The 131,295-nt window shown below is 37.4% G+C and overlaps 2 protein-coding genes, 1 long non-coding RNA gene and 1 pseudogene across 7 annotated transcripts; 2 read left to right on the forward strand and 2 right to left on the reverse strand.

Annotated features, from left to right (window-relative positions):
- Positions 1–13,220: 13,220 nt before the first annotated feature.
- Positions 13,221–55,025, reverse strand: LOC107508484 (inhibitor of carbonic anhydrase). Its single transcript, XM_016140325.2, has 17 exons — positions 54,898–55,025; positions 45,546–45,718; positions 39,281–39,389; positions 38,385–38,561; positions 37,536–37,683; positions 36,641–36,696; positions 33,946–34,124; positions 32,385–32,556; positions 31,369–31,511; positions 28,723–28,813; positions 27,513–27,569; positions 23,386–23,541; positions 20,301–20,448; positions 16,477–16,541; positions 15,650–15,834; positions 14,211–14,397; positions 13,221–13,415 (listed from the first exon to the last, which is right to left on the reverse strand). Exons 1-17 carry the CDS (start codon positions 54,938–54,940, stop codon positions 13,381–13,383), a joined length of 2,124 nt encoding a protein of 707 aa, XP_015995811.2. The 5' UTR covers positions 54,941–55,025; the 3' UTR covers positions 13,221–13,380.
- On the forward strand, positions 51,061–51,179 carry LOC118602256 (annotated as a pseudogene).
- Positions 55,026–62,660: 7,635 nt separating the features above from the next.
- LOC118601579 lies at positions 62,661–68,106 on the reverse strand. 4 transcript variants are annotated; one of them, XR_004950330.1, is made up of 5 exons: positions 68,077–68,106; positions 66,009–67,336; positions 65,729–65,808; positions 63,370–63,490; positions 62,661–62,960 (listed from the first exon to the last, which is right to left on the reverse strand). It is a non-coding gene; the product is annotated as an uncharacterized LOC118601579 (long non-coding RNA). The 4 variants fall into 4 exon arrangements; XR_004950329.1 differs by having other exon boundaries at positions 68,044–68,100; XR_004950331.1 differs by lacking the exon at positions 68,077–68,106 and having other exon boundaries at positions 66,009–66,139; positions 66,436–68,030.
- Positions 68,107–68,193: 87 nt separating this feature from the next.
- On the forward strand, positions 68,194–121,505 carry TOPBP1 (DNA topoisomerase II binding protein 1). Of its 2 annotated transcripts, XM_016140320.2 has the most exons (28): positions 68,194–68,327; positions 68,920–69,010; positions 71,324–71,458; positions 72,914–73,057; positions 73,709–73,890; positions 75,056–75,252; positions 76,658–76,837; positions 77,528–77,697; positions 79,291–79,454; positions 79,596–79,843; positions 88,382–88,725; positions 89,409–89,581; positions 92,479–92,690; positions 93,949–94,232; positions 100,441–100,614; positions 100,705–100,814; positions 102,490–102,613; positions 103,223–103,369; positions 103,495–103,597; positions 104,820–105,012; positions 106,419–106,639; positions 107,474–107,640; positions 107,880–107,991; positions 110,504–110,667; positions 111,374–111,511; positions 112,841–112,930; positions 113,104–113,265; positions 120,667–121,505. In XM_016140320.2, the coding sequence occupies exons 2-28, from the start codon at positions 68,927–68,929 to the stop codon at positions 120,808–120,810; spliced, it is 4,566 nt and encodes a 1,521-aa protein (XP_015995806.2). In that variant the 5' UTR covers positions 68,194–68,327; positions 68,920–68,926; the 3' UTR covers positions 120,811–121,505. The 2 variants fall into 2 exon arrangements, with proteins under 2 accessions (XP_015995806.2, XP_015995807.2); XM_016140321.2 differs by lacking the exons at positions 68,194–68,327; positions 68,920–69,010 and adding an exon at positions 71,943–72,106 and having other exon boundaries at positions 71,345–71,458.
- Positions 121,506–131,295: the final 9,790 nt, after the last annotated feature.

Genomic DNA, 131,295 nt, shown 5'->3' on the forward strand with positions numbered 1-131,295 from the left:
TCTTCATGATGTAGTCTTGATATATTTTGTTTTTCTAGGAATATGTCCATTTCATCTAAGTTAGCCAATGTGTTGATGCATTATTGCTTATAGTACTCTCTCATAACCCTTTTTATTTCTGTAGAATCAGTAGTAATGTCCTGACTCTCATTTCTGATTTCAGTAATTCAAGTCTTCTGTTTTTCATAGGCAAACAAGAGAAAGGTTTATTAACTTTATTGATCTTTTGGAAGAACCAACTTTCGGATTCATTGATTTTTTTTTCTCTTGTTTTTCTAATTCTCTGTTCACTTATCTCTACGTTTGTTTCTATTATTTCCTTACTTTTGTTAGATTTGAGTTTATTCTTTTTCTAGTTCCATAAGTTAAATTAGGCTATTGATTTGAGATTTTTATTCTTTTTAAGTGTATTTATAACTATAAATTTCCCATTTAACACTGTTTTTGATGTGTCCCATAGTTTGGGTATGTTGGGTGTTCAGTTTCATTCATCTAAGTGTTTTCTAAATTTACTTGTGATTTTTATCTTTGATCCATTGGTTGAGGATGTATTGTTTAGCTTACACAAATTTGTGAATTTTCCCATTTTCCTTCTCTTGTTGGTTTCTAACTCTATCCTGTTGTGGTTAGAGAAGATATCTATCTTGTATAGTATCTATCTATTAAAGTCTATTAAGACTTAATGTGTGGCCTAAATTTGGCCTATTGTCCCACGTACACATTAAGAAGATTATGTACTTTTGTTGTTTAGTAGAGTTTTCTGTGTATATCTGTTGGTTTAGTTGATTTAATGAGTTTTTCAAGTCCTCTATTTCCTTACTTGTCTACCGTTTGCTTCTTCTATCCATTATTGAGCGTGGAGTATCGAAGTCTCCAAGTATTACTGTAAAACTATCTATTTCTTCCTTCAATTCTGTCAATTTTTGCTTCATATAGTTTGATGGTCTGTGATTAGGTGTGTAAATGTTTATAATTGTTATCTCTTCTTGCTGTATTGAAAATTTTATTACCATAAAATGTCCTTCCTTGTCTCTCGTAAGCTTTTTCTTGATTTCAAGACTACTTTGACTGATATTATTATAGCCAACCCTGCTCTCTTTTGGTTACTATTTACCTGAAATACCTTTCTTCACACTTTTATTTTCAATCTATTTGTGTCTTTGAATCAAAGTCTCTTGTATATAGTGTATAGTTGGATCATGTAGGGTTTTTTCCCATTATTCTAATTTCTGTCCTCTGATTGGAGAATTTAATCCATTTACATTTAAGGCAATTACTGATAGGTATGACATCAACATTATGATGGAGTGAGAAGGACCCTTTGTCTCTTCCCTTCAATCTACAACATAGGGACATCTATGACCCAACAGAAGTTTATCTGCTCCGCACACTAGGACACCAGAGAGATTCACACATCAGTAAATCTAAATGTGGGCAGATAAGAACTTATAGAGGAGGGAGAACAAGGGGAAGAACAAGGAGGGTGCCAGTAGCCTTGGTTCCCCAGCTGCCCAGCCGAGCTTGTAGCCCCACTAAATGTGATAGCAGTGGAGGAGCGGTGATACAGCCACCACGCCACAACCAAGGAAAGTGTAAGAAGGGAAGCATCAGCATCAGCACCCAAGAATATGGCTCTCTTCCCTTGTTGTAGAGGTCAGTAGCAGCAGTGGAGATGTGCATCCAGCATCCTAGCCACAGCACAGGAATGCCGACATACATAGGGAACCAGGTAGTGGGGCAGGGTCCCAAAACAGGCTAACCTCAACTACCCTATCCCTCAGCCATGGCGGCAGTACTCCAAGACTCAGACAACCTAGAAACAGCAGGGGCACCCACCATGCTGGTCACGCAATGATGAAGCCCACAACCACAGCAGCATCCCTTCATCACAGGAATCTGGAGGGCAACAGTATAACAGCAACCCTGAGGCACAAGTAGTAAAGGTAAGAGAAAAATTAAACTTGCTTTACAGTGCCATCTACTGGGAAGCAAACATAAAACTTCTAATTATTAACCTGCTGAATTGTTAAAATCGAAATAGCACCTAAATAAGAAAGGTACTACTTAAATGCACCAGCAGAGAAACAAACCATGGAGCACCATGAACAACCACAGTAACATAGTATCACAAAAAGAAAGTAACAGCTGTCCAATGACCAAACTCAAAGTCATGGAAAACTGTGATCGAAATGATAGAGAATTCAAAATAGTCACAAAGAAACTCAACGAGATACAAGAAAATTTGAAAAGGCAGTTCATAAAATTAATTAACAAAAGGAGTATTTTACCAAAGAGATTGAAACTCTAAAAAAGAACCATACAGAGATTATGAAGCTGAAGAACTCAATAAATGAGACCAAGCATGTATTAGAAAGCACTGGAAATAGAGCAGACCACGTGAAAGAGAGAATTAGCAAGCTGAAACACAAAAATGTAGAAATGAGTCAGTTGGAAGGGGAAAAGGAACTAACATTTTTTAAAAAACCTTTACGAAAACTATTCAACTCCATCAGAAAGGGCAACGTAATGTTAATGGATATCTTAGAAGGAGGAGAGACAAGGGAATAGAGAGCCTACTCAAATAAACAATAAATGAGAACTTCCCAAACCTAGGGGAGTAACCGGACATACAAGTACAAGAAGCTAATAGAACATCTAATTATCTCAACACAAAAAGGCCTTCTCTAAGACATATTACATTAAAATTGTCAAAAGTCAATGATAAGAAAAAGTTCTTAAGGCAGCTAGGGAGAAAAATACAGGAAACTACAAAGGAAACCCCATCAAGCTATCATATTTCTCAGCAGAAACTCTGCAGATGAGGAGAGAGTGTAGTGATATATTAAAAATATTGAAAGACAGAAATCAGCAGCCAAGAATGCTCTATCCAGCAAAGTTACCCTTCAGATATAAAGGAGAAATAAAAACATTCTCAGACAAACAAAAGCAGAGAGAATTCACCACCATAAGAGCTGCATTACAAGAAATGTTAAAAGGAGCTCTTTTATCTAAAACAAAAAGACAAAAGTACACAAAACTTTAAATAAGGCGACAGACAGAAGCATAAAATTGCAACTCTATTTTCATATAGAGTGTTAAACAATTATAATGTAAGGGTCAAAGTGGGAAAAGCATGACACCAATCAAAAGTCACAGAGTAACTGGGTGGATTTAAAAACAAGACCTAACTATGATGCCTTCAAAAGACCCATCTCTAAAGACAAACATAAGCTCAAAGTAAAGGGGTAGAAGATGATACTCCAAGCAAGTGGTATCCAGAAGAGAGTGGGTGTAGCCATACTTATATCAGACTAAATAGATTTCAAGCCAAAAAAGGTAACAAGAAACAAAGATAGATATTATATAATGATCAAGGGAACAATCCATCAAGAGGACATAGTATTTGTTAATGTATATGTACCCAAATTAAGAACATCAAATATATAAAGTAATTATTAACAGACCAGAAGAGAAATAGAGAGCAATGCAATAATAGTAGGAGACTTTAATACTCCACTTACATCAATGGATAGATCATCAAGCAAAAAGTCAATAAGGAAATATCAGCCTTAAATGATACATTATACCAGATACACTTAATAGATATTACAGAACATTCTATACAAAAGCAACAGAATACACATTCTTTTCAAGTATACATGTAACATTCTCAAGGATAAACTGTATGCTGGGACACAAAACAACTCTAAATAAATTTAAAAGGTTGAAATCATATCAAGCATCTTTTCTGACCACAACAGTATGAAACTAGAAATCAACTATAAGAAGAAAGCTGGAAAAATTGCAAATATGTGGAGATTAAACAACATGCTTCGGAACAACTAGTGGGTCAATAAAATAAGAAATCAAAAGATACTTAGAGACAAATGAAAATAAAAATACAACATACCAAAATCTTTTGAATGCAGCAAAAGTGGTGCTAAGAGGGAAGTTTATAGCAATACAGGCATACTTAAGAAACAAGAAAAAGGGAGGACGACCTGGGTAACGGGGGTCAAATACATGGTAGTGAATGGAAACTAGACTTTTGATGGTGAGCACATTACAGTATATATAGATATCAAATTATAATGTCTTATACCTGAAGTTATATAATGTTATAAACCAATGATATCTCAATAAAAAATAAAAATGATTACTGATAAGAAGGTATAGCTTTTTTTGTTCTTTATTTGCTGCATTATTGTCTTCTTTTGTGTTTTGTTGAGATTTTTGTAGTGAAGCATTTAAATTTCATTCTCATTTCCTTTTGTGTATATTCTATAGTTGTTTTCTTGGTAGTTACCATGAATATAACATTTAACATCCTAAAATTATAACAGTAATTTGAATTGATACCATCTTCATTATAAAAACATACAAAGACTGTTTCTTTAAAGCTCCATTCTACACCACTTTCAGTTGTTGATGTCATAAAATTACGTATTTATACATTGTGTATCTAAAAACATAAGTTAATAATTATTTTTTAATGCATTAGTCTCATATGTAGAAAACAAAATGTGGAATTATAATAACACTAGCTTTAATAATTTTCCATTGTTTACCTTTACTGTGAGCTTTATTTCTGCATAAAGTTTTGAGTTATTGTTTAGCGTCCTTTGATTTCAACCTGCAGAATCCCCTTTATCATTTCTTGAAGGGCAGGTCTAGTAATAGCAAATTCTCACAGCTTTTGTTTATCTGGGAATGTCTCAATTTCTTCCTCACTTTTGAAGAACTATTTTGCCAGATATAGGATTCTTGTGACAGTTTTCTTTTTCTTTAGCATTTTAAAGTTATCAGCCATTGCCTTCTGGCCCCCAAAATTTCTGAAAAGGAATCTGTTTATAATCTTATTGAAGATCCCTTCTATGTGATGAATAGGTTTTTCTTCTTGCAGTCAACATTCTCTTTTTGTCTTAGGCTTTTGCCGATTGGTTATAATATGTCTCAGCGTGGGTCCCTTAGTTCATCCTATTTGGTGTCTGTTTAGTTTCTTATCTATTAATATTCATGTAATTCATCAAATTTGGGGAAGTTTTGACCACTATTTCTTCAAATATTCTCTTGCTCTTTCTCTTCTCCTTCCGAGACTCCCACAATAAATGTTTCACATTATGGTGTGCAAAAAAAAAAAAAAAAAGAAAAGAAAGAAAGAAAAAAGAAAAGAACCTTTAGGCTCGGGGTTCACTTTTCTTCCATATTTTTAAATTTATGTTGCTCAGACTCAATAATTTCGATTGTCCTTTTGGTTTACTAACTTTTCTTCTGCCTATTAAAATATGCTTTTGAATCCCTCTACAGAATTTCAGTTATACTTTCTAGCTTCAGAATTCCTTTTTGGTTTCCTTTTAGACTGTCTATCTCTTTATTGGTATTTCCATTTTGTTTATACATCATTTTCTTGACTTTCTCCACATCTTTTCGTTCATCGAGTATTTTTAAGATAGTTGTCTTAAAGTCTTTGTCTCGTAGATTAATCGTCAGGTTGTTTTTTTTTTTCAGAGACAGTTTGTTGGTTTATTTTTCCCTTTGAATGGGCCATACTTTTCTATTTCTTTGCAGCCTTGTGATTTTTTGTTGAAAACTGGACATTTGAATCTATTAATGTAGTAACTCTAGAAATTAGATTCTCCTTCTTCCTAAGGGGAGTTTTGTTTTGTTTTCTTTTATTATTTCATTGCTACAAGCTGTCTCTGTGCTGAGGATCAGCCTGAAATATAAACTTTAGGTCTTTTCAGGTCTTATTGATCCTGCTCCTTTCTCTGAGTATGTGCAGTGACTTTTTAATTTCCCATGAACATGCAGTTGCTTTTGAATATCCTAGTCTTAATGTCTGGCTCTCAAAAAGGAGAAAGTAAGAAAAAAATGAAGCAGTAAAAATGATGTCAGCCAGTTAAATTCTCTGGAAGTCACTTCAGCTGGAGGAGGAGGGTCTTGCAACAGTGAAGAGAGGCGTAACAATAATAGTTTTCTTCCTCTGTATCAGCATCTCCCTGTTCAGAAGTAACAATCGGTCATCATAACACGTATCCCCAATATTTGCATGATAGAATCCTTTTTGCCCACCCTGGCTCCCACAAGCTGTGTGCAAGCTGCTCCTGGAATACAAACCCAGCTGCCCGAGATATTCCTTCTGCAAGCAAAAGAACCTCCTAAGAAAATCCTTTTCTCATTAGTATAAAGTTCAACCTAAACCAGCCTTACCTGAATTCTAGACCAACAGCTCCAGAGGTCATTGACCCTGGGGCTTAGTAGACTTTGGAAACTTTCATGTGTAAAGGAACAAAAGTCCAGATCAAAGGTAGGCATATAGGAAAAGCTGGTCTTCTCTGGCACACTGTTTGCAGAACACTTGGACAGGTTTGGCAAAGATGGGAAGGAGGTTAGAAGTCAGGGCCAGAGGCACAATTTAGAGCTCCATGGCAGGGCTGGTTTCAGGGAAAATTGTGAAACAAGTCATCCCTGTCTCAGGAGCTGCTTTAGTTCCCACTCCAGAGAACCCTTTGACAATTGACTTCTCCCAGGCCACAAAGTGGAATGCTAGGGGAGGGGAAGGAAGGCTGAGGAATTCTGAGAGCCCACTATAAAGTGAGCCAGGACACCAGGGTGTCAAGAAGTCTGGACTGTAAAATAAAGGACCCCAGGTCAAGAGATCCGGTCCCAGTTTATTCCCAAACTTATATTCGAAAATCATCTGTTCAGTACAAAGCGGGGACAGAGTGGTAGTAGAAGCGGCATTAAGTAAACATGAGATATAACCACAACTGCCAAGATTAGGATGAGAGGAGAACATGGCCCTGGTTCTCCCTGACTGGGGACACCACCAAAGCTAGTGCGGGTTGGTCGTTTGCTTTTATACATTCACTTCTTTACAGTAAGACTTTTAGTTGTTCAGTGAATTCAGCAAGTGGTTAACTCTCAGTGCCTCAGTTTCTCATCTAGTAAATGGAAATAATAATGCCTACTTATTATGCCAAGCGAAATAAGTCAGACAGGGAAACATGAATACCATTTGATTTTACTTATATGTGGAATCTAAAAAATCAAAATAAATAAACAAACAAAATAGAAACAAACTCATAGATACAGAAAACATTTCGATGGTTTCCAGATGGAACAGGAGTTGGGGGGACTGAGTTAAAAAGGTGAAAGGATTAAGAAATACAAATTGGCCATTAAAAAATAGTCATGGGTTGTAAATTATAGCATAGGAATATAGTAAATAATATTGTAAAAACTCAGGTGGGTAGTAAGTAGACTTAAGGGGGGGATCATTTCATAAGTTATATAAATGTCTAATCACTATGCTGTACATCTGAAACCAATACAATATTGAATTTCAACTGTTATTAAAAAAAAACTTTTTAATAACAATATCTAATTTATAGGGTTATTATGAGAACTAAATTAGTAATTAAAGTAAATCACCTAGTACTGTAGCCAGCACATTATTATTCTTATTTTTATTTGTGTCGCTACCGATACATCTTTTGCATTTAAGTCTGGGTGAATTACATGTGAGCCAAACCTATCAGGTCACACCACATTAAGAAGCCCTATAAGCATGCCGACCACTAGATCCTAAACAATGCATAGTAGAGAATACAGCAGCATGATCCTAGCAGCATGTTTACTCTGTATACCAGTTACCTGTGCACTTGTTTTATTTACCTGTCCATTCTTAAGAACAGATACAGAGTATTATGTGCAATATATGAAATTGGAGTCAGAGACTCCGGGTTTGAATCCTAGGGCACTTAGAAGCTGTGTGGTGTTAGAAAAGTTACTTATTTATTTGAGCCCTCATTTTCTCATTAGTAATAGAAATATGGATACCTACCTTCCAGGGTCATTTTGAAGATTACTCACAGTGCTGTTAAAGTGCCGGCTCTACCTAACAGTCACCAATAGATGTAAATGACTATCATTATTACAGAACACCTGGCATGTGCTAAGTACTGATGACACGTTCAGTAAATTAATGAAGCGACTCCATGTAATTTCTTTATGGCTCCTTATGTTGCTAATGGGCCCTTCAGCAAAACACACCCTGAGAGACCACCTAATACAATGATCTCACTTTACAAAAAGGAAAATTGAGGACATAACTGGGAAAATGCCTAGCAAGGCAGGCAAAGCTAGAACCTAGGACTTTGGACTCAGTGTCTTGAAATGTCTCCACCATCCTGTGACACATTTTTTTGGAAGGTGTTATTCATATTTTCTTCCAAGATTATTTAGGGATTTCACTTCTCATTACTGTTTCACCCAGAAAAGCCAAATCCTGAGATCATCGGGTGAGCCCTTGAGAAGCAGCTGCTTAAGCTGAGCAGAGACCAGTGCTCCTAGGGTCAAAACAAACAGATCATTGATCCCTCTATGGCCCCCACAGCAAATGCCATTATTTAATGTCCCTGCTGTCTATGGGAAGAGAAGAGCAAATTCTACTTGATTTCCCTGCTGTTCCAAAGTAAACCTCTGACCTATACAGATTTATAGACAATTGGTATCAACTACTGGTTTGCTCAATTGAATTCTCTTACCCTCTTACTTGTTCTAAATGTTCCCACAGATAGGCCTTTTCCATAAATACGTGCAGCTTGTCTACATGTGTAATTTAATACTTATTAGCCCCATAAGGTAGCATCTGTGTGAAAACAGATTAAATAGCCTTTATCCCCACTTTTTCAGCTCAGGGGAAGATGACCGTGAGGCTGCAGAGAATCATTGGACTAGAGCTGTGAATACACAAAAATTGTACACCAAGTAATGAGTGTGTGTTTTACTAGGGTGAGAGTACCAGGCTTTTATTAATCCTCAAAAGGCGTCCATTGGTACTTCAAATATATTGAAATGCTAAACACTAATTATCTGCTCCAGTCTTCTTTCCAAATTCTTAGAATTGGGAGAAAGTGAAGGTAGCGTACTTGACAGCTCTTCTCCAGCACCAGCGAAAAGGTCCCTGTTGGACCAGAGTCTTCAGGCTCCTACCTCAGATCTATGCTACTCAAGACTTCAACTCTGGCTCTCCTGGTGGGGGAAACTGGTGACAGAAATTCAAGCCCATCAAAGCCAACAGCCCCCAAGACTTTGGGCAGTGGGCCCTGAGAGTTTTGTAGCAGGTGAAACTCCAGCAGACAGCCTTCCTAGCACCCCCAGTATAAAGGATAAGTGTGCCTGAGGCTTTCTGGGGGCAGCCTACAGGGAGATGACTTAAGACTAGAGTGAAAAATACCTTTCCCAAGAAGTACTAAAGGATCGGAAGCAATCTGGAGCAGGAAACACGATTTAGAAGTGGAATCAAAATTGTGCAGGAAAGGGATAAGGATGAAGTAAAAAGAAGGTCTGGACCAAAGTAGACAAGGATTGAATAAAACCAAGAAACCCTAAAAGCAAGCTCCTATGTTTTTGAAGAATGCACAAAACAATAGGAGGTGTTGCTCTGTGAAGTCAGAAAACCTTCCCTAAAAATAGCCTTATTCTAACAGTTGAAGAAAGCAAATTTCACCTAAAATTGAACAACAGAAAGTACTGTGGTCAAGTACTATACAGAGTTATTATAAGGAAAAATTAAATAAGGAGAGAAATAATATCTCTATAGTCAATGAAATAATGCCAGAAAAATATGTCCTCAAAGCACCTAAAATATGTAACCTACGTGAAAGTATGAAGAGAGCCAGAAATAGTAAAGATGTGGGCAAATACTAAAACTTTTTCATTTTTAAATTTCCTTAAAAGATAATTGACTGCTTGGTGTAAAAATAATAAAATGTCTTACGGCGTTTCTAACATGTATAGAAGTAAAATGTATGATAATAAGAGCACAAAAGATAAAACAGGGAAATCAGTAGAATAGTGCAGTCAGCTTGTGTTGGCTTGCAAATGCCGGTGGTGCGTATCTCTTCCCAACTCGGAATCCCTTGACATCACCATGATAGATTGAAATCATCCATGAAACTCCACGAAACTGGTAAATGATACAAATTAAGGCCTTTTTTTACCTTGAAGGTCTGGTTGTTATTCACACATTGCTGGGGAAGATCTGTACTATTCTAGGATCATGCATTGTACACAAAGTGACATAACATTATTTGACACTAGTGCTAAGCTGAAGACGTACATTGCAAATCTTGGAGAAGACATTAAAAAATAAAAGAATAGCTAATAAGCCAGTGGAGAAGATAAAATGGAATACTTAAAAATACTCTGTTCAATACAGGCATACCTCATTATATTGAGCTTCTCTTTATTGCACTTTACGGATGTTGCATTTTTTACAAATTGAAGGCAAAACCCTCCACCAGCAAAAAGATTATGGTTCACCATGTTGCGGTACTCTACTGTGGTGGTCTGAAACCTAACCTGCAATATCTCCGACATATGCCTGTAGAAAGCAAAAAAAATAGAAGCAAGGAACAAAGAACAGATGAGACAGACAGAAAACAAATATCAATAATTACATCATATGTAGATGAAAAAACACATCATTCTAAAGGTAGAGATTGTCACACTCAATTAAAAAAGAAATACCCAACCATATGCTCTTTATAAGAAACCTACCTTAATAAGTAGAAATAGATGAATTAAAAGTAAAAGAATAAAAATACACCAAGCACACATGAATTAAAAAAAAAGGTGGAATGGTCATATTAATATCTAACAAAACAGACTTAAGGACAAAAAGTATTACCAGAGACAACTAGGGACATTTTATAATGATAAAGGAGTTAATTCATCAAGAAAGCCTAGCATCCTAAATGTGTATGCACCTAACAGTCTCTAAATATATAAAGCAAAATCTGATAGAACTGGAAAGAGAAATGAACAATACTTAGAGTTGGAGATTTTAGTCCTCTTTCAGTAATTAATGCAATAAAGTAGACAGGAAATGAATCAAGACTGAGGATTTGAATGATAATATTATAAACTTGACCCAATTGCTATTTATAGAGCTAAATTATATTCTACAAACTACATATTGTAGAACTATACCTCACAATTACAGAATGCGTATTTTTTTCAAGTACACATGGAACATCCACCAAGATAGATCATATGCGGCCATAAAAAATAAATAAGTAAATAAATTTAAAAGGATTGAAGTTATACAGAATATATCCACTGATCACAAAAGAATTACATTAGAAATCAATAACAAAAGCATATCTGAAAAATCACCAAATATTTGGAACTTAAGAATAATTTTTAAATAATCAACAGATCAAAGAAGAAATCCTTGGGAAATTAGAAAAAAAATTTACCTGAATGATAATGAAAATATAACATATCAATATTTGTAGAATGCAGCTTAAGTAATACTTAGACAGAAATTTATAATTTTAAATGTCTATATTAGAAAAGAAGAATGTTCTAAATAATTTATCTAAGCTTGCACCTTAAGAATCTAAGAAAGAAAGTAAATGAAAGAGAAAGTAAGTAGAAGAAAGGAAATAAGGCTAAGAACAGAAAATTAGATAGAAAATCAAAAGCAATAGTGAAAATTTATGAAACCAAAAATCTGTTATTTGTAAATTTCAACTAGACTGATGAATAAAAAAAGAGAGAGAGAAAACTCAAATTACTAGTATGGAGAATAGAAGAAGAGATTATATATCCTGTGAATATTTTTTAAATAAGGAAATGTTTTGAATAATTTTATGGCAAAAATGGGCAATTTAGATGAAATATGCAAATTCCTTGAAAAACACAAAGTTTGCAGCTCCAGTTTTTCACTGATTCATTGTTAAATCTTATACTTTTCTTTGTTATGTTCATGTTTTCATTTAAATCCTTGGCCATGTTTATAAAGTTAAAATTTATTGTCTGAATATGGTCATCTGTCATTTCCAGGTATGTTTCTATTGGCTGATTTTTTTTTTTCTGACTTTGGGTCACATTTTGTACTTCTTTGCATATCTAGTAATTTTTGCATTGGACACTGAACATTACATATGCTACATTGTTGAATATTTAGATTTTGTTTTCTTCCTTTAATGACTATTGAAGCTTATTTTAGAAGGCAGTTAAGTTACTTGCAGATTGGCTCGATACTACCAAGGCTAGTTTTACTCTCAGTAAGGATAGTTATAGAGCAGCCCTTAATCTACAGCAATTTTAGACCCATGTCCAAGGCATGGCTTCCAGTGAAATCCATAGGTATTCAATGAGGTCTCTTCACTCTGGTTGGTAACAACATGAATGACTCCTGGCCCTCTGTGAGCCCTGGGAATCGTTCAGCTTACAGGTTTCTTGCAGTTATTCTTTGCCCAAACCGATGAATTTCAATTTCATTTACACACATGGAGATTAGTATCTCACAAAAGAATAATACTTATCAGACTTCTTCTGTATACAAAGTCCAATCAGCTTTGGCTTCTCAAAGCTCCTATCTCTGTTTCTTCAACTCAATGTGGTGGATTCCCTTAGGTCCTCCCTGCCATGCTGTGATCTGGAAATTTCATCTGGGCAAAAATAGTAGGGTCATCGTTCTGCCCACCTCTTCCCATCTTTTAAGGATCGTAGTCCTGTGCTGTTATTGCCAATGTTTGAAAACAGTTGTTTTATATATTTTGTCTAGTTTTTTAGTTGTTTATGGAAGGAGGGCAAGTCTTATGCTGGTTACTCTTTCATAGGCAGAAGCAGACATCCACACTCATAAAACTGACATTTAATAACATATAACTTAGGTTCCTAGTCAATAGTATTCATGGCACTACCATAGGTTGAAATTATGGTAATAATGGATATAGCAAAATCTATGATAAGAAATGACTAAAAAGAAATGAGTGTAAAAATTACATTTTCAGGAAGTGGACCACAAATGGGCAGTAGGATTGGATTCTTGTAGTACTTTCAATATTTTCCAATTAATCTGAATCAGAAGTTTAATTCTACCTGACATCATGAATTTTAAATGTCAAAATATATTTTGAAAATAAACTCACTCCTTATCCTTTTTTTTTATTATGTAAGCCTTTGATACTACGCATCTTGATGCTTTTTTGCATGCTTGTAATCATGACTCAGACTCTATTCAGACAGATTTATTGCATAAATTCTATTAAAGTGACTTGACTTTTGGGTAAAATAATCAAAGAATAGGGAGGGAAGTTGAATTAGTCTTGTAGAGTTCAAAAAGAGATACAGTTTAATAAGCACAACTCTAGTATAGAGAAATAGTTTTCTCCTCCAAAAATGTGAGAACATTTAAGAAATTTTTCTGAGACGGCACAATAGTTTTTATTCATTTCAATTTTTGAATTGGTTATAAAGATAATGATGTTAACACAGACGCACATGTAGATAAGTGAGATCGTGGCCCCACCATATCTGCAGGCTCTGAGCACCTCTGCAGTTGCCCACTTTGATCATTTTTTAATTTCCGTGGAATGTGCAGGCGTCGAGAAGTTCTGTGAAGCATAATATAAGAAAGATCTTCAGGTACTGCCTGTGCTTACTAAACACAATTCTGTTCCTATCTTCTAAAAGTAAATGGTAGGTAATAACGTTTTTTTTTTTTTTTAACCAACTCTCTCTCTCTCCCTACCCCCTCACTGATATCAGCGCTATCCTTAAATACCTACATTTTTCTTTCCTCTTGCTCTCATCATCTCCAGCATACAATATAATTCAACAAAATTCTGGCACACTCCCAATAATTTGATTACTAAATTCTAATTTTATTTTTTCAACTTACCTCTTTTAGAGGTAGCTATGCCATTCTAACACACACACACACACACACACACACACACACACACACACACACAGCTAGAAAGGGTCTACTTTAGTGCTAACTGTACTTTATTTGTTTCTATTAATATTTTTTACATTTTACTTAAAATCTTTGAAAACTGGTCCTCTAAGTGGTATATACGTGTCACTTCCTAACCCTCTCCCTAAATTTGAAGTGCTCACAAAACAATGAAATACAAATGTAAAGAAGTTCAATTTCCAAATAATCTCAAGTTCTATTGTACTCTCTGTCTCCTCCAAATGATTTGGTCTTTTTTCAGGTAGTGTCTTATACTATTGTGCAATTGAGTCACCTCATTGGTAAGTCCAAATCCTCCCACAGAGCCAGGAGGAGCAAGCCCTCTGAATCTTTGTGTTCATAGTAGTATTGGCCCAGGACTTGGCAAATGATGGTCCTTAATACAAACGTGGCCCCCCGTTATTGCTCCTCGGTGTTGTATTATACTCACCAGAGGGTACGCATTGTCTCACAGTAGCAATACCCGTAAGATCTTCTGGCCCTAAGTATTTTTGATAAGATGTTTTGTCCTGAAGTTTAGCCAAACATTCTGTGTCATCACTGAAGAGCAAGTCCTTGGTTGAGGATGCGAATAATTGGAACATCATATATTCGAACCCATTTCTTCCAAAGAGCTCCTGGGTCAGACAGATAGACAGTGAGTGACCAGCAGCCCCAGGGAACACAGGGTTGTGTATTCTGCCTCAAAACACCTGAGTCTGCTCAGCCTCCAGCCCCTGGAACACCTGGGACCCAGCAACAATTTTAGAGGCACTGCAGTAAAAAAGCAGAAAGCATGAACTCTGGATCCAAATCCTGGCCCTAGCTTTTCCTTGTCACGTGACTTTAGAAAAACTCTTTACTGAGCTCAGTGAGCCTCAGTTTACTCATTTGTAAATGGAAACAATAACACTAAATAGTGATATGATGTATGGAAAGCAACTGCTAAATAGAAACAGCTCCAAGTTTGCCACTGTATCACACCGTTTTGCCAATCATTGCCAGGTATTTTCAACTTCTTGGCTCACACTTGTATGTCTTCCTACTGCCTAGAGCCCCTACTACCTTGACTCTTTCATTCCCTGGATCCATTCCAGGTGCCCAACCATTTCCATCTCTTCCTTCCCCTCTCTTCTCTTCCTTTGTCCACTTCCCTTGTATCCAAAGTGGCAGCTCACCCTGTATGAGACCCATTGCTTCAAAAGTTCATGACCAAGAGCTTCCGGTTTTGCCAGCTCTCCCTGGGTTGTCCTTTAACTAGGATGTGTGGGCAGCTAGGACATGGATCACTCGTCGAAGCACCTCCAAGAATGGAGTGTGCTAGTGCAAAAGGCAGACGAAGCTTTGGGTTTTCCTTAAGATTATTTGATTTAGGCAGCCTGCTACTCCATAATAGCAGCCCTCATGGTTGCCTACAGAGGTTATAAATTGAATGTTGGCTTTTTAACTTTCGTTAGGCCTCAAACAGTGCTCAGCTTGCCAGGTTCAAGAAACACATTGAGATCTACCTAGGTCAGATAGAGTAACCTCCATTCTGCTTTTCTCACATATAGCTCAGCTTAGTGTGAAGGGCATTGAGCTAACTCCCTTCTTTCTGTGACTGAAATAAACCCAAGAGGTACCATGACTCTGCTCAGAAAGTTGAGTAAGTCTCAGGGAAACACTTCAGATGTCCACATGACAGAGGCTTTTCCAGTCCACTTTGATAATCTAGACAGCCCCAGAGCAAGAAGCTTTCTGCTTTCATCAGAGGCAGTGCTGCAAGAATCAAGTTCCACTGCCCAGGGAGAAAGTGTGAGGCTGGGCTGAGGTGCGTCTGTGCAGATCTGCAAGTGAACTGAGCATTCGGTTCTGGGGAAAGGGGTGTGGGCACAGACTGAATGCCCATACCTGTTGGTTGAAAAGCATTCTGCGAACAAAATCTGCTTTATCTTTTCTTGAGACCACAGCATGATTTGGGACTCTGGCTAGGTGGCAGTTCTGAGCCTCAGTCACGGGCTTCCTGGTGCCATCAAGGCACAGCAGCTGAAAATCTTCCTGCTTCAGATTCTTAGCCCAATCTTCAGGGTTCTTTCCTGGGGAGAGAAAAGCCAGAACAGCCAATGGCTTTCACCAAGGCACCTTAGCTAGGGGCATGTGACCGACCATCAGTGTCTGGGAGGATCACAGAGACCCAGAGAAACAAAAACAATGAAGGTTTTCAAATAAAATAGAAGAGAAACATTCATAAACTCATGCATGAATAACCTTTCTGGTTAGTGCTTTTTCAGTCCTGTTAAAGGCAAAGATTTCTAGCCAGAAAGGAAAGATTGATAAATTGAACTATGTTAAAAGTAAGAATGTCTGATCATCAAAAGACATCATTAAGAAAGTAAAAGGGCAAGCTTTTTCAGAAATGGGCAATTTTCAATACATATAGCTATCAAAAACTTATATCCAGAGTACATCGAGAATGCCTATAAATCAAGAGAGCCAGCTGTGCTGAGTCTGCATCCTCCGTGTGTTTGTCAGTTGGGCTCAAGGCCAATGTGATAACCTCCCCCCGTCAAGTCTGACCAGACATGAAGAATTTTCTCATTCCCTAAAAAATATTAAGACTAACATTATTGGAGTCTGATCTGATAGTTAATAAACTTCCTTGGTTGCCTACCCCGGAAGTGATTGCCCATGAGGGACTCAGGTTTTCCCAGTGAAGTAAAGGACAACCGGGCACATACCATCAGTGTTCTGCTGGACAGTTAGGTGCTTCACAAAGGCCACGTCTCCCTTCTCAACCAGACACCTGCATGGCCAGAGGCAGGACAGCGAGGGGGGTCAACAGGAGTGGGAGAAAGGGACACCGAGAGGGAATCACCGAGAGACTCCCGCCCCCTCCGCCCAGGCCGCTTGGAACATCTAATGCTAACCACTTCCACACGCGCACAATTGTAATGCCCGGTTGTCCCTGGGAATTAGAAGGAAATGAGATTAAAAAGAAATATGCTTATTTAGTTTCTATCATAGGTAACCATTGTTTGGTTCTAATTTTAAATACTGATCAGTTTCTCCAGAGGAGAAGATTATGTTCTCCTATTAACAGGGAATAGAAGGGTGACTTTCTGCTTGTATTAATACTGACATCAAAGATTAAAATTGGCATGGAATTTGTGATTTTGATGAAGTCTTATCACACCCATATGTCTACTCAGCCTTAATAAAAGTTAAGGTATGTCATTAGATATTTATTCACATTCGATCCCCTGAAAAAAATGTTCCTCTCTGTTTAAGGTGCATTGTTTCTAAGAAATGTTGAGCACAATTAAAAATCAATTTTATGGCATTGTCAGATGGAAATTGCTATTTATTAATTATCAGGAGCACGCCTCCAGTTTTCTCTCTCTCATAACTTCAGGTTCCTCTATACTTAGCTAGGATCAATTCCTCCTATTCAATATTCTGAAGCTCCCTTGTCCTATTTCTTTTCTTCACTTCATATCATCCCAGTCCTGAATGAGCCTTATCATCTGCCTCAGGTATATCTGCACGTCAATGTGTGTGTGTGTGTGTGTGTGTGTGTGTGTGTGTGTGTGTGTATGAATGAGAGAGAGAGAGAGAGAGAGAGAGAGAGAAATTATAGACAGAGTGGCCAGGAAATACTTCCCTGGAAGGAAATAAAGGAATTAGGCATGATAATATAAGGAGGAAGAGCAACTACAAAGGTCCTGAGGCAGGAGTGTGTCTGATGTCTTCAAGGAACAGCTGGGATGTGAACTTGGCTGGAGCAGGGAGAGCAAAGTGGAAAGATGTAGGAGATAAGCTTGCAGAGAGCCTTCCTAGATCCCAAAGGGGCCTTATAGGTCAAGGAAGGACACTTACTTTTACTGAGTGATATGAGAAATTCTTGAAGGGCTTTAAGCAGAGAAGTGTGATGCTCTGATTTATGTTTTAACAAAATCCCTCTTGCTGATGTGCTGAAAATAGACTGTGGTGGGGGAGGAGGATGGGAGAGATGCATGGAGACCTACTGGGGGCTGTTATCACAATTCAAAAGAGCATAGTGTCCTGAAACCAATAAGAAACTATCCAAGAAGAGGAAGTGGTCAGTGGTGCCAATGATGCTGGTAGATCAAGTAATGCAAAGACTGAGAACAGGCCTTTGGATTTATTTAGCAACATAAAGGTCATTGGTGATTTAGAAGTACAGTTTCAGCGGCGTGGTGGATGGTGGTGCGCCAAGGCGAAGGAGCTTGGAGACAACCTGCCCATATGCCAGCCATGAGGAGGCATGTTTTCTGCAGACAATTTTAAAGTACTAAAACCAGGTTTACTGGTTGGGGTTGGTGGAGGTGAACAGATTCTTAAACTAGGTTCTGGAGAGATTGAAAGGTAAGAAATTGGAGTGAGGAAAGATATTACACTCCTTCAAGGAATCCTGTTGCGATGAGAAAGAGAGAAATGGGAAGTTGCTGAAGAGGAAAGTGAGATCAAGAGAGGTTAGATTGATTGATTGATTGATTGATTGATTGATTTATGTGTAAGAGGAAAAAAATAGCAGCATGTTTGTATGCTGATGGAAACAACCTGTTCAAGAAGAAACTGTGACAGAAAGAGGGGAGATCTGCTGGGGCAATGCCCTTGAACAGGCTGGAGAAGAGGCATTCGATGCAGGGGAAAGACCGGCCTCAGCTACGAGACAGCATGGTCATCCCTAGCAAGAGGAGGGAGGACAGCATCTATGGGCGGAGAGACCAGCAAATGGGTAGCCGTGGCACTGAGACAGCTTTTCTCTTCCGATTGCTTCAATTCTCTCAAGTGAAATAGGAAACAAAGGTTTGACAGACGGAAGAAGCAGCGTTGGAAGATTGAAGAGAGGAAAAGGTATGGAATCATCTTCTAGGAGACCAGGGTGGTAAAGAGACTTAGAGACATGCGGCTCATTTAATGACCATTACTTTAAAGGGCCACCGGTCAGCCTGGAAGCGCAGGCACCACGCAGTGGAATGTTGGATCTCACCGAGGTTGTGGTTCCGCCGGGAAAGGGGACAGTCATTTGAGGATCTCCGCAGGGAAATAATTATCATGGTTGGCTGTGGAATGTATTCTGGGTACAGAGGATAAAGAGGACATAAAAGGGGATGAGAACGGGAAAGAGTCTGCGGAACCAGTGGATCACAGGTCAGTAGGACTGCAGGGCTGTCGAAGTCAGAAAATGAGAGGGAGTGAAAAGCCACACAGGAGGTGGTGGGAGAATGAGAGGTTTAAAGCTAAGATTGTTCTTTGGTTGTTCATCCTCATCTTGGAAAGAAGGGAAGTTGCGCTTTAAGACAGAACTCAAGTCTTGGTCCTCAGTGACATAACATAGTACTGAAATGAGACCATCGACCCTAATACCAACATACCTTCCAATGTAAAAAAAAAAAGCCAACTATTTTAGCCTAAGTTTAACATTCAGCTTATATTGTTGTAGTGGGATCTGTGAAAATACGCGATTTTTGTATGGCTTATGAAAGAGGAAAAACTTTGGAGAGGGTGGAACGACGTAGTCTGGAGTTCTGACAAATGAAAGATTGTTTTCTAGAGGTTCACGCATTCTTCACCCCACATGCCTCCCTGCCTCAAAGTGTTCTGCACAGCCCGTGGATCTTAGAATTCAACATACCTCCTTAGCCAGGCCAATAGGGCACCTAGACAGCTAATGCCTACAGCTCCAGTGTCCTTACGTGCCTGATCCCCTCCCTCCCATGCTCCCCCCAGGGCCTTCCTCTCTGGCCTCAAACAGAGCATGATTTGTCCCATCCCTTGCCTTTGTCCTTGTTGTTCGTTCTTCCTGGATTACTCTTCCTCCAGATTTTCTCAGACTCGATTTCCTCTCAATATTTAATCCTCAGTCCACATGGTCCCTCTACTTGCTGAGGCCTTCTCTGACCACCGTTTCCAAAATTGTCCCTTACCCATGTCTCTGCCACATGCCCCACCTTCGTTCCTCTGTGGCACTTACCACAGTCAGAGAGTGGTGGTCCTTTATTTGTGCTTATTGTCCTACTCTAAGGGGACTCAGGGGATGGGGACTGTGTATATCTTGTTGCTGCTGTAACCCTCTACCTAGTCTAATGCCTGCCACCATACTAGGTGCTCAATAAATATTTCTTGAATGGATAGAGGAACCCAGGAATATCGATTTTTAAAATGTACTCATCAGCCATGTGTAAGATGCACATGTAGGGCGCCCCTCTTTGATTTTAAACCGGGGCTCTGAAAGATTCCGTGACTCGTCCACGATCACATAGAAGAAAAGAGCAAAAGTAGAACCAGGGATGTGACCTGGCAGCCATCCCCTTGCCTCTCCCCAGGTGCCCTCAGTCAGCTGGGTCTGCAGGAGAATGAGCGCTCCAGCAAGGAGCCGGACTTGAGTCTGTGAGGCCACTGGGAATTTGAAGTTGTCTCCAAATTCAGGTTCCTCCTAAACAGAGTACCCAGATGCTGGGATGACGAAAAGGGTGAAAGGACGAGAAGTTCATGGGTTCGGCGCCACAGAGAAAGGTGGCACGCAGACTCGACTCGCCTGAGTGCCCCACTGGAGCCATAGTATCTCTCGTGGCTGCTGGGAGCACACGTGTGGGCTGGGTTGCTGCCGCCACTGCCACTGCACAGAGCACAGAGACTGGAGTCTGGATCGGACCCAGGGGCGCAGCTCTGACTGAAGAACTCAGCTGAGCGGGAGGAAACAGAGAGGAAACAGAAGGTCAATTCTTCCTGCCTGCGTTAGCGAGAAAGCCTCAGATTTTGTTCCTAGAATTGCCTGAATGACATAAAGACACGTTCAGGTAGTTGGTACCATATTACTTGAAGTAAGAACCTTATGGAATTAAAGAAAAGGGTACAGTTGGAGCCAAGTAAAGGGGGACTGGCTGAAGTTGTGACAAGGGTCGTGAGCTCACAAAAGTCTGACCCATCGTAACATAGGAAGGGCAGACACAGATTTAATCCTAAAAGAGTGGACAAAATTGTAAACCCTGGCTAGTTAAAACTGTCCCACATGCTTTCTGACCTCTGTTGCCCTGCTCTTCTTTAAAAGGTCTGTCATTGTGACTCCAAGTCCAAGAAAGGGCATAAGAGGCCCAGACAGAGCCCTGTGCTGGGCTCCAGGACATCAAGGTAAGGACCCACCCTCCTGGACCCCAAGTCTGTGGGCAACAGTCATAACTCAAGTAACACCACAGTGAATTTGTTTTCCATCTTTGCTCTGGGGGAAAAGAATACAGCTCCACAGACTGCAGACAAAGGAACTGGGTGCAGGACTGGCATCAGGAAGAGGCCTCAAGTCGAGAGGTGAAGAACCAACAGGAATTACCCAAGCGAAGGGCAAAAGGAGCAGCATCTGCAAAGGCCAAGGGCTGGGGTTGGAAGTGGGGAAACGAAATGCGTAGAGAGCTTGATGGACGTCTCTGGAGCTGGACCGCCCACAGCAAGAATGAGTGGAGAGGAGGCAGGATGTAGATCTGCACTTTGCAAAGAACGATCTGGCAACAAGGTGGATGGAACCCAGGGCAGATGTGGGGTGCATGCAGCAGGCTACTGTAGTGGTCATGGAGAGAGGAGGGCAACTTGGACTAGAGTAGCACAAAGTGGAAAGAGTTAGGTGGAGGTGGGGGAAACTGACGTCACTGGTGATGGATGGGTGCGTGGAGGATGACAGCTCCAAGGTCTCCAGCTGGGACACATGGATGGACTGTGAGGTCCTCCACCAAGCTAGGCTGCTCAGGAGCAAGACCAGGCTCAGCAGAGATGTTGCATTCCATTTGGGTAGGTTGAGCTTGATGTACTTTTGAGATATATAAGTAGATAACATCAAATAGGAAGTTCAGTACAGGTCTGGAAGTCAAGGAGAGATCAGTACTAGAGATAAAACTTGATACTATCAACATACAGACATAATGTTAATAATAGTGATAGCAGCAAACATTTATCTAATGTTTGCTGTGCGCCTAGCTTTGTATGTATAATATTTCTTAAATGGTAATTGAGGCTGTAGGTGTGGATGTGAGTGCTTGGGGATTGAGTTTGAACTGGGGGGGGGGGGGCGGCGGAAAGTTGCTTAAAGCAACTCAAACATTCATTAACCAGGTTGGGAAAGGGGGACTTTGTGGTGGAAGGAGAAAAGACAAGCCAGTGTGATTTCACAAAAGCCAGGAGATAGTGTTTTAAGGAGATCCGAGGAGAGAGAGGGCATGGAGGAAAGGACTGGAGCACGTCCTTCCAATGAGACAATGTGTGGCCATGGTGGCCTTGACCAGAGTTCTTCCTAAGGAGCATGCAGAAAGCCAGAGGGCAGGGAGTGGAGGGGCGGGCCTGAGGTGAATGGTTCAGACATGCTTTTCCGAAGTTTGACAGCTGAGGGGTAGAAGAAAGAAGGAGGGAGCTGGGGGAGAATGTTGGGAGAGTGAGTATTTTTACAGATGGAAGACATTGGATGTGCCTACATGTTGAAAGAAATTGTTGGATATAGATATACTAAGAGCAGAGGTCCCCACACTTTTTGGCTCCAGGGACTGGCCGATGCTCTTATGAGAATCTGATGCCTGATGATCGAGGTGGAGCTGAGGCAATGCTGCTAGCGCTGGGGAGCTGCTGCAAATACAGAGGAAGCTTTGCTGGCCACTCCCCTCCTGCTGTGCAGCCAGGTTCCTGGGGTGGGGGGTGGGGACCCCTGTGGAGAAGTAGTAACTGAGAGTGTGAGGCTCTGATGAGGGAGCAAGAGCAGGACCCACTGAGTGCGGGTAGAGGGCCTGGCTGGATCATGGAGGGAGGCGAGCAGTCGCAGCCATCAGGAGGCCACAGCTGTGGCGCTGAGAAGTTGAGGGGGTACCTTTCTATTGGTTTTAATTGTCGCTTGCAGGTGCAGATGAGATCATCTACCAAGAAAGAGTGGTAGGTAGGTGTGGGATGGAAGTGTGTGAACAATTAGGACATTAGAATAATTATTGGGAAGTGTGGAGGTGTGGAGCAAAGAAACAGTAGGGGTCCTCCCGAGTGCCAGGGTCCCACTGAGGCCAGCAGCTGGAGCATTTCCAGTGGAATGAAGTGCTCTGCCCTGCGACATTCTCCAGCTGTGTTCAGCTGCTCAGGTGCAAAAGGAGAAGAGAGCAGATAATTGGGTTCATATGGGGCTGGGATCTGTCATATAGCTGGGGAAAGCAGGGGAGCAAGTATTGGCAAGAGTGTTGCTGAAATGACTAATATGGAAATCTAAGAGAGATGAAGATGAAAGGGAAAGATACCGCACTCAAGGTTTTCAATTTTAAAAAATAGCCAGTTTATATGGGAAAACATTACACACACAGATACACACACGTCACTCTTGCTTTGCAACCCCTGGCTTGTTCCCTGAGCCAGCTGCAAGACATAAAGAATAAGGTATTATCTCTGAGATCTACCCTTTGAGCCTAGCCACTCCCCTCAGAAGCAATGAGGTGAGGAGAAAGGGGAGGACTGGATCAAGGAGATGAGACACTCATCCACAAAGTCTGTCCAGCCCTAGGCCCCACTATCCTTGAATGCCATTCCTTATTCACTGAACTGAATTTCTCCCCTCCACAGGAACAGGCCTAAGGAAGAGGCTGCCACACCACCTCCCAGATCACACTTACCAAAGTTACAGGACTCAGTTTGGTTGTATATTAAAGCCATGGGGATGTTCCACCCCGCAGAACTGCCAACTACAGTGTGGCAGGACTTCTTGCCTCGCAGAGAGTTCCAGGTGAGGTCGGCATCTGATTTCTTAACCACTGCCACAGCATAGTAACCTTGCAACAGAGATACCAAGATGCAATTTCAAGAGCTCCAGGAAGTAAACGTATTCTAAGATGTATTCTATAGCTAATGCAGTCAGCCCCTGCCTGCCACCCTCTCCAAGGAGGGAGAATAGCTTGAACCCCTCACCTCACTCTAGCAGAAGACCCTGAAAATAACTGTCATTATTCGGTGCTGGGCCAGACTGACCACTGCTCCAGATATGTCTACATACATATATTCACAAATATTTACACACACACATACTTTTTCAATCGAAACCTGCTATACATTCTTTTCTGTGTTACTTTCTTCTTTTTCAATGATATATTGTAAACACCCTTTTGATTTAGAAGGAATAGATATAGCTCTCTCATTCTATTTATTGTTTGACTCTTAAGTTAGGCTCCATTGTGTAGAAGTATTGTATTTTATAATCTTCCTACTGGTAGGCATTTCTCCTTATTACAAACCGCCTACCTATGTAAATCTTTGTACATATGAGTATGTAGCTGTTTAAATTTTCTGTTGACTAGAAGTCCAAAAGAAAGAGTCTTAATGACTTTTTTAAGGTTAAATCTCTGATTTTTTAGGTTTACAATAATATTTTCTAATAATGGCAATTTAATCTCTCTTTCTTTCCCTAATATTAAAAAAGAAAAATCTCTTTTTCTTATCTTACTGCACTCACTTCCAGAATAATGCCAGATATCTTTGATAGGAGCAAGCCTTCTTGTCTCATTCTTGATTCTAATGGGAATACCACTGATGTTTCCTTTCTTCCTATCCCAATATTATATACCTGGATTGTACTTATTGAGCAAGGCCTAACATGTAAAAGTGAATTTATAACAAGACTAGAATCATGAATCTTCAGAATTAGAAGATAATGTGGTTCATCACCACCACTTCCAATGCTCCAAACCCCGAACCCTCCCCCAACACACGCACAAACACACACTCTTTCTTACTGTTGTGGTTCAGATCTCTATATATTCGAACCTGGAAAAGTTGGGAGTCAGTATGGCAGGTGGAACACCTACCTCTCCAGTTACTTCCTAAATGGCCTCAGACAAGTCGCTTAGCATCTAGGATCCTAAATTTCTCCTCAATAAGATGGTGACAATGATACCCATCCCAGAGGGTTTCTTAAGGGGATCAGATGTGCTAATATGAGCACATCATGTGTTAGGAATGGGAAGAAGAGGTTACATCGATAGGTGTCCAGCCATGTCACTAGTGGCAGAAGCAGTACCAGAGCCTCTCCTCAGGCCACAGCCAAGCCCTGCATGCCAGACTGTGACCTTCACACCAACCCAGAGCAAACGCTGTTACAGTGCTGTCTTGAGATGTAACTCTTTCTGCACAAATGGCATTATTATCATCCATTATGTGTGGCTTTGGGGTTAACCCCTCTCCATCTCTACTCAGATCTAACCTTCTCCATCACAGTCAGCAACCTTGAATTGTATACTAAGCATCCTTGCTGACCTATATTTGCATATTACTGCAGTTCCATAGAAATTTCAACCCCTCTTGAAGCAGTTAGTTTTTTTTTTTCTGATTTCCTATATTCTACAATCACGATAGATTACATGGTTGAAGAAATGCCAGTCCTTTGGGCTGAGATTAAACACACAATTCATAAAAGACTGCTAGCCATGAAAGCAGAGAGGAGAGAGGGGCAACGTATCCTAGGGCTTCGATCCTGTTGCACACGAAGGGAAGCTGCAGGGCGAGCAGCTTTGTACTCCCGTGGCCTTTGTGGAAGGTAAGTGGTGCAGGGCTCTATGACCCCGTGCTTGGCAGGAAGCAGATGCTGCTTATGCCATGGTGCTCCAAACCTACCCACCTCCCCGAGCTTGCCTATCTCATAAGACATTTCAAACCCACACCCCCTGATTTCAAACTATACGACAAAGCTCTAATAATCAAAATAGTATGGTACTGGCACAAAAACAGACACATATATCAGTAGAGCATAAGAGAGAGCCCAGAAAGAAACCCTCGCTTATACGTTCAATTAATCTATGACAAAGGAAGCAAAAATATACAATGAAGAAATGGTCATCTCTTCAAGAAGTGGTGTTGGGAAAACTGGATATATGCAAAAATATGAAACTGAACCCCTCTCTTATACCATATACAAAAATAAACTCAAAATAATTATAGGCTTAAATATAATATCTGAAACCATAAAACTCCTAGAAGAACACATAGGCAGTAAACTATATGTCATTAGTTTTAGTGATATCTTTTTTGTTATTTCTTTTTTGGTATTTCCCCTCGAGCAAAGGAAATAAGAGTAAAAATAAACAAATAGGACTTCATCAAACTAAAAACTTCTGCAGAGCAAAGGAAACCAACAAAACAAAAAGACAACCTACTGAATGGGAGAATATTTGCAAATGATATAGCTGATAAGGCGTTGCTACCCAAAATATGTAAGAAAATTCATGCAGCTCAATAACAAAAAAATAAACAATCTGATCAAAAAATGAGCCAAGGACATGAAGACACATTTCTCCAAAGAAGACATAAAAATGGCCAACAGACATATGAAAAGATGCTCAACATCACTAATCATCATGGAAATGCAAATAAAAACCATAATGAGATACCACCTCACACCAGTTAGAATGGCTCTTATCAAAAAATCAACAAATAAGTGTGTAATAAAGATGTGGAGAAAAAGGAACATTTGTGTATTGTTGGTAGAATTGTAAATTGGTAAAGCTAATATAGAAAATAGTATGGAGATTCTTCAAAAAGCTAAAAATAGAAATATCATATGACTCAGCAATTCCACTTCTAGGTATTTATCCAAAGAAAATGAAAACATTAGTTCAAAAAGAAATATGCATCCCTATGTTTATTGCAGCATTATTTACAATAGCCAAGATATGGAAGCAACCTGATATCCATCAATAGATGAATGGTAAAAGAATTTGTGATATATAATGGAATATTCCTCAGCAATAAAAAATGAAATATTGCCATCTGTGACCATATGTCTTTGTCTGTCTTATTTCACATAAGTAGAATGTCAGACAAAGAAAAATACATTATTTTGCTTTTATGTGGAATTTTTAAAAATTAAAACAAATAAGCAAAACAAAACAAAAACGAACTCATAGAAACAAAGAACAAACTGATGGTTGCCAGAGGGGAGTGCGGTGGAGTAATGGGTGAAAAAGGCGGAGGAGAATACAGTCAACAATAGTGCAGTAACTTTGCACGGTGACAGATGGTTACTGGATTTAGGGTGGTGAGCAAGTTGTAAGATATGCAAATGTCAAATCACTGTCATACGCCTGAGACTAATATAATATTGTATGCCAACTATACTTTAAATTAAAATTTTTAAATTAGAAACAAGATAAAATACAAAGAGACTTTAAACCCAATGGGCACCTGTTTGCATCACAGGATACCGCATTGGAGTTATTTTCAAATCTAAGGTGCATTGGAGTCAGCTGAGAGCTTATTAAAACTCAGAACAGTAGCCCCATCTTTGGAGTTTGACTCAGTAGGTCTGGGTGAGGCCCAAGAATTTTCATTTCTAACAAGTTCTTGGGTGATGCTGATACAACTGGTCTAGGCACTACACCAGATAAAGAACTACTGCTCTAGCTAATGCCCAAGATTAGGTGCTTCAGAAACAGACACGGACCCTCTCTTCCCATCTACATAACACAAGACAGTGATGCCCACATCCTATAGGATTGCTGAGAAAGAATAAAAGGGAACCATGCAAGCAGGAATCCTTTGTCGACTGTAAAGTACCCTACAAATAGTTATTATTATTACAGCTTCATAACACATTTGCTCCTTAATAAGTAACTATGGTGTCTTCTCCTCCTACTACTACTCCTTCTTCATTATGGTTTTTACAACTCTAGTAATTTTATTTATTTGTAAGGGTTCTTTTTCTCAAAGAATGGGCCTTTCTCTTTGAGCTCCAGTGTTACTGAGTTTGACTCACCTTCCATGAGTGTATTCACACATTTGGACCCAAGCTGCTCATTGCCATCTTTAGGCACTAAGAAGAAAATAAAAACAATTGTGGTACACGGCACTAAATTCTCACATTACTCAATCGAAAGTCATGAGCTTCTCAGTCACAAGAGTTAAGAACAAATGAGGAGAACTAAGCAGTTTCTCAGTGATCATCAACAAGCTAAGATTCTACAGTCTCATTTTACCTCCTCTTCCCCTGATCATTGCCATTTGAACATTAGGCTCCATCCCAGAATCTCCCCAATACTCAGGCAGATGCATAGAACGAAAATGAGGTGCCCTTCAGAAGGGGACACTGAAGGTCTTGACAAAGATCCTTCTGCACTTGCTGTGTGATTCAAGTCATCACAATATCTTTCTTTACTTCAGAGCTGTGGACTGGTAGGCAATCATTATATTATTGCTATGTCAGAGGGGAAAGAACCAGTCCATGGAGTCAGAAATCCCTGATGCAATCTTTATTTTGCTTTGGACACATCATTTAACTTCTCTAAGCCTTAGTTTTTATATCTGTAAAATAGACATACCACTATTCGCTTCACAGAGTTGTTTTGAAGGATAATTTATGGGTTCTCACTCACTGCCTAACAGATGAGATGTTTAATAAATGATATTGGTGAAATCCTCTTTTCCCCAGCTTTATTTTTTCATGTGGATGGATCCCCACTAAAGAACATGACCTTGGGGCCCCATCCTTTAGCTTTCCAGTGCAGCTGGCATGAGTTAATTTTGGATTAGTAAATTTCGCAAAAGGATCTAGAGACATATGACTCAGCCCCTTATTTCTTTATTGAAGACAGTGGGTGGTTTAGAGCTTCTCACCTATGACAAAATGTGTTTTTCTCTGCCCTCAGTCATGGAGTATGCCAACAGACCCATCCTCCCGAATTGGTGGGCAACTCTAACTCAAGGGCAATTTGGCAAGTACTGTGGCCAGCTCTACGCCGTGCCCATATCACTATTTCAGTAATAAAGGTGTTATTTCGATTTTTTTTGGCCTAACTCTTGTGTCTATATCTTAATTGGTTCTGACATGAGGGAAGAGGAATGTTGTCTACTAGCTTCCTATACTCCAGCAATAATTATTATCATCTCAGCAATGAACTAAATTATTTCATCTTTCTAAGTCCATGGTCCAGAAGGAATAAAACAGAGAGACACTTCCCTCCACTTACTGTAGTTCTCTGCCAGGACAGGCACCAGACCACACTTGCCTGCCGTGTAGATAAATCCTCCATCTAAGGTCATGGCATCAGCTTCTCCTTTCTGAAGTTAAGAAATAAATCAATAGCACAATAATGAGGCTGTTATTCTTTCTCACTGACCCTCAGAGGTTTCCGCCTCATTGGCTTCATGTCACATGTCCTTGTGATTAACCAAATCATGGCTCACCCCCAAAGCTCCTGCCACATAAACATGGGTTTAGAAAAATGGACATGCATTTGGCTTGTTGACCCAGGATCAAGAGCCCAATCCAGCTCATGCTCCTTGAACATCTCTGTCTTCTCATGAGACCCATGCTGACTGCTGAACATACTCTCACTATACCTACACTATACCATTGTCACTCAACAATCCACATAGCCAGACTCAAAGACTGCATTAATCTGTTCCTATGGAACATGTTTTCTTCCATATGGTGTAGTTCGATTCTGTTCCCATAACCCCATTAACATTACACTCAGAGCCCTGACACAGCAAAAATTTTCAATAAATAATTTCTCTACTTAAATAATTCATTACAGGCATACCTCAGAGATATTGCATTTTGGTTCCAGACCACTGCATATAAAAGTTATGTTTACACTATACTGTAGACTATTAAGTGTGCAATAGCATATGTCTAAAAAGCGATGCACATACCTTAATAAAAAATACTATATTGCTAAGTAATGCTAACCATCATCTGAGCCTTCAGCAACTCTTAATCTTTTTGCTGATGGAGGATTTGCCTTAAATCTGCAAAAAAACAAAACAAAACAAAACAAAAAACCCAATATCTACAAAGCCTAATAAAGCAAAGCACAATAAAACAAGGTATGCCATAATAATTAACTTATTTTAATCAATGAATTTTTCCAAAAAATTCATACTTACAGTCATAAATAAGGTCATTGATAAACAAACAAACAAAAAAAAAACAGAGACATACACACGCTTTGCCTTTGATCTGTTAACTCCCTCTCTAGAAATCTATTTCTTTTTAAATCTACTATTTAAGACAGCAGCAACTATAGAAGGAAAAACTAACCAAGCTCTTACTCTGTGCCAGGACCTTTTCTAAACACTTTATAGTGATTCCCTCCTGTATTCCTAAAAAACACCAATAAGGTAGGTACTATAATTTCCTCTCTTTTATACAGTAGTAAACTGAAGCAGAGAGAGGTTAAATAATTTGTCTAATAAATAAGAAGCCGCTAAGACTTAAACTTAGATAGTTTAATTCCTTAGCTTCTGCTCATTACCACTATGCCATACAGCCTCCGGGTAGGGCTCCTCCAAAGGACACATCCCATAAAATGGGTGAAAAATCTACCTCATGGAGTTTATCGTGAGGATTGAATGAGTTAATGCAAGTTAAGAGTTCATAAACATGCTTGGCACATAGTAAGTAACTTCAGAAATATTAGCTGACATTAATATTAAAGACAAACTCAGAAATGTTGACAGCTAAAGAACAAAATCTTCACTCTTGTATTATCTATAATAGAAAATAATTTGGAAATATTTCAAATTTAGACATTTAGAAATTGGTTAAATAAAGGCAGAAATACTTGGTAGAATATTATATAGCCATTAAAAATATTTTTTTAAACTTACTGGGTGACATTAATAAAATTATATAGCTTTCAAGTATATAATTCAATAATACATCATATGTATATTGCATGGTGTGTTCACCACCCAAATTTAAATTTCCTTCTGTCACCATATATTTGACCCCCTTCACCCTTATCTACCTCCCCCTAAAAACATTTTAAATGAATATTTCATTATCTAACAAAGTACACCAACTGTACTCAAGAATTTAAGTAATAATAACAATAGCTAATGTTTATTGGCTACTTACTATATGTCTGGACATGTTATGAGCACTTGAATTCATTTCATCTTTATAGATGACAAATTTAGGAGACCGTATAAATTGCAAGATCTTAATCTTATGAGTTGGTCTCAGGGAGGTTTACCAAAATTAGAATCTCCTTTCCTAAGAAAGTCTGTGTGTCTTCTAAGTTTGTCATATTTTCAGTGTTTTACTTATACATTTATTTTTTCTAATCACAAAAGTATTATCTGATCACAGAGAAATGGGAAGTTAATAACACTTTATAACTCAAAAATTATGTGAGTTATGAAGTTGTGAATATTATTTCTTTTTTTTATTTCTCTTCCAGTGCGTAATATTTTTATTGCCAAAAAAAAAAAAAAAATTAAACTTTCAACTAAAGGACTGAAAAAGTTGGTTTGCTTTCACAATCCACAGGGCCCTGACCGCATCCTGGGATGTCACCCCACTTCCCACAGGTCCTAGGCAGGCCACCACTCAGCTCCCCGGTCACTGGAACTAAGCACCAAAGGAATCTGGGCCTTGGGCTGGCTCTTTGTTTCTGCCAGGCCCTGAGTTCAAAGGGCCTGAAAGGTAGGGTGGGGTGGGGTGAGGTGGGGTGGGGTGGGGTGGGGTGGGGCTTTGGAGGGTGGGGGCAGCACACGACAGCCGCATCTCAGCCTTGAAGCTGAGGGGAAGGTGTCCGGGAAGACTCTGCAAAAGCGCCATGTGTCTGGGTGTCCGAGCCCAGCCGTGGCGGCAGGGCCCCGCTTACCGCAATGGCCGCAATGCAGTCCTCGATGGTCTCCTCTGTGGTGCACCGCAAGGCACCACCACTCACGGCACTCCACTCATCGCACTTGGCCCTCTCATGGCGGCCCACTGCGCACCACTGCACCCTCTGGGGGTCTTCCGCACCTAGGAGGGGTGCAGGAGAGTCAGGGATCCAGACAGAGCTTTAAAATGGGCTGGGGGGTGAGTGCTGCTTGCTACAGAGTGGCTGCCCAATGAGGCCCTCGCTGACAGCAGCAGCCTGTGCCCACATCGCCGTTCATTCCTGCCCATCGCCCTCCAGGAAAAATGATGAACTTGGTTCTCAGAAAGAGCAGTGAAGGCAGAACACTCCCCTCTGGTCCCCAGCCATCATCGCCTCCACTGGGGAGGCCTCTCAACAGCAGCCCAGCTCAGAGCCCTCTGGGCTTTTCTCTTACAGGACTTTTCTCCCCCCAGGGCGTGTTCCCCAGCTGGTAGTCATGTGTTCCCTTCTGGGTGGCCCTGCATGCTCTGCCCTCACCTAATATCTTTGCTCACCGCTGTGTGCCCACATCCAGCACAGTGGCTTTTGTAGATGCGCAGTCACTAGTGACTGACTAAATGGAGGAGAAAAAAAGAGAGAAAGAAGGAAGAAATGAACTATCGGGATTGAGAGGAAGGCAAGAGATGGATTAAACCCCTCTAAAATTCTAGTTCTGCTTCTGATGGTGGCAGAGGCTGTGTTCCCACTTCGTTTTAGGATGGGCTGTTTTCCCTGTCGAGACCTGTTGTTGGGTGGGGCGACTCGGGCTAATACAAAGAAGCCAGAACCATCATTACTCCAAGCTGTCTGTAATCTGAAGTTCAGTAAGGCCTTTTTGCTGGTTCAGCAGAAAATCCCTTCATTAACCCAGTGCAGTTGATAGCTCCCTTGGGCTCTGCAGGCCAGTGAAGGTTGGGTGAAGGGAGGTGTGCAGGCCCCGGGACAGCCTCTATGACCCCCACTCTGCCCCACTGCCCTCCCAGGACCTTACACACCTCTCCATAGATGCTGAATGGCAGCAAAATGCTCATATCCCAAGTACAGCTTAGCATCCATCTTAGGCGGGACTCTTAAAAACCCATGGGCCGCATCCATAAACAGCAGGTCCTTCCCATGAGGAGAGCTGAAGAGCTGGAACCCTGCTGACTTGGCTTTCCCAAAATTTTCCTGTTAACAGAATAAAAAGAAACAGTGGAGGCAGGAGGCTGGCACAGAGAGGCAAAGGGAAAACGAACCCGAAACCAGACAAGGAACACAGGAAGGGAGAAAAGCATGACTACCCGAGAGCGAACACAGTAGTCAAGGCCCTCTGAAGTTCCGTGACTCATGGGGCTCTCAAGTCTCTCTCCAGGAAACACTTTACTCAAACCCCAGCGTGTCTGCCTTGTACAGCCTCAGGGAAACTGCCAGGGCTGTCCCCCAGATCTGCACGAAGGGGTTAGAGGTCGCCATGTGCCAGGCAGCTGGCCCTCTCCAGTGCTGTGTTCCCACAGGGCAGTCAGCGAAGGCTGCCTCAGTCCTGGTCGTCTGATTGCCCGAAGCAGCTCTGGTGGTTTTAATCCTGGAGTAGCTGGTGATCTAGACCCTGACATTGAGGCCAGAGGTCAGGAGTCCTGGGCGCCTCTCCCACACTAGGCATGCCACAGAAGGATTTCAGGCGGTCCCTTCTCCCTTTTGGCTTCCAGAAAAACAAAGGGCCCTCTGCATGATTCCCACTGCATGGCCCAAAGCTGTTCCTGACTGTAGCTGACGGCACCACCTACCCGCATGCTCTTTCCAATGTCCGTCTGCTTTTTGCTCTTGCAGTGGCTCTGTGTGAAATGTCCCTGCTGCCTTGTCTGGTAAACCTCCCACACTTCCTTGAAGTGCACTAGCCTATTCCCCAGGGCCCAGGAATCTTCCCAGGTACACCCTGCCTATCAGTCCCTCTATCCTCTGCAAAGTACATAATCCATGTCTTCAAGGTTGTGCCATCCCATTGGTGATCATTTGTATGTGTCCACATTTGTCTGTGAGCAACTCGAGAGCAGGTCTGTGTCTAGTTCATCTCTGAACCCCCAGTGCTGAGCGGAGAGTGCTGACAGGGATGGCACGGGGTGATGAATGAGGGCCGGCTGGGAGAGACTGCTGCCAACTCAGGGCAGAGAGAAGGATGCTCATGGAGAGGTACCTGCCCCTGAGGGAAGTCAGGAGAGTGGGACCACAGCCAATAGGATAATAGGGGAGCACTTCATGGGGAAGGGACATCTGTACTGCATCCTGAGGACCAGTTTAGAGCTGAAAAGAACACAGTGGGGCAATGAGGAACCTCTGCACAGTTTTTTTGGTTGTTGTTGCTAGGCAAAGGGTTTATGGCCTTTGCTGTCTATAACATACACAGGCTAGGTGACTCTCAGTGAAGAGGATGATATGTGGTGGCATTCCTGCTGTGTCCCAAACCCAGAAGGACTTCCAGAGTGGCTATCAGAGAAGGAAAGAAAATACCCCAAATTCAAGCAGAGACACCCCACCCCCCAACCCCTCGCAGCAGGAGGAAAGGGTGGTGGATGGGGGTACCTGGGCCTGGTTGAGGAGCTCCCAGATCAAATCCTCTTTGCCACCCACACTTCGGGCCACAACAGCATGAGAAGGGACCTGGGCCAGGTAGCACTCCTCATATTTGTCCACCGGCTTCCGGGTGTTGTCCAGGCAGAGCAGCTCATACTGGTCCCTGTCAGCCTGGTGGGCCAGGTTCTCTAGGGGAGAAAAGCCCAGAGGAGCTGGCTGACTGCAGGCAGAGCCATCGCCTGTGGTCCCCCTTCCTCGCTGAATCACAGACTATTTGACCTTGTTGAAATAACTTTCTAAGCCAGGATGGAACTGCTCCTGCCCAGGATGCCACATCAACAAACTGAAACTTAGATAACTTCCATGTCCCTATAAATGCTCTGCTTGACCAGAAACGCTAATATGAAAGGTGACAGCAAATGTTTGCTGAGCACTCACAGCACACCAAAGACTGTGCTGAAGTTTCTCTGTGCTCTGTCATTTAATCCTCATAAAAGCTGGAGGAGGCCAGTCGTGTGATTATCCTATTCTAGAGAGGCAGAAACAGGCTTAGAGAGTTGAGGTAGCTTGTCAAACTCTCCGCTAATCTAAGCCTGACACATCACCATGCTGGGACGACCCAGGTCCCCCACTGTGCAACACTCCTGTGAAGGTAGAGGTGGCTGGAAAAAGGTGTTGGAAGCGTTGAGGGATGGACAGAGGCCTTGGGGCCCAGTCAGGGCATTTTTATAGGTACAAAGAAGGGCCAGAAAACTTTGTAAGAAAAACAAGCTCTTCAGTTGCCTTTGTCTTGCTATTTTAAGGTGTTCTTGGTTGAACTGTGTCCCCCCCAAGATTTGTATGTTGAAGTCCTATAACCTTGTTTGGCAATAGGCATTGCAGATGTAATTAGTTAAGATGAGGTCTTACTGGATTGGGGTGGCCATGGATGACTGGTACCCGGTATGACTGGTGTCCTTATTAAAAGAGGAAACTTGAATACAGACAGACATGCACATGGAAAGAATGCCACATGAAAAGAAAGACAGAGATTGGGGTGACGCAACTACAAGCCAAGGATCACCAAAGATTGCCAGCAAACCGCCAGGAGCTAGGAGGCAGACATGAAACAGATTCTCCCTCACAGCCTTCAGAAGGAACAAACCCTGCCAATGTCTTGACCTTGAAATTTAGCCTCCAAAACTCTATGAGGCAAAATTAAACAACAATAAATTTCTGTTGCTAAAGACACCCAGATTGTGGGACGTTGATATGGTAGTCCTAGCTAACTTATAGGTCTTTGGGGTTGATAAAATCTCATATTGAAAGAGAAGGAGCACAATAGAGTTCTCTTGTGAATGGTTACAATTTTAGTTAAGTATGTCATGGAGAAAATACATTTAAAATCTTTATATTAAAAGCAAAAATTAAAATGATTTAGTTGTTAGAATTAAATTAAAAGAATCAATATGATCTAATAGTTTCGAAAATCGCTTTTCCACCTCAGTCACTCAAGGGCCCAGGGGTGGTAGCAGCAAACTACCAACACTCATTTTCACCCCTAAAGCCCAGTGGGTTGTCGCTCATAAACTTCTACTTAAAAGGTAATAAAGGAACTTGAATAACAGTGGACAAGTGACTTTCAGCAAAGATAAATCAGCATGTTCTGGGACAAGCTGTTGTTTCCAGAAAGTGAGGTTATTTTCAAATGCTGCAGGGTGAGTGTTAGGAAATGCCTCCCACTTACATAACTGTGGTAACTGGAGCAACCAAAGTAAATAACAGTGACAGTTATTTGGAACAACCCAATCCTAGCAGAGGAAACCCATAGATGACCCCACTAAGTAAAATTACTGATAATAGGACATGCATCAATTGCCAAGACGCTAACAACCCCGGTCAATGTGTGGAATGAGGGGACAGTGAATTGTGAAGGGCCTAACGAGAGAACCGCACACATGAAACTCCCATTGCGTGTTAAAGAAAGAAGTAGGTTACGAGGAACTAAAGCCCATGTATAAGGTAAGGACTTCAAATTTTCCTTGAGGTAGCAAACATTGCTTTCTTTAAATGAACCTAGTATAGTATAGTGAATATACATTTGGTTTAAACATCTCAAGTGATACAAGTGTGTTTTGTATTTGATAGAAATTTAATTGGTTATAAAACCCCAAATCTATAACCTCAAATTGTCTGAAAAAGTATTTCATTTGTTTGTTTCTGATAATTACCCAAAACTTCAGAAAGGTTTTTTTTTTTTTTATGTAGGAATAAAGAAGAAATACATTTTGTCCATGGTAATAATGCTTTTGCAATGGATTTAATTGAATGTATGCTAATAAATTCTGAACTCATTATGATAATTTGTGTGTTTGCTTAAGGTATTTGAAGCATTTAGGACCCATTTATAACAAAGCATTCGGGAGAATATGATTAAATTTGAAATTGATATTTCAGTGACTAAAAGAATTTGATTTTTAAAACTCACTTTGTTTGGTTGTCAAGTAATGTTTAAATGTTCAGAAAATGTGTTTCATAGATTTATAGACCGAACAAATTGAGCCCTAAACAAGGTACAAATAACAAATGTTTATATATGAAAACTCCTCCATTTCATTAAAGATCTTGTCATTACTCATCTCTGGATATAAAGAAACTTTCAGGCAAAAACCAGTTCCCATAGCCAGTTGTGGCCCAGGTGATTCTTCCTCCATCCAGCACTTACCTAACACTGTCATATGACTCACGAAGCCCACTTCCCCAACATCCTCCTGCAGACACCTGAGGAACAGGACAGCTGTAGTCAGGTGACTCTCCAAGAAAAGGCCTTGCCCCTCCCCTGTGCAGCCCCCCTCAGGTTCTGCCCCTGCCACAGGCCCACAGGGCTTTGCCCACGATTACCCAGGCCTCTATCTGCCCTCACAGAGGCAATGGCCCTGACGGAGGGGCATCTGAACCCCTACAGCTGAACCCGGGTCTGAAGGAAGCAGAAACCCTGCAGCTACATCTCAGGTAACTCTGGGGAGTAATGGTGCAAAAGCGGGATCCCCGGCTTCATCTTCAGAGGCAGTCAAAAGAAACTTTATTTTTTGGTAAATAAAAGTTTAAAGGCTTTTACATGGAGGATAAAAACTCTAGATGGCCTTGGGCGTCTAGTCAGTTTAGCTCTGGTTTTGAGCAGTAGCCATTTCTCTTACTGAGCATGAGGTATGGAGAGGTGTCTTCAGGGCATAGAGGAGGGTGGGAAAAGCAAACAAATGTGCCTGACACAGAGAGAGGCTCAGGTCAATAAAAGCAAGCTGGAAAGTCCTGAACTTTAAGCCAGCTGGGAGCCCAAGCCTGTGCCTGTGGATCCCAAAGTCCCAGAGAAGGGTCTGGCCCTTCTGTCCTCCAGGAGGGCTTGGGAGGGTAACATAGGCAGACCAGGGTCTGGGAAGACAAGAGAGGCTTCCACACAGAAGATAACTGCTCAGGATGGTTCCGAGGGTAGGCCACAGGAGGACGCAGGGCCCTGGGTCTCACACTGTGCTGTGGGGGGTCTGTGGCAGGCTCCGTTGACTCCCTGGACCTTAGTTTCTCCATCTTTAGAGTGAGGGGGAGGAGCAGGAAGTCACACTCACCTGAAGGCACCAGAGTAGCCATAGTACGGTTCGTGGTTGGAGCAGGCGCACTTGTCTGTCCCTTTCCCCGCACACAGTTGACACAGTTTGGGGAAGGCTGTCCGGTCCGCACAGGGGACACAGCTGGCCACGAAGAAGTCGGACGCTGCTGCTCAACACAGATATATGGGACATGAGGCACGAGCCCCTCCGGCCAGAGCCCATTATGGCTTCCAGTCCGAGCTCGCGAGTGAACAGAGAGCGACCAGATCAAAACCAGCATACCAGTCCCAGCTTGGCCTGATGTGTGTGCACTCTTCGAGATCAAGGGTTTCTAAAAATAAACCAATTGACCCGTTTTCCCACCCCCTCTCCAAAACCAGGCCTATGCCTGCCACCAACAAAAACCTGTCTCAGGTTGCTGTCAGCTCCCCTCCCCGCCTTGTCACACTGGAGCAGCTCAGAGACAGGTCTCCCTTGCAAGCCATGCCTGGGAAATGGGACAGCTGCCTGAACAGGTACGCGGCCAGCAGATGGCTACCAGAGGAAGCGCCAGAAGAGAGGAAAGCACCCAGGAAGTGGACAATAGGGCCCAGCAATCTTGGCCCTGCCTGGAGCCCTCTGTCAGGCCAGATGCCCTTCCCCTTACTCCTCAGGACAGCCACTGATGGGGTGTTGGGAGCTCAAAGAGGAGACTCAGCTGACACCTCCCAAAGGCTGCTGGTGCCCCAGGCCAAACCAGTCTAAAGCTGGTTAACCTCCCACCTCCACCCAAGGGTCATCACACATGGTCATGTCTGTGTGACCCCAGTGTGGCTTCTGTGGGCATATAAAGAAGGGGACATCTCCATGAACTTCTTGCCTGCTTACCTTTCTGAAGATTTTCCTGTGGGTCGGGCAATTCCCAATAAAGTACACCCATGGGGATGTTCCATCCAGCGGACCAGCCAAGGCCTGTGTGGCAGGACTTCTTCCCTCGGAGCTGGTTCAGCTGGAAGCCGCTGCCCTTCTTCACCACGGCCACAGCATAATAGCTGGTTTGTGGCTCTGCAAAGGGACAATATGAAGGAAGACCCTCAACCTGGGCCACAGGGAAACAGTGCCCGACACTACTGGGCTCCTGACTAGAGAAGGGGAACCCAAAAGACACATGTATGTTGGGTTGGGATCAGAATAACTTTCCCAGGCATGCAGGGGAAGAAAGACCACAGACGGGACATTTGTAAGAACCCTCCAGGCAGCCCTACAAGTACCCCAAATGCTTCTTCCTACCCTACACCGGCAGGGTGTCTGCCTATACCAACCCACCAGAGCCCGCCAGGAGACTGGAGTTATGGCAAAAAGGCCACATCCCTGACCCCAAGTATTTCCTGTTCCCTGACACAGGTCAGGGATAGTCAGGTTGCTGTCAGAAGAGATACAAGGCTGCTGGGGTTCTGAGTATATGCTCCAGTGTGGTCTCTCCTCTGTCTGTGGACCTGTGGCTCTCGGAAGACTTCTCTGTGCAGTCCTAAACTCTAGTGGTTCGGGTTGGCCTGCACACAGCCCGCTCTGTTTCTCCAGAGAGCACATTTCCTGGCCCAGAAGGTCATTGTCAGGAGCACCAGTCCTTCAGTTGTGCCTATGGGGGCCTGTAGGACCCTTCATTCCCCACTTACATTCCAATGGAGAACGTTCATTACCCACCTGAAGAAGACAAGACTCAACATCTACCAGGAGAGAAGAAGGACCACAAACTCTCTCCTGGGCCCAGAGGGAGAACTTACTTTCTTTGGATCCATAGAACTCTGCCACTACTGGCTTCAGGCTGTAGGGAGCCAGGCCAGCCTCATACACCAAACCTGCATCCAGTGTCACAGCATCAGCTTCATTTGCCTGAAAGGGAACAGGCCAGACACCAATGAAGCCCTCACTTCCACGAAGCCCCTCCAAAACCTTTCCAAGTGGCCATGACTGGTGCAGCTTCTTGGATCCGGGACCAGAAAAACCTTCAGCTTGGCCAGACCACATACCACAGCATGAGCTTCAGCTGACTTTACCTTCCTGGTGAGGAGATTGGCCACCATATTCCTATTTCTCCTGTATAGAGGACGGAATTTTTCTCTTTCCCTGGTGAGAAGTCTGGTTCTTAGCCCAGAAACCCATGTGTGATCTTTTAGGATCAACCTGAATTGCAGAGGCTTGACCTCGCCGGCCTCACGGGGAAAGCTGCCCTCCCCACACCGGACTGGGTGCACAGCCCACGCACCGCAGGCTGTGAAAGGGCTTGCAAGTCAGTTACTCAGGTCTGCCTGCCAGGCTCTTGTACCTGTTTACATTGAGAGGCCAAGCACTTTCATTTGGGGGCCTCTTTGTCTTGGGCCTTGTGCTGAGGTGTTTCCCAGGCACCACTGTGAAGCCCTCCTTGTGGGAGAGTGGAGCTTTGAGGACACTCTTCTCCACTCTGATTCAGTACTCAGTACTTCCCCTTCCTGTCCTGGGTCTGTGTAACTGAGGAGTCTCTTCCATTGATTCGGCGTTTTCTCTGTTTACCTTCTTGCTTTTGCTCTGAACTAAGTTTTAAATGACTATTACTTCCTTTGTGGCTCATGGTTTGTTTAATAGACTACTCAAATATGTCACAGCTCACCTCTGTCCAACTCAGTTGTATTTTACATATTAAAAAATAGAGACACAGAAAGTTTAAGTCACTTCCTCAGGCTACAGAAAGTTTAGGTCACTTGCCCACGGCTGAGATTTAAATCCAGGCAGTATGTGTTTGTTCCTTTCATTGCAATGTTACTTGCTGGGGTTTTTTTGGTTTTGTTTTTAGTTTCCAGTTTTACAAAATTTCCCCCTTAAACTAATAGTTCACTTGAAATATTATAGGTGCCTTCCTGCTGGGTCTAGAATTTATTTTCTCTTAAACAAGAAGCACTATTTTTTTATGTAGACAATAACAAATGTTATTACCTTTTTTCTTGCTTCAAATATCTTTAGTCAAAATGATTTTTCTAAAAGCCCTTGCCAGTTCTCAATGAATAGTTCTTATTAATTAAATCACAAGGCAGAAGCTATAGCTCCATAACCTGAGTTGTGTTACAGGTTAAGTTTTTAAATAAATTAAAATAATAATGAAAGCCAAACTATATATTTGTCTAGCTGAAACTTTTCTTTTTATTGTCAGGATTGTTTTTGTTGTTGTTTTATTGTAACAAAGTACATAATATAAAATTTACCATAGAACTACTTTTAAATGTACATTTCAGTGCCATTAAATATATTCATTCACATTAGTGAAGAACCCTTTAATTCCACAACTAGACCTCAGATATGAAACAATCTTTGAGGCTTCCTTGGTATCACAAAAGGTAGGTAAAACCTCCAGAGAGTCTCCATAGCTATCCCACACCCTACAGAATAAAAATAAATAAGCAAATAAACAAAAGCTTTTCCCAGGGAAGTGAGGCTGAGGCTTTCTTGGGCAAGACACCAGAATCTGGGCAGGAATCACTGGAGACTCAGGGGCTCAGGAACCAAGGAGCCAAGGCCTAACTCATGGGATTCTGAGGGGAACCTGAACCAACAGAGAGCAAGAAGAATAAAAGCAAGCATTACTTCCCAAGTACAAATAACCAGACTCAGAGGAAGGTAAGCCACGATCTTAGACATCAACAGACTTGGGCCCTCAAGGGCTGTGGATTTTGGAACTGTTGGATGCAATGGAGAAGAGCTACCTATGAGGTATTTAGTTTTATGTACAAAGTAAAGGCTACAATCACAGCATAAGCACGGAAATGGAAATTGCTAGGAATAAAAAGAAAAAAAAATTAACATAAATACAGCTGTTGAAATAAAAAAAAAATGGATGGGCAACAAGTTGATTAGGCATGTTCAAAGTTTAAAAAATGATTAGAACTAATAAATGACTTCAGTGAAACTGCGGGATACAGAATCAATATATGGAAATCTGTTGCATTTCTATACACCAATAATGAATAAACAGAAGAAATTAAGAAAACAATCTCATTTACAATTCATCAATAAGTATAAAATACTAAATTTAATGGAAGAGGTAAAAGACCTGTACCCAGAACTATAAGACGTTGAAGAAAAAAACTGGAGAGGATACAAATAAATGGAAAGATATACCTAAGGTTTATGGATTGGAAGGATTAATATTGTTAAAATATCCTTACTATTTAAAGTAATATACAGAATTGATGCAATCACTATTAAAATACTAATGGCAGTCTTCTCAGAATTAGAACAACTAATCTTAAATCTATATAGAAACACAAACGACCCTGAATAGCCAAAGAAATCTTGAAAAAGGACAAAGTAGTAGGTATCATACTCCCTGATATCAAACTATACTGCAAAATTAAAATAATCAAAACACTATGGTGTGAAAATAGATATAGAGGTTAATGGAATAGAACAGAGAGACCACAAATAAATCCTTGCTTAAATGGTTAATTAACCTATTAATCTATGGAGTAAAAACAGTCTCTTTAGTAAGTGGTGTTGGCAAAACTGAACAGATACAAAAAATGAAAATGAACCACTTTCTTATACCATATACAAAAACAAACTCAAAATTAATTAAAAACTTAAATGTTAGACCTTAAATTACAAAACTCCTAGAAGAAAACATAGGCAGTAAAGTCTTTGGCATTGCTCTTAGCAATATCTTCTTTGAAAAATCTCCTCAAACAAGAGAAAAAAAAGAAAAAATAAATGCATGTGACTACACCAAACTAAAATATTTTGCACAGTGAAGGAAAGTACCAACAAAACAAAAAGGCAACCTACTAAATGGGAGAAAATATTCACAAATGATATATCTGATAAGGTATCCAAAATACATTAAGAATGCATACAATTTAACACACACACAAAAACCCCCCAAACAATCCAATTACAAAATGGGAAGAAAACCTGAATAGACATTTCTCCCAACAGGACATACAGATGTCCAACAGACATATGAAAAGATGCTCAACATCATTAATTATCAGGGAAATGCAAATTAAAACCACAATGAGACATCACTGCACATTGATCAAAATTGCTATCATCAAGAAATCAACAAATTATAAGTTCTGGCAAGGATGTGGAGAAAAGAGAACCATCGTACATTGTCAGTAGGGTTATAAATTAGTGCAGCCACCGTGGAAAACAGTATGAAGATTCCTCAAAAAATTAAAAACAGAGCTGTCATATGATCCAACAATTTCACTTTGGGGTATTTATCCTAAGAAAAAAAAAACAATAATTTTAAAAGATATATGTACCTTTATGTTCATTGCAGCATTGCTAGTAATAGCCAAGATATGGAAAGGACCTAGATGTCCATCAAAGATTAATGGATAAAGAGGACTAGATATTACATATGTGTTTGTATACACGCACACACATACACACACAATGGGATATTATATGGAATAGTATTTAACAACATAAAAGAATGTAATCTAGACAACATAGATGAACCAAGAGGGTATTATGCTAAGTGAAATAAGTCAGAGGAAGAGAAATACCGTATCATCTAACTTACACATGGAATCTAAAAAATCAAGATGGTCTGAGATATGAGAAAGAATGGTAAACAAATTAAATGGCAAAAACGTTAGTAAATCCAAATATTCTCTCTCTCTTCCTCTTTCTGAGTTTTTGGGTGTATTTATACACACGTATACATAGATACACACACGAACACTCATACACATATATAAATGTATATTTATATAGTATCTACAAATACATAAAGTATCTACATTATGGGGTTAAAAAATAAACATAAAATAATGAATACTAATATCTAAACAGGGAAGAAGGAAGTCTGAGCTACTGTATTCTTGAGTCCTTTTAATATTTGACAAGAGGGAGGGGTCAAAATTATTTTATTGTAACACTTTGGTAAACTAAAATTACATAGTAAAAATTTAAGGGAAATTATTAAAGAATAAATGAAGAGTTTAAATTCACTACCAGTGAGGTGGGAGAATGGAATAAAGAGAAACAATGCAAATGAACACACATGTACAAACACAATTTTTAAAAATCATGTATCGGGGTGGAATCAGGACTAAGAAAAATCGAAAGGTAATATGGCATAAATAAGTCCAAATGTATCTATAATAACAATAATTATTAATGGTCTAATTTACCAAATAAAACAAATGAGATTGTCAGATTGCATTAATAAACAAAATCCAGCAATATGCAATTTTCAAAAGTTACACCTGAAACAAAAGCACACAGAAAGTTAAAATAAAGGAATTATTTTAACTAAAAGATATTGGAGAGATACAGATTATTTCATAATGATAAAACATCAGATTCACCAAGAATGATATAAATTATTCTCTCATATACTGCTAGTAGAAGTGGAAATTGAAATAACCACATTGGATTTGCTTTAAAATCAAATACATCTGTCATTATCTTAAAAGTCAAATACTCACATATCTCATGGGTCAGCAAGTCTGCCCCTATGTATATAGCCAACTGAAACTTTAATACTTGTGTCTCAGGAGATTTGTATAAAAATATCCCTTAAGCCTCAATTAGAATCCAAATGCGTAATGACTAAAAAGAACAAATAAATCGTGGTATATTCGCATAACAAACTATTGTTGAGTTCTAAAAAGAAATGAATGATGACTGCTTATTCAACAACATGGATGAACCTTATCATAATACCGAGGAGGGAAAAGCATGTATGAGAAGACAACATGTAGTAATGTTATTTCCATAAATTTTTAAGAAGTATAACTATGCAATCACTCACACATACCTATATGTCTTAAAACTAAAAGGCAAAAAGTTCTGAGGATTCTTTTTGCTCAGGATGGGGAAACACATGGGTCGTTGTAAGGAGGGCCAGTGAGTTACCCCACCCTAAAGGCAGCATGCCCTTAGAATCCAATTCTGCAGCTCAGTAGCCCTAGAGGGAAGCTATTGGCAATGATAAAATTTAGAGAAACTATGGTGGATTCATGGATAGTATTAGTTTATATTACTAACACATTTAAAAATAAAGAAAGGTATGCATGAACCAAAGTTGAACCTATGTCATAATTCAAATGACAGTAACGGAGGTCCAATTAAAAAAAAAAAAGTAGAACACACCAATTGTTTGCAGCAAATCACTGATTCCTTGAGTTAATTGAGGTCCATCGGCTCAGTCCACCTCTCCCACCTCACCCCTCCTTCCCGTCTCTTGTTTATTCTGCTGCTGTCACCCTGGCTTCCCTATAGAAACCCAAAGAGGTCCAGCCCTCCCCTGTCTCAGGCCCTTTGCACATGCTGTTGTTCGCTGCCTGGAGTATTCTACCCATGGCTCTTGGCAGGCTTACCCATGCTCCTTCCTCCCTGGGTTCTCAGCTTCCTTGTTCCCTTCCAGGCCAAAGCAAGTTTCCTGTGAAAGTCTCCATCAGAGCATTCTACTTTTCCTCTTCCTCGTATGTCACACAATTTGAAATTACATGTCTACCTTTTTACCTGTGTTCCTCCTCCTCTCCTGCATATACCGTAAGCTCCTCAAGCATAAGGACCATGTGCGTTCACACTCACCACTGCAGCCCCATTGCCCAGAACAGGGTCTGACACACATTTAAATGAGCAAGAACAAAGTTGATGGAGTAAAGAGGATTTTGGAAAGTCTAGAAAACAAAGGATCAGTCATCATCTGCAATCACAATTCCTCTTCTCTATGAGCATTATTCATCTAATTCCCAGGATGTATGAAGAACTTCCAAAACAATGTTATATGATCATTTTGATAGCAAACATTCTTGTTTTTTTCTTGAGTTCAGAGAACTTAATGCCTCAAAATAGTCCTCGTTCAGGGCACGTTGGATTTTGTTTTAAGACTTGTTGAAGATGATTACTCCTATTTCCATTTCTGGAGTGATTTTGTTAGCAGTGGGGGTTGCTGCCTCACGCATCATCCTTCTATCTGTGAGTACAGAATTGTTCCAGAACAAAAGGAGCCCAAGAAAGTATGGATTCTCTTCCACTCCCCTTTAGGCAGCAGTGACTTACCATGATGGCCTTGATGCACTCAAGGTAGGAGCTTCTCTTCACACAGGCGACATGAGGGCCAGCCTCATGGAGGATTTTTTCCATGCTGTCACGGAAACTGGAGCACTTACTGGCCTCATGATTTGAGATGGTGCACCACCTCACAGTTTTATCGGGCACAGCCAGACAAAGCCCTAAGGGAGAAAGGCCAAAGGTGTAAGGGATCCACAGTGCTCACTTTTCTCTGCTGGTAGAAGAGGTTAAAGACAAGGTCAAGGGTTGGCTGAGTAGGGCAGACACAGATTGGACTGGCTACATGGCTCACATGAATTCTGGGTCCCATTTCTCTGATTGTACCTTTTCCCTTGGAGGAAAAATGCAAAAGCATCCCTAAAAAGTTAAACATACAATTACTATAAGATCAGAAATTCCACTCCTAAGTAAATACCCAAAAGAACTGAAAAAAGGTATTCAACCACGTGTAGTCAAAAAATATGGGAACAACCCAAACATATATCCACAGGTGAAGAGATTAACGAAACGTTTTATATCTATACCATGGAATATTATCCTCCCATATAAAATGAAGTACTGCCACATGCTACAATGTTGATGAACCTCAAAAATATTATGTAAATGAGAGAAGCCAGACACAAAAGGTCACACATTTTATGATTCCATAGCAATGAAATATCTAGAACAGGTAAATCTATAGAGACGGAAAGCAAAGTGGTAGCCGCCAGGGCGAAAGGAGAGGAGAAAGGGTTTTAACAGGGGTGCAGGATGTTTTTTTTGCAGTGATGAAACTATGCTGGAACTAGGTAGAGGTAGTAGTTGCGCCACATTGTGAATGGACTAAATGTCACTGAATTGTACACTTTTAAATGACTAATTAATTTTACGTTAGTGAGTCTTACCTCAAAAAAAGTAAGACAGAAAGAAAGAAAGAAAGAAAGAAAGAAAGAAAGAAAGAAAGAAAGAAAGAAAGAAAGAAAGAAAAAGAATAAAGAAATCTATCAGAAGGAAACTTTGATCCTAATGATTTTGTCTTTAGACACTGGCTACTCTAACCTGACGTAGTACTGATTGCTGGGGCATTAAAATCAATGCCTTTCATTTCACTGGCATTTTAAGCTTTAGTGATTAAATAGTGTAGAGTATAGTGTAGAAATTAGTGTAGAAAAATTATGAAGTCAAAAATGCTTTTTACGAATCTGTAGTATTTAAGCCAAATGTTATTGTTTTTTAAATTTGCAGTCATTTGTTTTTCAGGGAGATTAAACATTTTTTTATGGACTTATTTGCTAGCTATAATTCTTCTTTTTTAATTATCAGTTTTTAAAAATTTGTTTCAAGCATACAGTACATTAGTTAGGCATTTATATAGTTTATGAAACAATCCCCCTGATTACTCTGTCTTCCCTCTGGCTCTACACATAGCCATTACCTTACTGCTGTCTGTATTCCCTATGCCATGCTCTCTATCACTGTGACCCTCTGTCAACTACTAATTTGTACTTCTTTAACCCTTCGTTGCTTTCTCCTAGACCCCCACCCCCGCCCCTCTGACTATCACCAATTGTCCTCTATATTTGGGGGTCTGTTTTTGATTTGTTTGTCATTTCTGTTCCTTAGATTCCGCATGTCAGCGAAATCATATGGTATTTATCTTTCTCTGTCTGACTTATTTCGCTCAGCATAATCACCTCTAGGTCCATCCATGTCATTGCAAATGATAGGATTTCATTTTTCTATGGCTGAGCAATATTCCATTGTATATATGAACTATAACTTCTTTATCTAATCATCTGGCGATGGGCATTTAGGTTGCCTACATATCTTGGCTATTGTGAATAGTGCTGCCATGAACATAGGGATGCATAAATCTTTGAGAATTGTTGCTTTGTTTTTCTTTGGGTAAATACCCAGAAGTACAATTGCTGGGTCAAAAGGTAGATCCATTTTTAATTTTTTTGAGGAACCTCCAGACTGTTTTCCATATTGGCTAAACCACTTTGCAATCCCACCAATGGTGTATGAGAGTTCTCTTTTCTCTACATCCTTGCCAACACTTGTTCTTTAATTTATTAATGATAGCCATTCTGACAGATATGAGGCGATATCTCATTGTGATTTCAATTTGTATTTCTCTGACGATTAGTGGCCTTGAGCATCTTTTCATATGTCTATTGGCCATCTATATTTCCTCTGGAAAAATTTCTATTTAGGTCTTCTGCCCATATTTTAATTGGATTGTTCGTTTTTTGTTGTTGATTTGTATAAGTTCTTTATATAGCAAAATGTTATTTTCAACAAAATTTAGAAGACGAGTTACAGCAATAACAGCACCAGTTTTTGATGAGGCCCTACATGTCAGACGGTGTGCAAAGCACGTAACTCTCCTCTAATGTCCACAAAGTCCTACCACTTAAATATTGTTGCGCCTGTTTTCTAGATAAGATTAAAAAGAAAAGCCTTATCAGGGACATTAAGAAATCTGAGATGAAACTAATATTTGAATCACCCAAGTCTGTTTGACTCCAAAATCTATACTGCCCATTAACTGTCTGTAAGCAGGATATACAGAATTAAATGGGACAGGAGATATCAAATTACCAAAGACAAAGAGTGACAAACGGGGCCCCTCGGCTTTATTTGTAAAAGCCTTGGATAGCAGCCCAGGGAAGGCAGCAAGCAAGTGAATGGAACTATATAGGTCATGTGTCCTTGTGCAGAATAGATATGTTTGGAGTAATAGCTTACATTTGCATTTTGAGACTTTCAAGGCATGTTTGCTCCACGGGCTAGTATAGATTGTTAAAGCATGTTGTGTTGAGAAATGACTGGTAACAGGAGAGACAATACAACTTTATAAATGAAAACAGCTTTGTAGGCAGATTAAGTTATACAAAGAGTTACAGTGTTTTTCTTTTTCAAAGGTTTGCCCTTACTGGAAACTCCCTTTTCAAAGTATGTATTTTCAGTCACCATCGTGCTTATGTTTAAATGATTAAAACTTCAGTTTTTGTACTTCTAATTTTTTTAAAGTGTGAGTGTAAAACAGTAAATGAAGTTACATTGTTATGGGAAAAGCTAAAGTCTTGACAGAAACACAGTATTAAAATAGAGAACTAAACAAATACCGCACACGCGCGCACACACACACACACAACAAAACAAAACAAAACAAAACAAAACAAAACAAAACAAAACAAAACACCAAAGCCAGGATGAACTTCTGCTTCCACTTATGAAAAAGTAGCTGACATGAGATTTGCCCTAGCACTAAACAATTTTTACAAATCTGGGGGGAAAAAAACATTAAAAATATGTTTTAAAATATTGGGTAACAGAAGTGCAGGACTGTGACCCCTGAAAAAAGGGAAATAAGTAAGGCGAGGCCTATGATCACCCCAGCTTTTTTTCTGTACAGCATTTCCAGATGGCAGGGCAGAGAAGAGAAAACTAAATAGTTTGTTGGTCTTTTCCAAGTTTAGGAGACAAAGATCATGGTTACATAATGCTGAGGCGATTAGAATTTGCAGCACAGAAAATCAAAGAGCAGGGAGTACAAAAAGAGAGGGAGGAGAGAGAGAGATTGAGATTCAGAATCTGTACACGCTTGAGATTCTGGCTAAGTACCAATTCGAGCACTGTGGTGGCCAGACAAGGACAACTGCTAGGAGAAGAAATTTTAATTGTGAACTTAGGCCAAACATTTCCCAGAGCTCAAATGAGGTCAGGAATCATTTGAGTTCCCGCCATTCAGAGTGGAGAAACATCTCACTAAATAAACATGTGTTTAGTAAAATTTCCAGAAGTAGGCTAAGCTAGCCTTAGAATAAAGGGTATCCTAGACACAGCCTAAAACTAATCTTAAAAAGATTATGCTGGTATGCAGACAATAATGTCTGCCTACAAGAACAAAGTTGAACACTCTTTAACTAAAAAATGACAAAATCCAATACTTGACAAGGTAAAATTCACAATGTCTAGCAACCGATAAAATTACTACACAAGTGAAGAATAGAACAGAAAATAACTTTAAAATAGCTATTTTCAATGTCACAAGTATGCTCAGAAATTTAAAGGAAAACACGAATATAACGAGGAAACAAATGTAAGATATAAAAAGAGCTCAAAAGAGTTGCTAGAGATGAAAAACAGAATATCTGAAATCAAAATTCTATTGAATGTGAGTTTCAGCAGATTAGTACTCAGGAAATAAAAAGATGATCTGGGAGACAGTATTAAAAACTATCCAAAATGAAGCACAAAGAGAAAAAAAGACAAAAACAAATAAACAGAGCTGTGATGACTTTGTCATATAATAGCAAGTGACGTATGTGTTTAAATGTGTATATGTCGTATGTGTAACCATAGTCCAATGAAGAAAAGGGGGGGAAGGCATCAGAAAAATAGTGAATAAATATTTGGCCAGAATTTTTCCAAATGCTATAAAAACTATAATCTTGTAATTCTGAAAGAATCAGAGGAAAGAGACAAACTAGGTATAGAGGAAAAAAGGCAAACATCGCAGACTTTTTGTCAGAAACCACAATTTTCTGACAATAGAATATCATTACAGAGCTAAAAGGAAAACAACCTGCTAACCTAGAAATCTACACCCAATGTAAATAAGTCAGAACTGGAGGCAAAAACAAACTTTATCAGACAAATAAATGTTGAGAGAATTTGGTAATAGCAAACTTACACTATGATAAATGTTAAAGGAAGTGCCAGACCCAAGTGGTTACACTGGTGAATTCTAACAACACTTAAGAAAGAAATAATACCAGTGTTGCACAGACTATTTATAGGAGAAGAAGGAAAACTAACTCATTTTCTAAAGCAAGCATTAACCTGATACCAAATCCAAACAAAGGCATTACAAGTAAACCACAGCCAAATAGTCCCCATGAACATTTTTAAAACTTCTTTACAAAATATTAATAAATCAAAATCCAGCAAAAAAAATTAAATACACATGAATGTAAGTTTATCCCTTTCCCCAGGACTACAAAGTTGATTTAATGTACAAAAATCGATCAGTATAATTCACCATATTACAGAATAAAAGAGAAAAACCCATATGATTATCTTAGTAAAACAGAAAGAGTACTTGCCAATTCAAAAGTCTAAGCAAACTAGTAATAGAGGGGCATGTCCTCAAGGAGGGCTCTGCACATGCTAAAGAACATCTAAAAAAGCCTACAACTAATAGCGAGAGCCTGCTTGCTTTTCTGTTTGGGTCAGAAACAAGGCAAAGATGTACAATTACACCACTTCTGTTTCAACATTGTATGAGAGATCTTAGCTATTTTAATAGGGTCCGAAAGAGAAATAAAAGGCATACAGACTGGAAAATAGGATATAAAATTATCTTTATTCACAGGTAACATGTTTGTCTATACAGAAAAATTTTAAGGAATCTACAAAAAAGCTACTAGAACTAAAAGTGAGTTTAGAAAGGTCATAGGATTCAAGGTTCATATAGTAAAACCAATTGAATCTCTAATATTAAAAAGAAAAACTAGTCTATGGCCATGCCACCCTGAACAAGCCCAATCCCATCTGATCTCGGAAGCTAAGTGGCGTTGGGCCTGGTTAGTATTTGGATGGGAGACCACCTAGGAAGACCAGGTGCCATAGGCATAAAAAATAAAAAATAAGGGATTGTAAGCTGACAAGGTCCTTGCAATCTATGAGATTAACTAAGGGTTTCCTCACCAAGAAAAGAAAAGAAAAGAAAAGAAAAGAAAAGAAAAGAAAAGAAAAGAAAAGAAAAGAAAAGAAGAAAAACTGTAAAATGAAACTTAAAAAACTATCAAAAATATGAAATAGCTAGGGATAACTTTAACAAATTATGAACAAAACCTATACAATAAAACTACAAAACATTCCCAAGATAAATAAAAGAAGACCTAAATAAATAGATATAGAATGTTTATGGATTAGAAAGCTCAATTTTGTTAAGATGCCATTTCTCCTCAAAATGATATATAGATTAAATGCAATCCCAACAATAATCCAAGACTAAATGTGTTTTTTATAGAAATTGATAAAACGAATCAAAAATGTATGTAGGTATGTAAAGGTTCTAAATGGTCAAACCAACATTGAAGTAGTATAATAGAGTTTGGGGACTTATTGCTACCTGATTTCAAGATTTCCTATAAAGCTAAAAGAACCAAAACAGTGTGATATTAGCACAAAGAGAGACATTTAGTTTAGTGGGACAGAATAGAGAGTCTAGAAACTGACCCACATATATAGGGTCAGTAGACTTTCAACAAAGCTGCCAAAGTAATTCAGTGGGAAAAGGATATTTTTTAAAAAAACAAGTCCTGAAATAACTGGATATCCACATGAGACTATTGAATCTCGACCCTTACTTCCCACCATACACAAACATTAACTGAAATTGTATCTAGACCCAAAAATATAAAAGCTGAAGCTATAAAACTTCTAAAATAAAACAGGAAAATATTGCAATTCTAACGTAGCCAATTATATTTTTACAAAGGATATAAAACATAATAACAAAAAAAAAAAAGAAAAATTTGGTAAGTGAAACTGATCAAAATGTAAAACATCTGCTCTTCGGAAGACATCCTTTAGAAAACTAAAAGCTAAGCCAGAAACTTACGAATACAAATGCAACACATCTATCTGACCAGGGACTTATATCCAGAACATATAAAGGGCTATAAACTCAATAATAAGTCAAATAATCCTATTAAAGATGGGAAATGATTTGGACAAATATTTCAGAACATAAGATATACAAGTAGACGATAAGAATATGAAAAGATAATCAACATCATTACTCATCGAAGAAATGCAAATTAAAACCATAGTGATATACCACAACACACCTATTAGAAAGGCTAAATGTGAAAAGATCGACAGCGTCAAGTGTTAGCAGGATGTGAGGCAACTGAAATTCTCATACATCGCTGGTGGAAATGTAAAATTGTACAATTACTCAGAAAAGTTTGTCATTTTCTTAACAAGTTAAATATACACTTAGGATTATGACTCAGCAATTCTACTCCTAGGTATTTACTCAAAAGAAAAGAAACATTTGTCTACCCAAAGCCTTGTACACCAGTATTTGTAGCAGGTTTATTCATAACATCCCCAAACCGGAGTCAACCTAAATGTCCATCAACAAAGAAATGGGTAAACAAGCTATATAAGGCTATACAATGGAATACTACTCAGCAATAAAAAGAAACGAAATTTGATACATGCAACAATATGGATGAATTTCTAAACAATTAGGCTGAGTTGAAAAAGGCAGACACAAAAAATTATGTATTGTATGATTCCATTGATGTGAAACCCTAGAAAAGGAAAAACTTATCAAAAGTGGCAAAAAGTAGGAACGACTGGAAAGGGGTAGGGTTGATGGAAATGTTCTATATCTTGATTATGGTAGCTACATGGGCAGGTATATTTGTCAAAATTCATTGAATCGTATGTAGATTTAAAGAGTGCATTTTATTATATGTACCTTACAATTCAATAAAAGTGATTTTAAAAAGAAAGGGAAAGTGTGCAACCAAGCTAAGGGTAAACAGAGTCAAGTGACCTAGACTAGGTTGATCATTAATAACACCCCACCAAACCGTATGACAATTTCAAGGAGCAACTAAGCCCACTGTGAATATTTCATACTGATCCTGGAAGGGGAAAGCTGCTGGTGGCCACATGTTCACTTCATGGAGAAATCTCTCAAACTCCAGAAGGAGAGGCTGAGAAAGGAGGTAGAGGCCAAGGTAGAGGTGCAGGCTAATCTGGGCCCCTCGTTCTTAGTTCTTAAATGTCCTATTAAAAACCACTCCCTTTCCTTTGGTCTTTTTAGTTTAAGCTAGTTTGGTTGGATTTCTGTCATTTGTCACCAGAACAGTTTTTGTCACTGAGCTTTGAAGAAAGCACATTCTAAACTCCAGCCTTGTTTGGTGGCCAACATAGAAGGAATTGGGAGGCAGGGGCCAGATAGCTCTTACTTCTGGTTTATAAACACAGAAACGATCGGGAAAATGAACTTTTGGTCAGCCCCTGACACCAGTAGAGAAGCTAGAGGAAGAACAAACAACAGAAGCCCTGTTCAGGAAGAACTGGGGCGAGACCAGGGCAGTTGTGTGCGGGGGGAGTGGGCTGCACCCTGGATTTCCCTGTGGCCATAGGTAGCTGGACCATGGGATTACACCTCCCCACTATGTCAGATGCTCTACTACAGAAGTTATTCTAGACAGCTCGAGACATGACAGAACCAGGGCTGAACAGAACTAACAGCCATTGAGCCAGGGAGGGCTCTGCAGGTGCCTGAGCTCATTGACTTTGCACCATTACCTTCCTTACAGTTACCCACGCCAAGAGCCCTGCCAGCCCCATAACATGGGATGGGCCCCCTCATACATATGTGCAAGATTTTTACTAGTGATAACTCACCTGTGTCTCATTTCACTTTCACAGCAATTGTGTGCTGGTTGTGAAAAAGCAAATTCTCCTGAACTAATGAGAAAACCAGTTTAAAGAGGTGAAGATGCGCCCTAGAGTCACACAGCACTGAGTAGCAGGTGGATCCCATTCTAAGGTGGTTGTCTTTCCCCTGCCTCCCTGGTGTGTGGTAGGATGGGGAGGCATGGTATAAGTCAAAACAGGAAAGATCCTTCTGTGGTTAGACACCGGACAATTCAAGCATACCTGACATGTGCCCTTCCCTCTGAACCCCTCCTAATATTAACCAGTGAGTCCTGGGAAAATCCTTTCGCTCCTCTGTCACTGTAAACTGGATCAACAGCCTCTGGATCAGAGGTCATGAACTTTTTCTATAATGGGCTAAGTGAATAAATATTTTAGGCTTTGTGGGCCACACAGTCCCAGTGGCAACTACTTAACTCTGCCCTCGAAGCCTGGAAGCAGTCAAGGACAACACTTACCTGGATGAGCATGATGGTGTTCCAATACAATTTTATTTATGGACACTGAAATTTGAATTTTATATGATTTTCATGTGTCAAAATTATTGTTCTTATTTTGATTTTCTTTCAACCATTTAAAGATACGGAAACCATTCATAGCTCATCCAGCTATATATATACATCAGGCGGGAGGCAGGATTTGGCTGGCTGGGCACAGTTTGTAAACCGTGGCCCTAAGCTACAGGGTCTCTGCGAAGACCAAGGTTGGTCAGGTGCACGGGCGCACCTGCCGGCTGAAGGCAGTTTGGGGCCAGCCAGGAGCTAGGCTGTTTCGAGATCCCTTAGACCCAGGTAGTACAGTGTCCCGCTATGGCTGAGCCTTAAAAGGCACCGCTGTCCTGGAGGGCTGGTCCCCACGCCGGCTCTCAGCGTGCACTCACCCCAGGCCCCCGCGCAGAGCAGGACGCAGATGGTGAACCTCATTCTCCGCTGCGGGTGCGCAACACCAACCTGGATCCCCGGGCCTCAGCTACCTTTACCTGCCCCCGAAGGGGCGGCTCCACCTCCTCTGAAGGGTTCGCCCTGCGGGCAGATAGCCTCTGCCACACCCCTGACCCCGCCTGGGGGCAGCTCGCCAGCAGCCCCAGCCCTCCGCGGGGCCGATGGGCGGCAGTTGCCCTCAGACTCGCCTGCCACCCCGAGGCTGCCCCCACCCCGCCCAGCGCCCGGAGCTGCGAGGCTGGAGGTCCGATCGCGGGCAAGTAGTCCGCACCCAGGAAGTACGACCGAAGGAAACCCAGAGCCCACTGGATTGACCGCTTCACTCGACAGAGGGAGAAACTGAGTCCCGAAACGAGAGCGATCCGCCCGGATCCCAGGTCAGTAACTGGAACACACGTTCTCCGACCTCCCGACCTTCATCTAGCCAACCAGCTCTTAAACATTTTGAACACAAACTTCTTGGAACTGGGGAGAGAAGGGCAGTCACAGGGTGAAAACTGGACCCTTCCCACAGGAAAGCATGTGCATACGTATATACAACGTTTTGATCCTCAGACTCTTCCTCTGAAAGTGTCTCTGTTGCCCACTCTGGGTCCCTTTTGGAAATCACCCGCCCTCCCACAATGACACGGTCCCCTCCAATCCTCTGCTGAAGGCTGAGATCTAGTGAAGCGCCAAACCCGGACAGGGCTGCCTCTACTCACCCCTGCAGCCTGCATCCCCGTCCTCAGGAAGTCTGTGAGCTCCGCCTGGGGGAAGTCTTCCGAATTCGAATAAAGTTTTAAGGATTTTTTTATTGAGATACAATAAACATACATCAAACTTCACCTATGCTAATATACAACTCGATGAATCGTCACTGAGTGAACACATCCACAGAATCAGCACGCGTATCAAGAAACAACGCCGACAGAGGTGGGAGGGCCTCCTGGCACCCTCTTCCCAACCTCCTCCACAAAGATATCCATTATCTTGACTTCTAACCACATACACTAATTTTGCTGATTTTCGAACTTCATAGAGATAGAAACATACCATACGTGTGCACAATTTTGTGTCTGGCTTCTTTCACTCAAGCTTATATTTGTAAGATTGGCATATATTGTATATAGCTGTCCTTCATGCCTTCTCAGTGTTGCATAATATTCCATACTGTGTATGTAGTAGGCTTTATTTAACCTTCCTGTTGGTGATAGTAGTTTGGGCTTTTAGGAATAGTGAGTTCGGTTGCTCCACATTTTTGTCATTTTGGTGTGTGTGTGTTGGGAGTTTTGCACTGTAATTTTGAGCATCTCTGATAACTAATGAAGTTGAGCATCTTTTTGTATGCTTGTTTAGATGCCCTCTCATGGAAAGTATTGCTTCAATTCTTTGCCCCTGAATACATTTCAAGTAAACTGTTCAATTAGTTTGGGAACTGTCAATATAATAATTTGGACTATAGATAAGACTTAATCTAATAAAGCATTTTCAGAATTAGGCCTTAAGAATGTAAGAATATATTACAATTGAATTTAAACAGCCTATCTTATTATTTTAACACACTATAACTCTTTATTCTTCTTGTGTGCGAAGTGTGAATATTGTTTGTTTCAGCCCTTACCGAGGTATGAAAGGTACTTGCCTCTGGCAGATACTAACCCTGCCCTCCACTGAGTCCAGAGATAGCTCCAGGGGAGTCAGAAGAGATTGTAAATCACAGAAGTCACAAGATCAAGGTCATGAGACTATGATGCACAAACCTGGGCTTTCTCCTCTTTCTCTGAAACACACACACACACACGCGCACACGCACACACACACGCACACACACACGCACACACACCCCTCAAAGTAAACAGCTTATATTCTTCGGCATCATATAGACATATCCATCTTTGGACAACCCAATGGGAGATTGTCACCATTTTTCTCCCCCTTCACACCACCTCCAGCCAACTAAGTTAAGTCTTCAATTCCAGAAATGTACATTGTCCCTCTCTATGTGCCAGGTGACTAAGGCAGGGTGGAGTGAGGAGGGGACCTCTCACATCCGGTTAGCTTCTAAAGCTACCTCTGGGTAGCTGTAGCTTGCAAGAAGGGCATAGCAGCCTTAGTTACACAGGATTCATGCTGTGCAGAGAGGCTGTCAGGGTCCCTGGTGACCACAGCCCTCGTAAGCTGGAAAGAGCTACCATATTTCTGATCCGTTTCAAGCAATCTCTGGACCAGCAACCCCTGCTGAACATCATCCTCAAAGAAAGGATGAACAAGTCCTCTCCTTGATGAGACTCATCAAGAAGTCCCTGGCATAGGTCTGCCCCAGAGACTGCTAACAGGTAAACCCTTAGGTAAGCTGTGTTGGTAACACCAAGTCCTGAAAGCCACCTGCTACACCCACCCCGTAGAAGGCACACCTCCCCTAGAAAGCAGAGATTCCAAGCCAGGTCTCTCAGCTGCTACTACTTCTTCCACTCAAGGAATCCTTTGACCTTTAGAATTTTTGAAAATGGGAATAGCAGTCCCTTTTTCTTTTTAATCCAGAGGGAAAGGAATTTATATAGTTTTTATGCAAACTTTTATTGAATTTATACATGCATATGGAAAGTGTACAAATAATAAGTGTATAGCCTACGGATTGGCCCAGCAGAAACACACCTATGTAACCAGTACTCAGATAAAGAAGGAGACTATTACCAGGACCCCAGAGGCCCCCTTAGCCCTCTTGTAGTCACCAATGATCAAAAGTAACAATTATTCTGATCTTTAACAGCATAGATGAGTTTTACTTATTTTTACCTTTATGTAACTATAATCATACAGTAAATACTATTTTCTGTCTAACTTCTGTCTAAACATAATATTTGTGAGAGTGAACCGTATTGTTTTATATATGTAATTTATTCATTCTCATTGCTATATAGTATTCTAATGTAAATATACCAATAATTATTGAGGGACATTTAGGAGTTTTTTTTTCCAGTTTTTTTTCCCCAGAAATAATACTGCTACGAGAATTCTTGTACATGTCTGTTGGTGAACATGTGCATGTGTTTCTCTTGGTTATATACACAAGGGTGCGATTGCTGCTGGATCACAGGGTATGCTTATTTCAGCTTTAATGATATTCCTGCTGCCAAACAGTATTTAAAGTGGTTGTAAAATCTCCACTCTCCTCTCACTCCTATTAGCATATGAAAGTTTGAGTTACCCCACATCCTTGTCAACACTTGGTTTGGGCTGAGTTTTTAATTTTAGCTATTCTGGAGCCTTTGACTCATTGTAGTTTTAATAATAATTTCCCTGATGACTAATAAAGTTGAACACTTTTTTATATGTTTATTGGCAATTTAGGTATCTTCTTTTATGATATGCCTGCTGTTCTTATTGGATTGTTTGCTTCTTTTTAATAAGGAGCTCTTTATATATTCTAGCTATGAGAACTTTGTTGAACATATGTATTTCAAATATCTTTTCCCATTTGGTGGCTTGCCTTTTACTCTCTTAATGGTGTCTTTTAAACGGAAATTTTAAATATTTCTGAGTCCAATTTCAACATTTTCCTTTACTATAGAATTTTTTTTTTGTCAACTGTTTAAGAAATCTCTGTGTGTCCCAAGTTCATAAAAATATTCTATTGTTTCCTTCCAAAAGCTTGACAATTTTACCTCTCACATTTAGATGTAGAATCCAGCAGGAACTTATTTTATTTAGACAAAGACAAATTTTCTATTTATGTAAAAGAGAAATTAGGTTAAAAGAAGTGGGTGACTTTCCTTAACATGACATTTTTGCCCCAAGTATTTACTCATTAGGTCTCCTGGAATTTAACAAATGCTTTCTAAACTCTCTAATTTATGTTATATAACTATAGTTACAAGGCAAATGACTTGGTGAGTTAGTATAGTGTCAAAGAAGACAAAGCTAAGCCACATGGCCTGTTTTTTTTTTTTTTTTTCGGAACAGGTGTTTGTGAATGGTGTGAGACACGAGCCTGTATTCATTTTTTCTTTTATATTAATATCTGCCTGATTGACCCAGCACAATTTACTGGAAAGATAATTCTTTCTTCACTGTACTTTAGTATAAACTTTGTCAAAAATCAAATAACTACGTATGTGTTTCTGGACTTTCCTTTCTGTTCTACTGATCTGTATACCAATCCTTCCACTTATATCTCACTAGCTCAGTTTCTATAGCTTTATAATAAGTCTTGATATGTCATAGTGTAAGTCCTCCAGTTAGGTCTTCTTCAAGATAAACTTTGATTTATTTATTGTTGTTGTTTTGACTTTGAAGTTCCGTGTTAACTTTGGAATTGACATGTCAATGTCCAGAAAAAAAATCCCTACAGAGATTTAATTGGAACTATACAGAAATGTCAATTAATTTGGAGAGGTTTGACATCTTGACAATATTAAAATTTGCAATTCATGAATATGGTATATTCCTTCAATTATTTAGGTCTTCTTTGCTAGGGCTTCTTTACTAATAATATTTTGTAGTGTTCAGTTTAAAGGCCTCGCACATCCTTACATGTTTCAGTCCTAGATATTATAAATGGTATCATGATTTTAGTTCGTTTTTTATTTATTTGTTGCTGGTATATGAAAAAACAAAAAACAATTGTTTTTATATATTGACCTTGAATCCAATGGCCTTGATAAATTACCTTATTAAATAGAACAGTTTCTTTTGGATTTTCTATGTACATACTTATGTCTTTTGTGAATAATGTCAGTTTTGTTTCTTTTTACATCCTTTTAATTTTATTTCTTTTTCTTGATCTACTGCATTGACAAGAACTTCCAGTATACTACTGCATAGAAATAGTAATAGAGGAATAAAGTTTTTAGTAATTCACCATTAGGTAAAATGTTTGCTGACGTTTCGTTTTGTTTTAGGTATCATTTACCAGATTAAGGAAGCTCCCTTCCTTCCTAGGTTGCCATTTGATTTTTTTAAAATCATAAATGGGTGTTGAAATTTTACCAAGTATTTTTTTGTACTTATTGAAATAATCATATGATTTCTCTTCCTTTTTATATTAATGTGGTTAATCGTATTAACTACCTAATCAATTTTTAAACGTTAAACCACTATTATTTTTCTGGAATAAACCCCACTTGGTTGTTATGTAAAATGCTTTTTATATTGCTGAACTTAGCTTTCTCATATTTTGTTAGGATTTCTGCATTTATCTCATCTTTTTTTATGATGGAAATTAGATATATACTATATGTATTTATTATATTATATAAACATTTCTATATTTATTATTTACATATAATATGTATTACATAAATATATAATGCATAATATATAAGTAACATTTATTTATATAAAATATAGGCATAAAATACAAACAGAAACATATACGTACATGTGTATGTATATCCATATTTGAAAATAGTTTTGTTCAGGCCTGTCTTTAATTTTTTTTTAAGTTGAATTATAGTTGACATACAATATTATTTTAGTTTCTGGTGTACAACATAATGATTGATATTTTTACACTGATTTCTTTTTATTTTTTCTATTAGCACTCAAAAGAGGTGTGTTAAAGTTCCCAGTTATGATTGTGGATGTATCTATTTCTTTTTAATTGTCAACTTTTGCTTTTTCTATATTTCAAAACTATGTTTTTGAGTGTATACATATTTGGGATTGTGATATCTTACTGATGGGTTATTTCCTTTATTATTATGATCATTATAAAATGCCTCTTTTATAGTTTAGAATGTCATAAAATATTATGTTTATGTTTATTTTTATTTAACCACACATTTACTCTTTTCATTGTTCTTCATTCCTTTTTCAATTTCTATGTTTCCAACTGGGATCATTTTTGTTACATCTAAAAAATTCTTTTCTCTTAGTGCTAATCTTCTGGCAAAGAATTTTCTCAGGGTTTTAAATGGTTTAAACTAACAGTTTTGCAAGATATTTTTTCCCAGAGTGCAATATTCCACTCTGAAAGTTTTCTTCTACAACTTTAATAATGTCACTTTATTATTTTTTTTCATCTGTATGATTGTTGAGAAGTCAACTGAAGTCAACAGTTGCTCCTTGAAAGTAACGTGATTTTTCCTCTGGCTGCTTTTAAATATTCTCCTTAAGTTCTTTATCTTCTTTGGTTGGACCATGGTGTACCTTAGTGTGATTTTACACTAGTTGTGAATATATGGGTGAATATGTGGGCTGTTTTTCATCACTTTTGGAAAATTCTCAGCCATTGTTTGTTTAAATATTTCTGTCTATTCTCTGTTGATTCTACTTCTGTGACTATAACTGTATAGTCATCTTTTAAAAATACACACATGTATCATGTTTTTGTTCAGTGTTTCCATTCTTTTTTGTTTTCCTCACTGTGCTTCAGTTTGGATATATTTTTTTTATCAGCCTGTCTGCCAGTTTACTCATCCTCTCTTCTGTGTATCTGGTGCATTGTTAAATCCATTTATTGATAAATTAACATCAATTATTGCCTTTTTCATGCAAACTCACATTTTAGATTCTTTTTTGGAGTAACTGTTTACAAGGTCATTTCTGAGTTACAAAAATTCTTTTCATGTTTTTGTAATTTCTGTATTCCCTCATTTAGTCTTGACTGCCACAATCAGACAGACAAAAAGCCAGAGGACATTTTTCTGCTAGAATCGTGTCCTTTGAGTCTGCTAAAAAAGATAGAATGGGGACATATCTCTTTGATCCAATTGAGGTTGGACTACATCAAGGCTAGTTTGCAGTTTTGATAAGCTTTCAACTGAAAGCCTCCTGTGGTAGGCAGAATAATGGCCCCCCAAAGATGTCCATGTTCTAACCCCACAACCTGTGAATGTTATGTGGTAAGGTGGGGTTAAGTTTGCAGATGAAATTAAAGTTGCTAATCAGGTGACTTTAATCTTGGATTATCTGGGTAAACTAATGTAATCTCAAGGGACTTTTAAATGTAGAAGAGGGAAGCAGAAGAGTTAGTGTCTGAGGATGCAATGTAAGAAGAACTCTACCATTGCTGGATTTGAAGATGGAAGGGAGAAGTTCCATGAGCTGAGAAATGTGAGCAGCCGTAAATCTGAAAAAGGCAAGAAAATGGATTTTCCTGTCAAGCCTTCAGACAGTAGCACAACCCTGATGACACCTTCAATTCTTTCCAGTGAGACACTTTTCAGACTTCTGCCCAGAACTGAGAAATAATAAATTATGTTACTTTAAGCCACCAAGTTTGTGATAATTCTTACAGCAGCCAAAGGAAACTAATACACCTGGTATATTTATTGAGATCTAAGGCATAGAGTTTTTTCTCCTCATTCCATGGAGCTTTAAATTGTGCCGACTGTCTTAAAGGGAAAATCTGGTCATTTGTCGGGTTTAGTTCTCTACACTTCCCTTATCATTGGGATTTTGCTTCTTCTTCTGTTTTTCCAGGGCCAAGACTGCCATAAGCTCTGCTAGCAGTGGCCTTCTGCTCGGGAAAAGACAGATGCCTTCTGCTTGGGCAAAGCCAGATGCTTCTTGCCTTGTCACCAGAAGTGGCAAATTCCCCTACAAAAAAGTGAATGCAGAATGCCATCTCACTTCTCTGTTACCCTCCCTTTTCCAGAAATTATGCACCTCTAGTCTCTGATGCTCTTAGATAAATCTTTTCTGGCACTTTGACCATATCTTCTAGATGTACTCAAGCTATGTCATCACGACAGAAACACAAATGAGGACTATTAGCTGCTAATTTTTAATCTTTATTTTTTTAAGACTCTTAAGTATATTATTTCTTAAGGAAGGAATTGTGTAGGTTATTGTACTCATTTATAAATGCTCTAGCTCTCACTTCATTTTTCATACCTTTGAAAGGTATGAAATAGGACCTATGAGAGCAGACGCCACATTTTTCTTGTTCTACATGCTAATCCTAGATTGGAAAATAGGGTCTGGTATAACATAGGGCTCAAAAAATATCAAATAAATGAATAAATGCACATAAATGATTGCTTCAAAAGTGGGTCAAGCATTCTTCTTTGCAGGTCTGTGGACAAAAAACAAATAGATCAAAGAGGTGAATGATCTTCCTAAGGTTAATAATCTACCTCAAGTTTACACAGCTTAAATCGAAAAGGGCTAAGGTACCCTCTGACCTTGAAATGGAGTAAACTCTGAAAATTTCCTCTGTACAAGGACAAAGTTCTATTGCAAAGGAAGGATACCTAAAGTGCTAAGGTCATCTGCATTGCTTTAGAGGAGTGTGTTGTCAGAAACAATTTAAAGATTTCGAGGCGAGAGTAGTCTTTGGAAAATTAGTAATTTGTAAATTTATTATTATATGTATACCAGGCACTGAGCTAAGTGCTTTTCAAATATTATAGTAACACCATAAAGTAGATATTATCATCCTCATTTCATACAGGAAGAAAGTAAAATACACAGCAGTTAAGTACCTTGCTCAAGGTCAGACAGCTAGTATGTGTCAGAGCCAGCATTCAAACTAGGCAGCCTGCTTCCACAGTCCGTGCTCTTCCCCATGTGGCCTCTGGCATTTGTCTCTGGAGCAGTTTCACTCTTTGTAGAAATAAGGACAATTTTCAAAGTGGCAACACATTTGTTTAAACCTTGCCAATTTCAGAACTAATTAGATTGGTATTGGTTGCCATAACACATGAAGCTCCAAATCTCAGTGGTTTAATATGATACAAGTTGACCTCTGGCAGCAGCGGTGATAATTCGTTGGAGAGGCAGGGGTGGGGAGTTCACCTTTATAGTTCTGAGATGCAGGCTAATAGAGTCTCTGCTATTTTCAACATGTGGCTCCCAAGATTGCCCTAAGTGTTGACATCCAGAATATGGAAGGGTGAGGAAGGGAACACAAGAGGTTTTCATGGGCTGGGCCTGGAAATGAGAAACATCACTTCTACTTATATTCGATTGGTCACACGAGCCCACCTAGATGCAGAGGCTGGCAAATGCAAACCTTGGCAGGCACCTTCTTCCCAGCAACCACCACACACACTGTAAAAGTGGGGCATGTGTCCTGGGAGTTTTGTCTTAGTTCGAGTTTCCCGAGACAATGGACTTTAGACAAGACTTTTCAAGTGTTCTATTTATTAAGTAGAGAAACACAGGTGAAAGAATGGGGAGATGAAACAGTGGGGAAAAGGCACCCAAAAGATGGAGTAACAAGTCAGTTACCACCGTGGAGACTGGAGCTTAACTCCACTGGGACGACTCTGAAAGCCAGGGCAGAATATCCCAGGGCAGAATATTCAAGGGGCATGCAAACGAGAGTTTTTGTACACCAATTCTTGTCAGTCAACATTTGAGGATTTTGTCGATAGGTCATAAACCCTCTCACCCTCTGGAGCAGGGACAAATAACTACAATAAAACTCCCTTTCAGAAAAGGGAGGTGTGAAGACCCATAGCTATTGCTGGTTAGCATCAACTTTGGAATCTCTGCCTGATTAGATTCAGATTCTCTCTATGAAAGTTGCTCCTTTGCTCAGTGCTCTCCAAAGTCTCTGGCACCTCCCTCTGGGTCTTCTTTTTCTGCTATCCTCTCTAGTCATATCTGCTCAATATCGAAGAGTTTGTGCTCCCTGGGGCCTGTATGACTTTTTACCCACTTTGTACTATGCAAGCCTGAAGATTGTATCAAAGTTTGAATACTCCAGGTTTCTGGTTTCCTTCACAAAGCGATTATCTCAAAACTTTAATAACCTGTAGATTTGTTTCAGTTCAGTGCCAGGTGGCAGTTTCTCAGTATAAAGTCAAGGGCGAGGCCTGACTGATAAGACACTAAATGGTTTTATATCCTGCAGCTCTATTCTGAGAAGAGTGGTGCAGAAAGCCCCGTGGCTCATCAGATTCTGGGAGGCAATGAGAATCTATCTGATGACAGTCTCCTAGAAAGGGCAGGAAGATAAGCAGGAGGTGGCCTCCTAGTTAGCATTTCCTTAGAGGCCTCCCATCCTTTCATGTTCCAGCAGAATCACAAGGCACTTGGCCAAGGCTTAGATATGGTGCAATTCTGCCTATGTGGATATGCACAAAGTTGCCAGGAAGACAGGGCAGAGCTGTTTCCCTACATCAGTAGCCAAGCCCACAGTTCACTCTTGAACTAATTTTCAAGCCCGATTTTCATCCTGGGCACCATACCTCTCTTAATTGAAGGTGTACACTCAGCTTGGGTGGGAGGACCATACTCTTAACCAGATCTTTTCCATAGGCATGGGTTTTAAAGGACATTTGTTGCTTAAAACCTTTCTCAGGTTTATCTCATTTTTAAGGTCTAGATGCAGTCAGCTTTTCTAACCTTGCAAAACCTCGCATTTGTGGATTTATAAATTCTTTACTTTCGCTTGCAAACAAGCCAGTTCTTCCCTGAACTTGTCTCTTTCCTGTAATACCTAATTAAATGCAGCCAGTACCGACCAACACGTGCTGCTAGCATTGTTCTACCTCCTCTTTCCTGCACCTCAGTGGACTCGGTAGGTCTATGTTTTACCTTTCAGGTCGCTGAGGACAACGGTTTAAGCAGATGTTTTGTCACTGGAAAGACTATTTCTGCAGCAATAAAGATCCTTTACTAATCTCATTTTTTAATTATAGCCCCTTATTTATGCATATTTACTCATTTATAGCACTAGAAAACAAATATGAAACTTTCAAAAAGTTTATTTTTTAATTGTGAGGATTCTTATCTATGTAGCAAAATATAACAATATATTCCCACCACACATATTTTAAAAGTTAACTATTTTATCATATTTGTTTTTTCATTCTATAATAAATATAAATTTACCTTAAATCCTGGAACTCCAAGCGGGGTCCGGAATGTCTGGTTGTTGGTGACAGAAGTGCCAAAGAAATAGGGAGGTAACCCTGAATGCCAGGGAGGAGAGGGAAAATTCATCCCTGAACTCCATTTTCTGCAGCTGGCTGAGAGCATATCACAGTTTTGCCCCATTTTCACAAAAATCTTTATTAACCACAACCCATATAACCACTTTTACCCCTTCCTAAAAAAATAAAATAAAATAAAAATAGCTGTTCAAGCAAACTTTGATGTACATCACAATTACCTGGAGGGCTTGTGAAAACAGAATGCTGGGACCCAGCCCCAGAGTTCCTGACTCTGCAGGCCTGAGGTCAGGCCCAAGAATTTTCATTTCCAACAAATTCCTAGGTGACACTGATGTAGCTGGTCCAGGCACTACACCAGAAAGAGAACCACTGTTCTAGCTAATGCCCAAGATTAGGTACTTCAGGGAAAGACACAGACCCTCTCTGCCTAAGCAGAGACACAGATGGGAGAACTTTTCACCTGGTCTCCTATTCTAAAGATGAGGTTAACTAGCCTGCTATTCAAATCCAGCTGGCTAAAAGCTGAAGGGTTGATTTCATTTTCCCTCCGCATCTTCATTAGTGGCATCTATGACTTTCCTCCTTCCGAGAGGCTTCCAGTCAGCCCCAGAAATGTCAGGAATGGGCTCTGGCCCGAGTGCTGACCTTCATGCAGAGATGGATTGGAAGCATGTGACAAGAAGTAAGCTTGGTTAGGAAGGGCACAGGGTTTGCAGTTAAGCCACTGCTTCTCAGGCCCAGGTGCAGTCAGTTCCTGGCTGTGTGGCCCTCATCAAGTCACTCAGTCACCGAGCCTCAGTTCCCCATCTACATAACACAAGACAGTGATGAACGCGTACTAGAGGAGCAGGAGTCCTTTGACTGTAAAGTATCCTACGGACAGCAATTATTACTACACCTTCATGACAGATTTGCTCCTTAATTAATTGTGGCATCCTTTTTTTTTTTTTTTCACAACTCCAATAACATTTATTTTTAAGGCTTTTCTCACCCTCTCTCCAACAACAGGCCTTTACCTTTGAGCCCCAGTGTTACTGATTCTGACTCACATTCCTTGGGTATATTCCCACACCTAGACCCAACTGCTCACTGCCATCTTTAGGTACTAAAAAGAAAAATAAAAACAAGATACATGGCATTAAATTCTTACATTACTCAATCCAAAATCATGAGCGTCTCAATCTCAAGAGTCAGGAATAAAATAAGAAACCTATCTAAGTACTTCGTCACTGGTTATGAACAAGTCAAGATTCTGCAGCCCTGTTTTACCTCTTCTTCCCAATCTTTGCTTTTCGAACATTAGTTTCCATCCCAGGATCTCTCCTACGCTCAGTTACAGAGAAAGAAGCTGATATACTCATTGAAGGGCAGAAGAGTGGAGAACCACTGAAGATCTTGGCAAAGACCCATTTGCAGTAGGTGTGTAATGAGTCATCCTGACCTTTTCTTCCCTTCATCACTCTTGGCTATGGTACGCAGTGGTTACATTCTTGCTATATTAGCGGAAAATGAACAGGGTCCATGGCTAATTTAAGAACGTCCAAACCTGTAGAGAATTTTTATAAAAATTTGAGCCAGAGGATATGCATGAAGCAAGATCTCAACAGATTGAGATAAATGCTTTGTAGAATAACAGTTAGCAATTTCTTTTATGCATTTGAGATTAAGAAGGGAAGGTTACTCGAAGATGGGTGAAAACAAGGTGAGGCAGGGATCGGATTACAGGATAGTTAAGATACACACTTTAGGAGAGGTCTGAAATGGGGCATTTTAGTGTGTTAACCTAGATGCACAGAAACAATAGACAGGACTTGCCTAGTTAGGAATTTATGATCAGATCACCCAGTGAGGTTACTTTTTCATTCACATGTCAGAGACCTGTCTAACATCTTAATTCTACCACTTACTGTGTGCCCTTGGACACAGCATTGAATTTATCTAAGCCTCAGCTTTTACATCTGTGAAACGGAGACAGCACTATTTGCCTCAAAGAGTTGTTTTAGCTGATACCATGGTTTCTCACGCATTGCCTACTGCAGGTATAAAATATTAATCGAGGAAACTCTATTGTCCCTTGGCTTTATTTTTCCAAGTGTCTGGACCTCTCTAAGGTACACCGAGCTTGCGGCCTCCCCCTGCCCCGCTCCCCAGCCACGGTCGCTGGGCCAACCCCCAGCGGAGCCTAGGCCCGCCTTTCAAAGCCCTAAGCCCCAGCTGATCGGGTGCAAGCTTTACAGGGAACCCAGTAATGACCTAGAAAAAAGCCTCTCCACGGTACATCATCACCTTTGATGACTCCGCCTTCCTCCCCGCAGCTGCGCATGACGCCACTTCCGCCAGAAGAGGTACCAGCGTCCGCGCGGTTGGCGCGAAAGTCAGTTCAGGATCTCGTAATTTCCGGGTTCTGCGTTTGTTTCGGGCTGGGGGCGCCGCCGGGTGCGGCGGGTGTGCGCCGGGCTGGCGCCCAACCCCAGCCGCTCTCCTGCGGGCCCCGTGCCCACCCACTCACCGTCCCCCAACCCCCAGGCCCCACCAAGGTGAGTGAGAGAGGACCTCCCCTCCCATCTCACCCCAAGGGGATCGCGACGCCTCCTCTAGGCTTTGGGGCCCTTGTAACCGGCGGATGGGACTAATGCTGGGGAGGGTGAGGCTGCGGCTGGGCCGGCAGCCGGGCCTTTCTTTCCCCGGGAGCTGGGGAGCGAGAGCGTCCCGCCTTTTAGGAGACATGGTTAAGGATCATGACGTTGCTGCCTGGGTTACATGTTTGTCTTTAAAGTCCGTTTAGAGAGGTGAATAGACCTTGAGGCCCATGGGTATCAGCAAGAACAGATTCTAAATGCAATTGAATGTTCATTGCCTTGGGGTACTAAGAGCCCCATAGCAGTGGCCCTCAGTGTATTCAATTTAGGGACATTAATTTCGTTCTCTTAATTTGCAAGGACTGGTGTCATATTTTTCCTTGACTTTGCCCACATTCAGCATTTCTTACAAAGGAGATGGATAAAATTGTGGACGAAACCAAAATAGCTATTCTTAGGTATTCCTGTCTGTGCAGAAAAATAGGTGCTTTAAGCATTTAACTTCATACCTAATGTTATTGTTTTTGTTAATGGCTCCTTATTTTGACAGTTCAAAAATGTCCAGAAATGACAAAGAACCGTTTTATGTGAAGTTTTTAAAGTCTTCTGACAATTCTGAGTGTTTTCTTAAAGCTCTTGAGGTAAGAACAGTTGAAAATATCTTTCATACTGTGAATTCATTTTCTTGTTTTTAGTGTTTTTAATTCGTTGGGCTTTTATGTATTAGTTATTTTCATAATATGTAGTTCTACTGTAGTCAGCATTAATATAGATGTATCATTGTTACATATTTTTTAATTGATGTTAGTATATCATTATGTATTTTGGGGGCTCGAAATATGTTATGACATTACTATTAAAAGTGGCAGACCTGATGTTCTTGGAAGTTGTTACTTTCCTTTGTCTACTAACCAGAGTAGACCTTTGTTGAAAAATCAGTGGTTACTCTTCATTTTTTTGTTAATTGTTCAAAGTTTGCTTCATTATTTACAGTACAATATAGGAGGATGTGTAGGGGTAGCGCGGAGCCTTGCTGCTTGCAAACCCCAGCAGCGTCGGCATGGCTTACAAGTTATAAATGCAGAACCTTGGGCCCCAGTTCAGACTTACCAATTACAATCTACATTTTAACAAGATCCTCAGTGTAATTTCTGTGTGCATTCAAATTTAAGAAGCTCTTTTTTAACAGGTTTTTCTTTAAAGGTCACTCATTCAGCAAATAATTATTGAGTGTCCATGATCTGACAAGCACTATTCTAGTACTTGGGATACATCAGTGATCCAAGAATGCAAAGATCTATACTTTCTCAGAGTTTATGTTCTCTTCTAGCAGAAAGAAACAAACATTAATCAGGCCTGATAAATGAGTAAACTATATGATATGTTACAGTGTGCTGACTGCAATGGGAAAAGAAAAGAGCAAAACAGGTTAAGGGGTTCTGGAGGATGTTGGGGGAGGAGGAGATGGGAAGGTTATAATTTTAAATAGAGTATGATCAGCATAGGCTTTATGGATAAGATAGTTTCGAGTATACTTGAAGGAGGTGAGATAGTTAGCCATGTGGATATCTGGGGAAGATGGTTTTAGGCAGAGGGAGCAACCAGACGGAAGACCCTGGAAAAGTGCTTGGTGTGTCTGTCCAACCTTAGTGTAGTTGTAATATAGTGAGCAAAGGATAGAGGAAGAATATTAAAGGATGCTTCAGAGAGTAAGAGTAAAGAGGTTATGTAGGGCCTTGTGGGCCAACATAAAGACTTTGGCTTTTTCTTTTAGTGAAATGTGTTGGGTCCAGGAGGGCCCTATACCTACTCCTGTAGTATGGGAACTAGACTCCTTCCTCACCTTTGTATGGGAACGGGACCTTGCATCCAGGTTGGCAATGCTACATACTCACCTCCCTTCCCTGCCAATTTATCTGCCCAAAATATTCCCACCGAAATAGCCCGCCTCAAGGCCCACATAAGTTTCGGGTCCCCTTGTATTCAGGGCAGACACCATCTTTGGCTTAGCTGGGCTGTCACTCTGCTACAAGGAAGGGGTTAAACCTTGCTTAACCCCTTCTGCCTTGTGCATTCCTCCTTCAGCAAAGCTAACAAGATGGAGAGCACTGGAGGGTTTTAATCGGAAGAGTAACATGATCTGACTTAATCATTTTTAAAGGATCATTTAACATAAGAACTTCATTTAGGTATTTAGCATATTTAACATAAGGACTTCAAAATTTGTTAAGTAAATATTTGTTTAGTGGGTGGCAAGATATGGTGGCAAACAATATATCATGAAACTTTCTCATAAGGGAGAGACAAAATACATATATGTGTGCGTGTGTGTATGTATGTATGTATAACAATATCCATGCTATTTTTCCTCATAACAGACCTGAGGAATAGGGAAAGGGTATTTTAGAAAACATGATCAGGAAAGGCATCTCAGAGGAGGTGACATTTTAATTGTTTTCATTGAAATGAAGGATCAAGTCAGGTGAAGACCTAGGAGAAGAGTATTCCAAGCAGTGGGAACAAGAGCAAAGCCTCTAAATGAGGTCATGCTGAGCTCGTTCCAGTCCTAGCAAGACAGCAGGAATGGCTAGAGGAAAGTAAGCAAAAGGGGTGAGAGGTAGAAGGTAAGCGTGAAGGAGACAGGCAGGGCCCAGACTCTGTGGTCTTGGCCATCATAAGAAATGTGGATTTTATTCTGAGTGTTGTGGGAAGCCATTGGAGGTTTTGAGCAGAGTGACATGACCTGATTTATACTGGGTGCAGAGAATGGATTTAGGGAAACAGAGGGAGAAGGAGCCACTTAAGAGGCTTCTGCAGAGGTCTAGGTGAAGGGTGATGGTAGCTTTCAATAGTGAAAAGGTTGGATTTAAGATGAATTTTGAAAATAGAGTTTATAGGACTTAAGTACAGGTGACTAATTTCAGGTGCTTTCTTATTTAATTTTTTTCTTTCAGTCAATAAAAGAGTTCCAATCAGAAGAATATCTTCAGATTATTACGGAAGAAGAAGCTTTGAAGATAAAGGAAAATGATAGATCACTTTATATCTGTGACCCTTTTAGTGGCATTGCCTTTGATCACCTCAAAGAGGTTTGCTAACATCTATCTTTATTTGGTTTGTTTCTGCTTTAGTGGACATAAGTTCTTCACTGATCACAAAGTATTATGCAAATTATGAATACAAAGGAATCTTTTGATTTGGGGAGACCAGAATATTTTTAAAGGCTAATTATAATAGGCTTTTATTATATGTAATTTTTATACTTCAAGAGACTTAACTTCACTTAGTATAAGTGAACCCTATAGTAATGAAGCATTTTACTGATGGAGTTCTACTGTAATTAAACTCAGTGTGATTGCAAGATAGTTCAGAAAAAAGTAATAACGAGTAGGAAAAGACCTCAACATAATATTTAGTTACTTACTGTTTTGCTTGCGTGCTCTTGCATGTAGAATTTTAGTACCGATACCTTGTATAGGATCTGAAAATTTATATGCTAAAAGGAAGCGTTTTGGTGATGAGTATTGCTAATATACCAGTGAGCCATCTTATTTCTCTTTGTTGATTCTACAGTCTACTGACTCATTACTTTTTTGGTGTCTGGACAAGAGAGAAGCATTGAAATAAAAGTAAACTGGCTGTAATCCCATCCAGATTACAAAGAAGTGATTCTTGTTTGAAGGAGAAGAAAACGTAGATGAGTAGGTAGATAACAGTACCTGCACAATTTATGGAAGGTCTGTGCCCACTTTTGCCAATAGCATTGCTAGTCTTAGCCTCCCTTTGGAAATAACACTGCTTGTCAGAGAGAATGAGTAGCTTCAAAAATTCAGTTTTCTTACGGCTGACCAAAAAGATAGAAATAATCGTTTACTTTGTAGCTATTTAAATTAGTGGTGCAGTGGTGACTTTAACAACTCAAGACTTTTTAGTCTGATCTGAATATGCTAGTGTTGAGCAAGACTGTCACCTTTCTTAATTCAATTATCAATGAAAATGAAAGGTCATGTTTTGAGTAACCTGTAATATCTTAAGAGAAGTCTTTGTGGGTCTTCCTTGGAAAGACTTTGAGTTGCAGACAAAGTATTTTTTAAAATGTAGAAACTGCCTAGGATTGTACTTTTTGGTGACATAAGAGGTGTTTTAGAGGGGGTTATTTAGGCTTATACTTTTCAGCTGCTTCATTGGTAGGATGCTTTATTTGAAAAACATGAATTTTTCTTTATTATAGCATAAGACTATTACTTATAACTCCTTATTAAGATGGTGTTTGTTTCAGAGATTAAACTTTTCATGGCAGTATTGAGTGAGTGTAGCTCTTGGAGCTTACTTTTTTTCATAGCCTTCATTGTTTGGCTTGCTTGTGTGTGTGTGTTTATTGTGTAGTGTATCTGAAGAATTATATAATGGTTTTTATTTTTTTCTCAACAATCTGGTGATTTTTATGCAGTGGCCATCAACTTCTGTAAAGAATCGGTAAATTTTACAAAATGTATTTTTAAAAGACTGGAGGTCTTTTCTTACTAAACTTTTTTTTTTTATAGCTTGGCTGCAGAATTGTTGGTCCTCAAGTAGTCATATTTTGTATGCACCACCAGCGATGTGTCCCAAGAGCAGAACATCCAGTTTATAATATGGTTATGTCTGATGTAACTGTATCTTGTACAAGCCTGGAAAAAGACAAAAGGGTAGGTGTTGAAGTGTAGAGGAATGTCATGATCAAATGTATCGGTATTTTTCTACACTTAATTTTTCACTGCGTGAAATATACTTTGAAAGATCTTGTACTTGGTGTTCATGGCTTATAACCAAGTCAACATACAACAGTGTATATGTTTTTTATTTAATAAATTGAATTCAGTGGAATCTGTTTTGTTGAAAACTGGCTAATTGAAGTTTTTTGGTTTTGATTGAAAAAGAAATTCTCTATTTCCCTATATGGTCAGTGAGTTTGTTTTTGAATCACATTTTTCCACTATAGATGGTTAATCTTTAAAAAAAAAGGATTCTAAGAGAGATATATAATATTTTATGTTAGAGAATTTACATATTTTAAAATATATGATATTAAACATATTGCTTATTGTAGAAATAACAGTTTAATAACTTCATGGAGTTGAAAGAAACAGGAAAATAATGTATAAAGGTAATTATTTTTAAATTTATAATTCATATTTATCTTACTTGCAAAAAGTCATTTCGTTAATTATTAACATTATAGTAGTGAGAAACATTTGCATTGAAGCTAACAATAACAAAAGATATTTATGGGGTATTGTATAAAAATAGAAGAGAGATCGTTTGTTTTAGTATTAATATATTTTCTTTTGCACCTATAGGAAGAAGTTCATAAATATGTACAAATGATGGGTGGACGTGTATACAGAGATCTTAATGTATCAGTAACCCACCTTATTGCTGGAGAAGTTGGTAGCAAAAAATATTTAGTTGCTGCAAACCTAAAGAAACCTATTTTGCTTCCTTCTTGGATAAACACGCTTTGGGAGAAGTCACAAGAGAAGTAAGAAAGATATTTAGATATTGTCTAGATTTGAAAAATGACACATTCAGTCATTTTGGCTGATTGTGGGTTTTCATAGAGGAGATTTTATGGTAACTTTTTTGGATTTGTTATTCAGGAACAAAAATGGGGTCATTACTCTTATCCACTGAAAGCAAAAGAGCAGCATCTAGAAGCTGTTATCAGTGTAGTGTGATAGGTGGAATGGGCTATGGGTTTAGCATTAGCTACAAGGTAAGAAATGCTGTGGTAGTGAAATTGTTTTCATCAGTAAATGTTTGTAAAATAGTTGAGAAAATCCCTGTGGTAGCTATAACTCTCATGTTGCTTTATCCTTCAATACTGTCCCCATATGTTAAGATGGAGAGCAAGTTAGCCATTTTGGCAGTTGATTCCCTCCCAAAGTGGGTAAATGTAAGGTGGTATATAGTCTTATGTAAGCCATTAACTGGGATGTGATCATTCAGTAATTGTGAATTGAGTCCATTTTATGTACCTGGCCTGAGCTTAGGCAGTTGGTATGTGTAGTGAGCAAATAGGATAGCATCGCTGCCCTCGTGAAGCTCAGAGCATATGTCAAAGACCAGAATTGAGTTTCCCCTAAAATTAGATTAACAACCCTAAGTTCAGGTACAACTGTTTGAATTAAATAGACATTTTTCTAGTCTTCTTTCAACACTGTCCAGCACATCCTAAATATGTCTCCACGTTGGCACCCTCACTCCCGGTCTGACTTTTATCAACACATTTGCCCAGTATGGCAACAAAACGATAATGATATTTTTGTTGGTATTCTGCCCCAAATCATTGCATATTATTTATATAGCAAATAGGAGGATAAAAAGTCCATTTTTCTAGTAGGCAAACAAAGAACCTTTGAGTTTTTAAGTAGAGATTCAGACTTAAAATTTTGGAAAATATACCACTGTAACCAGCATGGACTTAGAGTTAATGAAATATTTTGCCTTAAAACAGTTTTGAGAGACATTACTTTTTACTAAAGACATGGTCCTGAGCTAGATGAGCAATTAATGTAATGCTGAGTGTTTGTCTATTCCCTTAAAAATAATTGAAATCCTAAAAAATGAGGAGAGCGTTAGTGATATATTAGTGGCATATTTAATATGTTAATTTTGTTTCCTTTTTACCAATTTGTTTTCACTAGAAAAATAGCAAGATACACTGATATAAACATGGAAGATTTCAAGTGTCCTATTTTTCTGGGTTGCATAATCTGTGTAACTGGCTTGTGTAGCTCAGACAGAAAGACAGTTCAGCAACTCACAGTTAAGCATGGAGGTCAATACATGGGGCAATTGAAAATGAATGACTGTACACACCTCATTGTGCAAGAACCAAAAGGTAAAACTGTATTTTCCAAGTGGACAAATGCAAATTTTTCTCTAACATTTAATGTTTTAAGGTCTTTACAGAATAGCTTTTGCTTCTGACATGTCATAAATCTAGTATGATATTTTTTTGCCCTAAAATGTCACAAAGATAGTTTGGTTTATTATCTGTAGAAGAATTACGTGACTGTTCTAATGTTTATCTAGGTAATTGAATAAGTCTATTAAACATAAATTTCCTGTGATGTTTTATTTAAATTAGTTATCAGATCTTTCGATGTTTAAAAAAAAAAAGCCCTACACAGTTACCAGATACTTAAGAGGTAGGACATTTGGCTGGATAACAAGAAAGGTAGTAGCTAAATTGCATTTCTCTCTCATAACACATTTTAAAGGATTGGCTTAGTTTTTAATTGGGTCACCATTACTGAACGAACTACAAGTTTTAACTTAAAGATATACTCTGCAGAAGATGAGGCATTTAAAGAAAACTATATTACCAAGGAGAAGAATTCCTTAAAATACTATTAATTTTGGTGTTCTGTAACCTTTTTTCTAGAGAATATTTTTTACCAACACTGTTAAAATATATAAAAATTGATGAGAGAAGAATTTTGTTAATATTTTTATTATCTCTTATTAGAATACTGTGTTTTATTCAGCTACCTACATAAGAAATAAACTTAGAAAAAATATTGTTAAAATAAATCGGCAATTATCCTTAAGTCAGAATTTAAGTATGATCAGTTATGATTGTGATTATGACCTGAGGGCACTTCATCTTTTGGCTCTCACGACTAAAAAAAAACTTTCATGTTATTGTTTATTACATGTTGACCTCAATTTCTCTATGATGCAGTTTCAAAATACATTGTATTAAGAGATTTTTAAGGCAATAAAAGGATATGTTTTTAAATAATTTAGTTATTGATCTAATTGAATATCTATCCTGGGCTTCATGTAGAATCCGATGGACATAGGAATAGTCTATTCAAAGCTAGTAATTTTATATCGTGAACATTTATAATTGTCGGTTTTATGCAGTCTTATTAATACCACATAATTCTGTGAGTTACCCCACGTCACAGATATAGAAACTGGTTTAAAGTCATGGAGGCTTTAACCAAGTCTAGTATTTCAGATATCCCACAGTCGCCTGTCTCTATATAATTTTGTAAAGGTAAACCCCTTCACATAATGTGTATTTATACAACTTGTAGAAAATGTAATTGCATAATAACCTAAAATATTACTTTTTAATATACTTTTAGCATACTATTTAAGAGTAATTACTGGTAACTTTAATTTTGTCTCAGGCAAGTTTTTTTTTTATAACCTATCATAATTTGGATATTGCTGCCAAGAAAGAGTTTAATGGTTTGCATTTCTCTCTCTCACTTTCTTAACGAACATGGTAGGTCAAAAATATGAATGTGCCAAGCGATGGAATGTACACTGTGTGACCGCGCAATGGTTTTTTGACAGTGTTGAGAAAGGTTTTTGTCAGGACGAATCTATATATAGGACAGAGCCTGTGCTGGAAACAAAGACTATGCCTGATACGTCAACTCCTACTGGTCAGATCAACACAGTTGATGGTTAGTCTCATTCTGATTAAAGTAAACAATCAGTTTTCTGTGTAAGAATTGATTTGTTAATAGGATCAGTGAGATATAGTAGGGAATTCTATCTTTTCTTACAGTGCTTCCAGGCATAGTTATATAATAAAATAACCAAATTGTATGAAAAATTAGTCCAGAATTCCTGATATTTCTTTTTATAATGAATGCATGCATTCTTTCATACTCTGATGTAATCCAGAAGGTGATTAAAGAAGGAATACTAACAGATAAAGACTTAAAATAAAAACTTAATTTTTTAAAATTAGACTGATTGGCAAATGTTATTAGTCTTTATTAGTTTGCTGCAATTGTAGTAGATCATCTGTTTGTATAAAATTTAAACCCTTTCTATTTTTAGGTGCCATGTTGGCAATTTAACAAATATTTATAAATTTTTTTCAAATGTAAGCTTCCTGGACCTTACAGCCAGAAACTTCAGATTTTTATTGGAAACAAATAAATATATTTTTATTTAAATAAGGTATGAACCTTAATTAGTTTTATTTTCTCTTTTCATACTTTGCCACCAAGATTTTAGTAAAAACACTTGCATCTTACTTTGAAAATTATTCATAGCCCTATGTGTATAAAAAAAATTAATCTATAAGAAAATATGTAATCACAGTTATTTTATCATAAATTTATACATCTTTGTTTAATATGTAGGTCGTACTCTTTCGGATGTCAGCCATATTTCCAACATTAATGCAAGTTGCGTAAATGAATCAATATGTAATTCACTTCTTAATAGTAAAGTGGAGTCTGCACTTGAAAATCTAGACAATCTGGATGTCAGTGCATTTCAAGCACCTGAAGATTTATTAGATGGTTGTCGGGTATGTCTTTATTATGTACTGATTGTAATAAGTTACAACATACAATAAGTACTTTGAAAGCCCTTTCAGAATTAGGCTTGCTCCTTTTATCTACCTAAACCCTGCACACTAAGTAGATACACTTATTAGCTGTCAGGGTCCATCTGCCTGGGATGTAACTTTATCTGTCATCCTTCAAAGTTCTTAGCAGTTTTCCATTCTTCTCTGAACCCTTTTAACTACATTAAACTTTCTACCTACTGTGTTTTGAGATCACTTAGTTTCTGAACTTTTTATTTATAGCTATCATTTATTGTTTATAATATGCTAGACTATGCTAATAATTTCACATATATTATTAATATGTTTTATATAATCTCATTAATTCCCACAAATAACTAAAGTGGATGTTATCCTGAGACTGAGACTTAGAGCATTAAAATTTTTGTTCAGAGTCACAGACCTTAAGTAGCCAGCTATCAACTACAAGGCTTGTATTTCTAACCAACCATTAGACCCACTGCTCTGTTTAATATATCTTGGGCTATTTAATTTTTTAGTGTACGAATAACTATCTTAAAAGTGCCTTGATGGAAACATATGCTGTAGATCTCCTAGAGCTGAATACTTAATGTATTCTTACTTGTAGAATGAATAGGCTGTGTGTTAATCCTCAAAGAGTAGCAAAGATTTAACCCATTTTATCATTAAGAAAGGAAACTGGGCAAATTACCTTACCCTTCTATATTTTTAAAACTTATCAACTTACTGGCAGGAAAGAAAGTGTCTTATATAATCTCTTTTCCTCAATCTCTACTAATTCTAGATATGACTTCATTATTCTTTTACTTATAGGAATGTATGATTTTTAATTTTTGTTAAAATATACTCGAATGGATGTTATTTAGTTTGAGATATAAATGCAGTTAGGAGTAGATTGGTCATTCTTAAGAAATTTTTTAAAAAATGTAAAATTGAATTGAAAAAGGCATACTGATTAAATTAGTTTAATATATACATATATAGTTAAAAATAAATTATTGCATGAGTATTCGCAAAGCATGGTACTCATCTCTTTGTCTTAAATTTTTTTGTTTAAGTAACCGAAAAGATCTCAATTTATAGGTAAGGAAGTTGGTTTAAAGAGCCTAAGTAGCTTGCCATGGTCACATGGTTAATCATTGGCAGCTGAACCAAAATTTAAACCTGAATTTTCTGAATTCAGACTTAACTCCAATTTGTTTTTTATAATTATTTTAAAATTTATGAATAGTAAAATCTTCCCAGTTGAAGAAGCTTCCGTGTATTTTTGAAATTGCAATGCACTAATATTCAGAAGATAATTGAATTCTGGCCTTTATATTAAGCCTCAAAATACTTACCAGGTGTCTACTGCGAAGGTTAATAATGCTATGGGAGTATGAAGAAGTGATAATCAAAATTTAAGAATTATTGAAATATCAAAATTTAAGAAAATACTCTTTATCTTAAAATGTACACAAGAATTGTCTTACAATAGATTTTTATATGTGGTTTTAATATATATGTTTCTATTGAGAGAAATAAACCATCTTACATGCCTTAGTCTAAAGTAAACATTTTCTTTCTTTGCAGATATATCTTTGTGGTTTCAGTGGCAGAAAACTGGATAAACTGAGAAGGCTTATTAATAGTGGAGGTGGAGTTCGTTTTAATCAGCTCAATGAAGATGTAACTCACGTTATTGTGGGAGATTATGATGATGAATTGAAGCAGTTTTGGGATAAATCAGCCCGCAGGTTTTGTTGATTTTTAATTCAAAGCAATTTCTACTCTGTAATGATTTTTCTTAAAATTGCATGTTCACGGAAACTGCATGGCAAGTGGGATGATGGTCTTTGTAGTTTAAACTAATATATAACTATGTGTTATTTTCATAGGCCTCATGTAGTGGGTGCAAAATGGTTGCTGGAGTGTTTTAGTAAAGGTTATATGCTTCCTGAAGAGCCATATGTCCATGCTAACTACCAGCCAGTGGAAATTCCAGTTTCAGATCAACCTGAAAGTAAAACAGCCCTTTTAAAAAAGAACAGCAGCCTTTCTAAGAAAGACTTTGCTCCTAATGAAAAGCATGACCAAGCTGATGAAGATCTACTCTCCCAATATGTAAATAAGAATGCAACTGTAGGTAAGAAATAGTTGGTTAGTATTTATTGTTGTTAAGAACTGTTTTATAGCAGAATACCTACATATGTGATTTCTACCAGGTTTTCTCGATTTTAAGTTAAACTAACCTTTTACTTCCCTTAAAATTTCATATTACTTCTAAGCAGGCCCCCTCTTCTCTCTCCAACTCAGCAGCTCCACTTCGATCTCTTTTATATACTGGCACCCCTTCTGTTTATAAGAGTTTGTAACAACATGAGCTTTTATTTTAATCTTGTAGTAAATGTCTCACTAGGTTATCGGGGTCTTTAATGCATACAGTGCTGCAGTGTGGGCTACCCCCTCAGTAAGGTAGTCTTCTCAGTGTGATAAGGAAAATTCCCGGTGAAGAGTTGTAGGCAACTCTTAAAAAAGTTATGAAATATTTCATACAGCCAAAGAGATTTAAATAATATGAGCAGTAACTGTGAACTACTGTCTAGCTTTTAAAAAACAGAATGTTCTACTACACCTGTGAATCCCTCCCCATTGTTTTTTAGAGTTTACAACCTGTGTACGTATCTATAAACAATATGTATAGTTTCATTTTGTGTATATGTTAACTTACATAAACGGTATATGGTATGTACTATCTTGCTACACTCACTGGAATGTGAGAGATATCGGTCTAATCCAGATGACTGGTTATAAATATACCACACTGCTCTATGAACATACCATAATTTATCTATTTCTCCCACCTATGGACACTTTATTATGTTTTTGGAAATACAAACAGTGCTTCAGAGATTGTTCTTATGCACACCTCTATGCCATGAGCAAGAATTTTTCTAGGATAAGTGTGGTTAATTCAAGGGATTTGTACATCAACTTTTTTACATAATGCACATTATGTAACAGTAGTGAGTAAGGGTTCCTGTTGCACATTATTTCAACATTTAGTATTTCTCGTAAGGCTTGAAATATCTGCCAGTTTGATGGGTGTAAAGTAAGATCTCATTGTGGCTTTAATCTCATACTGATTACTAATAAGGTGGAGTTCTTTTGAATGTTATTTGGCTATGATATTTTAAGGTAGTTGAATTTTTCAATCTATTTTGTGCTTTATGATCTTCTATTTTATATTTTCCTACCCAGTTATTCATACACACACACACACACACACACACACACACACATTTTGGAAGTCTGAAACTTTTGCTTTTCTACATTTATGTCTTCAATCCATGTGGAGTTGATTTTTGTGTTTGATATGAAGTGTTGCTATTGTATTTTATCCATATAGAAATCACTTTTTTCCATACTGTTTATCGAATAGTCCATTTTTTCTCCACTAACTTGCACTACTGTCTCTGTCATTTATTAAGGGTCTGTTAATGTGGGGATCTGTGTTTAGCCTTTCTATTCCATTGAGATACCACACTGATTAACTATCTTATTATAATAGTCATCTAAATATGTTTTGATATCTGAGATGAAAAGACTCTAGTTTTCTTTATAGTTGTCTCAGCTATTCTTGGACCTTTGCTTCCATATAAAAATTTTTAAAATTAGTTTGCACAAAATCAGTATGGAAATTTGGTTGGAATTGTATTGAATTTATAATATGGAGGAGAATTGACATCTTTACAATGAAAAAAATCTTCTTATCCATGACTTTAGAATGTCACCATATAGTTTTATCTTTTTTTAATGTTTTTTTAATAAAATGTAATAACTACATGCATATGATCCTAGAACTGCTAAGTAAAAACTATTCCTAATTTCTTTTCCCTTCGTTAATGTTTATTTGTTCTTTTTGATATCTTTATATCTCTTAAAATTACATTTTTGAACTGTTTTCTGGTATATAAGAATGAAATATTTTGAATATTTATTTTAAGTCTCATATTAATTTAAACCTCTATAGAATAGTTTGAGTATTGAATTTTTTTAATTGTAAATTATACATAATATTAAATTTACTATTTTAACCATTTTTAGGTGTACAATTCAGTGGTACTAATTATATTCATGTTATTGTGCTACCATCCATCTTAGATGGATATTACCATCCATCCCAGAACTTTATCTTCCCAGATTGGAACTATACCCATTAAACAGTTAACTCTCTATTTCCCCGCCTCCTCACCCACTCAGTCCTCAGTAACCACCAATCTATTTTCTGTCTCTATGAATTTGACTGTTGTAGGTAGCTCGTATAATATTTGTCCCTTTGTGGCTGGCTCATTTCACATAGCATGATGTCTTCAAGGTTCATCCATGTTTTAGCATGTGTCAGAATTTTGTTCTTTTTTAAAGTTGAGTAATATTCCATTGTATGTATAAACCACATTTTGTTTAACCATCCGTTGATGGACACATGGGTTCTTTCCACCCTTTGGCTATTATGAATAATGGTGCTGTGAACATTGGTGTACAGATGTCTTCTGTTCAAGTCCCAGCTTTCACTTCTTTTGGATATATTCCCAGAAGTGGAATTGATGGATCGTATGGTAATTCTCTGTTTAATTTTTTGAGAAACCACCATGCTGTTTTCACAGCACTATACTGTTTTACTTTCCCACAAGCAGTGCACAAGGGTTCCAGTTTCTCCACATCTTCAATATTTTTTATTTTCTGTTTTGTTGTGTGTTTTTTTTTTTTTTTTTTTTTTTTAGTAAAAGCCATCCTAATAGATATGAAGAGGTATCTCATTGTGTTTTTGATTTACATGTAACTGATGATAAACAATATTGAGGATCTTTTCATGTGTTTATTGGCCATCTGTATGTCTTTGGAGAAACGTCCATGCATATCCTTTGTTTTTTAATTGCGCTGATTTTTTATTCCTGAGCTGTAGGAGTTTTTTATGTATATATATTCTGAATATTAACCCCTTATCAGATATATGATTTGCAGATACTTTCCCCATTCTTTGGGTTGCCTTTTTGCTTTGTCTTTGATGCACAAAAGTTTTTAATTTTGATGAACTCCAGTTTATCTCTTCTGTTTGTGCTTTTGATGTCATGTTCAAGAAATCATTGCCAAATCTAGTGTCATGAAACTTTTCTCCTGTGTTTTCTTCTAAGAGTTTTATAATTTTGTTTTTATTTAGGACTTTGATCAGGATGTTGATGCTTACTAAATACTGGAATGATCATATGGTTTTTTCCTTTAATGTAGTAGATATATTAGTTTTTATATTCAATCAGGTTTAAATTCTTTTGGAAGATATATTCATCCTTTTTATACATTAGTATATTTAGTTTACTAATGTTTAGAATTTTATCTCTCATTGTGAGAGTAGTCTATAATTCTCCTTTTCATGTTGTCTTTGCTGGGTTTTATTATTAGTTAATAAAATGGATTGGTGAATTATTCTCTCTTTAAAATCTCAGAAAGAGTTAGTATAAGATTGGAGTTCTCTAATATTTGAATGAATGTAAAACTCATCTAACTGGTTTTAGTATTTCCTTGTAGGATGATTTCATAGTACTGGTTTGTTTAATGGATATGGGATTATTTGTTTATTTCTTCTTGAATCAACTTTGGTAACCTGTGGTTTCTGGGAAGCTTAGAGACTCATTTTGTTAGTCTTTTCAACAAGCCAGTTTTTGATTTTTTTTTTTTGTTTTTGTTTTATTTATTCTTTGATCCCTTTTCCCCTTTTATTCTCTAATTTCTTAAGTGGCAGAATTTGTTTTTTGTAGTATTTCTTTTTATCTAAGTATTTATGTCTATATATTTCTCTGAAAATATTAACTTAAGTACAAGATATTTTATGTGGTATTTTGTAATTGTTCAATTCTAAATATTTTCTGATTTTATTATGTCTTTGGTCTATGCAGTATTCAGGAGGTGTTTTTCATAAATGTTCTTCTGTGCCTCAGAAAAATGTTTTCTGTGATTGAAGGTTTTTATACACTCTAAGCGTTGTCTGTGGAATAATGAAATAGATTTGTTAGACTCCTCCACTGTCATGATGGCCTTGTCAATATATCCCTGCACTGTCAAATTTAGTTTTTTTATGTATTTTGAAGTTTTATTACATGGTAATCTTTATTTTCCTAATGACCTAAAATTGATTTTGTCTGATAATACAGCTGTCCCTACCTCATGTGGGTTAGTATTTAGCATGACTAATTTTTTCTTTTAACTGTAAATTCGGGTGATTTACACTTATTGTTATTTGTGATACATTTTAATTATTTTCTACCATCTTATTTTGTATTTTGTTCCATTTTTCTATGTTTCCTTATGTTTTAAAGATTTTTGCCTACTTTTGAATTAATTGAGCCTGCCCCCTCCCACTCCAAATCCCACTCTAAACTTTATGCTTTCCTCCTCTAATTTGGAAGTTATATATACTATTTATATTTTCAGTGGTTACCCTTGGAAGTTTAAAGTGCACCATAACTTAAAATCTAAAGTTATTTAGAATTTTTATCTTCCTTTTGAATAATACTGAAGAGGAATTTTCTACTCAAATGGCTAACCTTGTAACCAGCTCTTTGTTCTACTTCTGTAGACACGCTTGCCGCATAGGACGAAGGGCAGGGTGACCTCGAGATCAACTGAAGACTCACTCTCCCCTTTGCTTGTTTTGTCTAGATAACAGATGTATCCCCTTTGCTTGTTCTTTCTAGGTAACAGATGTATCCCCTTTGCTTGTTCTTTCTAGGTAACAGATGTATGCCCTTTGCTTGTTTGCAGATAAGCCCCTATAAAAGGTTATCCCTGAGTTTGGGCCCCAGATCTTCAGAGCTAGCTCTTCTGGGACCACCGACATAATAAACCTGAGTTCTCCAATTCTCTGAGTGGTGCTTGGTTTCTTGTCAATCTGATTTTTCTCCAACAATACAAGAACCTTGTAACACTGCATCACGACTAACAACATCCCCGTTCACATGTACTTACTAATACACTCAGCTTATGTGATTTTGTCTGATGTTTTCTTTGTCGTTTTTAATGTCACAATTATTGTTGTTATTATCTTATTTATATGGTTAATATTTTTTGATTTGCCACCATGTTTATTTCTTTTCTCCCCATTCCTTGCTGCATCTGAGACCTCTCTTCTGGACTCATTTTCTTTCCTCCTGAAATGTATCCTTTAGAAATTCCTTCATTTCTGTTAATGTCTGTATTTTGCATTTGTCCTTAGAAAGACAGTTCTACTAGGTATACAGTTCTAGACAGCTCTTTGGAGATGCTATTTTATTGTAATTCATGTCCATGGCTGCTGTATAAGAAGTCATGTGAGTTTAATTGTCATTCTTTTGTTTAAAAAATCTTATCTTTTTTCTTCTAGCTATTTTTAACATTTTCGTGTCCTAGAGTGTTATTTATTTGTCCTCATGGAATTCATTGTACTTTCTAAATCCAAGAATTAGTGATATTTTTTCTTCTAAACTTTTTTTTTTAATCTATTATTGCTTTGAATATTGCTACTCTCCCAATCTCTGTATTCTCTAACTCCCTTAGTTTTGTGTATAGGTTACTTAACCTGTTCTAATTTTATTATTTTGTCTTTCTGTGATTTTTCAGATTTTCCTTCCAAATCACTGTTTCTCTGTTCAGCTATTGCCTAATGTGTTTAACTCATTTATTAAAATGTCAATAATTATTTTTTATTTCTGTAAGTTCTAGTTCTTTTAATAGGTTATTACTCCCTTATGTGTTCTGTTCTTTATTTTAACACAGTAAAACCTATTGCGATATCTGAATGGAGGGGAGGGGAATTCTGTTGATCGTTGTTCATGGTGCCTGGTTTCCTTGTATGTTTTATGGTATTTGTTATAAACTCATTCTTATTTGGACTCTAGGAATTCTTAGAAGGCTGAAGTTAGGGTTTGTTCCTCCAGAAACGATTCATGTTTAAATTTGCCAGGAGCCTGGGAATATCCTAACTCAGGACACCTCTGAGTTAGTTTATTGGCCAGATGTTTCTTGGACCATCAAGATTGTGTAAATTTGTTCCCTAACCTACTTTGAGGACCAGCCCATGATGACAAATTCTCAGGAAAGCCATTTTTTTTCTTCTTGACCCAAAGCCAAAGTCAATTGTACTCACTCTCCTTTTTCAGGGTATATTTGCTATTTGTTGTTAGTTGATTGATTTGGGTCATTTTTACTAAAGGTATTTCCCTTCAGGGTTTCCAGGGTTTGTTTCTTACAGTATACTCTGGCCTACTGCTAATTTGTGTGAGACCAAAGGCTTGAGTCTTGTCCCTCCCTGTGATGTCTTTCAATTCTAAGAGTCTAGGTTACTGCCAGAGTAGCATCAGGGTAACCATTAGCTTTAGTTACCACCTGGTGCTCTGGATTCATGCTATTTCATTTTTAGCCCTTGAGGATTTCCCTTGCTTTCTTGCAAACTCAGGTATGCATTTATAAGTATGCCTTTAATATTTTATCCTATATTTTCATATATTCTATGTTTTCATTTATTCTGCATTATCCTATATCCTATGTTTTACAGTGAGAGCATTTCAAATTTCTAGCTTACCATACTTGTAGAAGGGAATTTCCAGTATTTTTTTTACCCACACTATTTCTGTTCATGGCATACTGCAAAACTGATTTTTGTCAGACCAGTTGCGTATGCTTTAGGAATGCGTCATATTAAGAGATCATTCTAACCTTCTAGGATGTTCTGGTATAAAGAAGCCACAGACTGACCAGCAGTAGTTTCATGCAGTGTCCTTCAGCAAGGCCAGTACTTAGTGGAGGCAGGTGATCTTCCTTTCTAAGGCAGCAAATGGTCTACTGACTTTGAAAGGATCTGGTGACAGTAAATCTCAGTGAATCCTCAAGTACCTTGAAAAGAATCCAATCAGGTAGTTTACAGTTACTTCTTAAAACAAAATTACTTTTGATTTGAGAAAACTTTCAATAATAGGTTCATCAAGAAGTGTCTGTGGGCTTCCAAATGAGGTCTGTTTGAAAGAGGGGTTCTACTGCTAAAATAAGTGGAAAGAACTGCTGTATAACTTGTTAAGTTATTCTGAGTCTCTTAATAACTGTAGGATTTTACTTATAGTTTACAAGAACTTAGTATTTCTAGTTTGTTTTATAATGATAGTCTAAAATTCCCGTGGGTTTCTTCTTCCCATCTCACCAGCAATTTATAGACCTCAAACAAAGTTGGGTTTTTTTTCCTCCTAGGTGTGATTGTAAAATAATTATAATTGCAAAACAAAATTGTTTTCACATTTTATATCAAGAATAGCTATTTAAAAACTACTTTCCAGAATGTTTTATGTCACCTTTATTTCCATCTCAGCTTACTTATCTTCATATATCTTTATAAATTGGAAATATACTATTATCTTTTATTCATTACAGTATGAAACTGTGGGTCAGAGAGGCACCTAACCTACTGATAGTAGATGCTCTAGACAAAATCATGCTTCTTCAGAATGTCAGAGCAGTTTAAATACTTACATTAAGTAGGAATGTTACGTGTGTGTGTGTGTTGGTAAGTAGTTTAAAAGTAAAAATGTTAATGTCTATTGGAGATGAGGCTAGAAATAAGATGCCACTAGGACATAATGTTATGGATCCTGGAATCAGACAGACTGTTTCTATCTCATTTCTGCCACTTAATAACTATGACTGTAGGCAAGTTATGAAACCTCTTTCAATCTGAGATTTCTCTTGAAGAAAGGGTATAGACGTGCCAGTAGTATCAACCGTATAGTATCGTGAGCATTAATTACATGCATGTAAAGCACTTAGGCACAGTGCATGTATAAATGAAGAAATGAAGAGTTCCTGGATAGCCTCCGGGCTTGTTGGAATCCTATAAAGCAGAGCTTGGCATACTTTATTTGTGAAAGGCCAGATAGTAAATATTTTAGGCTTTTCCAGCCACATTCTGTTTCTGTCACATACTCCATTTTGTTCTGTTTTTAACAACAATTTTCTAAAATGTAAAAAATCATTTTTAACCTACAGGCTGTGGGCCCAATTTGGCTCTTAGGCTATAGTTTGTTGATCCCTACCATAAAATGTTACCTTCCAACACAGTACCACCAGAGTTTTCAAAACTCTTAAGTTTTTACCTCTTAAACTTTTAGCCTTGATTTGATAACATTTATTGTGTATTAGGAACTATGTATTTTAGTTATTGACATTTATATTTTTATATAAGCTGTGTTTTTTTCTTCTACCCATCAATCATCCAGCTTCATCCTAAAATGAAGTATTTGAGACCATTTGCTTGGGTCCTTGATCTTTTAAGAAATCTTACGTAGAAGCTAAGTAGCTACGATTTCAGTATGAAACATTTGAGGAGTTTATGAAAAAGAAGTAATTCTCTTATTATATTTGTACAGTTATTTCCATCTAAAGGGCTTGACAATTTAGGCCTGTTACTTCTATTTTTTCCTTAATGAGATTTTCTCAATTGTGAATTATCTAAACCAGTTTTGGAACTAAGACAGGCCCATGGAGTTATTAGAGCTTCATAATTTTCAACTAATTGGCGTTTCTGGTACACTAGGAGGGCTTAGAAGAGTAACGTGATTGCTGTTGTCCTTCTATCTGTTAGAAAACATTTCTTTTTTCTTTCCAGTTGAAGCCGCAAAGTCTGAACTTGGGACCTTTAATGATACTACTCATGTTGAGCCTTTTAATGATTCTACTCATATTTCTCTGCAAGAAGAAAACCAAACTTCTGTCAGTCATTGCCTCCCTGATGCTTCTACGATTACTGAAGAAGGTTTATTTAGCCAAAAGAGTTTCCTTGTTTTCGGTTTTAGTAATGAAAATGAATCTAATATTGCAAATATCATAAAGGAAAATGCAGGAAAAATCGTGTCCCTTCAGAGCAGAATTGTTGCTGATTATGCTGTGGTTCCTCTGCTGGGGTGTGAAGTAGAAGCAACTGTGGGAGACGTTGTTACAAATACATGGCTGGTAAGAAAATACTGTAGCAGTTGGAATATAGTATTGAAGGATATCTGAATGCCAGGAGTGTTCATGTTTATTTCTTAGGCAGTTCAGCTTAGGTAAATTGGTATTCGGATATGACCAGAGTGTGAATTTTGCTTTCAGCGAAGGAAATTCTAAAATATGAAAATGTTCACGCTTCTTGGTCCTAATCCTGATAGAGGAGAGGTTATTATTTCTCAGGGGCCGAAGCAGCAGCAGTCCATCTTAGGGAATTACTCCAGGTCAGCTCATATGATTTTAGTCTTCCCTGTTTTCTCAAAACCAAAGCATGACAGGCAGTTTTGTATTATTCCATCTTGTTGGCTTATCACTGGTAACTTTTTTTAACCTTCCGAGAATTAGGAGGAAAAATTATAAACTAATACAGTGGAAGAAATTAAGCGTAAAGCCATATTTAGTAACGTCAATGACAAGTCTAACTGATTTTAATATCCTTAATATTTTAGAATATAATATATAATGAATTGATGTATATCTTTTTTTGAATATTATAATTTGAAGTGTGTTGAGATTGAGCAGACACAAGTTTATATTAAAGTAAAATTGTTCTTAATCTAAACTAAAATTACTTCTACTTTAACTAGACCTGTGTTAACCACTGGTTGCTTATTTCAGGGTGATGTTACTGTTTCTCTTCTTTTTAAAAGGTGACTTGTATAGACTATCAGACTTTATTTGATCCAAAGTCGAATCCTCTCTTCATGCCAGTCCCAGTAATGGCAGGAATGACTCCTTTACAGAATTGTGTTATTTCGTTCAGCCAGTGTGCAGGAGCAGAAAAAGATTCGTTGACATTCTTAGCAAAACACCTTGGAGCAAGGTATGTAGTATTTTTAGTGTACCTGCCACCTTAGTATATTTTATTTGTTTCAAGTTATTGGAGAGCATTCAAATTAGTCTTTGGCTGGGTGTCTATAATATTTATGGGTAGCGTGTAGTGTATCTGTTGATGGTTCAAAGTGGGAGAGCGGAGCATGCTACAAGATGGATGCCTGGGGAGTCTCGGACTACAGGCATTAGTGCTAACCTGTCAGGAAGGGGAATGTTTAAACATGATACTTGGGCCTTTATGGAATATTGCTTGCCCAAGTAGTATTCCCCTCCACATGCCATTTGGTTGATTTATTCTTTTTCACTTGGCATCCGTTGTTCCTGTGGTTTTCAGTCAGAAACGCAAACATTAAACAGGAGTAATGAATACTTTGAGAGAAAAAAAATGAATTCAAAAGTAACTTCCAAAATCCAAATTAACCCTAAGTGAGCCTTAGATGATGGCTGTTTTAAAAGAAAGTAGAAAATTGTTAACATCAGTAAATATAAATGAACTGAACTTTTATATCAAAAGTTATTTTAGATTAGATTATGAAGTAACACTTAAAATTTAAACGAGAGACATACCTAAAACAAAATGATTCAAAATATTTGAGGGAAAAAGATTGGCAAAGATTTGTCGAGTAAATGCAAACAGAAAGAAAGGAGGAGTTGCAATTTTAATGTCAGACAAGTTTGGATTCAAATCTAAAGCATCAAACAAGAAAAACACTATAAATAAAGAGTGCTATTTATACTTTATTTAGAGCATGACTGTTATTCATAAAACAAAAATGGGAGATATAAGTAGTATTCAACAGAAGTACATTATTTGTAGGAGACATTAATTTCCATCTTTTACTTCATGACAGGTCAAATAGAAAACAAGGATAGATTTAAATAGCGTAGTTAGATATCTACCTTGAAACAGTGACCATACCTTTTCAAATCCCTGTGAAACACTCCTAAATGTTGCTTATAAAGAAATTGTCCACAAAAAAATACCTCAGTGAATTCTGCAAAGCAGAAAGAATGAAGACCATATTCTCTAACAACGATGCAAAAAACTAGAGATGAAAAATAGAAAGCGAAAAGATCTTATCAACTGGATATTTTAGAAATATTTTTAGTAACTCTTGGTTCAAAGAGGAATTCAAAAGCATTTATAAGCTACTGTAGAAATCATTTTCAACCCGGTAATAACAAGGGACCCCACTGCCTAGATTGCGACCTTAAAGTACCATTTCCCACTAAAACTAAAGCTTAAAGAAATGATTAATTCCAGATTTGGAGCAGAAAAGGTATCCAGGTAGTGACTACTCTTAAAAGAGGGAAAAGGGTTGTAATTGAGAGCGGGCACGCTGGAGAGATTCTGGAGTGACTGACGTGGGTGGTGGATAGAAGGGTTTTCACTTTATAATAATACATTAAATTGTATGTTTCCTTTTTTGCTGTGTTCCATCTAAACAATAAAAAGGTTTTTAAAAAAGTAAAATTGCAGAAAATCTAGAAAATAAATAACATGACAACAGACTCTATGGGATGCAACTAAAGCAGTACCCAAAAACTTCAGTGAAGTGGCTATGTAGAAAATTACTGTAGAGAAATCATTGACCTTCATGTATACTACCAATTAGAAAAGCTAATGAAAATAAAGGCTTCCTGCTTGGTCTACACCAAGATAAAATACCTAGCAGCAAGTGTAATGTGAAACTTGGAAGAACTACAGAAACTTGTAAAATGCTATTGAGGGAAGCAGAATAAGACTTGAACAGTAAGAAAGATAGACATGTTCTTGGAAAGGAAAATTAAATATTATAAAGAAGTTTCTGTTATCTCCTGTGTTAATGTATAAATTTAACATGACCCCAATAAAAATGCCAACAAATTTTTTTAAGGAGGACAATAATCAAACTAATTCTTAAATCATGAAAGATTAGCAAGCAGGAAAGTCATGAAAATTCTGAAGTACAGTACTTAGTTATTTAAGTATATTTTGTGAAACCTCACTAAATAGTAGTATGGTCATAAGTAGCAGAAAGTTCAGTGAATGAACAGAAAGTCTAGAAATAGACCCAAATACAAATAGGAATTTAGCATAGTAAAAGCAATATTTCCAGTTACTGAGGGAAAGATGGTTATTTAGTAAATAGGATTCAGTAAAGTTGGTGTGACATCTCATACTAAAATAAATTCCAAATGGATTAGCGGGTTAAATGTGAAAAACAAAACAATGAAAATACTGGGAGAAATGTAGAATATTAAATTTTAGAATTGAGGAACTTGAACATAAAACCCAGAAGTCAAAAAAAATGACTGAATTCTGTTTCTACCTCAAGTGGCAGACTCCTGTTTCTGCCCCATATTCTGTGTTTAATATTTTGGGATCTTAGGCAAGTCAGTTTCTCTATATTTTTTTCCTGGTTGTATCTTTACAATATTTTGTAAAATACTGGTATTTCACAAATACTAAGAGAATCAAACGCGCTTATATGTGAAAATGCTTTGAGCAGTTGTAATGGACTAAAAACATAAAACATGTTATCAGATGCTTTCTTTGCGCTTCTAGTTGTTCATGCCTCCTTTCTGGAGAAAAGCCAAGTCCGGTGGGTGATGACTAAGGAGGAAGTTTTTCTGATTTTTTTTTTTTTTTCTTGAAAGTCTCGTTTAATTAACGTGGTTATGTTTTGATAAAAAGTTTAATTGTAGCAATACATTTTTATCATAGAGAAAGCGTTTGCAAGGGGATTAGCTTGTTTTTAAGCTATATATAGAATCAAATTTTAATCAGTGAGTATTTTCTTATACTTAGAACTTTAATAATACTATCGTATTAGAAACTTTTTTCTTAGTTTGCTGGCTTATTGTGTATATGACTGTTGTCTTTTTTTTAAATATAACTTTCAGCGTTCAAGAATTCTTTGTTCGCAAATACAATGCAAAGAAAGGCATGTTTGCCAGCACACATCTTATATTGAAAGAGCCAGGTGGTTCTAAATACGAAGCTGCCAAGAAGTGGAATTTACCGGCCGTCACAATAGCTTGGCTTTTGGAGACTGCTAGGATGGGAAAGAGAGCAAATGAGAGCCATTTTCTGATTGAAAATGCACCTAAAAAAGGTTAATTCTTTGTTTTGTTCTTTTATCTATATGTTTTTACAATTCGATGGTTTCTGGGATATCAGTGTGCCAAAGCTCAATTTTAGGGAAAGGTCATTGATTTCTATTTTTCACGTTGGGTACAGAGAGCCACTGTTGGGCATTCATTAGTGGCTGGTGAAATACATGTGTGCTTATGGCACAAATGTTTAATTTGTGTCTGCACTATCAATTGTAGGCACTATCTGAAAACTAGAGGATACAAAACAGTGTAGGAACGTTCCAAAGTCTCAGTGTTTGAAGTCTAAAGATGTGAGCGTGGCCCTCTTGCTGTTCTATCTATGGCTCACACTGACATTCCGTGTACTTAGCGATCCCTCTTCCCCTCATCTTGGGACTTTTTTCTAGCCCACCCCATGCTTCCCTGTTCCTCTTCCTTGTCTTTCATTTCTCAAACTTGCATGTCACTTTCCCTGGGGGGCCTTCCTTGACTCACCAAGTATGGCCTTTGTCTTGCCATCACACCCTGTATTATACCTTTCATAGCTCTTATCTCAGTATTATAACTAGTTTACTTTCATGTCCTCCTATTCAACCGTAAGCTCTAAAAAGGCAAGAAATAATGCATGTCTTTGGCATGTATTTGCATTGTCTAGTATTGGGCCTGGTGTGGAGTAGCCATCTAATAATTGTTTTTCGTTAAATCTTGAAAAAAGGTAGGAGGCAGGGATGAGAGGACACAGTAGCCCCTCTTGTGAGATGGCGGCATCCCTGGGCAAACTTCAGGGACAAGTCAGCAGCTTGGGAATGGCTCTCAGAGCTATTACCTAGACTGACTGGAGATTTTATAACTGAGGCCAGGTGATGTTTAGTTCATATTAAAGTTTCATTAAGGACTTTCCAGAAATTTGACTCTAGTTATTAACACTTGAGTACATGTAATTGGAATTTTCTTTTTACTCTGCCATTAACTAAGGTGACATTTACTTATACCATTTTTAGCAAATTGTGAGGTTTATTGAGACTATTTTAAAGTTACAGGATGAAACAGGAAGTTCAGTTTCATTCATTTGTTTCAGTTGATGTGCTTGTCTAACTCATCATATTTTAATATATCATCTGGTTTGTTTCTTGGAAAGTAGGTGTATAACTCTGGTTTAAAGTACGCTTGAGAATTCACATGAAAACCAGATAAAAACCTCACTTCTTATGGGCCTCTGTAGAGACAAAGGATGAGATCAGTGGCTCACATATGTTTCTTTTCTTTTTAAACCCCCAGAGCAAAGTTTAGAGACTGAAATAACAAATGGGGTAAATCTGAATCCACATACTCCAGAGCATCCCGCCATCCACCTGGAAACTCACAAAAAAGCCGTTACGCCTTTAGATATGAACTACTTTCAGAGTAAAGCTTTCCGTGCTGTGGTGTCGCAGCACACGGAGCAGGTTTCCTCCTCCCCAGCTGAAGGACAGCCGCCCCAGAAGGAGCCCTCGTTACACCTGGACACACCATCAAAATTTCTGTGCAAGGACAAACTCTTCAAGCCTTCCTTTGATGTGAAGGTAAGTAAGGTTTATAAAAAATAGCCCTGGAGTTAACAGTTTCATAGTTTGTAAAGTTAAAGCACCATATTCTGCATCACCTCTAAAGTTTGCAGAAGCAATTTTTCCAGAGATTTTGGGAAGTAGATTCCTATTTTGAGTTCCAGTATATACCCAGGGTTGAGGTACTGGCTAGAGATACATGTGGTGTGAAAGCAGGACATCTGGGTTCAAGTCTTAGACCTGCCATGAATAGTATCACTCTAGACAGATTGTTTAACATATATCTGAGAATCAGTTTCCTCTTTTACACAGAGAGGATACTATCACTTGCTCTGAAAACTCAGATTTACCATAAGGATCAAATGAAATGGTGCAGTGAAATCATTACATAAAGTATAAAATAATATAAACACATTACTACTTATGTTTCATTACCAGGATTACACTCAGTGCTTGCTTTCTGAAAAAAATCTCTATTATCACCTTTTTAATCATGCCCTTTAAAAGGATGAGTTAAGTCTGCACTTTTGTTTGATCTCCTAAGCGCTAGAATATGGCTTCCTTTCTGAAAAATATCATTTCTCAAATCAAGGGCTAATTTAACTTTCTCAAATGTTTTCCCATTATTCTCCAAAGGTGATTTTATTCACTGTTCCTTGTGTAGCTTTTGGCCTTTCAAGTGGCTATTCAAACCATTGTCTGAGATTTTTTTATCCACAAATCTTTGCAAAATTATTGTACCATTCATCTATAAAAGTTCCTCATGAATATTAAGAAGCAACATTTTAATAATTTTTACTAGTGTGTTTTGGAGCAGATTTATAAAGTTTATAGATTGTTGATCTTCAGAAAATATAAATTAATACCTGAGACAATTTTCTCCAAGCTAAATCTTCAATTAAATCTCTTCTGAAAAAACATGTTGTCCTGTGATTATCACTGCTCCCGTGCCTTAAGAAATGGGGAAACCACTGGTTTGGAAACTGAGATCTATAATAGACCTCAGCTTTACCTCTTGCTGCTTTTTAAGGCAAATCAGCCTCTTTGGGCTTCATAATTTATTCTCTCCTTTAAAATCATGGAATGTCTATGCATGATCTCTAAGGTCTCATAGATCACAGCTCTTTGAATAGTAAATGAAATAATATTAGTAGGCAAGAAAATAATAGAAATATTTCCAGTCATTCAAACCGTTCTTTAGCTTCCTTGCAGTAGAAAACTGATGGTTCTGAAATAGTCTCTGTAAAAATATAAAACATGTTTAAGAGTTTCATGTTTAGAGTCATAGTTTGTTTAGCAGTGTTTTTCTGTTTTGTTTTTTTTTTCCTTTTTTGGCGATAAGTCAGATAATACTTCATCTTATGATCAGTGGTTCTTCAAATTGTTGTAATATGGTATATTGAATTTTAACTCTGAAAACAGAAAAGGACCTATGGGGTAATCACAAGATTGAACATATATTAGGCCTCAAATAAAAAAAACAACAACACTTATTTAAACTTAAATTTTAATTGACACACATCAGAAAAGTACAACAAATGTGTTGCTGTATGAAATATCAGTGTTAACAGTCAGGAAGCCACTACACATGTTCAGAAGATCACTGCCAGTGCTTTAGAGCCTTCCTCCCGCCCCTTCCCCGCCACTGCTTCCCCTTCTGGAAAGGTGACACTCCTGACTTCTGTCACTGTACCTTTGTTATGCTTGTTTTTGACTTTCAGATAGATGAAACCGTAATGTTCATTTTTTTTTGAGTCTGTCTTTTTTGGTTCAACCTTCATTTGGAAGATTCGACCATGTTGCTTACCTCTAACTGTAGTTCATTGATTTTATTCATGTGTATTATTTCGTTATATGGATATACCTTAATTTACACATTTAGGCATTTACTAGTGTTTGCTCTTACAGCTATGAGCATTCGTCTGCACATCTCTTGGAATATGTTTACAATGCATTTCTTTTTGGCATATACCTAGAAGTGAAATGGCTAGGTTTTTTATTTCAGCTTTGGTAGACACTGACAAACCGGCAAAGTGGTTGTACTACCAATTTATACTCTACTAATAGTGTATTGAGCACCCAGTATTCCCCATCATTGTCACCCGAGGTAGTATACATTTTTCTTGAAGTTTTTACTTGGAAATAATATCTAACTTACATGAAGTTGCAAAATAAAAATAGTACACTCTAAATGTTCATACCCTTTACTCAGATATGTAGAGTTTTCATTAATTTCCAGATGAAAGGGTTTTCTTTTTCATTTTTAATTTCTAGTTTTATTGCATTAGGATCAAAGTGTTGTTTATACTCTTTCTTCTTCACAGAACTTACTGATCTTTTCTTTGTACCTGATATATGATCAGTTTTTCAGAACATTCCTGATTTGTTAAAACGTTTCTCGAGAAAGATGTATTCTCTATTAAGGTGTACTGTTTGATATATACCCATACCCCACCCCACCGCCCTTCCCCCGACACACACACAAAAGATCTAGCTTATCGATTATGTAATTTAGAGCTTTTACCTCCTTTCCTATTTTTTGTTCACTTAGCCAGTCTCATTCTAAGTAGTATTTTCAAAATCACTGCTTTGTGAGCTGGAATGTGTCCTTTGTCTCATTTAGTGCCCTTTGGCTTGAAGTCTACTCTGGTGTCGGGGTCTCAGTCCCTGTTCTCTTGTTGTCATTTGCCTCATAAGTGTGTGCGTTCCTTCATTTTTAGCCTTTTCGGATTGCTGTGTTTTAAGTTTTTCTCTTCTATACAGCATAGAGTTGAATTTTGCTTTATGAGCCATTTTGCGAATTTTTGTCATTCAGTTAGTCAAATTAAGCCCATTCACATTTAATATGACTTATACTTGGTCTCAATTCTGTCATATATTATGTTGTAATTACTTTGTGATTATTTATATACATATGTATGTGGTTCTTGCGTCCTCTTTGTATTTTGTGCCTCTCCCCCCACCCCACTCTCCCTTTGGTATTTAGGAAAGGGTTTATTTGTTTTATTCTCATAGTTATCCTTATATTAATATTTCTTATAGTGCCCTTAATCCCCCTTCTTAATCTTTTGTCAGTTTTAAAATACGTGTTTTGACTACTTATGGCTTCTGTTGAAGTCAATAATATTTTTTCCTGTTTTCTATTTTTAATTATATTTTTTGACTGTCAAAAAAGAAAATATTTATATATCCTTCAGCTCATGGACCTCACCCTTGTTTTGCCTTAACCCTACAAACAAATGTGTGAAATGCTTACTGTCTCTTTTGTGGAGCTTCCTGTCACTTTTGGTGGGACGAAGTTCATCCTCCAGAGGATTCCTCAGGAAAGGCACATGTGTGCAATATTTCCTGAGCTTGGCACATCCTAACTTCTACTCAGGCTTTGATTCTTAAACAGATTTTTTTGGATGTACTATTCTTGGTTTGCATTTTTCCCTTGTTTCCTGAAAATGCTGCTCCCACTGCTGGACTGCTTTGTGTGCACTGTTTTTGAAAAATTCTGATGTCAGTAATTATTTTATCTTTGTTATTTCATCATTTTGCCTGAAGGCTATGTGGCTTTTTCTTTTAAGTCTAATAGTTTTACAAGGATATGTCTAGGTATTGATCATTCTCAATAATTTTCCTTCGTACATGGTACGTTTTTAAATATTTAGAATTTGGATCCTTCTTCAAATTTTTGGGCTGGGAGATTAGGATAATGGAGTTGCCATTCAGCTGAGTTGACTAGAAAGAGTTGAGATTGGAGCCTAAATATCAAGAGTTCATGTTTTGGATGCAAAGTTTGAGGTGCCTGTTAGAAATCCAAGTACTACTATCAAATAGACAGTTACATATAAAGCCTAAAGGTTAGGGAATGGTCTGGGCTAGGGAAAGAAAACTGGGAATCCAGATTTGTAGGTAATATTTAAAACCATAATTAGAACAGATGCCAAGAGAGTAAAAGAAGAAAAGAAGAGGTCCAAAGAATACTCCTAAGGGCCCACATTTAGAGGAGAACCCAGCAAAGGAGTCAGAGAAAGGATCACACCCCACACCCCCAATACCCTGCACACCCTCCCCATTTCCCCGCAATGAGGAAAAAGAAAGCCTAGAGATTGTCTTAGAGGCCAAGTAAGAAAGTTTTTGAGGAAGTGGTTAGCTATGTCACATGCTGCTGAAAGGTCACGAAAGGTGAGAACAGAAAATTGACCACTGGATTTAGTCTTATGGGTCACTGGTGATCTTAACAGTAAGGGTTTTGAAGACATGGTGGAAATGGAAGCCAATGTGGGTTCATATAGGAATGTAAGATACAGTGAACATAAACAGTGCATTTGAGGAGTCTTACTGGAAAGGGGAACCCAAAATGGGATGGTAAGTATAGGGCAAAATAGGATCAAAACAAGGTTGTTTTAAGATGGCCAATGTGATTGATCCGTTAGAGATACAATTGATCATGCAGGTGAGAGGATAGAATTGCCAAAGCCACATCTTTGAGTTGGTGCGAAGGGTTTGGATCTGGTGCTTAAGTAGCGGAGAGTCCCAGGAGGGAGGCAGTGTTCATGGCACACGTGCCGAAGACAGGTAGATGTGGTGTGGGAGCTTCTGATTTCTTTCATATATGAAGAATCCTTTTAATACTTTGTCAAAATAAAAATAAAAAACTTTAGCAAATAGAAAGCCTTACCACATACTTGTGAAAAAGATCAAGCACTGTAAAGATCTATAAAGGTAATAATGAGTCTATGAAAAATGCAAGCAGAAATAGAATCAAAAGTCTGAAAAGAATAATTGAGGACAGGCACTAGTCCTACTAGTTATTAGTACCTAAAGTTGCAATAATTAAAAGCAATTTGTTATTGTCACATGAATAATCAAGTCAGTGCACAAGATTACACCCCATCAATAGGAGAATGCATTAGATAAAAGTAGCATATAAAGCAGACAGCTGGTAGCCATCAGAGAAAACAGGATGAAACCTCTTTACATCAGAATAAATATCAAAGGATGAGATATTTAAACACAAGAATTAAAGGCATAAAAATTCTAGAACAGGGCATGAGAGTGTTTTCAAATAATCCCAGTGTGAGGAAGAACTTTCTAACGATAATATATACCCCAAAAGAAATAAAATTCATAGGAATTTGACAGCAATAAAAAATTCTCCACGTTCAAATATACAATTTTATAAAAGTGCAATAAAGTATTTGTTTAAAAAATTTCTCCATGGCAAAAGTTTGACAAACTACAAATTGGGAACGAGTATTTATATCACAGTGTATATACACCGACACATACAGACATAAAATCATAAAATATATTTATGCAGTGAATATAAAAAAGACTAATATTACCCAAGGAAAAATAGGCAAAGGACAGGAATAAATAGCTATCACAAAAATTCAAAAATATTATATATACATAAAGATATTTAATCTCAGTTTAACAGGGTGGAAAATTAAAGCATGCAGGTAGATATATTTACTTATCAAATTGGCAAAAGAGAAAAATCTGATTACCCACTGTGCTGTCAAGCGTTTTGGGAAGCATATGCTTGAATACTTTGCTCAGGAGAGTGTCAGTTTGGTACATACATTTTGCTTAATAGTTTCCTTTACTCTTGCATGTGCAAAATGGTGTGTGTACAAGGTTATTTGTTGCATTATACTGGCAAAAGATTGTTCACGTAAATATTCAGCAATTGAGCACTGGTTAAATGCATTCTGCTGTACATGTGGAATACCATGCGGATGGGAAAGAATGAGCAAGCCCCGGCGAAGCGGTGACGTCTCGTAGGCTTGGGAACAGGAACTTGTCTTGTACTTTCAAAGCTTTGTCACAATTCTCAGCTCAATCTGATGTTTAACCTTCTTTATAGTTCCTGTCTTGTTTATATCCATCCTTGCTCACTTGTTTCCTTCTGTGTTTTGTCTGCTTGTTTTTTTGTTTTTGGTTGTCCTTTATTTTAACTACAACTTAAACACCTAAGATTCAGGCAGATGTTACTGGTGCTGCTGAAAACGTAAGCTTGTCAGTCTCTAAACCAATTTGCTGGATAGTATGAATTTGTTTTTCTTTGTAGTCTATAGAATACAGGTAATATTTTATTCTTTTTATTGTTGTTTGGTGGAACACCAGAGGAGGTTAAAGCTGTAATCCAATTAATTTTGAGGATTGTCCCCCCTCTTTCTTTACCTCTCCTTTTTCTTTTTCTCTCTTTCACTCTCCCCGTCCATACGTACAGGATGCACTGGCAGCCTTGGAAACTCCAGGAGGTCCCAGCCAAAAGGAAAGGAAACTGAGTACACCACTCTCAGAAGTCATCGTCAGAAACTTGAAAGTTGCTTTGGCAAATAGCTCTCGAGATGCTGTCGCTCTTTCTGCCAGTCCTCAACTGAAGCATGTCCAATTAGAGAAGGTAGAATTAGATCGCTTATTTAAAGGAAGTCTTAAATTAAACTTTTCAAACAGTAATGGTTGACCTGTTTCATTTCTTTTCCGTGAACAGGAAGAAGCTCCAAAGCCACTTCACAAGGTAGTGGTATATGTTAGTAAAAAACTCAGTAAGAAGCAGAGTGAACTAAATGGAATTGCAGCCTCTCTAGGAGCAGATTACAGGTAGTTGGCTCATCTTTCTGCTTGGTGGAGGTGTGGCCTAAGTTTATAGAGAAACCTAAAGCTGTTGTGAGCTTCTACAAGGAAACATTTATTTTGCCTTTTGGTGTGTCATGTTATCTACAAAATCCTATTGATTTTTAATTTACCACATCCTTTAAAAATACCCTCTGCCATATCAATTCACTCTTAGATGTGTATATTTTTAGGGTATATTTAACAAATATTTGACAACCTATTTTGTGTTGCTCACTATTCTAGAAACTTGGGATCCATATTGGGAGGGGTATAGTATAGAAGAATCCCTGTCTACAAACAGTTTATGGACCAGTAATATAGCTTGGTCTGAAACGAGCTATATTACTGGTCCAAAACCTTAGAGATTTTCAGATGAGAGCACTTCTGTGAGTAGTACTAAATAGTCTAGCAGCACTTCTAGTAAGATGGTCTTTTTTTAAGGATGTTTTGATTTTTATCATTTTTGCTACTTTGGAGACACAGATTAGCAAATCTGCCCTCCATCTGACATCCAGGCTAGAGACAGGTCTGTAGCACAAATGGCATCAGTATGTGAGAAGCGAGAGTTGCCTGTTTCAGCCCATGCTGAGTTGATTGTACTCTCCACTATCTGGCTAGCTTTCTCCATCACTTGTGTTCAGCCATTCATAGGTAGCATAATGATTGGTTTTACAAGTAAAAAGAGTTTGAGGAATATAATCAGTTTCATCTTCCCCTTTGTTAAGTCTTATTTCAGTTAGCTTTCTATTTGATAAAAGAAGTTAGGTCAGAAGAATATAAAAATAAAATGTATCTGTCATAGTTATAAGCATCTTAATGTTTAACGCATCTGTTATAGGATAGTGAAGCTTTCTTATAACTTTATATTATCTATTACATATATTATATATTATCTATTATGTTATAGTTAGCCTATTATATTTCCTATTGCTGGTTGCGGAGCGCTTAGTATGAGCCAAGCATTATCTCATTTTATTCTCTCACTAGCTGTATGAAGGTATATATATTTGTCAAAAATTGAATATTCTGTTTGGATGTGAACTCGATGTAAGAGTTATAAGGAACATACAGGATTTGTGTTATTATAAGATTTAAAATGCCAGTCCTCTTGGTATGAAAAATAGAATATATTGCTGAAATTCCTAAATAGAAACTAACTGGTCGATTGCATTAAAGTTTGCATCAAATCTATTCCTGGAATGGATTGCTCAGACTTGGTGATGGATGAGAGGGAAGAACCCTTTACTATGCAGAGGTTACAATAGTTAGGTGTTCATAGGATAATCATTTCTCAAGTGCACTTGTCCCGATGTTCCCTTCCATAAACTAGCACAACATCCTGAAGAGACCGCTGATACTGTCTCCTGCATTCCAACAGTTAAGGATCCGGATCTTCTCAAGACATCAGATGAAGCATCTTCTTTTTATTACAAATGTTTATATAACACGTTATGTCATAAATATAACAACATGTATACACCTAGAAATAGATCTATAAAATTTGACCAAAAAAGTGGAGGCTATCCTTTAATATTCTTGCTTACTCTAGTTCTTGAAGGTTTTGTGATGGTCAGAATATTCTATTCATAGAGAGTAATGATCTTAAAATAATATAGATATTTCTCTTAGTTATCTGGTTTTATATGTTTGGTTGTTTCAGATGGAATTTCGATGAAACAGTGACTCATTTTATCTATCAAGGACGACAGAATGACACTAATCGAGAATATAAATCTGTAAAAGAAAGAGGTATACACATTGTTTCAGAGCACTGGCTTTTAGAAGTAAGCATTATTTTTTTCCTCCCCTCTCTGTTAAATGAAAATGTATACAAACGTTATTTCAAGGTACAAACCAACTTCAGTGGACGTAAGCAAGTTAGTTAACAGTGCACATCTCATTTCTTTGGCATTAAAAACTTAAGATCTTTATTCCTTAATATTTAATAAGTCTTTCTGAGTCCCTGATTCTGTTCACTAAAAATAATATGAAAGAAAATTTTGTAATAATTTGAGAATTAATTTAGCATACCGATACAGTTTAAGACTGTCTTTTCTTTTTTCTTTCCTTCTTTTTCCTATTCCTTTTCCTTTTCCTTTTTCCTTTTTTTTTTTCTTTCTGGATAGTCCCTGTAGTATGGTCGATACCTTGACAAAAGCATAGAAATAGAATTAGATTTTATACCTTAATGGACATGACATTAAAAAGTGAAGACAGTTTAATTGTCCTTTATATAATGGAATCATTCAACATCAACTACTTTTCAAAATTTCACTTTTGCAAATTTTTATCATCTTAGAACATAATGTATTGGTTATCTTTATCCAACTTAACATCATTTATTCACTAAGATTTTTTTCAGTCCTAATTTAAAGCACACCATTGTGTTGCAGTGTGCCCAAGAGTACAAACATCTTCCTGAATCTCTTTATCCACATACGTATAATCCCAAAATGAGCTTGGATATCAGTGCAGTACAAGATTGCAGACCCTCTAATAGTCGACTGCCCTCAGCTGGTGCAACAAGAAAGGATGATGAGGTAGATAATATGGATGATACATTTACCCCCTCCTTGAGCTGAATGCATAATTATATATTTATATGTGCTGTGAAACCTTATACGATAGTTTGGTTTGAGAAATTGTAATTTTTCTCTTTCAATAGTCAGATCATTTGCCTGTAGAAGAAAATGATATAGATAATATGACCACTGATAATAAAGAATTAGCGACATCAAATGGAAATGAGAAGAATGACTCTAAAGGAGGTAAAATATTTTAAATTACAAAAGAAAATTGTTTATATTTTTTATGAGGAATGATTTCTTTGCAACAAATGGGAAAATAATTTTCTGTGATGCTCAGTACGAGTAAAGTATACATTTGAGGATTGAATTGAGGTTCCATGTCAGTCATTAAGTAATAATTTGCAACATTTTAGGTGATTTAAGTGTGAAATTTGTGGAACTAGGTATTTTACAGAGTTAGTGTGATACACGGCCCTATTTTATTAAAGATAGGTGAAGTTGGTGATTTAAAAATTTTTTTGGTCCAATTCTTCCCAGTGATATTCAGAAAGTTTTCACACGGTTTGAAAGGTACAGGAGGGATGGAGAGTTTCTCCTCCCCTTTCAGTGTTCCTAATTTTCTCTGAATCTTTCTAGAGCTGTTCTATGCATATGCAGTCATAAGTATGTATGTTCTCTCCTTCCCTACTTTTAAAATATACATAAATGGTGGGCTACACATATGCTGTTTTATGCTTTGATCTTTCTAACAGTTCACCTTGTGGAATGTTTCATAGTGTTACATAAGGAGCTATTTCAGTCTTTTTATTTGGCAACTGTATAGTATTCATTGTATGAATGGTCCATTGTATTTAGCCAGTCCCTTATTGTTGGGCACCTAGGTTGTTTCTAACTTCTTGCTATTATAAAGAGTGCTGCAATGAATAACCTTATATCTATAGGGGTCCTGTTTTTAGTGGATTATTATTTTCCTTGCTCATCCTACCCTACCACAGCTTTTGCTGTGACTTACCCATTTAGTTAGTCCCACTCTGTTCATTCCAAAAATATTTAGTACCTATTTCAGTGTTTAGTCTATAAGGGACCCAAGGATGAATATATTGTGGTCTGTATTTTTAAGGACAATAGGGGGAAAATCACATATATAAATGCATCTCAGAGTAGAGTATGTAATATGAGAGAGGAGGGTCAGAAGCAGGCAGTGAGCCCTACAAGAGAGACGATTACTGTAAGTCTTAGAAAAGTGTCTTCTGAGGATATCCTGATTATTTTACATAGAGAACATAAAGGACTGCCTTTATGTTCTGCAGTATTCATAGTCTTAGTATATTATAGCTTGTAAGTACTTAATAGATGTCAAGTTAATTTATGTTCAACCAAATCTAGACAAAATAGTTAATGTCAATAAGAGGTGTTAAAAAGAGAAACTTACCTTGATTATTGTGTTTGTGTTTGTTTCAAGCTCTGACACAGACCTTGGAGATGAGAGAGAATTTCCAAAAGCAGCTGCAGGAGATAATGTCTGCAACATCGATAGTGAAACCCCAAGGGCAGAGGACTTCCCTGTCAAAAAGTGGTTGTAACAGTGCTTCTTCAACCCCTGACAGCACCCGCTCCACCCGCAGCGGACGAAGTAGAGTCCTAGAGGCACTGAGGTACGTACCTGTCTCTCACCTGTCTCTCATCTTGGTGGCAGAAAGAAGTGACTGGATGACTGGAGAGAAAGGTAGCTCCTAGGTGGGTTCTTTCTGACTCAGTTCCGTGAGTTAAGCCAAATTCTGCTTTTGTATTTGTCTTTTGTTCTTTAAATTAGTAAAGAAGAAGTTTAGAATATCAAGGCCAGTAAAAGGGTTATGCTACTGGGCCTTATTTAGCCCAAACTATATATATTATATTCTGATATTACCTTTCTTCCTAGCTTTTCTGTCTCCCTCTCTGGTTCTAAGCAGTTTTAGAATTCTTAATTGAGGGCAAGAAACATACATAGAGGTTTGTTTTATACCAAGCAGTGCTTTACATCAAGGCATGACTTAAACAGTTATTTCTTTTAGGAAAGGTGATTACAGGTCTTAGTGTGGTGTGACTTAAGTTCAGTAACATTACATCATCTTTTTCCTGATAGAAAAATCTCTTTTATGATGAGCATGACGGCACTTACATCTTGAATTGATTAATTGAACTCTGCATTTATCTTGTGCTAACTATGTATTTCACAAGGCTAATTCTTTATCTGAGTACTAAGTAAAAGTGACTTTTTATAACATACTTCAGGTCATTTTTTATCGTAGAGAGCCTAAATCTTGTGTCAAGTCTGAGTAAATACTCTGGGAATAAAAGGTTATCTTCCTTGTTTTTGAGGCAAATGAACTCTTAGGGGTTACCATCAGTATTGGTAAATTATTTTTACTAATATTTTACATGCACACACACATCAAAAGATTCAATGTATACATTGAAAGAAAATAGCTGGAATTCTATTTACTCTCCAGTAGAATTGTTACAATTATACCATAAAACACATTTTACTTTAGTTCAGCATAAGAGTGATCTACCTGAGACTCTGGAAGGTTTGATTACCAAGAGCCAAAAGGACCTTTTAAAGCAGCAATTATAGTACACTTCCCATGTAATTAAAGTTATTATTTTAAGTGATAAAAATACAACTACTGGTAAGCAAAGTAACCAGTTTTCTAAACATTACCATGTTTTCCTAAGCCTGTGTGAGTAAGAATAATCCCACTTTTAAATGCAGCACTCATTTTGGAATTTTAAAATATTTTGACAGTGAACTTTTTTTTCTCCCTTTGAAGTTTTAAATACATGGACATTCATTCAAAATATGTGTTTCATTTCTTGTTAAAACAGATAAGTTTCTGGGAGACACAATTATAAAAATTTCCCAAAGTTTGTTTATTCAGTAAATATTTCCAGGTGCTTCCTGTGTGCTAGGTGATGGGCATATAAAGGTGAACCATAAATTTATAGTCTAACTTAAGGAATTTATAAATGTGGATTTTGTTATGGCTGTCTGTTTATTAAAATTGTCACTTTCATTCCTTAGGCAGTCTCGACAAACAGTGCCTGATGTCAATACAGAGCCCTCCCAAAATGAACAGATCATTTGGGATGACCCTACAGCCAGAGAGGAGAGAGCAAGGCTTGCCAGCAATTTGCAGTGGCCTAGTTGTCCCACACAATACTCTGAACTTCAGGTTGACATTAACAAAGTGGAGGATTCTCCTTTCCAGGAGCCTTTACATGATTCAAAAACTGCCGACCAGGGTAATGAGAAGGAAATCTATTTACTTGTTTGTATTAAGTACATGTTGCCCTCTTAAAAATAAACAGATAAGCACATTGTGGTTCTCTGAATTGTACATGCAAATGAAAAACTGACTAGGTATTTTTGATTTTGGTCTAAACTTAAGACTCAGAAAAATAAGTCTAAGTTGAGGTAATTTATCAGTAAACTGAAAAATATATTTTGATTTTTAAATTTAGAAATTTAGGATTAGGCATTTTTTTTCCAGACATAATTTTCACCGTCATTCTTTTTCTTTCTAGTTCTTTTTGCATTTTTTCTCCTAGTAATCTTGTTTTCATTTGCCTTCTTCTGAATTCTACACAGCACATAACTGCACACTTGTTCTTTGGATTTGTATGTGTTCCTTTCTGAATTACCCTATTTTTTCCTTCTTTGGGTTTTACCCTGAAAACAAAATGTTTCCTCTCTTCTTCAGTCATCTTTTTGCCTCATTTCACATCACATGATTATTTCTCTGCACTAGATATATAGATTTATCTCTGCTTCTGATTTTCTCCAAGTATACTATGGCTTTTCATGTTACAAATTTGGGATACGTTTTACTGATGAGACCTTGGTATTTAAAGAAAGGGTTAGGAGAAGCCCACAGGTAACACCATTTGCCCTTTTAATGCTAATTAATTACATTTATTTATAAGCTATAGAAATAGGCTACTATTTTTGCATGTAGTTTTTACATTCCAGAATTTGTATTTAATTTCATCTTGGCTAAGACAGATGAGAGTATTTCCCAGAATTTGTTCTTAGTCATGTTTGGATAATATCACACTGCAGCATTTTATTGCCCTCAGCTGTCTGTGATCCTGGAAACATATGTGTGACTGAGGCCCCAAAACACCCGATCTCTGAAGAACTGGAAACTCCAATAAAAGACAGCCACCTGATCCCTACACCGCAAGCCCCCAGTATTGCCTTCCCCCTAGCCAACCCACCTGTGGCTCCACACCCTAAAGAAAAGGTTTGTTTATCCTTAGTATGGCGATATGGCTTTTAGATGTTGCTGTTACACTGAATTCAGAATTTGTTGATAACAATATCAAGGGTTCATCATATGTTGAAAACTGCATTTTTTTTGCATTGTATTATTTCTATATTTGATAACTCAGAAGACTAAGTAAAATGTTACTATAAAAGAACTATATACTTGATAACTTTTTTAGTGTTAATTTTTTCTAAAATAAAACTCTTCCATTCCAGATTATAACAATAGAGGAGACTCGTGAAGCCTTAAAAAAACAACACGTATTTCAGTTGTCATCTCTGAATCCTCAAGAACGTATTGATTATTGTCATCTTATTGAAAAACTAGGTACAAGTATTTTACTTAAGTCAAAAATGTCCCATATGGTAACCTGATTTGGAAGTCAGATGTAGTTGATATTGATATCATATGTAAGGTATAGAAATTGAAACAAAAAAGATAAGTTGACATTGAGTCAGCATTAGAACTTGTATTTTACAAAGCTCTAATCTAAATCTAAAGTCATAGGATTTAAAGATTGAAATTGAAACCAACCATTAAGGTTATAGAATATTCTGTGCTTGCTTTGAGCAGTTGTTCATTGATGAAACCTTGAACCAGTGAAATTATAGACTTAAATACAGGTAAAACCACATTTTAATGAAGTCGAAGGTGTGGTGCTATCTAGAGAGGAGCCTCCCCCTCCCCTTCTGTAACATTATCCTTATTCCAGTAGTTGTCAGGCTCTCAGTCTGACATCATTCTAGAAGCAGCATATTAGAAAGGTAACCCGGTGTCTATAGCACCACTGTCCAATAGAAATAGAACATGAGTCACACGTGTAATCTTAAACTTTTAGTAGCCACATTTTAAAACGTAAAAAGAAACAGGCGATGTTAATTTTAAACACTTGATTCAACCTAGTGTATGTAAAATATAATATTCAACACGTAATTAATAGAAAATATCAGTGAGGTGTTTTACCTTTTTTTCATACTAAGTATATGAAATCTGGGTTATATTTTATACTTACTGCACATCTCAAATTTGGACTCACTGTGCTTTAAGTGTTTGATAGCCACACATAGCTAGCAGCTCCTGTTTTAGGCAGAACAGCTTTGTAGTATAAGGAAAATTATAGGAAGAGAAGTGAATCCGTCAGCTTGACACAGAGAAAACATTAAGAAATAATGGTTGTATTTAATAGTGGCCCTAGGTCATCAAGAAAAGATTGGATGTGAGTGCTGTCCTTTTTAGGATGGGGAGAACCACGATACATTTTTTTTTTATAAAATATTTCTCTTGGATACGGTTGTACACTTGAGAAGTTATGCTTTTTGGAAACTTTATTTAGGTGGAACATTTGTTTCCCCTTGCCTAATTAGATGGAATCATAAATCAGAATTGCTGAGCTTTATCCAGAGCTCACCAAAGTGGAACATTCAAGTGTCTGTTTCCTGTAGATGGTTCTATCTCTGCGAACTCTGGGCAAAGTAGAAGCAATTAGCAGAGAATTATCTAGAAGAGGACAAAGAACAGGGGACAGGAATATAGATTGCGCTGGAATTGGGAGTCTGTGACAGAGGGTTTCTGATAAGGAAGTCCAAGAGGCCCTTGACTTTATAAATAAGGCAATTGTGGCAAACTGATATATATGTATATAAATAAATCTATTATGTTGTCTGAGGCACAGAATAATTTTGTTATATAGAGTTAAATGCAGATACTATTTTAATATGGCATTTTTACCTTATTGTTCTTTTGTCACCTCTGTGATCCTGGGTAAGTTACTCTCCCTGTGTCTTTATGTGTAAATTGCAGATAATAATAGGAACCTACCTTCATAAAGTTGTGAGGATTAAATGAGTTAATAACCTTGAACACTTTCAACAGTCCCTGCCTTATAGTAAGTGCTCAAAAAGTATTGCTGCTGCTATTACTAGTCATCTCAAGCATGAGTTTGAATGTTCTGTTAAAGTCTTAGAAAGTCCTTGATGCAACTCTGCCTAACCAGCAGTCAAGTTAAGCTTTAGCATATAAATCAAAGCCATGCTTCGCATAAGATTGTATTATGTCTTTTTTTCCTCAAAGTCAGATTTCATACGTTTATATCTAAGAGGTTTCAGATCCCACGTGCTGTTTTGTCTCTATTTACCTAGTGTGTGTGTTTTCTGCCCAGGCTTCCCTGTTGGTCAGCAGACCCTATTTCCCTTCACAAAAAATTTTCTCCTGCTTTTAGTCTGCAGATGCCCCCTTTTGACTTCCATCTCTGTGGTTACCCACATTCAGAGCTTGAAAATTACTAAGGTAGTTGAGAGAGACCCAAGAAATACACCAACCAACTGCAATATGTGGTCTTTGTTTGTATTGTTTCTTTTTATATCTTAATTTTAACAAACCAAGTGGAGGCAAACAGGAAAATTTGAACAAGAATTTAGTATTGAGATAGCGAAGAATTTTTCTTAATTATTTTAGATTTGAAAATGGCTTTGTGGCTGAATAAGAAATTTTCCATGTATTTCAGAGATGCATACTAAATACATAGGGGTAAAGTAACTTGTCTGGAAGTTGCTTTAAACTAGTTAAGTAAAAAAAGCAGGGGATAAATCGAAGTTAAGGCTGGCAAAATTTTGACAATATTGGAATCTAGGAGGCCAGTATATGGGGGTTCATTTTATTATTTAAAATTTGAAAATAAACATTACTTTATAAAAATGCATATGTAAAGTAATTTTCAGTCAAGGTTTTTTGGTTTATCTAGTGCATTTTGTTTATAAATAATTTCTGTACAAAGTTAAGATACATTTTTTTCTAAGAAAAAGTTCAGAATCTAAATTACAACCAATTTTTTCCACTTCAGGTGGGTTAGTGATAGAGAAGCAGTGCTTTGATCCCAACTGTACGCACATTGTTGTGGGACATCCACTTCGAAACGAGAAGTACCTAGCCTCGGTGGCAGCTGGGAAGTGGGTGCTTCATCGCTCCTACCTGGAAGCGTGCAGGACTGCTGGGTGCTTCGTGCCGGTGTGTATCCAAATAGACATCAGGGTTATTTTTCCTTAAAAGTGAATGCCTTAATTGATTCTGGCACATAATTGGCCACTAATGTAAATGGAAAATAATGAAATTGATTAGATTATACCAATTTTGTGAGGTTTACATTAACAAAACAAAAAATGTGAAGATTATAGACCTAGATTCCTAATTACATCAGTTTTATTTAATTTGAATATAGATTTTTTAAAATTGAAATAACAAAATAGTAATATGATCTCATTGTAAGTTTTTATCTCTACTGCTAACCTATAAAATAGTAAACTTATTATTTGAAATATTTTGGTTTCTTACTGACCATCACAGTTGTATCTACATGTAGTTTTTGAGGTTTTTGATCAAGATCCGTTAGGAATCTTTTCCATAGACAGGTATCAAGTTGTTAATACATATCTCCTGTGAGACTGGGTCCTTCTGTGAGGATGATAGTAAAGCCCAGTTATCTAAAATTACCAATTACTATGATTTAGTTATCTATATTTTCTTAGAAATGTATGCAATGTATTTTTGATTTCTAATTAACAGCCAATATACTTGGCTGTCATATGAAGCCAAATTAATCTGCATTTCCTGTGCTCAAACTCTGTACTTATAACAAGTGAATGTATAGTTTAACTCTTGATTGTGTACTCCTTGAAGACATCTAGGAACTCAAAAGTTTATTGTAATTCTCTAGGAAGAAGATTATGAATGGGGAAGTAGTTCCATACTTGATGTTTTGACTGGAATCAATGTGCAGCAACGAAGACTAGCACTTGCAGCTATGAGATGGAGAAAAAAAATCCAGCAAAGACAGGAATCAGGCATCGCTGAGGTATTAACATAAATAAGTATATAGGTAGTAAAGTGGCATTAAATGTCCTGACCGTTCCAGACTAAGTTCTTTTTAAGAGAACCTGCTTGACAAAATGCAGATAATTCTATTTGTCTTTTATCCCTTGATTAACATACTTAATTTGGGCATTTTAAGTGAGCTTAATGTTAATTTCTAATTTTTCTGTTGTGGTCGAAAGATACGTATAATGTCAATGGCTCTATTAAAAATAATTTAATCCTTTCAGCATCTAGCTCAGGGCTTCTCAACTTTGGGTCCATAGACTCTCCCAATGGAGTCTGTAGATTAAGTTCAGGAGGGCTATACACTGTAGATGGGAAAAAATATATCCTTATTTTTACTAACTTTTAGTTAAAAGTTAGCCTTTCTTTTAATTATAAGCCTAGGCAACAAATCATAACACTTGTTAACATTACCTGTGATTTTGCCCCAAGAGCAATCAAATATTGCTTTGCATTATAATCAAAAGTATCTTGAAGCACTGTTTATGTTCGTCACTACTTTAAAATCATAGTTATTTGACTCACCACTAGTTTTAATGGCATTAATATAAAACCATTTCTTCACAATTTTTAAAATAATTTGATAATTTTTAGTAAAATTGTTTCCTTTGTAATCCTTTATACTTTATTTTGAACATTTAAAATACGTTATTCATATGGCATGAAAATTACACAATAAAGCTGTCATATATTTTTTTATTTAGAAAACAGGTCCATAGGTTTCAGCAGACTGAAAAGGGTCATCCAAGGCTCACAGACAGGTTAAGAACCTCAGATTCTGTTCTTAACCTGTTAAATAATCTTTTGGTTATTCAGAGTTCTCTGCTGTCTCCAAGTCCTTCTTAACCTTGATTCTCTTTCTTTTAAGAAATTCCACTATATATTTTCTAATTTGTAAACATTTTCAAGATAAGTATAATGGAGGCTTCATCTGATCTAAGAAACTGTGCTTTAAGCTTTACCCTTGATTAATACCCTTGATTAATTATAAGGAAAAAATACTAGAAAAGACTATACAAAAGTCAAGTTCTTTGTTTTAATGTCACCTAATCATTAAACCATTTTCCTTCATTCTTCAGGTTATTTATTGATGGCATACTGTGTGCCAGACACCAGGGCTATATATTTTAAGTTTTCTGACCAGAGACGGTTACCACTGTGGTAAAAAAAAAAAAAAAAAAAAAAAAAAGTAATGTTACAAGATTATTCGTTGACATAAACTATGTCTACAGATGAAACATTATCTGTATTATTTTGTCATTTATTTTCCAAATAATTTCAACACTGATTATTTTTTTATTTGTAGGGGGCGTTTAGTGGGTGGAAGGTTATCTTACATGTTGACCAATCCCGAGAAGCAGGATTCAAACGCCTTCTTCAGTCTGGAGGAGCAAAGGTTTGTATTGAATCAACTTACTGAATTTATTGCATGAATTATTTTCTAATCAAAATTTCTGTGATTGGTTCTTGATTATATACTTTGTGAGTTGATAACCTTTAAGTACAGGTTACACAGTTTAATTACTTTGGGACACTGATAGATTGTGATGCTTCTTGTTTTTTCATTAGGTACTACCTGGTCATTCTGTACCTTTATTTAAAGAAGCTACGCATCTCTTTTCTGACTTTAATAAACTGAAGCCAGATAACTCAGGAATTAATATAGCAGAAGCTGCTGCCCAGAACGTGTACTGCTTGAAAACAGAATACATTGCTGATTACCTTATGCAGGTTTGTAAGATTCTGTTCTTGATCTCCTCATCACCAGAGATCTGCTTATGTGCATAGAGAGGTACCTACACATCAAAACCCTCAGCTTGTTATTAATAGAATGTTAGTCTCCTATTATTCTCTTATTTAACCCCTTTTGGTTTCATTGTTTTTATAATATAATGAATACATGTTAATGTTGAGCTTGGAAGTTAAATATGAACCAAGTATAAAAATCTAGGTACCTCTAAAAGTGCCCCTTTAGAAGCTAGAATATAAAGAAAGCAGAAATTGATTCCTGAAGTTCAAGGAGAAACATTTACCCCAAGAGGCCTTCTTTAGTTTTCTTTTGCATTGTGTTAGATACTAGGGTAAGTCTAGTATTTGCTATATGGAGTGCTCACTACATTCATACTCAGAATTGGCCCATGTTATGTGATTTCAACGGGCAAAGAAAAGTCTTCCTGACACAGAATGACTAAAATGGCATCAGGAATCAGCAGAGTATCACGCATGATCATAAATGTCTTACTATATAAAGGATTTCAAACAGAATGGCAGAGAAATAAGGAGAAGCCAGAATTCAGCCTGCCTTGTGATTTTTGCTGTTTATGCTTAGGAATTGCTTAGGGTTTAATAGAAAGAATGCCTAAAATATAAACATGAAGCCTCTGTCCTATAGCCATGGGCCATACTGAATCTCATCCCTCCAAAAATTCCTGATCATTTCACACATACAGCTGCCATTTAAGACAAGAACCAATAGTTATTAATCAGCTATATTGTGCTGTGCTCAGTGTTTGTATATGCATCCTTAGTTCATTTTTTATTCTTACATGTAAAATAGTTTGTAAAACATATGTATCGGTTAAAGAATAACAAAATGTCATCTAGGTACCCAGGTTAAGCAGATTGGTAGCCCCAAAGCATTCCGTCGCTCCTCCCCAGTTGCATCTCTCTCCTTCCCTGCGGAAGGAATCAGTTTGATCATACCTTCTATCAACTTCATTTTGCTGTCATGTTTTTTTGTAATCAAGACCTTTTTTTAGTTTTCTGAATTTACATTTTATTTTAATAGTATTCTCTTTTTTGCTTCATTGATGCACTACCTTCTCTTAGCTCTCAGAGGATTTAGTGATACATGTTTTAAGTTTTCTTACCTCTGCATAGTTTCTGCCTCCCCTAAACTGCCTCTTTGTTTGGGTCTTTATCTTCTATGTTATAGGAATTTGTCAGATATCTGGTAATTCTTGGCTTTTTGCTCTTAAGAGTAAGTGATAAAAAGCCGATTGGAAATACTGAGCACACGGTTGGTTCCTGTCAGTTTTGAGCTGAGTGAAATCTGGATGGATCCTTCTCCTAGATTCATACCTTTATGCATTTCTTGAACTGTTTTACTTTCACCCGAGAGGAGTCTGCCAATATTCCTAAAGGACAGTCTTGCTGCCCTACCCCCTTTTTAATTGAGATATAATTGACATATATTTGTTTTAGCTATACAACATAATGGCTCATATGCATTTATTGTAAAATGATCACCACAGTAAGTCTCATTAACATTCATTGTCACAGTTACAATTTTTTTTTTCTTATAACAAGACCTTCCAGGATTTATTTTCTTAGCAGCTTTCAAATGTACCATACAGTATTATCTACTATCTCCCATGCTGCACTTCACATCACCAAGACTTGTTCGATAACTGGAAGTTTGTACCTCTTGGCCACCCTCACCTATTTTACTCACCACTCATGCCCCTCCTCTAGCAACCGCCAGTCTGTTCTCAGTATCTACTGAGTTTTGAATTTTTTTTTTTTTTTGAGATTCCACATTTAAGTTAGATCATATGATATTTGTGTTTCTCTGATTTAACTTTGGATAATGCCCTCAAGATCAATTCATGTTGTTGTAAATGGCAGGATTTCCTTCTTTTTTATAAGGCTGAATAATATTCCAGTGTCTGTGTCCATCACATTTTCTTTATCCTTCATTCATCTGTTGCTGCACACTCAGGTTGGGTCTATATCTTGGCTCTTGCAAATAATGCTGCAGTGACCATGAGGTGTAGATATCTTTTCAAGTTAGTGTGTTTGTTTCCTTTGGATAAATAACAAAAGTGCAATTGCTGAGTCAAAAGGTAGTTCTATTTTTTATTTTTTGAGAAACCTCTGTACTGTTTTCCATACTGGCTGTACCAGTTTACATTCCCACCAGCAGTACACAAGAGTTCTCTCTTCTCCACATCCATGCCAATACTTATTATTCCTTGTCTTTCTGATGCTGGCCCTTCTAACAGATGTGAGGTAATACCTCATTGTGCTTTTCATTTGCATTTTCCTGATAATTAGTAATGTTGAGCGCCTTTTCATGTATCTTTTGGCCATCTGTATGGTTTCTTTTAATTTCTTTTTTTTTTTAAGTGTATTCAGAGCCTCTGCCCTTTTTTAAATTAGTCTGTTTGGGGGGTTTTGCTTTCAAGTTGTATGAGTTCTGTGTATATTTTTTCTATTACACTTTTATCAGATATATATATGATTTGCAAATGTTTCCTCTTATTTGGTAGGTAGTTTTTTCATTTTGTTGTTTTCTTTTGCTGTGCAGAAGCTTTTTATTTTGATGGTAGTCTCACTTATTTTTGTTTTTGTTGTCTTTTCTTTTGGCATCATATCCAAAATATCATGGCCAAGACTGATGTTAAAGAGCTCTCCACCTCTGTTTTCTTCTAGTTTTACGGTTTCAGGTCTTAACATTTCAAGTCCTTAATTCATTTTGAGTTAATTTTTGTTTTTGGTATAAGATAGTCATCCAGTTTCATTCTTTTGCATGTTGCCTTTCACTTTGCCAACACCACTTATTGATGAGACTGTCCTTTTCCCGTTGTATATATGCAGGTTTATTTCTGGGTCTCTGTTCTGTTCCAGTAATCCATTTCTCTTTTTGTTATATCAGTCATAATGTTTTGATTACTACAGCTTTGTAATATAGTTTGAAACCAGGACGTTTGAGGCCTTCAGCTTTGTTTGAAGAATCTTCTTTTTCAAGATTACTTTGACTGTTTGGAGTCATATTGTTCCATACAAATTTAGAATTGTTCTCTTTCTGTGACTTTTGATAGGGATTACATTGCTCTGTAGATTGCTTTGGGTAGTGTGGACATTTTAGCAACATTAATTATTCTAACCCATGAGCATGGAATACCTTCTTTATTTGTGGTTTATGGTTTTCAGTGTACAGGTCTTTTACCTCTTTTGTTAAATTTATTTCTAGGTATTTTATTCTTTTTGATGCAATTATAAATGGGTGTGTTTAATTTCTCTTAAATTTTGTTTTTTTTAACTTATCTATTTTTATATTTAAAATGGCTTTCTTATAAACAGGATGTAGTTGGGTCCTGCTTTCTTATTTTTGGAGTGTTTTAGTTCATATAATTATTGATATGTTTGGTTTTAGCATTTTTTTCCATTTATTTTCAGTTCGTTGCCTCTGTTCATTCTTGCCTTTTCTGGTTTTAATATTTTTTTTAGAATTCCATTCATCCATTTTTTTTTTTTTTTTAAAGCAAATCCTCTCTTTTTTCTTGGGGGTAGATGGGTTTGCTCTACAGCAATATACTTCCTTAACTTTTCATATTCTACCTAGAGTTGATGTGGCACTTCACATAAAATGTAGAAATCTTACAACCACATAGGTTCATTTGCTTCCCCGATCCTTAATACTAGGGGTCAGTAAACTATAGCCACAGGCCAGATCTAGCCCACATAGTTTATAAACTCAAACTTCATTTACATATACCTGATGGCTGCTTTTGCACTACAACAGCAGACTTGAGTAGTTGCAAACAAGATCATCTATCCCACACAGCCTAAATACATTTGCCCTGGCCCTTTACAGAAAAAGTTTCCTGTCACCTTTATGCTGAAGTTGTCGTATATTTTATATCTGTATGATAGAGGCTCAAAATACAGTATTTAATCAAGTTTTGCTTTAAAGAAGTTTTTGTATTTTGAGGAAATTAAAGGGGAAAAAATAGAATTTTATATTTATCTTGATGTGTACCATTTTGAGTGTTCTTTGATTCTGAAGATCTGAGTTTCTGTCTGATATCATTTTCTTTCAGCTTGAAGAACTTTCTTTAGTTTATAGGCAGAAGTCTGATGGGGACCATTCTTAGTTTTCTTTTGTTTGAAATGTCTGTTTGACCCTTATTCTTGAAGGATGCTTTTGCAGATTATAGTTTTGGGTTGATAGTTTGTCTTCTAGTACTTTAAAGACAACACTCTCTGCTGCCCTCCATTGTTTCCGATAAATCAATAGTAGTTTGAATTGTTCCCCTGTATGCAATGTGTCATTATTTTCTAGGTTGCTCTAAGGATTTTCTCTTCATCTTTGGTTTTCAACCACTTATAATACCTTCATGTATGGTTTTCTTTGTATTAATCCTGCTTTGTGTCTGTAGAGCTTTTTGAATCTGTACATGTTTTTCACCATTTGGGAAATCTGAGCTATTATTTCTTATTGTATTATTTTTTCTGCTCTATTCCTTCCTGTCTGGGAATTCGGTTAACTCACATTATATCTTCTGATATTGTCCCACAGGTCCCAAAGGCTCTTTTTTTATTTGCAATCATTTTTTCTCTGTGTTCTTCTGATTGGCCAATTCCTATTTATTCGCCTCTAATTTCACTGTTTTTTCTCCATTATCTTCATTCTGCTCATAAGCCTATCCAGTGATTTTTAAAAAATTTTTATAATACATTTTTCATATTTAGACTCTGGTTCTTTTTTAATAATTTCCTTTATACTAAGGTTTTCTCTCTTCACTCATTTTAAGCATGTTTTACATCACAGAGCACAGTTACAATAGCTGCATTAGAATCGTTGTCTACTATTTCCAGCACCTGGATCATGAGCAGGATGTTGGTTGTGTTTTTTTTTTTTTTTTAACTTTTTATTTTTGATATAATTGTAAATTTTCACACAGTTGTAAGGAAAAATACAGAGAGATCCCATGTACACTTTCTCTAGTTATCTCCACTATAATCAAGATACAGAACAGTTCTGTCACCGTGAGAGCCCTCATTTGACCTTAACCATACGCACACTTCTCTCCCACAGCCCCCTTCTCCCAGGCGTCTTTCACACCTGGCAGCCACTCTTGCCATTTCTATAATTGTGTCATTTTTAAAATCTTAAATATATGGAATCAACATAGTTTTTAACCTTTAGGGACTGGCATTTGCATTCAGTAAAATTCCCTTGAGATTCATCCAGGTCGGTGCTTATATCAATAGTTGTACTACTTCTTATTGCTGAGTAGTAGTCCATGGTACAGGTGTAGCATAGTTGAAGCATTAACTGTTGAACATCTGGGTTGTTTTCAACTGGGGGCTTTTAGGACTGAAGCTGCTATGAACATTATTTCATTGCACTGGGATAAATGCCCAAGAGTTTGTTTCCAGAGTCGTCATGTTTGACAGTGTTCCAGTTTCTCTGTATCCTCCTCCGCTTTAGTTGTCAATATGTTTATTTTAGGCATTTCAATTGATATGTAGTGATCTCGCATTGTGGTTTTAATTTTCATTTCCCTAATGGCTAGTCAAAATGAACATCTTATGGTGTGCTTATTGGCCATATTTATATCCTCTTCATTGAAATGTGTGTGTTCGTGTCTTTTTAGTTGTTTTTTTTTTTTTTTTTACTGTTGAGCCTTGAGTTTTTCTGTATACTAGCCCTTCGTTAGATAAGTATTTGCAAATATTTTTTCTGCTCTGTGGCTTATCTCTTTATCCTCTTAGCAGGGTCTTTTGCCAAGTAGAAGTTTTAAATTTTGATGAGGTCTAATTTATTAGTGTTTCCTTTTATAGGTAGTATTTTGTACTGTCAAGTCCAAGAACTCTTTACGTAGCTCTAGATCCTGATAAAAATTTTTTAAAAGTTCTATAGTTTGATGTTTTGACTGTGATCCATTTTGAGCTCAATTTAACCTAATTTTCATGGAAGGTATGAGGTTTAGGTTAAAGGTTTGGGGTCTTGGGAGGGTGGGGTGGCCTTGGAATGTTGATTTGCTCCAGCATCATTTGTTAAAAGAACGACCCTGCATTTAGTTGCTTTTTCACCTTTGTCATTTCTCTTGAACACGTTGTATGTTTATTTCTGCGTTTTCTGTTCTGTTGGTCTGTGTCTCTCTCCCTCTCCCATACTGGCTTAATTACATAGTAAACCTTAATTTTAGGTAGTGAGTCCTTCTTTATGCTTTTTCAATATTCTTGTAGCTATTCTAGAGCCTTTTTTGGGGTGAGGGGATGTTTGGTTTTTTGCCTGTACCTTTTAATGTAAATTTTAAAACAAGCTTGTTTATGTCCACAGGAATTTCTTGCTGGGATTTTGATAGGAATTACATTAAACTTATAAGTCAATTTGAGTGAACTGTCATATTTACTATGTTAAATCTTATAGCCCATGAATATAACATCACTATTTAAGTCACTAATCATTTCTTTTATGAGCATTTTGTAATTTTCAATATATGTATGCTTTTTAAGTTTATACTTAAGTATTGGGCTTTTTTGGAGTAATTTTTTCTTGAGAATGAGTCATGTTCTGCTTCTGTGGAGTAATTTGGATGTATCCTGAACATGAGAATAAGTTGTAGGAACTAGATTGTCACGTTCCTGTGAAGAGTACCGTTTTGTTTAGCAGGCAGGTTACTTGACTGACCTTCCATAGTCAGCGGCAGCTTGAATCTCATTTCAGTCCTTTAACCTTACTTGGTGTGTTGTGATGATTCACTTTCTTGTCTTGTCTGCCATATTGCCAGAGAATTAATAAGGGGGGATGGTCCTTTTCTTTCATGTTGGAATATGGTTGTAAGGAAAATGTAATGGTTTGGTAGTCAAATAGAGAAGTGTGAGTTTTGGCTTTGCCACCTGGCTAGTTATGTAACATTGATTGTTATTTTAACCTTTATCTAAAATGGGGAATAAAAACCACCTGTTTATTGTAAAACTCAAGTAAAAATTCAGTATAAATGCTTTTCAAAAATTAAAGCATAATGTCACATACTTGATAACTATTAACTATTTTTCCATATTTTCTGTATTCTGTATTTAATCATATTTGACAGATATAAAACTATTATTACGGTCTGAGTTAACCCCACTCTGCTTGAGGTAAAAGCTCATTTTTATGATTAAAAGGTGAGATTGTCACATAGGAACTATTCTCTAAATGTGACAAGTGCTAAATAGCATATCTTGAAAAACAAGTGTTTTCTTTGCAAGAACCTAGGAATGAGGATACATTTTCCTTTTAAAGTTTTTGTGGTCAAAAAACAGAGTAAAGGAATCTATAACCTATCCACTGAACAGTTTAAAATCTGAAAGAAAAAAAAATAAAAATGTTTGAGTTTTTCCCCCCTTTTGTAGGAAACCCCTCCTCAAGTAGAAAATTACTGTCTACCAGAAGCTGTTGCAGTTCTTCAGAATAATAAGGAACCTGAGCCTGGATTATCACAAAAGAGGAAAGCTCCTACAGAGAAAAACAAAATCAAACGACCTAGAGTACACTAATCATATCTACCTTTTAATTACCAAACAGTAAATGTTTTTTAAATTAAAAGCTGAGTGTTACTGTGATGTATTTGTATAGTAATTTAGAAATAAGTACCTGGAGAATTTAGCTTCAGAGTATAATGATGACCCTGCTGGAAGTTTTTAACACCTGAAATTTTAATCACTGAAATATTAACTGTTCCTGAATGGAAAGTTACCTGAAATAATAATACAGCTCCTCAGCTAGCTTGTCATTAAACCACAGTGAAGTGTGCAAGGGGCTTTTTATTTATTTATTTTCTTGTAAATATCAGAGGCTGTAGCTTAGTGAAAGTTTTATTAGCAAGGTGATGGATTTTGCCTTAAAATGTCTGCTTTAATTCATAACAAAGATGTCTGTGGGGATTTAGTCATGCTTTCCCTGATTTTTATCATCTTACTATTTTACCTCTTTTTAACAGGATCCCGAGCACAAGGTTTAATGAGAAACTGAGGCTTTAAACTTAAAAATGTGTGTATATATATGTATATATGTGTCTGTACAAATCTCCATGATGTTTACCAAGTTTGGGTGCCAAACTTGGAAAATAAAGACAATAAAGAATAAAAGTAGTGACTCAAATTAGGTAAGGTTTTTTGAAAAAGAAAAAGTATTCTAGCATTCACTCTCTGTTGAAGCAATAAAAGATTTGTAAAACTTAGCTTAAAAAGCAGATTGCTAGTTATGTTTTTTATTTAGAATATTGTTCTTTTGGGTTAAAAATGCCTTTTATTAAACCCACAAAATTGCATTAGCCTTATTAATGTAAACCTAACTACCAAATACTACATGTATTACCACAGCCCTCTAAATATAAAGCTACCTCTTTTTTGTTTAAGGGACAAACCAGAATCAGGACTGTAATTTTTGTGTAACTGTTCGATTCCTAACGATTCTTTCTTTGAAACTCAAGCAGGAGGGGTCAGAGTTTTAAACCTCAACAAAAAACCTGAAGTTTTTATCAGATTTTCCTCTAAATGATGTAGGTGTTGTCCCTGCCCCTCAAGAGAATTGGACCCTCAAAGCTTTCAGCTTTGAGCTAATTCACAGCTTAGGACAACACATTCCTACACTGCCAAATAGGTAGCATTGTCATATAAACTACTGCCCCTCCCCCAAACAAAACCTCACAGACCTGGTTTTTTTAGAGCCATTTGTGTTAGCTGGGCCATTTCATAGGCAGTTTTCAGTAAGTTTCCCTGAATTTCACCAATTGAAAATATTTTGAAGTAATTATTATTCAAAACTTCTTGATAAACACATAAAATGAACAATGATCCTTTTCTCTCTATCCTAGATAAAATTATCTAATTTATTATCTAAATAAATATCTAATTTATAAAAAACTTTCTGTAGAAGTCTAGATACTTTTCTTGTCAAAATTATGAACTCTTTTCCCAGTTCAGGTCTTAGACACGTAGTTTACAATTTTAGCTCAAGATCTTAGCTTCTTCTGACTCCAGAATCTGTCCACACCCTACATAACCATTTTAACTCTGACTTTGACTCTTAGTCTGTAAATGTCGTAATGCCAGCACGTCTTCTTACATGCAAATCATTCCAAACATACGTAGTTCTCTCATTTAAGAAACAAACAAACAAAAAACCATGATTATACTGATACCTAGTTTCTCCTAGTAATATTTAATCTGTTACTTCAATTAGCACCTTATAATCCTCCACGAATTTCCTTGTACATTATTAGTCTGATCTCACCAACATTAACACGTAAGATGGTGCCTAAAATTCAAGAGCAAACCACCTAGGGGCACATCCTCTCACAGAGCTAACGAGGCAGGATCTTCAGTGCAGACACCATATACACAAGTGTATTCACATTTAGTAGTTTTGGTGTTAACAGACTGAATTTTTCTCCTGTCCCCAAGTTCACGTGTTAAAGTCTTAACCCCACAGTGTGACTGTGTTTGGAGACAGGGCCTTTAAGGAGGTAATCTGAGATAAATGAGGTCATGTAGTAGGACTGGTGGCTTCATAAGAGGAGGCCAGGAGTGCGCGTGCACAGAGGAGGGGCCCTATGAGGGCACAGAAGGCACTGTCAACAAGTCGGGGAGGGGTGCCTGGCCAGAAAGCACCCTGGCTGGTACCTTGACCTTAAGATTTCTAGCCCCCAGAACTGAGAAGTTTCTATTGTTTAAGCCACCCATTCTGGTATTTTATGGCAGCCTGAGCAGGCTAATCCAATATTGTAGTGCAAAAATTCTTTACTTGTAGCTGTAATGCCTGGGAATGGACATAGACACAATTTTGTATACATGCATTTTTAGAATAAAGCTCAGTTTTGGAGCTAGAATCTGTGACTTCCCATCCAAAAAAGACTAACCACTGCTCTAATCCAAACCCATTATTTCAGAGATAGAGCTTTCAACCAGAGGGCTTTTAATACATCCTACCTTATATCAGGTGTTGGCAAACTTTTTCTGTAGATGTCCAGATAGTAAATATTTTAAGTTTTGTGGACCCTTTTAAAAATGTAAAAACCATTCATAGCTCAAGGTCATAAGCAATAGTGTGTGGGCCCCTTCCTGATAGCCCTAAAAGCCCTTTTTAATCTAAGTCTGCCAACAAGCCAGCACCCAGGCCTTTGTTTCTCTGCCACCTTGTGAGTCCTATCAGCCCTTTAGCAGAGCCGTCTCACTCTTACTCAGCATTTGGAATTGGTAATTAAAATTATCAAGTGTTTTAAATGTCTGAGTTATTTATGGGAAGAAGAGTCATGTTTAGGCTTTTTTGAGCCACAAAAGAATGTTCAAGAACACCTGTAAAGCAATAAAAATTGGTAAAAAGGAGAGAATCAAGTTATTATTTTGTCCTATCTGTATGAACTGCGTTTCAGGATAACATGGCAGTTGAGGAAAAACTCGTTATAGAATAATTCCAGGTAATGAGTACAGAAGAAATGATAGAAGCAAACCATTTTACAACTAATGAAATCATAGGTCTAGGTAAATGGGGAATTTTATGATGATGGATCAAGTTAATAATACCTGAATTCACCAATCACTCAAGAAAGCTAGACATGCCTCCTGATGTGATACAAGAGAAAATAATATGAAGTGTTCCTGCCTGTAGCTCCACTAATTAAACTTGAATTTGATCAACCCTCCAGTTCTTACCACCTATAATAAATCAAAATTGAGTGAGGAGTATTCTGGCCCAAGATAAGATTGTTATAGGATCCTAAACTCAACTCCCACAGACACTGAATCTACAGCTATATACGGCACTGATTTATTGCTCTTCCTCCACTGCATTCTGGGTTGCTGATATCTTACAGAGAGGAGCTTGTATATGCAGCTGGTTCCCCAGTTTTTGCAGCTGCTGCCCAGGGGACACCCCTTGATTGCCTGGCTCTTGTGGCTGACATTCATGGGACCCATACTATAACGAAAGGACAGTTCTTAACTAGCTTCCACCCCAGAACACAATGCAGAGACCACAGACTGAAAATGCAACCCTGACCTTTCTGTGAAAGAAGCCTATTTATTAGCTTATATTCATAGGTATGGCCTGGGAGCAGGCTTCTAAATAAACCCAAGTCTAGGGGCCAACTACAGTTCTCTCCAGAAATGGGTGGGGAGCATGGCAGGCACCATCTGCACTCTCTGGACTGCCTTAGGTTGTTTGTGTCTCCAAGAAATGAGACACAAACAATGTCTGGCACCCCAGCTTTTGTGGCAACTGCCCAGAAGACAGACACATCCTTTAATAGCCTGGCTCTAGTGGCCAGTGGGGCTTGTGTTCACAGGTTCAACAGGATCCTATCACCCCAGAATTCAGTGCAGAGGAAGCAGACAGAAATGTCCATTTCCCATTCTTCCCCTGAAAAAGGTATATTTGCATACTTTAAAAACTGCCGCCTGAGGCTCTAGCTTCTAATCAGCTTGAATCTAGGTGCTGACTGAGATCCTCCCCTTTGGGGAATGGACAGGTGTTGGCATACCCTCAACTACTGGGAGCCACTGAGCATAAAGTAAGCCTCTTGGGCAAACAAAGTTTTAAGAGACAACCGGGAGCCAGGGCAGGGTTGAATATAAGGCTTATCTCCTAGATGAGGCAACTCCCAAGACTAAGAAAGGTAGCTGTTTAATGCACAGAAACCAACACAGAGTTAAGCAAAATGAAGAAACAGAAGAATATGTTTCAAATGAAAGATAAAACCTCAGTGGAAAAAAAAGTTAATAAATAGCAGATATGTAATTTACCTGAAAAAGTAGCTCAAAATAATGATCATAAAAATACTTATTAAGCTCAAGAGAACAATAAACAAAGTGAGAATTTCAAAAAAGAGAAAATATAAGAAAGTACCAAACAGAAATCACAGAGCTGAAGAATGCAATAACCGAACTGAAAAATACACTAGAAGGGTTAATAGCACACTAAATGAAGAAGAAAGGATCAGTGAACTCAAACAGCAAAAAGAATAAAGAATAAAAAATAGTGAAGACAGCTTACAGGACTTAGGGACCAGCGTCAAGTGGACCAATATTCTAATCATAGGGGTCCCAGGAGGAGAGGAGAGGAACAGAAAACATATATGAAGAAATAATAGTAACTTCCTCAACTTGGGAAGGAAACATATCCAGATCCAAGAAGCCCATAGAGTTCCAAATTAGATGAACCCAAGGAGACCCACAAGAGAACACATTATAAGTGTTGAAAGTTAAAGACGAGGAGAGAATCTTAAAAGCAGCAAGATAGAAACAACCTGTTATATACAGGGAACCTCCATAAGAAAAACAGATTTTCAGCAGAAATGTTGCAGGCCACAAGAGAGTGGCACAATATATTCAAAATGCTAAAATTCTGTCCTTTAGAATTGGAGAAATAAGGAGTTTTCTAGATCAGCAAAACCTAAAGGATTTCACCACCACTAGAAATGGCCTTACAAGAAATGTAATAGGGATTTCTTTAAGCTGCGATGAAAAGGCGCTAATTAGTAATAGGAAACATCTGACAGCGTTAATCTCGCCAGTAAAGGTCAATATGTAGTAAAATTCAGAATCATCTAATTTTGTAAAGGTGGTGATTTAATTACTTATAAAGCTAGTATGAAGATTAAAAAATAAGTAAATATAACTATAATAATTTATTAATGGACACAAGAAAAGATGTAAAATGTGACATCGAAAACATTAAACATGGGGAGGGGAGTAAAAATATAAAGCTTCAGAATGTGTTCAAACTTAAGTTGTTATCAACTTAAAGTAGACTGCTATAGATGTGTTTTTTTAAAAAATACAAGCCTCATGGTAACCACAAAGCAAAAACCCATAGTAGGTACACAAGAGACAGAGGAATTTAAGCATACCACTACAGAAAACCATCAACACAATGGAAGAGAGCAAGAAAAGGAAGAGCCAGAATACAATTAACAAAATGGCAATAAGTACACATCTATCAACAATTTCTTCAAATGAACTAAATTCTCCAATCAAAAGACATACAGTTGTTGAATGGATTACAAAAACAAAACAAAAACAAAAAACAAACAAACAAACAAAAAACACCAAGACCATCTATATGCTGCCCACAAAGGAGTCATTTCAGAAATCAGGACACCCATAGTGAAGAGACAGAAAAAGATACTCAATGCAAATAAATTCAAAAGAAAGCTGGGTTAGCAATTTATAGCAGACAAAACAGACAGTAAGACACAGACTGTAATAAAGGACAAAGAAGGGCATTACATAATGATAAAAACATCAATTTAAGATGAGGATATAACATTTTAAAGTATTTATACACCTGGCATAGAAGCACCTAAATATTTTAAAAATATTAACAGACCTAAAGGAGAAATAAACAGCACTACCACAACTGTAGGAACCTTTAATACCGCACTTTCATCAATGGATAGATCATCCAGGCAGAAAAATCAATATGAAAATATTGGCCTTAAATGATAAGTTAGAGCAGATGAACAGCTATATAGAGAATATTCCATCCAAAAGCAATACTATATACATTCTTTTCAAGCGCACATGGAACATTTTCCAGGATAGATTATATGAGGCCACAAAACAAGTCAATACATTTAAGAAGACTGAAATCATATCAAGCATCATTACCAACTTAAAATGGTATGAAACCTAGAAATCAATTTCAAGAATAGGAAAAATTCACAAATATGTGGAGATTAAACAAAATGCTGCCGAACAACCAATGGGTCAAAGAAGATATCAAAAGAGAAATAAAAAACACCTTGAAACAAGTAAAAATTGAAACAAACATACCAACACTTATAGAATACAGCAAAAGCAGTTCTAAAAAAGAGGTTCATAACAATAAGTGCCTACCTCAAGAAACAAGAAAGATCTCAAAAAATAACCTAACTTTATACCTCAAGGAACTAGAAAAAGAACAATCTAAGCTCAAAGTTAGAAGGAAGGAAATAACAAAGGTCAGAGCAGAAATAAATGAAATAGAGAATAAAAACAATACCAAAGATAAATGAAAGAGCTGGTTTTTAAAAAGATAAAATTGGCATACCTTTAACTAGACTCACAAGAAAGAAAAAAAAAGAGGACTCCAACAAAATCAAAAATAAAAGAAGTCATGCTACAACTGATACCTCAGAAATACAAAGGATCATAAGAGACTACTATGACTATGAACAATTATATGGCAACAATTTGGACATTGACTCAACAATCAAAAACCTTCCAACAAAGTCCAGAACCAGATGGCTTCCCTGGTGAATTATACCAAACTTTTAAAGTATTAATACAAGTTCTTCTCAAACTCTTTCAAAAAATGTAAGAGTAGGGAGCACTTCCAAACTCATTTTATGAGGCTAGCATTACCCTGGTACCAAAACCCGACAAAGACATCACAAAATGAATGAATGAATGAATGAATGAATGAATGAACAAACGAACGAACGAGTAAATTACAGGCCAATATTTCTGATGAACACAAATGCAAAAATCTTCAACAAAGTATTAGCTGAATTCAACAATACATTAACAGGATCATACACCATGATCGAGTGGGATTTATTCCAGAAACGCAAGGGTGATTCAAAACCTGCAAATAAATCAATGTGATATACCACATTAATTAAACAAAGGATAAAAATCATATGATCATCTCAATAGATGCTAAACAACCACTGACAAAATTCAACATCCATTATGATAAAAACTCTCAACGAAGTGAGGATAGAGGGAACAGAACATAATAAAGGCCACATATGAGAAAGCCCACAGTTAACATCACACTCAATGATGAAAAGCTAAAAGCTTTTCCTCTAAAAGATCAGAAACAAGACAAGTATGCCTATTCTCACCACTTTTATTCAACACGTATTGGAAGTTCTAGCCAGAGCAATTAGGCAAGGGGGAAAAAAGCCATCCAGATAGGAAAGGAAGACGTAAAACAGTCACTATATATATTTATATACAGAAAACCCTCACAATGCCATATGTATATGCGCCTTCCTGCTAAATTGTACATCTGAAACTTACTGGGTTTCAGTGACCAATGTTACCATACTAATAAAAGAAAAATCTGTATTAAATAATTTAAAAATTTTTTTAAAGAATATATAGAAAACCTTAAAAACTCTACCAAAAAGCTTTCAGAACTAATAAACAAATTCAGTAGAGTTGTAGGCTATAAAATCAATATGCAAAAATGTTTCTATACATAAAATGAATTATAAGAGAAATTAAGAAAACCTCATTTATAATTACATGGAATTAAATACCTAAGAATAAATTTAATAGAGGAGGAGAAAGACCTTTACACTGAAAACTATAAGACATTAATGCAAGAAATTGAAGAGGACACAAAGAATGAAAAGATATTCAGTGCTCATAGACTGGAGAATTTTATTAAAATGTCCATACCACCCAAGGCAATCTACAGATACAACACAATCCTATCAAAATTCCAATGTCATTTTTCACAGAAAAAGAACAAACAATTCTAAAATTTGTATGGAACTACAAAAGACCCTGGACAGCTAAAGCGATCTTGAGAAATAAGACACCTCCAATAAATCTGGAGGTATGACACACCCTGATTTCAAACCCTATTACAAAGCTATAGTAATCAAACAATATGGTATTGGCATAAAAACAAATAGATCAATGGAACAGAATAGAGATCTCAGAAATTAACTCACACACGCATTATATATTATGGTCCATTAATTTATGACAAAGAAGCCAAAAATATACAATGAGGAAACAATAGTCTCTTCAGAAGTGGTGTTGGACAAACTGGACAGCCAAGTGCAAAAGAATGAAAATGGTTCACTATCTTACACCATTCACAAAAAACAACTCACATTGGATTAAAGACTTAATTGTAAGGCCTGACACATAAAACTCCTAGGGCAAAACATAGGAGTAAGCTCCTAGATGTCAGTCCTGGAAACGATTTTTTGGATTTGACACCAAAAGCAAAGACAACATATGCAAAAATAAACAAGTGCAACTACATCAAAAGTCTTCTGCACAAACAAGGAAATCATCAACAAAATGAAAAGGCAACCTACCAAATGGTAGAAAATATTTGCAAACCATACTGAATAAAGGTTTAATACCCAAAATATATAAAGAACTTAAATGAATAAATAGCAAAATCAAACAAACAAACAAAAATCAAAAAACAATCTGATTAAAAAATGGGCTGAGGATCTGAATACTTTTCCAAACAAGACATACAGATGGCCAGCAGGTACATGAAAAATGTTCAACATCACTCATTATCAGGGAAATGCCAACCAAAACAACGTGATATCACCTCACCTGTTAGAATGGCTGTTATCAAAAAGAAATAACAAAGGTTAGAAGAACATGGAGAAAAGGGACACCTTGTGCACTGTTGATGGAAAAGTAAATTGGCACAGCCACTATGAAAATGGTACAGAGGTTCCTTAAAAAATTAAAAATAGAACTTTCATGTAATCCAGAAATTTTACTTCTGGGTATTTATCCAAAATAAATGAAAACACTAATTTGAAAAGAAATCTGTACCCCATGTTCATTGCAGCATTTATTTGCAATAATCAAAACATGGAAACAACCTGGGCATCCATCGATGGATGAATGGGATGAAGAAAATGTCACACACACACACACACACACACACACACACACACACACACACACCGGAATATTATTCAGCCATAAAAAAAGACATCTTGCCAACTGTGACAACATGGATGAAACTTAAGGACATTATCCTAAGTGAAAGAATTCAGACAAAGAAAGACAAATACGTATGATCTCAGTTATATGTAGAAGTAAGCAAACAAGAGAAACCCAAACTCACAGATCTAGAGAACATATTTGTGGTTGCGAGGCAGGGGGATGTGTGTGGGTGAAGTGGGTGAAAGTGGTCAAAAGGTACAAACTTCTCATTATCAAATAAATAAGTCCTGGTGATGTACTGTATGGCACGGTGACTGTGGTTAGTAATACTATATGATATATTTGAAAGTTACTAGGAGGTTAGATCTTAAAAGTTCTCATCACAAAAAGAAAAACAATTGTAGCTATGTGTGGTGATGTATGTTAATTCGCCTTTTGATTCCTTCCTGCACATCGTGCTATGGAAGCTCTAGCATCTCGACTTCATTAAACGCTGGCCACCACAGATTCCGTTTCGGTCAAGCAAACAAGAAAGCTCTTAAGCTTTAAGAGCCAACACTTTACATCCAGAATCTCTAGTAAGTGCACGCATATCAATTCAGCTCCGTCTCGTGTTATATTCTGTTCTCCTTGCTCTAATACCATTCAAAAACACTCCCACACATATTCCCCAGATTTCTGCCAACACGTGTTAGGAAAAAGTTACAATTTTTCCTATTTTGTCACTCTAGCTATAGGTAAAGTGGCAACAAAGCACTTCTTGAGGATGAACATCTCTTTGCAAGGCAATCTGTCTCAAGTGAGGTATCTCAGGATTTTCAAGAAAACGTTAGCATCCTCAGCTAACACAGGAGGGCAAATTATGTCCACAGGTGAGGAAGGCTCAGAGAAACTTGATAATAAAAGACTCAAGAGTCCAACCAGATGCTGCCATTCCAAGTTTCAGGGCCCCATCATTCCCAATCAATATCTTAAATTTTACATGAGAAACTTAATAAGGTTGTGAATTTAACTGATGTAATTCTACAACCCGCACAATTAAATTTTGTTTGGTTTCCAGCAACATCAGGCCCTGGCTACATAAAATGATTTTATGAACCAAATGACCAGGGCAGTCACAGAGGCTCTCTGGTCCTCAGAATGAGACTTGAGCTGAGCATTTAAGGACCTGAGTTGGTCATTTCTTTCGGTAAGTACTCCAGTGAATACAGAACCAAACCCACACTAGTCCCTGCCATAAGTCAAGTGAAGCTCGAGTCCCTGGGCCCCCGAAGCACCTGCTGCAGTAGACACGTCATCACAAGCAGAAGTGGTAACATAATTGTAACGTCAGCGCACATC

Source organism: Rousettus aegyptiacus, unplaced genomic scaffold, assembly GCF_014176215.1.
Source record: "Rousettus aegyptiacus isolate mRouAeg1 unplaced genomic scaffold, mRouAeg1.p scaffold_m13_p_4, whole genome shotgun sequence".
In the NCBI taxonomy this organism is placed as follows: domain Eukaryota; kingdom Metazoa; phylum Chordata; class Mammalia; order Chiroptera; family Pteropodidae; genus Rousettus; species Rousettus aegyptiacus.

Coding starts and splice junctions, on each gene's coding strand:
- LOC107508484 (XM_016140325.2), bottom strand. CDS start 54,940: ATGAGGTTCACCATCTGCGTCCTGCTCTGCGCGGGGGCCTGGG. Junction 39,390..45,545: donor AGTGCATCAAGGCCATCATG/GTAAGTCACTGC, acceptor GTTCCCTTTCAG/GCAAATGAAGCTGATGCTGT. Junction 32,557..33,945: donor AGCTCCTCAACCAGGCCCAG/GTACCCCCATCC, acceptor TTCTGTTAACAG/GAAAATTTTGGGAAAGCCAA.
- TOPBP1 (XM_016140320.2), top strand. CDS start 68,927: ATGTCCAGAAATGACAAAGAACCGTTTTATGTGAAGTTTTTAAAGTCT. Junction 73,058..73,708: donor GCCTGGAAAAAGACAAAAGG/GTAGGTGTTGAA, acceptor TTGCACCTATAG/GAAGAAGTTCATAAATATGT. Junction 89,582..92,478: donor GCAAAACACCTTGGAGCAAG/GTATGTAGTATT, acceptor TATAACTTTCAG/CGTTCAAGAATTCTTTGTTC.